The sequence below is a fragment of the Aulostomus chinensis genome, chromosome 2 (genome assembly GCF_037954235.1).
Source record: "Aulostomus chinensis isolate RoL2024-O1b breed Wild chromosome 2, RoL_Achi_v1.0, whole genome shotgun sequence".
Taxonomy (NCBI): domain Eukaryota; kingdom Metazoa; phylum Chordata; class Actinopteri; order Syngnathiformes; family Aulostomidae; genus Aulostomus; species Aulostomus chinensis.
In genome coordinates this window covers 30,627,831-30,753,880 of record NC_141321.1, presented here as the reverse complement: position 1 = coordinate 30,753,880, position 126,050 = coordinate 30,627,831, and the positions used below count along the sequence as shown (strand labels likewise).

Sequence of the window (126,050 nt, the reverse complement as noted above, 5' to 3'; positions counted from 1 at the left end):
AACAGATAAAATTTGGCCAGATGTTTCCGAGTATGAGAGGAATTTCCGAACTGGCACACGGTGGCCATCCATAAATACACCTCATGCACGACAGGCCTGTCACTTCAAACAGTCTGGGCCTCTGGGCCTCTGTGTGTGTGTGTGTGTGTGTGTGTGTGTGTGTGTGTGTGTGTGTGTGTGTGTGTGTGTGTGTGTGTGTGTGTGTGTGCGTGTGTGTGTGTGTGAGTGTGTCTTTTGAGGGATACTGTAATTGGATCATATGATACATTCAAAATATTCCAGGTAAACACTGATTCGCCCATAACAGTGAAGAGTAAAAATCAACATTTAGGGTTCAGAAAAACACAGCGAATCTCACTTTAAAGTGTCAGAGGAAGATAATTAGCAGCTCTTTCATCTTCAGTCTAGCACAGCTACTCCTTGTATGATAGATGCAAGGATCTGTCTCACTCTCCATCACTCACTGCCTCACTATCTCTTGTCGTCTGTCAGTTATCTAATAAAAGCATCAACATGCCCCGAAAATCAAAGAAGAAATTGAAAAAAATGCAACTGTAACGAGTGTATAATTTGTGGCGAGTCTTAAAACAGGCTCCCGCCGATGTGTCTGAACATTAAATCACACGTCAGCAGACAACCACACTTAAAAAATCTGCATGTTAGTTGAAGCCTCCAGAAGCCGTGATTACAACAGAGCAGCCAGGACCATCTGGAGCGTCTGGAGTCGTCTCTCCAGATAGAAACAGCTAATCACATCCCTTAATCTCACCAAGGAAATATTCAAAATCAATATTTTCAGATTTTCAGGGATTTTCACAGTGACACTGACTTCCTGAAAATTCTTTGAACTTCAATTTTGCACTGTACAAGTAGCAGCTATAAGCTTCCATCCCCTCACGAATGGGAAGAATGTAGTCACAGGGATCTTCAAGGTGTATCCAGAAATCTCTACAACACTGGGAAAAAAACACAAAAACCTATGTTTCTGCCAAGCCAGATACTCAGTTGTTACATCTTATGACAAAAATGCAATTTGGTTGCTGAATGCAAACATATTCTCATAACTTCAAAATTATGTTCATTTTTCATGCATAATCCCACTACAGTACAACATTAGCAAATCCCCTGTAGCAAAACCTCAAGCAAAATGCTGGAAACTCTTTTTTTCTATTTTCGGGGGAAAATATTATAGTTCTGACTCCACTGCAGTTAAGGTCTGATTAGGTTTCAGCATAAAAAAAAACAACAACACATGGTTGGGGAAGGATCTCGGTGGGAGTGATGAAGGCCCCATCACTACACAAAGGTAACACATGTTCATTCATTTCTGGTTCATATAACACATACGTCCCCTCTGTTTCCGTGGAGAGTGCACGCACCACATTGGACAAATGTACAGACATTGTACACACAGCTCCTCCACCAGCACGGAGGAATCCCACTAGACATCAGTTCAGGTATCTTTTATTATCTTAATTCACTCATGGGTTACCTATGCAGCTGTTTTGATGCTCTCCTCCTCTGTGCCTGGGGTTTGAACCACAGAGGCTGAAGCAGCCGCCTTATATGGCGTCAGATACGGTGCTGGCCATACCATGTTCCTCTAAGTGGAGGGGGTATTTGGGGTTTTAAGCGGTCAAACAGAGCCAGGTATGTGTGTTATTGCAATGATGATATGTGTGTTTGTATTGTGTTGGTGGGTTTAATGTGGAACCTGGTTACGACTATGTTGTGGCCAGAAACAGTGTCATTTTTTTGTATTAATTGGGAATTGTTGGTCTTGGGGAGGGGCTTAGCCCCTCTAGTGCTCTGGCCAACAAGGCTCTCTCTCTCTCTCTCTCTCTCTCTCTCTCTCTCTCTCTCTCTCTCTCTCTCTCTCTCTCTCTTTGTGGGACATCACACAGTGAACAGTGGCTATTGCTTCGCTGCTTTATGGTTTAGTTCTTTCGTAAATGCACAGCTCATTCCCTACTTGCGACTCCAGCCATCCTTTTGTTTGTTGGGACTGAATCACAGAGGGACCCACGTCTTGCGACAGTGGGGTAAAACACAAATGAATGAATAAAACAGCAGCAAATGTCTGGCATGAAACTAACCAGTTCTGTAGCCAGAACAGCGGCTTCGAATGTACCGATGTCTCCCTCCTGGCTGCTGAACACGGGCTGGAGCAGATTTTATAGTTAGTACAAAGTTGTGTGTTATTTTTTTCATCGTTACATGAAGAGTGAATGAGACTGACCCAGGCTGCAAGAGGGAGCACAAACCTAACCCAGCATCCACTCTCCCCCGGATCCATGCCACCCCTGTGCCTCCCTTAGGCATTTGGAGAATTCGACCCAGTCAGTCGCACTGAGTTTGAACCCTACTGGTTTGTGATAGTTCTTACACTTTCCAATTAGCCCCTTAAATTCTCCTGTCCGGGCAAATTAAATTCAGATGCCTGGTATGAAGACTGCAGGGGAATCTTTTCTACAGGCAGTGAAAGAAAATGAGAGAACAAACAGCATCCAGCCGTCCACCAGAGCAACAGGTTTTAGCTTTATAAAGACAAGATGACATATTCTGACGGAATGAGCAAATATTAAAGCTGCAATAATTAATATGTTTTATGAACAACTGATCGTAAGATTCAGAAAGCGGTGTAAAAGGAAGCAACACCTCACTGCTTTGTTTAAACATCTGTCTAAGGTGGCCGTGAGAGCTCAACACACAAAAAAACGTGACAAACTGAGTGAAAGTATTCATGGGTTCTACAGCAAATGGGCAGCATTTAAGAAAAGGTGCTGCACGGTCACGCAACCCAACGTGAAGGGCTGGAAATTCCATTAGACGTCAACAGAAGTGTTTCCAGAGGGCGCTTAAGGTGATGAACACATCTGGTTATGCTCAGGTTTTTTTTTTGTCATTATATCTATGAACGACCATTACGGCCATCATGACATTTGCTTGTTTATACAGGACCAAACGATGCTGGTGGTGGTGTCCAGGCTTGCGACTTTCTATAGAAATCAGGCGTTCCACAGAGGCCCTCCGTGGGCCCATGATGCATCTAGAGGCCCCCTCATCTTCAGTTCTATATTTGAGATTTTTTACAATAAAAACCTAATCTGATGTATCATTTAATCATGATTTAGCACCCCGTATTTTGAAGGAAGACTGTCAACCATCAACTGGAACGATGGTGACCGGAATTGAAAGCCACATGAATGAGGCTTAATATCAAAGGAAATTCAACAGGCAAATAAAGAGATGTGCAGCATCTGGAATGTCTCCAGCCATCAAACTCAAATGAGCGTTTTTACCCAGTGAAGCTAAAACCCTGCAGCACATTTCCACACTGAACGGCAGCTGAGTGGAGATTTTGAGCAAAAGGGATTATGAGAAATGTCTGTTACCTACGTGTCTGGGGTCAAATTTGTGACCTATGAAAATCTGACATTGCTTGGTTGTAACAGCGGTGAGAACAACTTCAGATAGCTGGAGCGGTTCAAGGTGACACAGAAATGGTATCGTTTATATAACCAGATTTAATGTGTCAGCGACTGCTTGGCCTAGTTGCTGATCCTCTGTATGTGCTGATAAATATTTATCTGTTTCCACGGATCCTTTGCCATTGCATTCGTTGAGTAAATAACAAGCTTCCATCATCACTGGGGTATGCAGTTACGTGCGACAAGAAGAGGGAGTACACACGCAAAAAAGACATGCCTTACTAACATGCAGCCACACACGCACACACGCTGTCCCGCACGAAACACAGGCATGCCACAGAACACCTGACAGGTGCAGGCGTGGTCTGTTGCAAGACACGCTATCTTGACACGCTAACTCATTCTTAAATCTGAGTTACATGCCTGAGGCTCAGCACTAAGCACCCTAGTGTAACCTCTGAAGGCTGTTCCTCTTCCAGTCCTCGTCTTTGGGCACACCCTTCGCCGACTGCAGGCGGACTTCTGTTCTGCTCATAATGGAGCCCCTGAGAGGCCTGAGAATTGAAGTTTGTCTGATGAGTAATGGACATATTTGCTGCGTCTAAAACGAGTCGCAAATCCCATGCTCAGAATGCATTATCCAGAATCCACTGCACTGACGCCTAAATCAAAACCCGACGGTGGTTAATCTGACAATTCTTCAGGCCTTTGTCAGCACACACTAATTGGCAGTGTTTGGAAATTTGTTTCTTTGCAGAACGCTCAGGGGCACAAATGCAAGCTCACAGGAGCTCAGTAAACACATGGAGTGGTTTAAGGTGAAGGTTGGGGTAGACTTCAGTATTTTCCTAAAATTTTAATGGTATAATTTATGCATGCCTGACTTGATTCCCCACAGCAGCGCCTCTTGACAGACCTAACAATGATGCAGCTTAACATCCATCAAGAATGCACATCAAAGACATGCAAAACATTTTTACTTTGCTTCACAGCAAAGTTGCACTTGATTGGCATCGAAGAATTGAATAGAAAAATCTGAGAGGACAGATTAATCGCAACACGCTGTGTAAACTCCCCTGGCCTGAGGCACTTGCTCTCTATACACCTTGGCTTCCTCTGTCGTTTACAAGCTGTTCACATGCATACAGGACAGCCAAGAGTTTGAAGAACCGGATGAGCAAGTCTACAGCTCTCTTGTCTTTTTTGGGGGGAAAAAAGAGCATTGCCTCTGGTTGCACAGTTGCCTTGCGTGAGGACAACAGCTTCATCTTTTCAACCCTGCCGACCTCCTGACCTGCCCTGAGGCGTTGCATTTTTACAACTCACCATTTTACATTTTGCATTTTTCATGGGGGGGCTCAAAAATCCCCGTGACAATAAAGAGCATTTTTGCCACTGACTGACTATTGGGAGCATCCCACCATGAGAGATACAAATGTGTTGGCCCTTCAGCTCTATGGAGTTAATGTCTTTCAGCCTGTTGTTGTTGTTTTACAGCCCCCATTTTTTGTTTTGGTTCACTTTCATCACTCTGAACGACTTCATATCCAAGAAAAAAAACTCTAATCCCCCCTATAAAAGACTCCAAAAAAAAAAAGTCCTCATAAATGGGAAGTTTGGCTTAAGCTTTGCCATTTTAGAAATGCTTCTTACTTGCATCTCACGTTGTACAAGTAAATCATTTTCACTGTAAAGCCAAAGCGCTCATTTCATGTGTTATCATCACGGGCCGATCATCACGCCACCTTCTGAACGCTCACACAGTGCAGCCGCTGCTTACCTGTGGGCTGTTTTAGCCGATTTGAAGCTGCATACGAAAGCGCCAAGGAAGTTGTTTTGCACCCTGATGAAGAAGAAAACGATGATGTTGTTGAAGCCGATGAGAGTTTATTGCTATACTGCCGCTCCGATGAAACCATTGCACTTTCAGACTCTGTCTGCCACTAATGAGAAAATAGGCATGGGTGGGGTGGGGGAGGGTGGCTCTGCTCCCACTGTGCAAGAACATGACACAGACATGTGATATTTCTGACCGTGTCTTACAGTGGATCCAATGACCTCTTGGATCATAACCTGAGAGTTATGTTTCTTATTGTAACTCCAACTGTGCTGGGTCTCAAAGCAGACTCATCTTTCTTTATCGCCGTCTTTTTCTAAGCCCTCTCTCCTCTCAACAGCAGATAACCAAAAGTAGAATTTGAATCCCAAAGAATTATCACATTGCTCCACATCTGCTAGATGTATACATAAGTCATATCAAGATCAAGTTCATGTTTTAAAGCTAGCGAAATTGATTGGGATTGTATTTGATTCTTGAACTGTGGACCTAGTGAATTTCAAGTCAAGTCAATTTTACATGTATGGCGCCAAATCACAACAAAATTTGCCTCATGACACTTTTCAAGTAGAGCAGGTCCAGTACCACACTCCTTCAATGAATTTACACCCAACAGTTCTCCATGAGCAAGCACATCCTGCAACAGTGGCAACAAAAACTTTCCTTTTAGCAGGCAGGAGCGTCGAGCAGATCTAGGATCAGTGGGGACGGCCTTCTGCTTTTACTGGCTGGGGGAAAGAGAGCAAAGACAAAGACAGATAATGGAGGAAGACAGATATACAGAAGGAAAGAGAGGGACAGCATGAAAGAGAGAGAGAAAGGGAAGAGACTGATGGAGAGACGGGGACGTGAGCAGGTGGTGCCACAGGTGGCAGCTTGAGCCTCTTCAGGTCTGCAGCCTCCTGCAGCAGCACCCAGGATCTGGGATGAGGGGACCCCGAAGGCTCCGGAGAAGAAGACAAGTTAGTAACACGTATGAGTATGATTTATGTATAACACATTTAAGAGGACAGAGAGGAGGAGAGAGAAGCCCAGTGCACCCTGGGAGATCCCCCAGCAGTCTAAGCCTATAGCAGTATATCTAAGGGCCAGCCTAAGCTAGACCGAACAATGAGCTTTATCAAAAAGGAAGGTCTTAAGTCTGCTCTTAAAGGTCGAGAGGGTGTCTGCATCCCGGACCAAAACTGGGAGACGGTTCCACAGGAAGGGAGCCTGATAGCTGAAGTTTCTGACTCCCATTCTCCTTTTAGAAACTCTAGGAACCACAAGTAACCCTGCATCCTGGAAGCGAAGGGTTCTAGCTGGATAATAGGGGACTGCAAGCTCTGTCAGGGATGAAGGTGCCTGATTGTTGAGGACTTTGCATCTTAGAAGAATTTTGAATTCTATTCTGAATTTAACAGGGGGCCAGTGTAGAGAAGCCAGTACAGGAGAGACATGGTCTCCTCTACCAGTTCTAGTCAACACGCGGGCAGCAACGTTTTGGACCTACAGCACAGTTGTGACATGTTGTTGATTATATATTTAGCCTCAAACTGACATGTAAAGTGACAATAAATTTAAAATATTAAGAAAATGTTACACACCACAATCAGAATGAAACTCTATAAACGTCCTTGAACTAAATCTTTATCCACCCAACATTACGTTTTGATGACATGTTGATGACGTGCTATTATGTCTTACACGTGACATGTCCAACCCTAGCCTTTGGAACTGGGGAAACAACTGTCAGCAGCAAGCAAATTAGCTCTTCCAGATCAAGTCATTACAACATCTATTGGCCTTTTATCACATGTGCATATCTGAATGTGAGGAACACTGATTAATGTTCCTGAATTGATGGTTCCAACAACATCCTTTCAAGCCTCTCTTTCACAATTCCACTGTCAATCATTTCACAATCAGCAACATAATAAAAACATTTAAGTCTGTCTTGTTGGATAATTAAAAAAAAAATAAAAGTCTGACAGCCTTCACATTCTTCAAAACAAATGCAAGTTCTAACATCTTCTGTCAGTAGTGTTTGACTTTGGCAGTTAATCACCAATCTCTTCTTTCCACTTGCTGGAGCCGTGAAACCGAGGACTGGTTGATATTTTTGGACCAAACCACACTGCTGATGGCATGCAGACAAACCACTGAATCAACCATTGGCACCCATGTGGCCAAAAGATCAGTTTGAGACACTTGAAACATTCAGGTTTAACCACAGTGTTTGTGTCATCTCTGTACATATCGCTGTGATAAATCTAAATGATGCAAATTCCTTGAAATGGCAACACAAGTGTTTCCAGAGAGCACTTACAGGTCATGAACATGCCTGGATATGCTTGTTTTTTGTTTTGGGGTTTTTTTTTTTCATTATTTTGATGGTTGGATTTTTAAACTGAAGCAATAATGTTTAACATTTTGCACATTTTTTAATGCTATGTGTGGTAAATTTATTAATTTTCCTGTTTATTTTATTCAAATCTGTTTTTTAATTCCTATTTTACTCAAATATTGTCACACGCTCATTAGTTTCACACCTTTATATGTCTTGATTCCATAAATATCAGAAAACGCCACCCGCACAGTTGTTACTTGAAGATCATGGAAACCGAAGATAAACCCAGCAAAACTATACAAAACGTCAGTCTACAAACTTTCAGCCACAGCATCAAGTAAAATCCAACGCCTCCTTCTCCTGTCATAGGCTCAGTGCTTCAAAAATACTTTGACTGAGGGATAAAATCAAACTAAAAAGAGAACGGTTCCAGGCTTTATGGTGAAACTATGAGCAGCTCATTCATTGGCAAACACTCTGTAACCAGGAAGCAGGGATACACAGCACTGAGTCTGGCCAATGAGCTGGCACGGAGGGATTTCAGTCGAATGTGTGTGTGTGTGCGTGTGTGTGGAATGCAGAAGTGGTATTTCTCTAGTCAGGTAGCTTTTAGGTCAACGTTTGTTGGATAGTGAGCATGCAGCTGGGTAAAACAGAGATGGCATCATTTGTCTGTGGTGCCGGAGTTGAGCAAAGCGACGGTAGTTGTGGTCAGTAAACATTATAATCACCTGGAGCAGCTACACTGACTTGTTGCTAATCCTCGGTCTCCTTTAGCTCCCAGCCACTGTAGTGTGTGGCTTTTGTTTTCCAAACTCTGGATTCATGCAGGAGAAAAATGTCTTCATGAATTGAAGACATCAAACGGCGAGTAACTGATGTAACAGGTTTTAGGTGCAGTGTGTTATTGAGCTGTTCAGGCCACTGTAATCAAGGCTGATGGATGTATGTATCTTGCACACACACACACACACACACACACACACACACACACACACACACACACACACACACACACACACATATTTCACAGGTTCACACAGCTGTTCTTGCAAGGACATTACATCAATTTACATTCATGGTGGACAGTGTAATTCTAACCAAATCATGCCCAGCTCAAAACCTGAAAACACACACACACACACACACACACACACACACACACACACACACACACACACACACACACACACACACACAAACCACACAAACACACACACACGCTGCTGTTTTTGGCCCAGGCTCACTGGGTTTTCTGGCATGATAATGATATCTATAATAGTGGAATTTCCAAGTGGCCTGCTTTGGAAAACAGGCTGATAATTCAATTAGAGTTTGGCACCCCATTGCCAGACATTAGTTGCATTAGTAAATGACTCCCACCATAACAAAGGTCTTGCTTAGACAGCAGCTGCCTGGAACTGGCAGGAGAGCAGAAAGGAGACCAGAGTCCAGTGCCCTTGTTTGAACTGCTATTCATCCCACAGCAGTCACACTGTAACACAGTTTATGTGCTGGTCTGGAACCCGAGAAGCTGTACCCCTCATACTCCCAGTCACATGCTTTAGTTTATATAATTTCTTCCTTATAATCTCCCTCCTCTTTACGTGCAGATTCACATGGATTCATCTTATAAATATTTGATTTTTTTTTCCCCCAGGCAGCCACTATTTTTCATACCAACATCAGTGTGTGCAGACTTGATACCTACCTGATCGTCACTCCTTGGAGAACGCTTTTGTTTTCAATTTCTTGCAGTTTATCTCACTCACACAAGCATTAAAACATGAATTTAACAGTTCAACTCTTTTCGTCCATTATTCCACAAGACGTTGCATGACATGTTTGGAACTGGAGTCTCACTCCACAGCCTCACGGCCTTGGGTCTCTCCATGTCCGTGTCCTTTGAAAGTCCATCGTTTTTTGTTTTGTTTTTATTTGTTAATTTAAGAGTGAAATAGTTGGATGAACCTTCAGGCTTCATCACTGAATGCTAACTCATCAATGCTGAGAATCGGGCCTACGACTTTCCTGTCAATTGCAAACTTGATGGTGTTGCTAGCTTGCTGAGACCATCCTTATCTTGCGAGTGCAAGATCTGAGCCCTGTCCTTAGATAGGAGTGGTTCCGGATGGAGCTGCATATGGATGGTCTCATCCATAACTAGTTCCTTGTATGAACCAGGAGAGGGTCATGGGTGGGGAAGGGGAAGGGGCGCAGGGGAAGGCTGAACACACACCCCTGTGGAACGCTGCTGTTCAGGATGAGGTTGGAGGATACGTGTGTTCCCAGATTGGGGGTTAGTCAATATTCAAGTAAAGCCATATTTGTGAGAGAATGCACAAAAAAATATCCGTTACATAAAATGCAAATTAATATGCCATAATTTTTCATGCGAACATCGTGTGCGACTGCTGGTATGTGCATATGCGTGCAACTGTGTGTCTGAGAGATCTCCAGGTGTGAGGTGGAACAGTGGGTGGGGAATCAGGCGGGAAACTTCCCTCTGAAAAAAAGGTTTCACAGACAGTTGAAAGGAGTTTTGATTGATGGCAATCAGGAAACATAAGGCAAATGTTTTGGCATTTCATTTGATCGTTTTGATGGATTCATCCAGAGGGAAGTCGGGCATTTCCTCAGCAGTTCCATCTATAAATCTTCTGTGACGTGAAAGTTAGAAAGTACGCTAGAGGAAATCAAGGCTTCCAGACTGGACTCACACACGACTATGTAAAAGAATCCACACAGAGTTTGCCCATCCTATTGACAGGAACAACACACTTCCTGCTGGGTCACGAAAAGTTGTTGATAAAACAAGGGCTTATAATTAAACCTGGCGCTGCTCTCAACGGTATTTATGTTTTGTGCTCAACCCTCATTTATTGTAATATAGGTTACATTCATCATTGTGTGCGCATTGCTCTGTTGCATAACTGGGAATCGTAAATTCCTGTTGACTCATTCAGCTTTCAACGAAGGCAAAGGCTGATATCGGTCAGTCTACATGGATTTTTAGGGTGATATGAGGTCATTTTTCATGCGTAATCAGGTGAGAGGACACCTGACCCTGGACAGTTTGTCAGTCCAACATATAGAGACAGAGAACCATCCACACTCACAGGCGGTTGAAAGTCTTCACTTAACAAGCCTGTTTTTGGGATGTGAAAGGACACCAAAGCACCTTTAGAGAACCCATGCAGACTTGAGGGGAGGCCGCTGGGTTGGAACCCAGCTCTTTCTTGTTGCTATCCGCCACACCACCACACCACCTAGGGGACTGAGCATGTCTCAAGACAACCAGGAATGTTGATACTCTCTCTGATAATTATACTGCTGTGGAAAGGTGGAAGGTGTGTGTTCCTTTCTCTGACGTTTCCTGGATGGGTGAAACAATGCAAATGCATCCAACGAAAGCAGGAAACCAGTCAGGACTACATCGTCCTCGATGATTGTCTCCTTCATCTTAACAAAACTACTGGGCTGTTCCAACACCAAGGTTCAGCTCGGCAAAATGAGCCAAAAACTCAAAAGCAGTTAGTTTTGTTTTGTTTTGTGTTTTATGTTGGCAACGCAAGAAATGGCTGGTGGATGCAGCAATGACCAAGCAGTAAAAACAGATGAGAGATAAAAGAGCCACTGTGTTACATACTGTAGATGTGATTGAATAGTGTGTGTGTGTGTGTGTGTGTCTGTGTTTGTGTGTCTGTGAGTGTGTGTGTGTGTGTGTGTGTGTGTGTGTGTGTGCAGCAGGTAGATTCTTGGGGCACTAGTCAAGTTGAAATGACAGATCGACATCGAGAGATCATGCAAAACAGCAGAAAAAGAGGAGTGACAGTCACCAAAGAAATAGAACTCATATGGTGGTAAATTAATTTCAAAATTACGGTACACAGGGTTAAAAGAGTCTGTGTTTATTGCTAAGCACAGCCAAGTGAATCAGCTCACTAAAACGAGCCAAAAGTCCCGTCAGTAACCGTAACCCCCGCCTGTTGCTTCACATTGTTGAACCAGGGAATTCCTGTGCTCACCACTGAGAAGGATCCTAATTGATTTACAATGGAAATGTTTCCGCTGTGGTAATGTCATGTATTTTGTGTAACTTTACCCTGTTACAGAAATATGGCGAGCCTTTGTTGTGGTCTGGAGGAGGACTGTGCCCATTGTTGACCCTCAGAGTTAATTTCAGAACCCTGCATCTTTGACGAGATATATTGTTTGTTACATCATTCCTAAGAGCATGTTTGTCTGTTACTTGAGCTTCATTATCATCATACCTACAGTTACTGATGGAAAACCAGTCTGGAACTACCAAACGTTCACGATACATCTGCCTCAGCCGAGCTGACGGCTGCTCTGTTATTGCCATTCAAAGCCACCTTTCGTTTGGGTGGAACACCTTGAATGACAGAGAGAAGGAACTTGAGCAACTGCTGCCATTCACAAAAGTTTTCATTCATCTGTGTCTGGGCGTGGCTCGGAGGTTGTTTGTGTGCTCACTAGGGACTTCAGCGCTCAGTGACTTATCCGTACATGACTTGATTCTTCTGTTCAGTGTATACTTTTACAGTCTCTTAATTGCTGCGTCATAGTCACATGGACACATTGTCTTACTGAAGAGATACGGATGACTGAGTATTTTCATGTACATGACATGTACTTTTACACAGCCAAGATGATGCACACACCATGTGCTTTCCTTCGTTTCTTTACAGCTAAATCATTCTCAGGGTTTGTCGGTGTATAAAATGCCATATTGAGACAAGTTTTTAAAGTCTTGCACTCACCACTTCATCTCACAGTCAAATCTCCCTAACTTGAAAGCACATTATGCATGCCTGAACCCCTTATTATGATTGCTCGAAAGCATATACGTTAGTCACCGTGGTGCGCAGTCAGGCTGTGGGAATGGGAATGCATACCTGCATGCTTACTCACTGGCCTTTAAGAACACACAAGAAACCGGTGTAATAACATGAAGCCTGGCTTTAGCCTGGAGTTGTACCTTCATAATTTGAGTTTATCACCCAGGTTATGGTGAAACAACAAAGTGTGGCAACAACAACCCCATGAATCTTACAACTTATGACATTTTTACTGTAATACACACACAGGTTACACAAGAGGTCAAGTCATTCCTCTGTGTACTGGCAGAGCGTGCACTCACCATTTTAGCATCCATTTAGAGGCTGAATCATGCGCGTAATAGAATCCCGAGCTACAGTAATGATTAAAGTATCACTTCTTCTTTCATTTTGTTAAATCAGCCCACCCAGCAACATAATACTCTGACGCCAGAAGTCTGAGTCTGGTTACTAATAAATATGCATTGTGGTGATATTGTACACAATGTGGAGATGAATCTAAAACAGTGACTTCCAAATGTGAAATAGCAAGATCCTCTGATGCTTGATAGTGCTAATGTCACGCTAATGCTCTTGATGTAGCGGCGCAAAGTTGTAGTACCAGAGAACATCTTTGTGAGAGAACAGTTCAAGTTACAGAAAGGTAAAGTGAAACCATTTTACATTTTTGAGCCTGAAACAAGATCAGGGCAATGGCGGAGCAAAAGTGGCCTCCATTGTGGTGACCGGAGTCAGGTACCCCTCACATGTGAATCAATACCAGCACCGCTGCAGAACCCAGAGCTTGGTATCGGTACCCAACCTTTTTATTTGTTTATTTGTTTATTTTTTTTATATCATATGCTCTTTCGACTGTGAACATTGTGAACTCAAGGCAGCCATTTGTGAGAACTGTAAGGCAAAATTAACTTTTTGGGTAAAGTATCACATTACGTGAATAACAAATTATTATTAATAATTATAATTATTGTGTTCAATAAAAGTTTACCTTAAAATTATCACAACCTACCACACATCACATGTAGCAAAATAGCAAAGATCCTCAGTGTGAACAAATAAAAAGCAGCAGGACAATCACCTGAGGCCAAGCACTAACATATTCAGCATGCTTCTGTGATAGAACTGCCCTTATGATTGCTCAATTATACCTAGAAACTGAGAACTGGTGTGAGATCAAATCAAACTAATTTCTCACCTGATCAGCAAGGTAATGGGCTCTTGGCAAATCTATTTGTAACCTCCTTTAAAGAGGCGCTGGAGGGAAGACTGGGTGAACATTGAGTCCTGTTACTACAAGTACAAATGACGCCATGAGTACTTTGTTTTTTTTTCTTACCCAATCCAAAGTATAGTATCAAATGTACCAGGAGCCTCCTGGTTATGAATCATATTAGATGTTTTTATTAAGTATGCTTGTGTGAATGCAGACAGCCGCAGAGCCCGGAGGAGGTGTTACTTTAAACATTCAAATGAGAAGGAGTGGGAAAGGAGGCATGTAGGAGAAGTGTTTACGAGATGCTCACATCCCAGAGATGGGCGGATGACAAGCCACGCTGCCCTGCAGGGATCAAAGTTTATCTAAGCCAGGTTACACCCATCGGCAACAAACAATCAGGCTCCTCCATGTGTGTCATTCTCACACATGCTCACGTCTCCGGTTTATGCCATACACACCTGCAACAGCGAGAGCGCACACATACACACAGACACAAACACACACACACACACACACACACACACACACACACATCAGTAAGCATTGCGACATATTGTACATGCCAGGTGTGGCAGTTCTTTCTGTGATTTCTGTCGTGCCTCTTTAACATTCCCATATCATGGTCACCATCTTTAATCTCCTGCTGTGTGAGGGCTGGCGAGGTTACACGCTGTTGGATTACTGCCTTTTCTTATCACACATGCAAACAAGACACATACAGTGACTCTTCACTCACTTCTGTGCTTTTTCAGTATGAGGGCACGTTGCTGTGCATTTGCACGTACACACACACACACGCACACGCACGCACACCTGATGTGCCGAACACTTCTTTTCATCTGCCTCCTTGTCTCTCACTGTGTTGTACAAAACATGTTGAGACACAGAAGTGTTGAAGTGCCTCATACAATTAAATCTACCCCTGCCAGAACTAACAGCGGGCCAGTGGCTGTGTAAATTACCCCTCTGTCCAGTGACTAAGTCAGCAGCCCTGTCGGCCATGGTGTCGTCATCCCGCCTCTGTTCTCCCACTGCGTGTAATGAATCCAATGTGTCTGAGCCCTGGCATGCACAAATGATTAACTGGTGGCAAAGAGAACTGATTAAGGAGATAAAGCTTGGCACACAATATCCTCAGTGCTACACGTGTACCTGCATAACCAGAGCTTCCTCACGCGAGGGAACTATTCATCTTTTCCAGTCATTCTGTTTGAATTCACCTCCTCTGCCCAGGTTTATTGACTGCGGATCATAGTAGAGGTGTTCAAATCATAATTTCCATATTTGATCACTGAGTCTTTCAGTCTCATTTGTGCAATTAGACTACAACTCAGCGACAGGCTTAAAGAGCTGGACCATAGTCTGCAGCCACATAAAGAAAACTCGCTGTGTCTGAAGAGACTGAAAAATACTTGAATTTATGTTCAAGTATTTGAGAAGAAAAGTATAAGCAATGTAGAAGACATGTGTTAGTCCATATGTACAGCAGGAGTAGCAGATAGAGTGATGTGTGACTTGAAGTGAGATTTCACCCAAAAAATGTATTTAGTCTCTCAGGTCTAACAAATGAGAGTCCAGAGCTCACAGAGACAACCACTTCGCTACGGTTAGCCATCATTCACCATTAGCTTCAAGCTAAATATATGTGGTTGGCTCTCTCTGCAGTCTGGAGTCAAAAAGTAGTGGCACAGGAGGGAGAAAATAAACTTCTGAGCTTTAGCGGTGTTTTAGTACTCAGCATAATGTGCATAGAACACAGTTGGTAGTTTTCTGAGGTGCTCAGAAATACACACAAATGAGACTGACTTGGGCAGAATTCATTAACATGAGATATTAGTCGATGACTCGGTGTGCCGCTGGTAGAGATCAAGGACATTCGCACGGATTCTTCCCGTCCCCGTAAAAAGCTGCACTCTCTGGGATATAAATGAAGGCTCCAAACCAGCGTCTACCCAGGAGACGGGACGTCTTACTCTTCCTCTTAGACGAGGTTTGAAGTCATATTCAGCAGCTCAAAACGTAATGGTGGTTATCAAAACTTGCTGGTGTTTAAACCTTTGATCAAAGTCACCACAATGAGTCTGGCATGCATAATTGTACACCAACAAACATGCACAAGTAGAAAAACAGCCCTGGTATAAGCAATCGCAACTGCCAGGTCAAGTTCTCACAACACAACTGATAACTTGTGGCATAATTGTGCCAAGAACCAACATGAGGAAAAATAAGAAGGTAAAACCAGTATTCCACATGTAAAACTATAAGTCAAGAAGTCAAGAGATGTAAATATTAAATAGAAATATACAATATGTTTGATTTTAATACAAGGAAGTTGCACAGTTTATATGGTAATATGCAAAGTACTATGAAGTATGAGGAAAATATGTTCACTTGTACTATGGTTAAATAAAATGAACAACGTTTTTTTTTAGCTGTGTCTCTGGGAAGCACAGCGGGCCACGTTTCCTCTGTCACATGAGGAGTCGTCGACTTCATCAAATCCTGTCTTCAGATAAGCGGTTGAAGATGGAGGGATGAATTGTTGCGAAGTCCTCCAATACCTGTTTGGTCACTGTGAACCAGATGTAAAACATTTTCTTTTTTACATCTGATTTCCTTCTCTTTCTCTCTGAAACACACACACGCGCGCGCGCACGCACGCACACACAGATATGCACGCGCACACAGTAAGAAAAGAAACAAGTTGAGAAGGACATTCTTTTTCAGTACTGTTATTGTACTGCTTTAACTGCTTTGATTCAATAAAAGGGACCGGGACCCTCGGGATGGGAGCAGCCCACTGATCCCTTCAGATAGATTACTAGCTACAACACACACCAGCAGAAACCTCCCTCCAACATGTGTGTTTGCACACACCAGATAGCAACAGGTATTTAGGTACAGGCCACCTTAATCAGTTCTAACAAAAGATGGCCCTGCACGATTGTATTTAGTCCTTTACCCTGTAGACACTGCAGCTGCACCTCCAGGAGGCAGGAGGTCGGCTCTCCATCAGCTCCATTGCTTGGCTGCATCACCTTTGTCCCAGCATGCATTGAGGTCGACTGGCATTTGAATTCCACAAACAGGAAATCACAGAAAGTCTACTGTCTGCAAAAGAAATAAATAGCATTTATTCATACTTTGTATATGTTTTTTGGTTAACGGCACTCTAGTTTACACATAAAATGTACCCATATTGATCATGATTCTCGGTCCCGCCCACTCCTGTTGACTTTTTTGCTTGCATGTGATGAATCGTGAAATTGGTTCCCACTCACAAGAAAATGTCAACATCTAGCGCAGAAATGTTACACCGTCATGTGTAAGTACAAAAGAAGGACACAAAAAAGTACACAAAGACACAAGGGGGGCGTTAAAAGCAGCAGAGGTGACTTACATGTTGCTCAAAAGAGCTCAAAATATCATGAATCCACATGCTGGGGCGCCATTACACCGGCTTTGTTTGGTTCTGTATAAACAAGCAAAGCGTTTATTGGTGAGTCCATTTTTGTGGCACCATTGTGGAATCTGGATGTAAAAGAGACTCTTGTTTGTTTACACGGAACCAAAGAACACCTACCGTCGGGTCAGAGGACAAACAAACTGTTCCTCCATTCCAACTTTGTCTATTTTTCTACTCACAGCGAGATGCAAAAACTGCACGAGTCACAATACAACTGTATCATGATATACTGCGATTCGATATGATACAATACCCCACAGCACTCTGATTTACTGGGAACTTCAAAATAGAGCTGAGAAAAGAATTTACTGTGTACAACCTGGGTAGTAGCACAACAAATGGAGTCACTATTAATCACTATTTAGTATTTCTACTAGGCGGTACGGTTCAGAGGTAGAGAGGCCGTCGAGCAACTGAAGCGTTGCTGGTTCAGTCCTCACTTCCCCCACTGACCATGTCCAAGTATCCTTGAGCAAGATACTGAACAACCCCAATTGCTCCTGATGGCCCTGCGACGGACTGGCGACCCGTCCAGGGAGAACCCCGCCTCTCACCTAGAATCAGCTGGGATAGGCTCCAACTCCCCCGTGACCCTTAACAGATAAGGGGTATTGAAAATGGCTGGAGATGGATGGAAATATGGAATATTTCCAACTTCAAACATCTGTATTAAAGTGACTTTTCAGACTCCAGATTATGTCTGTTAGTTCTGTGCTGTTCAGATTTCAGCCTGATGACGGCCTGATGACTCCATGCGTCCATCAATCTTTTCTTTTGTTTGTTTGTTTTAGTGACCAGTATCTTTTAGTACAGCCACACAGACGACACGTGATCAGAGGACGCAGTGCAGCCGGTGCTATTTCAAAATCTGCGAGAGGGGCCTTTCTAGGCTTTTTGAGACTTTCTATTTTTTCTTTATGCACACCATTGTTGTCTAGATCTGAGGAGAGCCAGATGAGTTACTTTGTGTCCGTCTGTCAAAACATTTGCTTTGTCTCTCTTTTTTTTTCTTACTGTATTTTTGGATTACACTAGTATAGAGTACAGAGACAAAGTCTTTTCTCATTTCATTTGTAAAGGAAGTGAAGGAAGTCTACATTATGATGCACATCCAAACTGTCCAGCTGATACAGCGCGACGTGCTCATAAATGAATAACAACTTTTTCTCTCTCTCTCTTTTTTTCTTACACAACTTGGCGTGCTGTCTAAAAAAACGGCTGATGATTGTTTTGATAGAAAAGGGTGACCGATACCTCCCTCTGCTCTTTCTGTACACAACCTCCCGACCCTTGGCTCTGTCCGAGCAAACACAGTCTGCACGCAATGCACAATGATTAACCCATAGATCTTCTATTGAGAGAGGGATCACTCAGTTGCCAAAAAGAGCTGTGCCAGTTTCCTGTCTCCTACATGCGCACCTCTATTCTTCTTTTATTTTGCCGTGCCAACATTTGCACTAAACTCTCACAAGTCTTCCTGAGTCTATCTGCTTTTGTGCCTACTTTTGTCTCTATCAACTTTTTTTTTTTTTTTCCCGAAGCAGAAAGTATAAATATAAGGTTTGGAAACCATGGTAATGGATTTTTTTTGCTTTATTTTTCTTGATCACATCCCTCGTTTTTTTTTTAATTGTCCAACTGTGCTGGGCCATAAACCACTCCAATCAGGTTTCTTTTTTTTCTTTTTTTTGCATACGCATGTCAATAATGCATTTGAATGGCGCTACATGAGCATTAGAAATATGGTTTCAGCTCTCCTGAAAGTTTTTGTCTAGTAGTTTGTGTTTGACTGATGTCTGAAATTAGTTGGGATATGCTGAAGTACACACACGTCACATTTTGTTTTACAGGGGGAAAAAATGGTGTTTGATATGAAATTAGAAAGAAACTAATTTGTTAGTTTTTGCCATATATTGTTGAATGGGCGAACAATGTTACTTCTAAACTTAAGGGGTTAAAAAACTAAACTTAAAGGGTTAAAAGGACTTTTTTTTTTCCATTTCAACTCGGGTTCAATAACAAAACACACATTATTTGTTTGTACACAGCAAAACCCGTGCACACCGTGACCTGACCGTGCAACTGGGGACCATCCAGCCAACAAACTTTATTTATGCTAAATTTAACCCTTGATGCCAAGCAGTTAGCTAGTGGCTTATTCATTATGGTGCTTAGAAACTAGAGCAGAGTGAGACCTCTTTACTGAAGTCATTCTCTGGGTTAACCCATAGATTATAGGCTGGTCAGTGGTAGTTGGTTTGCATTGCAGAGAGAATGAAGGTTGTAGAGTGTGTGTGCGGGCGTTTGTGTGTGTGTGTGTGTGTGTGTGTGTGTGTGTGTGTGTGTGTGTGTGTGTGTGTGCAGAGGGGCAGAAGAGGTTAATTTGCATCATGCATGACTTGTTTTGCGTGCCATTCTTATCCATATTATTTCCCTATAGAAGAAAACATGATTGGCTACCGGAGCAAATCCCACAGCGAGACTATATGCTAGTAGTTAACATTGTTTGGGAGTGTAATGAGGCAGCAACTACCTCTGCTCGCTGTGCTTTAATGAAGTAATCCTCCAGAGAACAAAAAGTAGAAATAGAGAACAATAACTCTGAATTTGCGTGGTCACTGAAATCATGTTGTGAGACAGCATTTGGAGACATAACTCAACCTCAGCAAAAACGGTAAACGATATGACCTCCTGTGCTACGTCGGGATGTTTCTACAATCAACTGTTTAATGCTCAGATTCGATCTGTGATTAGACAATAGAGCACAAAACCGCAAAGGAGTGAATTGTAAGGGCCGACTGTGAGCCAGCCAACTGTGGTCTGCTGACACATCCAGCAGAAGCAGAGGGGCGAAGATACACCTGCATCTGTTTGTGTCTGGAAACACTGCACAGGCCACGGTAGAGGTGTGCAGTGTGTCTCTGGCTGCACGTAAGCCAGCTGATTCTCTTCACCATCGAACAATCCGTCAAATTTTGGTTCCCCGGATGACTTCAGGTCTAAATCAGTTGCCCTTACCTCTGTCTTTCTGCGCTCCAGCGCGACAGTGAGAGCTGAACGGGACATTTGCTGCTGCCGCTGGTATCAAACCAAACAATAGAAACCACAGAGCTCAAGACCATAGAATCTGGTTACAAAAGTTATTGGGATCATGTGGGAACAAGTTATATCTTTTGGCCTCAGAATAACTAAATTGAGAAAAAAGTTTCCCACAGTCATTTGATTGAAAGCAAACATGATAATATTGATGAACGGCTCTTCAAATACGTTCCTTGGAGACAAGAGAGAAAAAGACGTTGTTATCGTGGCGCCAGCATGTGGCCGCAGCCAGACGCTTAATTAGGGTCAAGACCCCAATTCACTCACTCACTCACTCACTCACTCACTCACTCAGGGTCCTCACTCTTTTTTCATGTGGCCAGTTATGCAGCTGTCTTACCAAGGGTGTCGTAAACAATGTGAATATCATTTCAAAAGATGGAAGTTTGAACTTATTCATTACTTTTTCTGTCACTTGTTTGATTTCAAAACCCAAATTCCACCTGTGGAATATGAGAGTCTGCGTGTAAATAAATACAGCAGCCTGCTCAGATTATTATGCACATGATATTTTATAGGCAGATGAAACAAACCCAAGCCTGCTGTATTTGAAAGAACCATTGATAACATGATGTAATGGCCTCGTATGATAATCCATAAATTACACGTATGATGTTTTATCACGTAAGTTTCCAAATCCTATTTCAATACATACAGTAGCCGACAGACTGGGAGCTGTCAGGAAATATATGAGGGAACTTTGCTTTCACTCTTTCCATTCTGCTGATATGAGGTAACGATGACACGCACACACATGCGTGCACACACACACACACACCCACACACACACACTTTTTCTCTCTCTTTTGGCAAGGGTCACGACTCTCCTCAGACACTCATCTTAAGTGGCTGCCCTTTATGATCCGGCCATCCTTGGCTGAGCATATTTGCACTCAGTTATGACACCTTCGTGCTGTGCTGGAGAGGGAGAGGTGACAGAAAGATGGATGACCGAGATATTTCCGCACGCAACTATTGTTATCGCGGCGCAGCGCAAATACTGGCTTGCATAAGGCCGGGGAAGGGTTGTGGGGACGGGAGGGAGGGGAAACCATTAGCTCAGTTACTAATCTGGTATTTACGCCTGGTCAGGAAGGGAAGGTGATCCAGTAGCCTATTCCCCGCACCCACACAGACACACTTCCCACCCACTCACACACACATACACACACATATACACAAACACAAAATGTAGGCTACCTCTCAGCCCATACAGACACAACCTATGTGAACAGTTCTTCCCTCTCGTGTTCGCTCGTGGTTGCGTGTGAGAGAGGGTGACCCACGCGAGCCTCCTGATTGTTGTGTCCTGATCTGTAGAAACATCCATTTGACTCGTGTCAATCAACAGTCCGGCCAGTGGAGGCCTTCGTGTAAACCACCATGTCACATTAGAAAAGGCAATTGTGGGAAGTACAATGATTCATTTGCTGCGGTACAATTTTAACTGCTTGCGCTTCTGCTTTTTACTCCAAAGACATCAGAAGAAATTATTTATATTTTTTAAAGTTTTCAGCCGCCACATGACATGTAAAGACTTATAAACATCCACTTTAGTTTGATTTAGTGATTTAAAGCTTGTGAAATCTGCAACACAAGGGTCCATCCAACATGTAAGATAAATTAAGAGCGCAGTTTAAACTTCTTGACTGCAACTGTTAAGGAGAAGCTCGACATGGGGCCTTTGAAAACTTCTACATTGCTCCATTAACCCTTTAGTACTGATGATAGAGAGAAGAAACCATTTGTTTGGGAAGGGTTTGTGGGTTGGGGTTTTTTTTTTGTGCAAATTTTTATTTTTTCCTGCACTTTGACGTGCTCCTCCTAGCTGGCCGACCAGATCCGGCTCAGATTTGGTGCTGAGCTACAGTGACAACTCTGAGTTTTCATGAGTCGTTGCTACTGTGGCGAGGTGGACAGTTTTGATATTTTCCCTGTTGTAACTGGACTCCCAAAGATCAGATCTTATCCAAATGTCACAAGTTCGATGAGAGTCCCGATGTGAAGACATCTACAAGCTGAATCATAGTCATTCCTAGTGGTTACAGGAAGTAAGCTGAGGCAACACACACCATTCCATCTATTTCTGAATTACACTGTGTTGTCTTTGTGCGATGTGCAACATAATATGTATCGTGTATATGTTCTCTAGTGCCACCTACTGGACTCAGTAAGTGCTCGTTGTACCACAGAGGACACATTAGTCTGGTCCTATGTGCAAACACAAAATATTATCAGATGTGGCCTCCTTCTCTTTGCCCTAAACAGCAGTACTCCCGGATGTGTACGGGGATATGAGGGCTACTTGCAGTTTTAGTTAAGGCCCGAGCATGAAAGAGCCAGGGGCCGAGGGTTTGTCTCAGGGGAGGTATGCACTCTGAGTGTTTGTAGTTACACTGCATTCACACTGAATTCAAACTAAGAAGTTTCACTCGAGTTCCCCTTGCTGAAGAGTTCTAAAAGTGATAAAAGGGATTAACTGAGGCCGTTTTGTCCCTATTCAGGCAGGCAGAGGTGTGTGAATGATGTTGCAGTGTGAATAATGGCAAAAAAGACTTTCTATTTCCTTTGCAGACAAAAAAAGCTGGTGCAACAGAGGAGGATATTTACAGTCTGCAGTTCATTCACATGTTTTCTGTTACAGTTTCTTTTAGGACATGCTGTGACATGTTTTGTTGGAACTTTACCAAAGAAAGAAATTTATTGCAGCTGTATCAATACTGTTGGCTAAAAAGTTACAATCAAAATAGCAATTAGCCATTCAGTCAGTCAGTCCTGCGCGTTGCTGCTGCAACCAGACGAGAAGGGAACTTTTTAAACTCTGGAGGCAGAAAGGATCATTCGTGTTGCTGTCATATCGATTACTCTGACTGTGTCACAACAGATAACATGATAACCTGCTTTTGTAAAGTCTATATGATACTTTTACCTCCATATTCTTTCTCGCTAACAGTGCCATGAATGGGATATGCTGTGAGTTTGTATTAGGTCGTAGGCAACATTCATGTGAGGTGTCATGACCTGCAGTCCAAAATAATCCTATTAAGGTTTGCCTGATCTGGCACACGCAAGGCCAAGAGCCGGTTCACTGATGTCCCACTGGTCAAAGCATTGTTCTCTTTGGTATTAGAGCAACTGCATAATTCATGTACCTCTGAATATTCCCTCTCACTGGTCCATAAATCCTGTAGTGAAGACAGTTGGGTCACTAACTTAGGATAACCCTGACAGTAAAGGGCTGTTCTTGCCCACAAAAAGAAACAGGGCAGCTGTTTAAGGAAGCCTTTGTCATCCTTCCTAAAGTTATTATTCAAGCAGTCAGTGACAGGCATGATTATTTGTTCATTTACTTTATCTTTTTTTTTTTAACCTTGAACTTTATTTGCTACATATGCACACAAATGACGAAGGTCAGTAGCCACAAAGATGGTGAATTTTGTGTGTACAGGTTCAGGAGTAGATCTTTGTGCTTAAGTTTCTATGTTCCCAGCAAAAGAAAAACACCGCTTTATTATGTAAATTTAAAAAAAAAAGCCATTTAAAAAGCTTTGTTTGCTCAGTCACTTTGATATTTGTGAAAAGCCACAAAGATGCTTTCATTCTTCAGTTACATCACAAAAACCACCACAAAGACAACCTTCTGACAGCGCCAGCATGGAAAAACACGCCTGCTCTGAAGGTGTGTGCGTGACAAGCTTCACAGTCATTACACCTGATTTTATGTCCAAGAATTCCATAAGAGGTACATGGCTGTGGGCAAAACCTTTTTCCTGCTTGTTTTTCCCCCACATTATTTCTTTCCTGGTTCAAGGAAAAGTAACAGCAAAAAAACAACCCTCCACTCATCCCTTTTCTGTCTTTGTAGATCACCTCCATGGAATCTCCATGGAGGACACACTTCCTCCTCTGCCCACTTTATTGCACCTCTCTGGGTGTCGCGTGCTTGACGCTGACATGTCTTGGCTGATGATGAGAATCAGGTGAGGTCTAAAAAGTGACTTTGAAAATGTCTGCAGCAGCTCGGGTGGGGATGCAGAAGTGTTCAGTCCAGCCGAGTGACATTTACAGCTGCTCTGTCTCCTGCTGCGAGGGCTGCTCACCTGTTGAGATGTCACACACACACACACACACACAATCCTGCAGCCTTAACACTTACTGAGAATATAGCCTTCTCTCTCTCTCTCTCTCTCTCTCTCTCTCTAACACACACACACACACACACACACACACACACTCCACACCCTTCAGGAGGTACGCAATCAAAGTCACGTTCATTTAAGTTTGAATTTCATCTCAGAGGAGCACAACTGCACTCCAAATCTGAGACGATCAGAGCTTAAAAGATGAGACGCAGGTTGAGTGCCGTGTCGAGGGCTTCAAACAGTGGAACTGTTCAGGCTAAGTCAGGATCACTTGTATTTTTAATTTAATCTCGAAACAAATGTTTGCACATGCTCTTAATTCACTGATCAGTTTTATCAGTGTTGTATTTGGCACTGACTTTTACAACTCAGCTGACTCCCCTCTTTTGTAATCATGGTCATAGGAATATAGGATTATGAGTGTGTGTCCATCTGTAATATGTCAAAATGCAGCAAGAGTAACTTTTTTTGTGCACAGTGGTTACAGTTTTTGTACTTCTCTGCTCTATCATCTGATTTGAGTTTAGCTTTGTTTACTGCAACAGTACCCTCAAGTACTTCAGTTTTATTTGTTTGTTTACATGGAAGGGCAAAGTACAGCTGAGAAAGGAGAGCCACTGGAATAATGAAGCAGCCTCTTGTCATTTTCTCACTGTCCTGACGGCTTAATTAGTCCTAGTTTTGCCGAATCACTCCTTGCGCCCTCTCCAACGATCCCATCCTCCACGTTAGGGCCCGATGCGTGACAGAAAGGGTGACTAGTTCGACTTGTTTTTAAGTCCAGTTTTCGTAACTTGTTTTGCGGTGTGCTGGATTCTCGCCTGTGTGCCTGCTCAGTCCGGCCCCATCGTGTTGCATGACTGCAATGAATGAAGCCTGAGTGGCAGATTGCATGACTCCAAAGCCCCAAGATCCTCGCATTTACAGAAGCTATAGCGCGCAAATATGTGCACCTTCGTGCCCAGGGGAAAAAACAGAGAGTCTCGCGTCGTGCGCTCTTTGTTCTGCAGGTTTAAGACCCTTGTGTCTTTTCCAGTGGCTGCCGCCTTCGCGTGACTTGACCAAGCAGATTTAGGATTGTCCAGAAGTCCGAGACCCTCCCCTCTGGACTGCAGCTCCGCTTCTCACGCAACCTGCAGCACCAGAGGCGCAGCGCCGAGGCGCACGGCGAGAGTCCCGGGAGAGGCAGCACTTAGTCCGGGAGGAGCAGGACAGCCTTGAGCCCCGGGGAATACAAGAAGAACCGGACAATAAAAACTTCTACCGGACGGATTTCACGACTTTTGTGTCGCAAGTTGTGTGGCGGTTTTATGATAACTTAAATTTCATGACACATTTGTGAAACAACATCCGTTAATCTCATCAAGGAAAATAAACTTTGTCTTGCCCTTTCTGTCACTTTGGAGTAGAGGTCATCTTAAAAACGTGTCAGTGTTCATTTATCATATGAAAACACACATGTTGTGATTCCAGAATGACAGACTGCCCCCAAAGGCCACTTCATCCTCATCATCATCATCATCATCATCATCATGAATCTGGCTCCTCTGACAGGGTCAAGCAATGAAATGTGTTCTTTTGGGACTGTGGGGGAGTTTTATTTTCTTCTTTTGTCAAGTTCCTTCTGACTTGTTCATGTTAATTTGAATGCATAACTACAGGAAATAAGAAAAAGGAGCAACATCTTAAAATACCTGGAAAACTTTTCACAGTTAAAATGAAGTTCATGCTAAAAAGTTATTGAGAAGTTTATCAATTATGTTTCACACAACACCACCTAAGGGGACAGTAAACCTTTATGTCAAAGTCCAATTATGTCAAAGACATAAAGCAACAATGAGTTTATTTTCTTGATGACCTAAATAATGATTATTGATCTGCATACATTTCCTCTGATCAATGCAAACATGCATTATTCAAATAAAAGTTATTTCGTGGTGTCGTTTGCGTGAATAGTAGTAGCTTCACCCCTTTGTCCGATTGCTTCTTGATTATAATTTGCCAATATCTATGACTAATATCTGACCAGAAAAGCCTATGCAAATAAACAGTGCATCTGATTAAGTAAATAAAATCATAAAATATATATTTATCGTATTTTATCTTGCACAATCATGAAATATTAGATTAAAAATTTTAATAAAACATTGAAATTCATCTTTTTAAAACTTCAGTGTTGAAACCTTCGGCTTAAAGTCTGAATGCTGCAAAGGGACACATGAAGTGCTTAATGACTGAGTTGACAAGTTCTTATACACTGAAAAAGAAACTTATGATATTCTTATCACAAGCTCAGGGTGGACCAGAGCTGCTGGTACACAACTGACAGCGGGTGTTCTGTGCTACTTAGAATAAGTTCCCTGCATAGGTATGAAAGGTTGAAAAGGGGACAAAGAGGAGTGGTATTAAACTTATCTACCCTTGCGCTCCAGCAGTGCTGCTTGATAGCCCCCTTCCCTCCCCCGCAGCATCCTCTTCAAAGGGGAAGTGAGGGTTTGATCACTGCGCTCTCACGCAACTGGTCAATCTTTAACTCCAGCGGAGAACTAACAAGTACAAGCACGCAATGGCATTTGACTGCTTTATCAGGACTTAAACCTGCCTGGGTGGCTGATGGGGCTGTCGTCACAAACTCCTCACACCAAAGTTAGATTTTATTTGATTAGTTTAACTACATCTGTGAGTTGACCCCACCGAAGTTTATAGAGTGGCACTTTGTAAAAAAAAAAAAGAAAAAAAGAAAAAAAAGCTATCTCTCTGTGGCGTAATAGTCCTGTATTTCTACAATAAACAAGCATCTGAAATAATGGGGGTGTTTCAGCTTCAACTTTTCTGTAACAACTAAAATAAATGCATTTTTCATGGTTATTGTTACAAACCTCCTGGCTATATCAATTCAAGACAGTTACCATCTCATCTCAACAAAGAGAATAGCTGAATCATAAGCTTGCATGAGAAACACGATGCTGCAAGGTGACTCACAAACTGCAGTCACACCATTAAATCCTGCATGCAACAAGTAGTGATATCAACACGTCGTACATTAATAGCCATTTCATTGTATCTGATGAGATTATCATTATGTAATCATATATATAAAATCACACACATACAGTACACATATACATGTATATATATATATATATATATATATATATATATATATACATGTGTGTGTGTGTGTGTGTGTGTATATATATATATATATATATAAACCCATTTATATAAGCAGAATATTATCCCAAATGATATACATTGTAGCACAGATATTGCATGTATAGAGCCTTTTAAAATCATTTACAGAGGAGTAGGTGACAGTTATCACAGGTTGGATACCAAGAACTGTTTTATAGTGGTGGAGATGACTTGATGACGGCTATTAGGACTTTCACTATCTGTAAGCTATAAAACATAAAAGCCATTCAGGCTATAAAGTCCTGCAGGATTAAAAAAGAAAACATTGTTAAGCATGAGTGTTATTTACAAATTGTACACAGACACTAACTTTCAAACTTCAAAATTCCAGTACACAAACAAACACATGCACCTTCTCTCGGCGCTAAACTTCATTCATGACAAGCAGAGAGGGACGGGGGAGGGAGCAGGAGAGAGAGAGAGAGAGAGATTACGTCATGAGGAGCAGCCAATGAAGCTGTGGAGCACACTATAAAGCAAGAGCCCATTCTCTGTTATGGGGACATGAAAGAGAGTAAACTCTGGCACTGACTCTACTAAACAATATTTTCACTATTTTGACAGATCGTCTTGGACCATAACTTTGTCCTTCTTTTACTTTTTGACTCAGGTAAGCTCAATATCTGCACACAGCTGACTGATTTCTAACACGTAGGCAATGACAGAGGCAAGAGTAGATAACTGAGGGTGAGCAATCACTGCTGCTTATGAGAATGAGTTTGGTTATTGATGTCACCCTTCATATGCGATCTCCTTTTGTTTGCATCAATGCCCGCTTCAACGACTTTGTGAAAAAGATTGTCAGTGAGCACTACTCCACGTTTCTTTGAATCACAGTTGGGTGGTGGTAAACTTTACACTTTCCCAAGTTGCATCACCTTGCACAAAAAGTGCAGAATGTGAGAGAATTGGCTAAAAGTCCTGACGAACTGATGCCAAACGACAGCCGTCACTTTCGTTACAATTTAAGGTGCATGTAGACAGCATGTTGCACAACACCTCTCTTCCCTGTCTTCACTACTAATGCCCCTCCTATTTAATTTCTAGGTTGTGCAGAGAAAAAGAAAAAAGGAAGTTGCTATCATGGTGCTAATGATACTGCCAGTCATTGGATCGGTGTCAGTATCTGAGAGTTTGGTGGCCATGACAACAGTATGTCTGGTCTACCTGATCATCAAGTTTTTCAACACTGAGATTCCTGAGGGGCTTCGCCGGCTCCCTGGACCAAAGCCCCTGCCCATCATAGGAAATGTGCTGGAGGTGGGCAGCAAACCTTACCTGACTCTGACTGCCATGAGCAAACGCTTTGGGCCTGTGTTTCAAATCCAGATCGGCATGCGTCCCGTGGTAGTGCTGAGTGGCAGCGACACAGTCCGACAGGCTCTCATCAAGCAAGGGGAAGACTTTGCAGGCAGACCTGACCTGTACAGTTTCAGGTTCATCAATGACGGCAAGAGTCTGGCCTTCAGTACGGACCAGGCTGGTGTCTGGCGTGCCCGCAGAAAACTGGCCTTTAGTGCCCTTCGTTCTTTCTCCAGCCTACAGGGCACCACCCCGGAGTACTCCTGCGTGCTGGAGGAACACATCTGCAAAGAGGGAGAGTATCTGATCAAACGGCTGAACAATGTCATGAAGGCCGACGGCAGCTTTGACCCTTTCCGCCACATTGTTGTCTCTGTTGCCAATGTGATCTGTGGAATGTGCTTTGGCCGGCGCTATGACCACGACGACCAGGAGCTTGTCAGTTTGGTGAACCTCAGTGACGAGTTTGGCCAGGTGGTGGGCAGCGGCAACCCCGCAGACTTCATTCCCATTCTTCAGTTCCTGCCCAGCACCACGATGAGGAAGTTCCTGGACATCAATGCCCGCTTCAACGACTTTGTGAAAAAGATTGTCAGTGAGCACTACTCCACGTATGACAAGGTACAACCCTAAACCACCGATGACCTCTTTCGTCCAACCTTATCAATAAAATGAAAATTTTTTTCACCTCTGTGCCCAGCATGTGAGATTTACAGAGCATGTCTCATGATCTTTCAGGACAACATTCGTGATATCACTGACTCCCTGATTGATCACTGTGAGGACAGGAAGCTGGACGAGAACTCCAACATCCAGATGTCAGATGAGAAGATTGTAGGAATCGTCAATGACCTGTTTGGAGCTGGTGGGTTAAATCCTTTGATTGAAGGAGGCTTTGATAACACAAAAACAGACAAATTTAATCACATTTATTATTCTACTCTTCCAGGTTTTGACACCATCTCCACTGCCTTGTCCTGGTCAGTTATGTACTTGGTTGCTTATCCAGAGATACAAGAAAGGCTTTATCAAGAACTGAGTAAGTACATGTGACTGTACCTGCAGTTTGCCTGGACTGAATGATATTTCACATCGTGAGCTGATATTTGGTGCACTTTCATTTTCCAGAAAACAAAGTGGGGCTTAACCGCAACCCTCTTCTTTCTGATAAACCAAACTTACCCTTCCTGGAGTGCTTTATCCTGGAGATCTTTCGTCACTCTTCATTCCTGCCCTTCACCATCCCCCATTGGTGAGGTTCAAGTTTTATATTGTAGGTGCATGATGGTACCACAGGCGCTTTTGAAGAAAATAATCCTAAATAAGTGTTGTAGAATGTGCATAGAAACATGTTTCTGATGTATGTAAAAAAAAAATTCTACGTACGAGGAGGAGTAAAACTCACTTCTATTTCCTGTATAGGTGATAGTCTGCCTGCACATGTATATTGCACATGTATATTGCTTGTGTTGTGCTCATATTTCATTTTTTAATATGTTTTTTCCACAATACATGACATGTGTCCTTGAAATTTGATTATCATATATTTATAGAAAAAATGTTAATCACCAAAAAAAAAACAAGAATGTACTGGAAATGATACATAAACACACTCTGTATTAAAGCTTTTCTTAATCTTTCTTTTTCAGCACAACGAAAGACACATCTCTGAATGGCTTCTTCATTCCTAAAGACACCTGTGTCTTCATCAATCAGTGGCAAATCAACCATGATCCGTAAGTTTGATGCTAAGATGTTTTTATTCGACTTTTCATGCTTGCTTGCAAGTAGCAGTGAGAAATCTGCTTAGAAAAACAAGATGCTCAGGGCCACTCCACATGTCACTGCAAACAAGAAGGGTGCAGTCCTGATTTATTTTTTCTGAATCAAAAGATTGAACTTCTAATTTATCATACTGGCTGTTTGTGTAGTTCAACTCACGTCTTCATCTGTCTACACTTCTCAGTGAGCTATGGAAAGATCCGTCCTCTTTCAACCCTGACCGCTTCCTGAGTGCTGATGGCACTGAGCTCAACAAGATGGAGGGGGAGAAAGTGACGGTTTTTGGCATGGGAAAACGCCGCTGCATCGGGGAGGTCATTGCACGAAACGAAGTCTTCCTCTTCCTGGCCATCATTATCCAGAAGCTACACTTCCACGCCACGCCTGGAGAGCCCCTGGACATGACTCCAGAATACGGTCTAACAATGAAGCATAAACGCTGCCAACTGAAAGCTACAATGCGAGCAAGGAATGAGGAGTGAAGCTATCTGTAATATACAATGTATGCATCACCAAGTGGCACAAGTTGACTCTAACCCTGTATAGGTCAGGTTAAGAGCCAGTGAAAGATGCAACTTTCTCAGAATGTAAGGCACACCATGCCATATTTGATCCACAGAGCTGATGGCACTGATGCGTAAAAGTGAAATGTGCTTGCTGCAGATTGTCAGAGATGGCCTTGAGAAGTTTTCGTGACCACATCTCTTCATGTCATGTCTCTTGTCATGTTTTGGGGTCGTAATGAGATGATGCTGCACATGTGCGGGTGTTCTCAGTGAAGAATAATGAGATACTTGTCCTCCTGATCTCTTATCTGGTAAATTAAACTGTTCTTTTTCAGTAATTGCAAACAAATTGCTTTGTGTCATCCAGTATGTTTTACTATTAAGACCACTGCAACCTCTGATTTACTTCTGTGACATAGGACTCTGAAATGAACAGAAATTACCATATGATACTTTTTACACGTGTAAGCTAATTATTTTGCAAGTCCATTGTAATATGGATGTAAGACACTGAAGCTATATTTGTATCCCAAAATGTGATTTTGTGTGTGCATATCAAGGTCTTTGTATTTTATAAAGTAATTTTATGTGCCTAATGTTTGTACATATATTTGACGATAAATAGTATTGTTGTATGTGTATATGATGTATCAGGACACCAAAAGAGTTCCAGTGATTTTTGGAATATGTTAGTAAGCTATACATTTTTGTTTTTCTATCTGTAATGTGTCAATAATTACATGTAAACGGCATGTGAATAAAATATATTAAATCAGCCACAGGAACAAAGACTCATGTAATTATACACCTTGCTGGATTTATTTGGAAGACAAAATAATCTCTGGAGGAAAGTCATGTTTCACGTGAACTGGGAAAAAAAATCACAACAAACCCACGTGGCCGATGACGGACGTGACGTCTCACAGTCGCCCGGAACAACGCTCAAACAACAGCTGGAGTCTTGGCTTTCTTTGACACCTTGCTTCAGATTTGATGATTAGGATTAACGCATCTGAAATCTGGTGATTCAACTCAGGTCGAGATTTTGATTTTAATTAGCTAACAAGTGTCACATCTTTACGTTCGTGCAGCCAGCTAAAAAGCAAACGAGCTGGCAACAGAAACAAAGCTAACGTTAGCTGGTAAGCTAGCCACCTCTGGCTAAATCTCTGCTAAACGCTGTAATTTAACTATGGTTTTACCTCTCCGTGATTCAGCACTTCTCTGTACCTATTATAGAACATTTTCCATCGCGTTTCAACGCCTAAGAGCATCCAACTCGCCAAACGTCCAAAATTGTAAACCTTAATGACGTTAGCTAGTTAGCATCTCCACGCTGCTTGGTTCGTGTTCGAGTCCAGTTTATCTGAGGGTTACTTTGATTCATAAAGTCCAAAAACATAACTCTTGTAACTTATGACGAGTTTCAAGCTGAGCTCGTTGTTGGAATGTAATTGTCATTTTGGCTTTCAGCAAAGTTGTTAAAGTTAGGTGTTGCAGGAGAGACGACCGAGCTAGAAGACCACACCGACAACGTTAACCACGCCACATTAGGGTTTTGTTCATATTTTGATGAGAAAAACTAACCATGTAAATATTTACTGCTATACATATGATCAGATCCCCATATCGTCAGTCTAAAAGTTCTTGAAAATGCCAAAGCTTAATGTAACTCGCACAGAATGCGACAACACCCATATCCCCTCGTTGGTTATGCTTCGTAACGCCAGAGACATGTCTCTGTTTGTCATCATTTCTGTTGTTTGATTATTTTATGACTTTTCTGTGTGTTGTAGGCTTAAACTGCAGGATCAGAGGAAGCAGAATGGCCACAGAGTGGTTGGGTAGTGTTGTGTCCATAAACTGTGGGCTGACTTTAGGAGTTTATCAGGGAGAGGTGTCATCTGTGGATCAGGCTGGCCAGACCATCTCACTGAGGCAACCCTATCACAATGGGGTCAGATGTCCTGTCCCCGAGGTCACGTTCAGGTAAGAAAGCACTTGAACACGTGTTCTTACCCAGTATTGTCCACCCATTTCCCTCTTGGTAGTTGCTCATAGACATAAATTGAGTTTCCTAGTTAGAACATATGCAGCATCGGTTACGTGTTTGGTGTTAGAGCCTATTGATATATCTCAGTGACATTTTAAGGACTGATTGGCCTGTGTGGCACTTTCATCAGTTGCGACCCAGGGACAAATCCCAGAATTTTCAACATTTGTCATCATTACACATGTGTAGATGTGCAGTTTTGTAATTCTGATCTATGACATTTTCTTAAGTGAAAGAAGAATCATTGTCCTGCCTTGCTGTCTATACATGCTCCCAAATACTGCCTGGTTTTGAACAATTTTTGGAGCGAGGTCCGGACAGAATAGCTGAAGTATAATATCTATAACAACATCTGATTGCATAGAGCTCACCTGCAAACCTGCATCTTAGATGTGAAAACATAAAGAAAGATGAGAAAACAAATAATTTTCCAGAAAATCAACAAACTTTGATCTGTTTTACTTTCAGTTCCATGGATATCAAGGAGCTGAAGTTCCTCGATATTCAGAATGAAGCCAGCAAGTGCAGCTCCGCTGCAACAGACGCCACCTTCAGACCCACAGGACTCCACAGTCAGAGCAACAATAACGCCCACCCTTATGCAAGCGGCCATCATTCCAGCACTGCTCCAGTCACCATTTTACGCAGAGGTTGGTGCCATATCATGGGTGGGGATACCAGAGTGAAATATGTCATTTCACAATGCCAAAAAGTAATGCCGATGTGGAAACTCTCATGATCCCTCATTAGTGGTTTGTCATAACATGTCATTTTGTCAGGTTGGAGAAGCATTATGGTAAAGGTCAACACATTGAATATCTGGTAAACTGCTAAAGCTCTTGTAGTGTTTTAATTAATAAGAAATATAGGGAGCTCGATCAGGAGTATCACTGACCTTTCTCCTACTTACTGTAGAGGAATCAGGTTACATTTAACAACACAGGGAGTGATGGAGATGGAAGTGTTGGCTCAGGGTTCGTGCCGTGTGCAAGCCTGAAAGAACGACGTTTACTATTTCATTTTTTTACCTGCCAGAAGAGCCTGATTTTATTTTGCTTAATCATCGTGAAACTGCCTTCTCAAATTGCCACGTCAGTGAAGAGCATCATAGTTGTGCTTCCTATTTTGGGAGTCATGAGTGACATGCAGCGATTTATTTTTAGGCTGTACAGTTACTGTTTTTAAATAATAGTGAATAGATCCTGTTCATCAGCGGCAGGAAACACGAAATGCTCGGGATTTTCATGTATTACTCAGTTCCGATGCTGAAGATGAGCCAGACATGCAAAGTCATTCAGCGTCATAAGAAGTACTTCATAATTATCAAAGTAAAGAAATCTTTATTTAAAACAGGTGACAAAAAAATAATGAACATAAACAAACAGGTAAAGAAAGAATATAAAGCATATAAAGAATGTAGCCAAAGAAATGGTACTTATTTGAACAAGAAAAAGCAATGATGAATAATCCCCTCTTTTTATTCATTTCATCATAAGTGATTATACAGTTTTACAAATGATACATTTTATTTTAAAGCCAGTAAATTTTCATTCATGTTCATAGATTAGAAAAATGCAGGAAGAAAGATCAAGGTGCGACTGAATCCCCTCAACTTTTTCATTTGCACATTTCAGAGAAAAATGTAGAAACTGTTTCCAGGTATCAGATTATTATGATTTTTAAGTTTAGTCTGATTTCATCCGTGTTATGAGGTTCTGTTTATTATTGCTGACTTCGATGTGACCGTCTGCAGTCTAAACAATTAATGACGTGATGGGGAGGACAAAGTAACAGGAAAAATGAGGAATCTAAGACAATGTAATGCAGCCCTGCACAGTAGCCCCAGCCCATACATACCGATTTGGACTGATATTGTTCTATATAATAATGTTTACAGTATATTTATTGTTATTCAACTCTGTCATACATTTTTTGTACCAAGGAGCTTTATTGGTGGTAAGTGTCTCACAGTTGTCACTGTTGAGGGTCAACTTGTGACCACATGTACAGATGCAGGAGGGTGAGAGTCAATCTACCCAAACATGCATTCATTTAGACGGTATATAACAATAACAGTAGTTCTGGTACTTGATGTACACATGCATGCAGACAAAGTGTCTGAGAAATAGTACTATGAGTAGTCAGCAGGGTAACTGTGACGTACTTTAAACTTTACTGTATGTTCTTTATTTCTGAAATGTTTCTGTTCTTTACATCCATATTTTTGTGGCATGTGGCAAGATTGGCTTTTCAGATTTTAATGTGATTTATTAATACTTTTAAACAGCTAAAATGCTTAAAATTTTTTTAAGAGTAATTACTTCAACGATATGACAAATAACCACAGAATTTGACACGTGGACAGTGTCTTTTCTCTGGCCCCAAGTTGTAGCTGTAAAAATCAGAATGTGCAACTCAACCGTCCTGATAAGATAAGGGTCAAAAACAGTATTTCCACTCGTCACCGTCCAGTCAGCAGGAAGTGTGTGTGTGGACAGCTCTGTGGCCTCTGCCGGAATCTGTGAAAGTCACTTCGCTTTCACACTCAGGATCGCCAAACAATGGAGGAGTCAGAGGTCACTGGAATTGGCCAGTGGACACTCTCATATTCTAATTTTGTGAAAATGGCTTCTGTTTTTCTTGAGTGTTGAAGAAGAAACTTGCATAATGTGAAACAGGTGTCTTTTTTTTCCTTTTCTAGGATCAGTGACAGTTCAGTTTTTCATTTTTGTCCCATATTTTCCCCAGACTCCATTGCTACTCCCTCCAGTTCTTATTCAGAAGGCTGATTATGGCACCTAAAACTGTCTCACTATGACTCCCCCTAAGATTCCCATAGCGTGCTAAAGGCTTGTACCAAAGTTCCTCTTTACAATATGTGTGTGACTAAGATCAATAAACATTCCCCCTCCCTCTCCGTGTCTGCTTCTAAAGAGAAGGTTATGCAAAGCCTGGCTTTCGTGCCTTCGTACCCTCTTGTCCTCTCTCTCCCCCTTCCCCTCTCTCTCTCTCCCTCCTGCACAGCACAGGAAACCAGCCCCCCTCCCCGACAGGAAGCCATGTTGTCCCAGTGTGCTCGGAAGGCCAAAATGATATCAGTTGTGGAGGCAATGTTTACCTTTTGAGTTTTTATTTTAATCTCAAGCTCTCAGGCTGGTGGCCAGGGAGCTAATGCCCAAATTGCATGGGGCCAGCGTGCTGAGTGGCTTGGGCAGGGCTGGTCCTTTCACACGCAATGCCATGCTCCCAAGAAGCGCCCAGCCACAAAGAAGGGAAAGCAGGGTGGGCCCCTGCTTACTCCAGATTCCAGAAATGGTCTCTGCTACTCGCCTTCCTGGGAGACTTTTAGGGGAATTTCTCAACTTTTTGTGAATGATGCATCGGCCTGCAAAAGCTGACCCAAACAAATCTGACCAAAAGGAATTTTAGAAGAGGAGTGTAAACTTTGCCCCTATGAAAAGTGTTCCAGTATGCAGCAAGCCAGTGTTGTTCCATGAACCCCTGCACCCAAAAACATTTTGATGTTTTGTCGTCAGTTATTGATTTGCTTTGGCTTTAACTTCCACCACATCGTGTGTAGATATTGACTGTTAATATTCAGTTTCCCTTTCCCTGTTCTAGTCCTGTGTTGAGTGGCCCCTGAAGTTTTATGTCTGAGCGTCAACTGAGCCTTGCATCCAAACACATTTATCCCTGGTGGCCTTTTTGCTTTTCACACTGTCAAACTTGTATTAGCAGAATTAGCCACCTTTGAGAGCAACGGTCCATAGTAAATATGCATGAATTTTTTTTCTTTAATAGATTTAAAAAAGAATATTTTCTAGGTCTGGAACTGCCTATAAATGTTTGAAACTTGAAAGGGGAAATTGAATGTCAACGTTTAAATGACAAGAGTGGATCATGTAAGAATAACAATAACTTGTTTCCAGTGCAGTACTGTGTTTTGTAGGAATTGGATTTTTTTTTTTCATAAACTGGAATTCAGTTTGAAAAGTTTGTGGTCTGTGTATTTTTGTGCTAATATGTGCTGGTTAGTCTAAACTGAAGTCAGGAGAGTCTGCTGTCAGACTGTGTACACTACCTGCTATTCATTAGCCTGTTTGACTTGGAGCTTTGCCCAGGTCACTCAGATTTGTTGATTCACAGCATGACAAAACACTTCCTTATAAATAATGACATTGTTGCCTGTGATATAAAGACGCTAGCTTTTATCACCGTTCACACAGGTGAATGCTGATCACCTGAGGACCCCCCCCCCCCCAACATGTCCCAATAATGGAATTGTCATAGATTAGAATTGATACATGTGTTTCACACGAGTATAGCGCTCAGACAGAAGTTGAGCACATTCATGTTCTTTTGTCCAAACAGTGGTGAAAACACGGATGACTTGTTGACAAGCCAACTCGCAGGGGGGAAAACTAGAGAATCGGTCCCGTCTGTCACTCTAGCAGAGGTTGCGAAGCTGTATTGTGGTTTTGAGTCAGGTCTCAAATGAGTTCATAGATGGTAAGTGGCTTTGTATCAGTGCTGGTGTACGATGACTGAGCCTCCCAATGTCTCGCGTGAGAGTCCAGAGCACCTTAGCTGTCACACTGACAGTAGCGTGCGACTGTGCCTCACTGTCTCTTGGTTAGCGTGAGAGCTCAGGATGGTTGGGGTTGAAGGCCAGGTTTTTCCGGTTTTTCTATTTTCCTCCTTTTTTGTTCTTCGTTCATTTTGTTTTTTCGTTGTTGCTTACATGTATGTAAACTTTATTGAGTATGGCACGGTCGGTCATTTTAATTTTTTTGTGTGAGCCGTGTTTTGTTTTTTAACTGTGAGAGGACAAGACAGTGTCCATTCATAGTTAAATAAAATTACATGCTTGAATATGAAACTCCTGAGTGCAAGGACTCACTGTGTATAAAGGTCACCATTAACTACCCTACAAGGGGCGGCAGTATGATAGTAACTGTTTTAAGGGGGGGTTGAGATGTGATTTTAGCGCAGAGATGGACTGTGTGTTTGGGGCTTGGTTAAAGTCTTCTGGTAGCCTGGAGATAGAATCTCTTCCATCCTTGGTTTAGAAGATAAAGTCTCAGGGACCCATCCTGAAATTGCATGCCATTAATTTTGTGTTTACATACAAAGATTCTCAGAGTTCTACGTCGTAAAATTCCCCTCTGGATTAGATTTCTGTCACTGTAGCTCAATGTCCCTTGAACCAAACACCCCTTGTCCGTATGATTGCATTTTGCTCTTGGATTTATTATTTCACTGTCTGTGGTAAAAGACATGGTGGTATGTGTGTTAAATTATCTCGAAAATACCTCTTTTTATAGTATACCTGCAGTTCCGCCCTAATCCGTAGTAACATTGGCAGTAGCTTGCAGTGTTGTTTGATGCAGAATCAAAAGAAAGAGCATTTGTTGTTTTCTTGTTTCAGTTGGATTTCGACAACGTCAACGTTTTTCAGATTGATTTCATAATGATTGAGGCATCGCTGTTTTCTATCTTATTGTCTTTGTGTACAGGGTCATCCAACAGCAGGGGGACAGCGCTGGACACATCACGGAAAAACTGTGTCAAGAACGGAGGTGCTGGGGGGCTGATGAGACCAAAAGATACCGAGTGCTTTGGAGACAGGACAGATGAGGATCTGGACACTGACTTTGACTTTGAGGGAAACCTGGCTCTCTTTGATAAAGCTGCCGTCTTCTCCCAGATGGATGGAATTAATAGTCGCGCCATCAACAGGGCACAGCGTCTCAGCGCACTGGCTGGACAGAAGCCCCTGTCCTACCGGCATGATGAGAATATTCTGGAGGGCAAGCCTGTCATATACCGGCGGATAACTGTGCCTCAGCATGGGGGCAAAGAGTACTGTACTGGTAAGATCATAGCGTGTGTGCCAACTCGTACTCTCATGTGTTGGGGATTGGTGGGTGCTCTACATGACCTGCTATATTTAAGAATTCCAGGGTCTTTATGACAGAAATGTCATAACGTGTTGACCCTATCGTATGTCTTTAGTAACCATGGTAGTCAAGGTGATAACCTTGTTTAGGATGAATGCCGTAAGTCAGTGTTCCTGTCCTCACGTCGACGTAGCATAACAAGCTAGATGTTAGGATCCATTCAATGTCTTAAACTTGAATGGATCCTAACATCTAGCTTGTTGAGGTGATAAAAGTAGTGTTGGTTGCTCCGTAAGAGGTTTACAAATTTGACAACTGATGTTTGATTTTTGGCATGATTTTGATTTTGATGTTTGATGTTTGAATTTCTACACCTGGTAGAAAGGAGTAAGATGACCAAGGATATATCTCGGATATTCAAAGTTTGTTTTGGTTTATGTTATACAAAGTTTGGGTGCATCCTATTACCTATTCTTTCTGGCATAATGAAGAAAAGAAGTTTCTGTGAATCTCCAGTTCCCTAATACTAGTAATAATAGTGGTGTCAATCCATATGGCAGGAAACTGAAAACTATATAAGCTTAATTTTCCAAGAACAGTATTTCTGTGAATATTTGATGCCAGCTGAAACACACATTGTTAACTCTTCAACAGAAAGCATTAACTGTGTAATATTTAAAAGAATCCTTCTGACGTACCAGATTTGTCGTTGAGAATAATGCTTCTGAAAATGCATTGTGTTCTTGGACACTTTACACCTTCGGTGCCCTGTTGATTTAGACATTGACAGAGCCTAGTCGGATAGTAAAAACAGGTATTTTCATAGCGTATATCTTCCCTTTGAAGCAAGATTATCTGACCTGGCAGCCTCTGCTCTGTGTGTGTGTGTGTGTGTGTGTGTGTGTGTGTGTGTGTGTGTGTGTGTGTGTGTGTGAGAGAGAGTGAGAGAGTGATTGAGACGCTTTCCGTGCAATATTGGTAGAAAAGCACATTTCCTCTACACACTTGATACCCTCTCACTTGCTCTCCCAAAGTGCAGTTCACTACACATATGAGTACACACATCTGAATCAGGCTCTCCAGACATGAAGACAATTTTACCCGGCCAGCTCCTGGTTACAAAATCCATGTTATGTTTGATTGAGTCCACTTGTAACTCGAGAAGGTCACAAATGTTGGGAACCTCTGCTGAGAAGGGCTGATGCTGAAGTGGTCAGGGAAGTGTACTAAATGGGAGGAGATTCGGGTGTTTGTGACCAAATAACGAAATAATCACAATGTGCTCTGTGTATCTTGTCCTGCCTCCTGTGCGGCACATTGTACCGAGGTACCACGCCTCTCCTAGACCAGTGTATTTCCAGCAGCTCAGAATGCATCTGACATGAACAACCCTCTGTTGGGTGCGACATGTGAGAAAGGAGGTGGCACGGTGGTGCAGTGGTCAACACTGTCACCTCACAGCAAGAAGGTTCTAGGTTTCAGCCCAGGCTGGAGCATGGGTTCTTTCTGTGTGAGTCTCCATGTTCTCCCTGTGCCTGTGTGGGTTCTCTCCTGGTACTCCAGCTTCCTCACTCAGTCCAAAGACATCAAGAGGGGACGAGGTTAATTGGATACTCTAAATTGACAGTAGACGTGGCTGTGAGTGTGAATGGTTGTCTCTCTATGTGTGTTGGCCCTGAGATGGACTGGTGACCCGTCCAGGGGGAACCTCGCCTTTTGCCTGAAGGCTGCTTGGATAGCCTCCAGCCCCCCGCAACCCTTAACAGGATATGCAGAAGAAAACCGATGGATGGATGGATGTGAGAAAGGGCAGCTCTGGACGTTGGCCAGACCTGACCCTTTGGGTTTCCAATGGGAGAAGGGCTCAAGATTGTTAACTGTACATTTGTCCTGATTTAACATCAGGAGATAGTTCACGCCGTGTCTCTAGTACCAGGAAAATCCTTGAGATAACATCTAGTCTCTCTGGGACATTTTATCAGTAAGCATGTCAGCTGTGTGAACACAGTGTTTGTTTAGGACAGTGTTATTTTTTGTTGTTGTTTTCGCCATGTTTCATCTCAGGCTAGGAGTGTCCGTCTGTTCATGTAAGAAGTTTTTACCCCTCTTTAAATTCATTGTAGCTCTTTTAGGCTACTCTGGAAACATCCCATTTGAGCCTTTGTTTTACACGTGATATGGAGCAGTAAACAGGCTCTCAGCACTAGGTGGAATGTGCTGCGATGTCTCTTTCTACCGAACACAATGAGGAAAAACAACATGAATGATAAAGAGGGTCCCACAGTGGGCACAATGCCCCTCCCCGGCCAGAGAGAGGTCACCCTGTGCCATGCTGACTGGAATCATATCCTCCTGGTTACTGTTTAGCATGAGGGTGACTTTTGACCACCCTGTGCAATGATGAAGCTGTCCTTTCTCACACTTCATCTCACTCTGGGAGCCCGTGAGTTACATAACTGGTTAATAGACACATGATCAGTAAATAACATGCTAGCACAGGCCCTGGAGTCAAAGGTGTGAGAGAAACGCCTCTATCTTTATATAATTTGAGTAGGCATAAACCACAGTAGTGAGAAGATGGAGGGATGGTGTATCATTTTGTATTGCTGTTGTGTAATAGCTATCAAGATCAAACGCCACCGTTTTCAGCTCTCAATAGAGAATTGGTGTTGCTCGTTGGTGATATAAGTATTTAGCAATAAATAGTTTGCACATTGACGTTAAAGAAAAGCCAAACTTTTGCTTTTTTGGATGTTTCCCTCGAGATTATTGCTTCTCTGTAAAATATAATTGTTTTTTTTCCGCTCTCACTGTTTGCCAAAGTGTAATAAGGTGACTGCTACGAGACTGATAAAAGATGCACATTGTTGCAATTTCTCTCCCAGGCTGTGAAGGTGTCAGAGATGGTGTTTCCAGTATGCAACTGTCCATCTGATTGTGGTGACACTTAGCAGGAGCAGCTGCCTGCTGTTAAGCAAACAGCTACCAAGCAGAGCCTCCTTTTCTTTCTGTGCAGGCAGCTCTGCTTCCCAGGGCTGTCATCATAATCCCCATCCTCTGTACTCTGTAATTAGCATGCCGCTGTACAGCCTTACATAAACAGCACCTCTCAAGCAGGAACAAACCACAGAGCTGTTGACCCAGAATCGTTGCCAGTAAACAGATAAATCAACATTAGAGGAAAAGGAAAAACAAGGTGCCAGACTCAATGTTAGAGTTTCTGTAACACACTTTTAACTGGGTCTGTTCCTATAGATCCTTGACAATGTGAAAGACTGTACGTTTACGGTTTACTCTTGTGTGATCGGCTCCAGCTGTGTGCAAGAAACTATTCTGGGCAAACAAGCCAGGCTGTAATACAAATTGCAACCAAAAGAACTACAAGCTTAGTTTCCTGGGTTCCTTTTATTTATTTGTGTTTTGTCACAATGGAGAGAGCCGGATCTAAACAAATTTTGAGGAATCACAAACTTTTTTTATCCCGTCTGACCTTGTGACCCTGTGGGACCTGGGTCATTGTAGTGAGCTGAGGTAAAGAGAAGGTGAGCACTGGAGTTTGGGAAACTCTGGGTTGATGTATTTCTCTGTGGTTGTGATTCATTTAGATCTTCATGTAAATGACCTGACAAAAGCACTGCGACTGCTAAGAGTGTGTTGGACCATACTGTGAAAGAACAAAAGAATCACACACACAGCACTGAACCTGACAAATACTGCACTATTAAGATAACCATAATAACGGCGGTTTTGCAAAAATGATAAAAATCAAGACAATAAATCTGATACATCACAATATGTGTAGAACTGAAGAGGAAATACCCCTTAAAAAGCAGAAAAGATGTACTCACGTTAGATGCTGGTGTCAGTTTCAAAGAGTTTTACAACCGAGATGAGAACCATGTGCTGTAAAGTACCGAATCTTAGCTTAAAGCCACTTGAACAACTTGACAAAATGATGGCAGGCAAGTTGCTTCATAGGACCAGCTGTGACAAAAGGATTGATATTTGGTGCCAGTATATAAACATATCATGCAAGGAATTATCAGAATTATATAGTGGTATCAATCTAATATTTAGTGGGGTTTGCATCTGATAAAGTTTTTTAAAGTTTCTTATTAATAAGTTTTATTAATATAACAGTGTTGCTTCACTTATATTAACATTTATTGAACTTTCATGCACTCTATCTGCAGTGCACTTTGAATTTTTTTTATTGTCCAAAGGTCATCCAAAAAAAAAAAAATCTTTCTAAAGTAAAATAATGAATAGAAACTAATGTTTTCGCCCATTCATAACATTTATCAACTGATTACATCATCTCCTTGTTTCTGAGAGAGAATGAACATTTGTAAACCAACAGAAGTAAAGAACAAAATCAGTCAGTGCAGTCTTGTTTATTCCAAGCGATGCTGATTAACTGATAAACGTTGCCAATCGATTTGCCATTAAATAGTTAATTAAGTACAATATTCAGATGATATGCATTCTATCTGAACGTAGGAGCAAAATGTTGCAGGTTGAGTAGAAATGACAGGGAGTGCACAGGATTCTTTGTTCTCTATTATGACAGTGAGATTTTTTTTTGTTTTAATCTTTCAGAATCTTTCAGTTCTTTCAGGAACTTTGTCATCTAAAGTTTCCAGCCACAATAATAGTAGCTGGAATAAAAAAAGAAACCTCAAGAAAAGTGTTTTTGGTTGTTTTTTTTTTTGATTGAAAGGGGATTTGTCAGCATGATTGTGCAGAAATCCTCAGCATTGGGCTTTCAACAAGATAGAGCCAAAACGATAACAAGGAATAATGTGGATTACTGCATTAAACATCTCTGCTCTGCCCTGATAACCTGCTGCCCCCTCCAGCTACCACCTCCGCAGTTCAGTGCATTTCAGATCTTACGGTGCAGAAGAGAGGGACGGAACAGTCTTGTCGATCCCTCTCTATGAAAGCACAAGTCTTAGTCACACATGGCCCACATCCAGCCAGCGTGTATTGCTTTCAGTCCTGTCGGTTCTCTTGTCATGCTTGAAGGATTGCTTCCAGCTCAGTTTATTTTAGTGCAGCGACATACTCACGGCTACCCGGTTTAGCTAGTTGACTGATGGCATTGTTTGTGAACCACATTGAGAATCAGTGTGAATGAAGAGGTGTGATTGAGGAGGGGTGAGGGGTGGTTTTGGTAGTGGAGAGTTATGAAGAAGTACACCTGGTGGGATAGTTGAAAAGTAATTAGTGCATACTTGTACAACTGCTGCTTCCTCTCAGTGTGGCACTCGGGGCGGCAGTTTGCATGACAAGAAGCAGTTGACTTGTGCTTATCACTCACGTGTAGACTGGCATGTTCCACATTTTTCTGCCCGCTAAAATGTTACGGGTCTTTGTTACCATATCAGTACATAGTGAATAGTGGGAGGGGAGCAGGGCCAGCCTTAAGATAAATGAGAATTCAGTCATGCACGGCTCAGTGTCCGTGTTTATTTGCAATTATCCTGCGCATGAGGGTGTGTATGTGTGTGTACGTTGCGTGGCTGTATGTGTATCACTCGGCCCATGTTGCATGCGAGGGTGAAAAGAGTTGCGTATGTGTTTAAACATCAGCTTGTTGTGTGTTGCAAGATGAGGTGTGTGCTAGCATGCACACACGCGTAGTGCGTTTGTGTGTGTCTGAATGTGTGCACGCTCACAAGGCCATCAAGTTCTCAGCTACCAGGCCAGAGATCTGTAGGAGGCCATTAAAGACTTAACTGGCTCCCAGCAGCTTTATTTATCAAAGGGATCCTGAGCTGTGTAGTTCCCCCAGCTTGACTTTCATTACCCTTCTAATGTGCCTCAGGCAGGAGACCGCCAGGGATTAATACAGGCTCTTTAAAGGTTTCCTCACACTTCAGTTTGTACAATGACAAAGGGCTGAATTGTTGTTATGTAATACCATAATTCAAGAGATACTCAAGAGAACAGTTATTACAAGGGTATGTGACTGGACATGACAGGACACTTGAAAACAGAGATTAAGAGTTTTCCTTAAAAGAGAAATGACTTCTCAAGACAAGGTGACTTGTCTACTGGCGCTCGTCATTCCCAAAACCCACTGAAAATATAAAAGATGAGTCACTAGACGCCTGAAGCTGGATCCTCAATACAGGATAATTGAATCAAATTGGGATCTGATTCACACATCACGAAAAATTATGGGTGCATTACTGATTCAAGGCTGATGGTCCAATAGTGTGAGGGGTGTAGAGACACCATCATGCTCCTGTACACCCTACGACCTGGAATCACGAATTGAAACATATGAAATCCTGTTGTTTGTAAGGAACAATGATGGAATATTGAGCAGATATGAGCTTCGTTTGAGACCAACAACAAAAACTTTATACCTGACTGACCGCACAGCTTCTACTGTAAAATATGTTCTGCATTCGATGCTCATTCCATCTTTTTCTTCTGTGTGTTTGTATGTGCGTGTGTGTGTGTGTGTCTGTCTGTCCGTCTGTCTGACTGTCTTACAATTAAATGTCAAAAGTCGGTGTAAATCTGTCATCATGTCTGCCGTCTCCTTTATTTTCAAAATCAGTTAAGATTGGAAATTCTAGTGTGCACCAGGCATTACCTGCCTGCATCTGACTAATACTTGACAAGTATAGTTTGGAATATTTAAATTAGCAACAAAAAGAAATTGAATAACTTGACCTCTGTGGACTACAACACTATAAGCCAAAGAGCAATTGTCCTCCCCAAAAAATTCTCCAAAACCATGAATATGCCCTCACTTTTCCCACCTGTACGCGGTTTCTCATACAACCTCTCATCCATCGTTTGACAGCACAAGGTCAAGTGTTGTGTTCAAGGGTTCTTGAGGACAGAGAGCGAAAATAGTTTCATCCTCCCCTGTTTTGGCAGCTGGTGTGGGGATATACTGTAAAGCATTCATGAGCCTGCCTCTTCTCTGTTATGAAAGCTGCCACTGCCTTATCTGGCTATTTTTGCGAGTGTTGCTAGTGCTAGAAAGGGTGATTTACTCAGTTTTAGCAGTGTCCTCAATTGGTGGATGTTTTGTGTATTTGTCTGGAAAACACAGGTTGTTTTAGTTTTTAACATCCGGGCAACTGTGACTGTTCATACAGTCTTCAGTGCACTGAACTGGTCATAGTGGTTGTAAACCATTGAAGCGCTTGACACTTTTTGCATCATAAGTTGAACATTATGACCACCCTAAAAGAAGACCTGGCTAAAAAATTGTTTTGACAGTTTTACAGTCATCGTACTTGCGTGAATTTAAATGAAGAAACTAAGTTGAATCCGCCACCATCTAACCTCCATGTTTAGTTCCTCCCGTCTCTCAGCACAAGCCGTTGGGATACCGGTGCAGGTGTTCATATGCACATAACGTTTGTCCCCCTTTTTGTCATGCTAACCCACAGGTGTGTTTTGACTGAGACAGCAGACACTGTGGGCGGTCCAGCTCAGTTGAGCCCTGTCCCAGACCTAAGGGTTGGGGTTTGGTCAGGGGTGGTGGTACGTGTGAACCCTGGGCCCACGGGGAATAGGCGTCTCACTCAGGCTGCTCTCATGTTTTTCATATTTTGTAAAGGCTGCCAATCTTCCTTTTGTTGCTTAGACAGCAGTGACAATCAGGAGAGGAAATAGAGAATCTTCCGTGATGGGAACAAGATCCGGTCCTGAGTTGGAGGAAGGGCTTTTTCCCCAGGGAATGAGCTCCTTGCATGAGGGTTTGTGCTGCTCACACATAACTACCACCCCCTGAGAACCTGGAGGGGTGTTTATCTGTCGACCGTTTGTCCTTATCTTAGGGGTAAGGTTTCTGGGTTTTACTCCAGTTGTTTTTCAAGGTGCACTGATGAAGATAAATGGCTAAGTGACCTAGTGCTGAGGGGAATGTATGACAAATCAGGTCTAACTTAAGAAAAATTGTTCCTTTGGGTATCTTAGTCTCTGGAACTTTGTCAGCAGTATCATTGGAAGCAAGAATGTAGGCACAAATGTGTACAGTTGTGCTCCAGCCTTCAACACCAACCATGATGGTGTGTTTTTTTCTATTCTCAAGAAAGAGTTCTTGAATTTTAGGGAATGTACTGCCTTCTAGTAGTTACCTCTGTCTGAGTCAGTTTAGGGTATCCTTGGACTACACGTATCAATAAGCAAGTCATTGATCGGCTGTAGTGGAGGAATGTTAGTGACAATTTGTTGTGAGGTGCAGGTGTCCGACCACTTTGAGATTTTGCGTGAAAAAAATACTCGATATTTGTGATAAAGAGATGCATTTTTTGTTCTTGCAGTGATACCTCAAATTTAACATTTAACTTTACCACTGAAGGTGATGAACATCAGCAGACTGAACGGTAACATCACTTCCCATATTGCAATAACTAGAGTGAACTTTACTTGTCATGTGATGTACCGTTATTTTGGGGGTTTTTTTGGTCTGATGCTGGCACACATATTACAGAGTTAGACGCCAATCTTTTTGTAATGATCCCTCAAACGACGGTATGAAAAACTTATGACAAGAGTTTTTCCAATTTATGAATGAAATGTTTGGTCCAATTCAAAATGATGAACTTCAGTGGGAATTTAGTTATTTCACATTACCTACGGATTGCTTTCTGCTGTGGGATTTCAAAATACAGATCATTACTGTTTCCATGTTCTGTCTTCTCCTCATGTGTTCTCTGCAGACTCAGGCCTGGTGGTTCCAAGTGTTCCCTATGAGCTCTATAAGCGCCTGCTAGCTGCTGCAGAGCGCTGGGGGCTGTCTCTTGAGCGCAGGCTGGAGACCATAGGTGTTTGCTCCAGTCAGATGGCTCTCATGCTGCTGGGTGGGCCAAACAGGTGAGGATACCACTGTGGGCTCCGTGGGGCCGTCAGAGTTCTTGATGAATATTTCGTTTTATAGTCCTTAGAGATGCCCAATGTTCTATATTGATGTCATGTTTTTCAGTTTCCATGGCAATCATCTTTACTACTTTGCTTTCTACATGAGTAGGATGATGTTAACGTTCACCCCCAGGGCTCGTTTTCTGATAAAAGCAGTGCCACAAGCAGTCACACAGCAAGGTCTAGATTCTACACCTTGCTGCTTCACTTTTTTTTCGGATGTTCTAAAATCCAAAAAGAGAGTGAAGCAGCCCTGCTTAGTCTTGTTTACTTGCACTTCTACTGGCGGTGTTCTCTGACTAAAGAGTGACACTCACAGAGGCTCATATAACTGACACGTTCGCAGATTTAAAACAGCGTGTCTCCAATTTACACGGGAGCCACGGTGAGCTCTGATCGAGAGAGAAGTTTTGTGTCGTAGCACCAAGGTCCCAGACACTGGAGTGGTGATCCGCTCTGTCACTGATGGCCAGTCCATTATACAAGCCACTCAGGCCATATTCCAAAAATACACAAAATACTGCATTCAGAGCTGGGGGGACATTTTAAAACTGACTTTAATCGATACTTCACCCAAAAAGTGAATCATGAGCCAGTGGGTAGATTTAAAACACAGTCAGTCTTGGCATATTAGGTTTGAATTTGAATTAGATTGCATCAATATTTTTAATACACTTTTTTTCTGTTTATGTTTTTTTCTGCCACATATCCACACAAGAAGGGCAATTTGAGATTCAGTAACCCATTAAAGAACACATAAGCATGTAAGTAGCTGGGAAATGAACCGCCACCCTCAGGATCTCTGGAGAACCTGCTCTACCAGCTGTCCATGCTTTGTGCCTGTGTGATGGAGGGGTCTTGCCCATGTGAGACATGTTTCATTGTTATAGTGAGGAGGATTTCTGCAAGTCATCATCAGTACTGTAGGAATGATCCCAGATTTTTCACCTGGGGGACGACGACTGTATTTGGTTTTGAGGATCCACTTAATAATTTCTTGAATGCCCCCAGGCTCACTCCACAAAATGACCATCAGAGGCCCATTGTGGTGATTCTGTGTGGCCCCCACATCCAGGGTGCACAGGGCATCAGCTGTGGTAGACACTTAGCCAACCATGAAGTGGAGGTCGTCCTGTTCTTGCCCAGCGTCGCCAAGATGCACGAGTCAGTCACCAATGAGGTCACCCTTTACGGCAAGACCGGAAGCAAGCAGGTGGCCAATGTCAAAGGTAGAACACACCAGCAGGGAATGTTTCTGTGAAAGATCATGATCTCTACAGAACATGACACTGATGGAACAGACGGAGCTGGAGTCATTGATACATGCTCAAACTTACGATGATACATGTAAAAATCATTCTGTGAATATCTGAGAGGTTCAGCACATTCACTGCTGTTGGAGCAGAACAACACAGATAAGTGTTGCCCTCTAGTGGAGGAACCCCGTAATAGACCTGAGATCACCAACCTTTTCCAACTCTGTCACCTGCCTGCACCGAGGCTGGAACAGTTTATGTTGTCTTATACTTTAAAACCTGTTTGTTACACCATGTCAAGTCACCAGCTAAACAAATCCTTCCCTCATTCAGTACACAGGCGTTTTATAGTTTATGTTATTTGGTTGTTGTTTTGAAGGAAGACATAACATAACAGGAATTCATTTTTGTAGAAATCGGCATTATTTTGATCTGTTTATTGCAATCAAATTACAGCAAAATTGAAGTTGCAAGCAGCCATGTAGCGGCTGTCTGTGCTTGGCAGCGACTCAACTGCTGCTCATTGTGAATCTCTTTTCACTGCGCTCTTTATTTTGACTGCCAGACAGGACTTCCGGTAGGGTTCTCTCAGTCAAGGCTGATGGTGAGAAGGGACTTTATCTGTAGAACCTGGAGCTGTCTCTATGATCTACGATTGACAGGTCGGCGACCGCCCTTCGAGGCGCCCCGCGTAGTCTGGTCACACTGACTCGTGTTTTTTTGAAAGCACACTTATAACAGAATGCTTCATGGTGTCATTGCTACAGGATATTTGATGACATTTTGCACTCGTAAGTTAAGATTGCATTCTTCAATGTGAAAGTACAGGCCAATTGGTTTTGAAAACACAAGCACAAGTTACGTAGACAAGTGCTCTGATGGACCATGATTTTTTTCGGTGGTGCAGGTCTCAGAACCTCTGTCATTTTTGTCAAAGTTCCTTTAACATGCCCCTAAATATGTATCCTCTTGTGTCTTTTCAAGCCCTGCATCCGACAGTTGTGTGTTTTTCCTCTCTTTCAGACCTGCCTGTGACCCCCGTTGACCTGGTCATCACCTGCCTGGATTGCCACGAGAACCTACTGTTGAGGGAGCAGTCCTGGTACCAGTCTGCCGCTGAGTGGGCCAATCAGAACCGGGCTCCCGTCATCAGCATTGATCCTCCAGTCAGCAAGCAGCATCAGACCGTCGAGGCCAAGTGGACCCTCTCTTTGGGCCTCCCACTACCTTTGGCTGAAAAGGAGAGCGGAGTCTACCTCTGTGACATTGGCATTCCCAAGCTGATTTTCAAGGAAGTTGGAATCAGCTACCACTCACCCTTTGGATGTAAATTTGTCATCCCCCTACACCCGGCATAACGCAGAACCAAGCAGTGTCTGGTCAAGGCGTATGCAGCTTTGAGGTCACCGTCTGGCGCTCTGAACTGTGAACGGGTTGTAGGTGAAACTGCCACACGTTTGCGTGCGACACCTCTTGTTTTTGAAGAGGAAAGGTTTCCTGTTCTACGCCGTGTTTTGATAAGGGCTCCATGACAATGTGAATATGTTTACAAAATGCTGACCACTGTGAGTCTATCTGTGACCTTTGACCCTGTGACCAGTCAACACAGTTCCTGTTTCCTCCTTTAGATTGCAGTCTGGTTCTGAACTCATGACCCTGCACTCAGCTCAGCTGAGTGGTATCTGCCAACGTAAACCTATCATGTGTTGATATCCTCTCGCTCTACTTTAGTGCATTCTTTTTTTACTCTTAGAGACAGTAAGTGCATTTAGTCTAAATATGGTTGTTACATAGTTACTAAAGAGATATTGCACAGAATCTGTGTATGTATTTATTTTTCAAGCAGATCTCAGGAATAATACAAAAGCAAATACTTTATTTTTTCATTTTGATTGCACCAGATGGCAGTCTTTCTGCACTCTTGAGTTTCTTCTAACAGTTCCTTTTGATGTGTCACAAAAGGTTTGTGGATTGGGAATTTGAAGCACGTTCAGGCCGTGAAAAATGTTGAGCGTTTTTTTACTGGGATTAAACTTTGTTAAGTGTGTCTAAACTTAATTATTTGATATTTTCATGTCTTTTCAGTTGGGATAACAACAACAACAGCTAACTTTTTCTATTTTGGTCAGCTTGGTAGAGTTGTAAAGTTTTTGGAATATTTAATTCCAAGTTGGAAACCTATCATGGTAATTATGGGAATATATGGGAATAAACAGGACATTTGGGGGACATTGACATCACCTGTATTGCCTTGTGATACACAGACATGAATAGGTACATTTGTATTTTCATAAGCAGTCAAACAAACAATATCACATATTTTTGATAATATCCATATATTCCTCATGCCCCCTCCCCAAAAACAGTCCCAATCAGAATGTAAAAATAAATAAATAATATTAATTCAAGCTTCTAAAGCTTCCTCAAATTCAGAATTCCCATAATCATTATGGGAGGTTTTCCAGCTCTTTTTGGTTGGAAAAAAAGGCAAAGTAAAAATTTCCAGGCTTAACTTCCCTGTGAATAGTTTCCAGAAATTTAACAGAACCCCCAGCCCCTCACCCTTACAGCTCGGCCGGGTAAAATTTACAGGAATGCAAAATAATTTTTGGACAAGCAGCAATGCACTTTTTTTTTCAAGTCACCGCGTCAGAAACACAGCGCGAACGCAAGCTTCTCAACAGCTGTCTCACGACTTGTGTTTACGCCGCCCTGGCCAAGGGCGATGGAGTGGTGGTCAGTCGACGTCGGAGTCATTATACTTGCTGCTCTGCCGATCAGAAGAATTTGTTGATTATTGCGGTAAACACGTGCGATTGATGACTCCTCAAGGAAACTTAACAATTCCATGTCTTAGCACCCAGAGAGCTTTCCCAGATCACAAGCTGACGGACTCGGACTCGGACTCGGACTCGGAACAGGATAGAAGCGCTCTTTCTGTTTTAGAGCGCAGCCGGTTTATCAGCTGATAATGCCTTTCACTGGTGGATCAGTATTTGCATTTGTTTTGGCCCTGTGTGCCAACATCAACTTTTTAAATGGAACATAAAAGTAGGTGCTAACTGAAAATTTAAGTGACTTAACTTATTTAGAACCCCCCCCCCCAAAAAAAAACCCCACTCATTTTCTGTAAAATAACCTCCCAACACTGGAAGGTTTTCTGAAAAAACTGAATTTGTCATTATCCACTGAAACTTGAATTTCTCAGCTTCTGTGGCATAAAAGTATATAATAAATACCAGGGAAAACAAAATCTCAGACTTTTGGCGTGTCTTTTAAAAATGACTGGCTTTTGAGCTAATTTTCATGAGATATTTTTTGCATCAGGTTTAAATGAGATAAACAGCAAACTTCTGGCTCAGAGTGTGAGAACTAAAGCATCTCAGGAGCCGGCAGCCTGACTGTGCTCTCAGAATTACTTTTCCTCCTCCAGTGCAGAGAAGACAAAGTGAAACCCTTTAATTATGATCAAGACTGCGATAGAACATCCGTAATGATGGTCTTTAACAAACGAGCTTTCATTTGTTAATGACTTGCAAAGCTGAATTTCCGAGTCATCGACATCTTATGATCTATGACTGTGAGGGAGATGATCCAGGGTTAAATATATCGAATTTACTGCTGGAAGGTTTTTAGCTGACATTTTTCACAAGTGTTGTGTTTGGAAGCAGATAAAAAAAATGAGGCCTGAACAGGTAATTGTGAAAACAATTACCTGTGAAAATGAAGCCATCTGTGTTTTTCTGAAACAACAGACATTTTTGCCAAAAAAAACAATTTAGCTAATAAACTTTAACACAAGCCCCAAATTGTGAATGATCTTTATATGCAAAAGAGATGTTAGGAAATACTTAAGATTGTGTTTAACCTTCATGTCTTTGCATCAAAAGACCTGAAATAACGTAAGGCTGCACAAACTATTCTGGTAAAGCAGCCTAGTGAAGGACAGTCAGGAAGCACTTAACCGTGTCATATTTCAGAAGGGATTGTTGCTATTTTGTATTGGACAGTGACGGTGCTTTTGTACAAACATTTGAAAATAAAAGTCGTGCATTATTTTTTTTTTATATATATATATATATAATTTTTGAAAAGCTTTTGGTTTGTCCATCTTACTGTCAGAATTCAGAATTACTGGCTTGATTCTCACCTCAATGCCAAGAAAGAACCCAGACATCAGGGTGGAACCTTTGAATGATTTCTCATTTTTTTGAAAGGGAAGCTGAATGATCCTATTAAAGTATCGAATATCAATAAATATTATTGGAAGAGAAGTATGTAAAACAATATGTACCTTCAACAATGTATGACAGATAATGGGCTATAACTGGACAAAAGTGCAGAAATTGGAAATGTGACCCCCCCCCCCCCAAAAAAAAAGCCTTACATTGAAATGGTAACCATAATATGTTTACATGTTTATGTGCATATAGATGTACATCTATATGCACAGAGAAAAGATCAATTGAACATGAATGTGCATAAATGTATGTGTGAATATAATTAATGATAATTACTGGGTGAATAACTGTACATTATGCCCAGTTAGAGGTCACGTCAGAGTTGTATCCTTAAGTACAGTGTCAAGGTACTTCAGTACTTGAGTATGTGCATTTTTAGGGGATTTTATTTTACAACAGTTCTAAGGAATATTGTCATTTTCACCCCCAATACATTTACCTGAACTCATCAATTACTGTGAGGATAAACAGTTGGCATAGAAAATACTGGTCAGTGTGTTTTACACAATCAGAGCAACAAAACTGGAACACACAGCACTTACAGGTGACCATTAGAGGTCAGTAGTTCCAGGACAGAAATCCTCCCAAGCTCTGGAATACATAAATGTATATGGAATATGTACTTTTACTTTTGATACTCAAGTAAGTTATCAGTTTGCTGCCTTTCCAAGGTTGAATGGACAGCAGAATACCACTGTGTTTGGGTATTTGTACTTCCTCCATCGCTGTGTCCAGTCCATACTGGCAGATGAGTCCTTTCACCGGAGGCTCTTGAATCCCTGATGTGGCCCCAGTTCGCTGCATTCCTCCGCTGTTGTTGGTGTGTTACAACATACATCCGTCCTGTATGCCGTGATATCGGTCGGTCTGGGGCTCAGCAGGAAGCGCAGGCGGGCAAACGTCTTCGGACAGCAGCTGTAACAAGTCTGACATCGGTTGACGCTCCCACTTGTTGGCCACACGGCTGCGCTCGCGCACCGCAGGCCCTGGAGCTGTCCGGTTCCCCGTTGGCGCATGCGCATTTCCGCCGACTTGAATGGAGACCATTTCCTCCAGCAGCAGGCCTCGCAAAGCTCCGCCACACACCACCACACTACATATACACACATACAGACATACACACACACACACACATACCCACTTACACACGCGCGAATGAACACATATGCAGACAGAGCACGGACAAACGTCAAAGCAAAGCCACGTTTGGGATCTTAACGCTGAAAAAAAAAAACCTGGATGCCCCCCGACCGCAGGAGTCCTCCTAATGGGTCATCATCGCTAATTAGCTGGAACATCTGTTCGACAGCACAGCGGTATCTTTGGGTGAGTAACGTTAGCCCACAGCGGAGTCACTGTTTTGTCTCGTTGTGTTGCTCCTACTGGTGCAACCTTTTAGCACGGAGAGCTTCAGAATGGTGCCTCGGAGAGGTCATTGTTAGGTTGTATGTCCTTTTTTTTCTCTTTACAGTTTGGGTTTACTTTTTATTCACCCGTGTCTTTACGGCGTAGTAATATGATAAGCGGTTGTCGCTGAACTGAGCTAATGTTTAAACCTGTTTGTTAGCGTTAGCTGCTAGTTAATGTACTAGTGTGACGCCATGAGATCCATTTTCGGACACGATTCGTTCCCCCTCGTTCTTTCAGTACATTAACTGATTCTGACGGCAAAGCAGCAAGGCCACTAACAACAAACGCAATTTTTAAATGATGTTTTGTCGTTTGATAATGTTACTCAAATATCCCAGTCTAGGACGTTGGTGCTATTGTGCTCAAGACCCCCTGGTCACCTCCTTTTTGGTTCTCTGGTTCCATAATCGGACGAGGGGGACGGTGTTAACACATTGTGGTCTACTTTAGCTTTTACTTTGTCTGTTTACTGTTTGACTACTGTTGTTGCTGGCCAGTGTGATTTATGAGAAATACCAGTATAGGACATAAAATCAAACGGCAGCGTGCAGCTATGTGTTCTTTGTACATTAACATTGTGTTTAAGATGCAATATAACTGGTTGGGTAGGTGATTGTCCATTTGAGGATTGTGACTTTGCTCATATTTTAAACTGGTTTAAAAAAAATGAAAATTGAAGTATGCATGTGTAATTTGTGGGACAAAAAGCTCCGGGGAATTACCCCTGTCCGATAATGGACCTATTGATGTTAGCCTCCTCTGTGCTGCACTTCAACACAGGGCTGGAGCTCAGTCACCTCTTTGATCTGAGGAAACACTGTTCTCCCTCATCTGGAAGGATATTGCGTTGATGTCCTGTGTCATTTGTCCCATATACTGACGTACCACTGTCCTTAGTGCCAAAAACAAATATTAGTAGCGTTGCCATGATGCACTCAAATGTGGAAGTTTTTTTTATCTAAAACATGGTCTTTTAAATATTTCTTGATTCAGATCAGTTTTTACTCTTGGTCTCTTTGCATCCATGGCCTTGTTTACTAGTTCCTTCCTCTGTGGTTTGTGCTAACTGTCTGAATGATATGTCGAAATGTACATACCTTTGCAAGCTGTGGCACGACTGACAAAGGCAACGTAGGGTTTGTAGTGTATTGTTACTTTACATTGTGTTCCTGTGCTTGTGTGACATAAGACTGCCTCACAGCTGTATTTTCTTACACGCCTAATCATTCACAAGCTCGCTCTTGGCTCGTTTCCAGGGCGCCAATCTTATGATTACCATTTCATCTTGATGTTTGTGCTTGTTAGCTGACATGTTCCTGTTTTGTGGTTGCTCAAAATCTTAAATATAATCTGTCTAGATCCTACTGCTGCTCGACCTTATAGTCTAAATAGAGAACATGATGGGATAGATGATTACGTCTTATTGTTCAATTAAGTGCTTGTATCTACTTTGCTTTCACTCTACACAAAAACCGCTCGTACCTGTATTTAAGGGTTTTTGTGTACGTTTATAAAGAGTTCTGTACTTGAAAACAAAAATGTTTTCGAGGGGAGGTGTCATGTTTTTGTCTTTTGCTATCTGGAATATTGGTATCTCCATTTGATGTCCACCACCTTGCTGATGATTAGGGCTGCAGAGTGTGGATGAATGGTGGCTCTGGGTTTTGGGATTTTCTGTCCGAGAAGTCTCTTAGCTTAGATTGGTCTGAGTGAGGTGGGTGTGTGAGGGCTTGGCACTCATTATTCCAAAAGGAATCTGTGGAACCAGACTGAAACATGTAAGGAATTCTAATGCATAGTTTGTCAGGACGTACTGGCTGGTGGGGTTCCACTATGTCCAATATAGAGAGTGTAGCCGCAGTTTATGCCTTCATCTCACAATGCACGAATGTTCTACAAAATTTAAAGGACTGAATGTTTTATTCCAACGCACAGACTGGGGCTGAGTCATGCTGTGCTTGGAAGACTGGGCGAGTACACCGCGTAGTGAGACGCTACAGCTCTCCATCTGTGAAGGCCGACTCATCTAGGAAGGTGGCAGAACTCTCATAGACCCGCTTAGATCGTCAACCACACTAATGGTGGAGACGCGCGCACACTCTGGCACCGGACCACTTACGCTTTAGCTGGTAATGTGACCTAATGTGAGCTCAGCATCTCCTGGATTTGGTTATCAAACACTGAGACTTTCACAGCACTGACGGAATTACCTCAACACTATCACGTATCTAAAGACGCCTTGTCATTCAGCATCGTATTAAAATACCAAAGGAGTGGAGGTTTTTTTTTTTTATGTTGTGAAACTGTTTTTTAAGTGGGAAAATGCCAACATGTTTTAACAAACTGAAAGAGTTGAAATGAACAGTTGCGTTTCACTGCAGTTTTCCAAATCAGTTGATAATTTCATGATATGAAACTGTTTGACTGTGTGAATGCAAAGGAGCTGAAAGCTTAAAAAAAAACAGAAGTAGAGTGCAATGTCATTTTAATTTTGTTTCATAATCTTTATTATCAAAGTATCATTCAGGAGTCTCTTCAGTACTGTGTCGTAGCCAATTGGACTGTTTCAGTTTCCTTCCACTCATCCAAGAGGCTTCATCAGGCTCCACATCTTAATTGTAAATGTGAAAGGGTGGGTGTGTGTTTTTGCAGGATCTTTACGAAGCAAAGACGTTTTCTGAAGTCAGTAGAATACCATTTGCAGTCTGCGTCATCTCTGAAGCAGCAAAAATACTTTATATTAGAAATGAAGCTTACACACACTTTGCCACATATTGTACCCCCTGTGATTTGCATATTCAACAAAACAATATTGCAATTTCGATAAAATAACAATTATGTTCATCCTGAATGCCCAGTCTCAGACTTGGGTCATCCGTCTGAAAATGGTTCCTCAGACTGCCGTGAAACTAGAAAATGCTTCTGTAAAGGTGAAGTGATTCGATCAGCAATGTCAGATTTCACTTTTTTTTTTTTTCGTGGAGTTTTTGCAAGGTTGATGTGTTGTGCTGAACAGACACAATTTGCATAAAGTTGAGGTCTAGTCATGTTTATGCAAATTCAGATACGGGGAACAGTCCATCAACTCACCACACCATATTCATCATGCACCACACGGTTGGCTCTCATGCTCATACCTGTCTATTTCACATACGTCTTAACCGTTGAGGTTCTCCTTCTGTCTGTCAGTAGCTCTCTGGCTGTCTCACGTACTGAATGAGTGGTGTAGTCTAATTGATGTACAGGTTGACAAGGAAAAGAGGTGAAGGGCTTGGCTAACTGTCGACTCTTTTCAGCCATGATTTATGGGGAGGGGAGGGGATCCTGTCTGGTCATCCCTAAAGCTGTGAGGAGCTGAGCTGTGTTGCTGTCTTATGTTAAGCTCTGGGCTCGGCTTATGTGCTCAGCAGGGAAGTAATGGCTCCTCTGTCTGTACACTGACCATCTCATTGCACATTTGAAGCCTGTCCAAGGCCCTGCTGACCTCAACACAATGATCGCGTTTAGTTGGTTTCCCCCCCTCTAGCCTATTCTGTCCAAATGTCCACTGTCTCTTTAATCAGCAAGTGCAATAACAGAGGAGGGATTTATCATGGTGACTGTGGTGCAGAGCTTAACAGTATACGGACTCTCATGAGCAACAGGACATCCCAGATGGTGCAAGACATACTCAGCACAGTAGGCTATATTACTCTGCATGGATGCATTCAACCTCGTTCGCTTAACAGTTATCTTCGGCAGCCTGACGTCGTCTGTCCGTAGCTGTCAACTGGAGTGCACGGATTTCTTAGCTGTGCATGATACACACAGTGCCATGTGTTACTGTTACATAATGTACGTGCAGTTTCTGAGTTATGCAAATTAACTGTGGACGGTGCAGGATGCAAAGAGGTGAGCGGTGCATGGTCCATTTGTTTTCAAGCAGTGATGGAAAGTTAAACTAGCAGCAGGTCTGCACTGCACCTGCATTTCTTCCTCTTTTTAAACTTGTTAAGAGAACAAACTGAAGGACAGACAGCAGTGCTGTTGAAATGATTTGAGGTGTACAGTAGTTCTTTTGTCTCATAGCTGATGACCTGTTGTTTGTGGTCACTGCACGTGACTGTTACTCTGGCTGATTCCTGTATATTACAGTGCTGTGTTGGCAAATCAGATTGTTGCAATGTGAAGCCAATATTATGTTTATTACATAGTTTGCCTGAAACTAAGAATGGGTTTGCCTTTGCGAATAATGTGCCGATAATTTTCTTGATTCATCAAATAATTGAGAAACAATTTACAGCCTCAGATTACAGCTTTGTTGAATCAATCTTAAAGCCAGTTAATGGTTGGTACTTTTGGTGCTCAAAGACTCTCAAAAAGCATTTGATTGTCTGGTGTGGTTTTTTTGTTTGTTTGGATGGTTCTTTTTGCTATTGCTACTTAATAATTGATTGACAAAATATTTCTAGGCATGGGTAGTATTTTAATCTTTGTCTCTGGATTCTTTCAGTCTCTGCACAATGTAATGAGTGTTGACTTGTGAGGCTGATGTTGCACAGCAGCTCAGCTACTTCTGTTCATGCCACATTCTGAGGGACACGTTCCAGTCACACGCAGCAGATCGACATCCACTGTGAAGGATCGTATTGATTAGTTATAAATACCATCTTCAGCATGACTCTCAAGTCAACAGACAGCAGCAGAGGATCATACCATTCAGGGAGTGGTCAGAAGCAAAAAACAAAAACACGGACCTGATGATGACCAATGGGTTTGTGAGATTCTGATGATGTGAAACAGTTGCAAACACCTCAGACAGCTGCTCTGATGGCAGGTGCTGGCTTTAGAAGAGATTCAACCACTAATGAACATTTTTCTCTTTATTTGCTTTGCGACATCAAGTTGTGCGCAAATGAACCAATGTATTGCGTAGACACCAGAAATTTCGGAGGGACAACCACATTGAATCTACCTGTGTGCTCTATGATGACAAACTTAATGTCACACAATCCCGAGCAGACCCTCACATACTTGTGAAAATATAAAACCAAAATAACAGCACGCGGATTAACTCAGATGTGAGTAGTTGTTCACGAATACTTTTTGGTGAATGATGAAACAAAGGTCTCGATCATCTTCTTCTCTGTCCAGCAACTACTGATGTGTGATCAAGCCAGCCCCCCATTATACCCTACTCTCTGTCCTACACATCACGCTGCCCAGTAGAATAGGGGCATTGTGGCTGCCATCTTGTGTGCAAACTCACTGAGGCCTTTCCATCTGGGCAGCGTCTGATCAGGCAGGCAGCTCCTTGAAGGCCGGAAGTCATCTCCTTCCACGCCTGCTGGCTATCTGCACAACGTATGCAATGAACAGAGCAGCAGGCTTGACATTAACTAGTGTGTCACTTAACCGTTTAGCTCCAGAGATCTACTGGGAATTGTTTCACGCTAGCAGTTTTAGGACATGTACTCATCTTTTTTCAATTTGAACGCTTAATTTTTGCTACTGGATCCGTGATGCTACTACAAATGTTGGGGAACTCTGCACTTGTAATACAAGAACGTCAACAGCAATATTTTGTGTGGTGGCGTTCGTACCAAATGTGGGAACATAATTATATCATAAATGTGTCATTTGTCTCTTGACAGCCAGACGGACCCCATAAGTTCCTTCAACCTGCAGCTAAAATATTTCATCGTCAACACAACTATGTCCTCGCCTGGGTGATAATTGAGAACTGTCGTTGTGTAGAATTCCTCAGGTACTAGACATAAATCCAGTAAAACTGCCGGTTCTGTGGCTTTTCTGCCATTTTACATGCCAGGAGGACCACGTTGTGTGATGAGGAAAGAAAAATAGACCTGCCACGACATACGTGGTCACCTGCTGTAATTGATTAGGATTATTATTGACTGAAACGACTGTTGCGACGTTCCAGTTAAACATCGCAGATGGACCCACTGTACTTTGGTTGCTTAAGGTTGCTTAGTTACAGCATTTTTTTTCTGATTATTTTGTTCAGTATTGCGATTTCAGATATTTCACATGATATCTAGAGAAATGCTAGGCCAGTATTTACTTATGGTCATCATTTTGAAACTTTGGTAGATTAATAAAACCATGTCTTTATCGTCGCTGAGTTTGTGACTCTCCTCCTGCCAGCTTGTACGATGACCTTGGTTGGCACCTTTCCGATGCTGGCGTTTGCTCCTCCACTTGCTATTCCTGTAAATGTTCTCCCCACGAGTTCCACTGGGTTCTGTGGTGGAAATCTGTCTTTAAGATCCCTTGTCACCCTTCACTAACCAGTGTTAGTAGCCACCCTGCCTCTATACCCAGATCCACCCCGTGGTGCAAACCAACAGGACACAGTGGTTTGTTACAAAAATGGTAGATCAGCTGGATGACGTCACTCAGTGTTTTTCAGTTTTGCAGTGACTGATTTGAATTAATGAACAGAACATTTTCTGTAGAGGGAAACATTCGTACAATTCCTCATTTGTGTGGTACATCCAGGCTGAGGAGCCATGGCCCGAGGCGTCTGTCTCACAGCTGGTGAAATGTGTTTTTCAATTGAAAGAAAGTTCTCATTGTTCCTAGTTTTATATTCTATTTCCTGTGTTGCGCTCTTTAAAGAATAATCTAGCAAGTTAAAGGCTGTTGAAATACCCATAAGATTAAATTTTGATGGTCAACCTCACCTGTTTGAAGGTACTTTACAATCATTTTCAGCCCGGGGTGAGACCGGGGCTTCCTGCCAGGTTTGATGAGTATAGACAGATCGAAGTAATTATACAGTTAAAGGATGTTATTATTGAAAGATTCAGTGTTACGAGATTTATTTATTTATTTATTTATTTATTTATTTGTTTGGGCTTTTTTGTGATTCATAAACTGGCCTTAGCATACACTTGTGAAAATATCCTTGATTTTGTGCAACACAGTTGAAACTGGTGTCAAAAGATTATTTGAAACAAGCTATTGGGAATTTGTGTTTATTTTTCTTAATTGACGAATTATTTTGTTTCATGGCTGCACAACAAAAGCACATGCACTTTGATTCCAACAAATGCTTGTTCAGGTGACACCATTCTGGGTGCAGTAATTATTGGTATGATCACCATCTGCAGACTTTTTTTAGAGGAGCAGTATATGTCCGGGAGTTAAAACAAGAAGTGCTTTAATGGTAATCAATAAATATTTAATGTCAGATGTTAAACCTGTAGCCTCTGAAAAGAGGCTCTAGTATTTCTGAAAAACCAGGGTGATGTTTTTCAACCTGCTGAAAGTGTCATATTGGCCGTTCTCCGGACAAAGTTGATTATATTAATCTACTCAAAGGGATATAACGACATCATGTATGACTCAGTTTTAGGTTGAAAAAGAAAGACCTGTTTAAAACCAAGATAATAGTGTATATTCTTCCTTCACTCTTCCCAGCTGCCCCTTTTTCATACATATGCACTTTGATACTTGGATATTGCATCTGTGCAATGAAGTACGGTACTTGTTACATATTTATTTCACAGGATTATCCTTAAGCACATATTCCCATCTCGGTGTTTTGCATATAACCTCAGTGTATTTTGTAATCTCTTATGTATCTCTCTTATGTATGAGATGATGCCAGAGTTGGTTTTGTGTCTCCAGTAATACTTGCTATGTTTACACTGACTGCCATAATCCAACTATTTACCTTATTCTAAATAGGCAGTACTTTGATTTAGATGTTTACATGAGTTTCTTACAGAATATTTTTCCATTCATATTCTTGTTTTACATGCTACAGAGAAAAGTCCTCCTTGTGACTGAAGAAACGCGTCCATATTGCACCCTACTCCGCGTCCAAATTGCACCCTACTCCGCGTCCAAATTGCACCCCCTATTAACTTTGAACTAAAACCTTGCTGTCGTGTTGGGACAGGTACATTTTGAGTATTTTCTTGCTAATCGTAAAGAAAACTGTGCTTACAACAGCTGGAAGCTGGACTGTGGGTTGTTAAGCAGATGGAATACTTCTTCAGTACATCTCGCTAAATCTCCAGGGGGACTTCATAGTGCTATTGAAGTGCCACACATTTCAACCTTGGGATACTCCAGATTTATTATCTGATTATTTCTTATTCCAGCAGTGACCTTAATCAGGTTAAAGTAGTTGGAAAATGCTGTTTACATGGCAGTGCCTCATTCAGAGTATGGTGTCAACTGGGTTTTGTTGGAATACTTGTTGTCCGTGTAACTGTCATGTCATGCGTTCTCGGCAAACAGAACGCCATGACTTCATACACACTATCTGGCTCGGTTTTGGGTTTTTTGGAGGTTTTTTTGTTTTTGTCTGCAAATCACAGCATGTAGCATATCATGCACCCTAGTAGTGTACAACCAATACTGGATCTTTGTGGTCAGTACTGATATGATTCCGAATGGTGGGCATCTCAAATGTAAAAGATGAGTTGTATAAAGATCAGTTTTTCTATTCATGTACAAGCTGTGCATATATGTGGTAAATTTCAGAGCAGGTTAGGGACCAAGCCTGTTGTCTTTCAGTAATCCATAATTTAACAAGCAATTAGCAGCTGGTGAGTCATCGTTTTTGTTCCTAATACCATGATTTGTGTGCTGTCTGTGGGTCTCACATGCTGATAATCTGCTATCCGTGCTGATGTCCAGACCATGGGGTCAGCCTTGGAGGAAAATAAAGCCACCCGTCTCACATTACTGCAAAGCTCCTTCTAGAGTCTCCTGGGAGTGCAAGAATGCACCAACCATTTTGGATATGTGGACCCCGCCCTACATATTCTTAGACATGTTTCAGTGTTAAACTCATTGTGTTGGGTAAGGGGCAGAATTTGGATAAATTTAAACACTGTCGCATGTGCATGGCAAAATTCCAATGCACAGAGAAGGAATACACCACAGAGATTGACTAGCAGAGAATGTGTTACTGTAAAATGGCAACGATTAACAGGATGTTTGCTCTGGTGTCCATTTTGTGTCTTGCAGTGTTTGGCGTTCTTTCTACGACGTTTCACCGTATATAACAGATTGCCCTCGCAAGATTAGATTGGATCATGAATGCAAGCTGCGAAAATGACCTATATTGATGTTTAGGTGACAGATGGCATCTAGAGGCCATAGGAATAACCACCACGGGAAGTAGAAAATCAGATTATGTCAATATAAAACAAGAAACTGCATCTAAAGAGGTAGGTGGGTTACACGGGCTTTGGAGCAAGAGAGCCATGACCCTGTTTTGACAGACGCTGCAACACGAGACCTCTGTTTTTAGGGCAAATCAAGAGAGCGACAAGTTGATGGATTTACAGTTGGAGTAAGTCGTAGCATTATGTCTTTGATACACTTGCCAACGAGTGTTTCTGCATAGGTATCATATGCCAGGGGAGGATGGCAAAGCAAGACAATGTGATAGTTGACCATATTGTTGCTGCAGGATATTGAAAATACAGTGTAATATAATTTAAGGCCCCAGCTCTCAGCTCCACTTAATACAGACGCTGCTGTGGCTCTGTGTGTCTGTGTCTGTGTCTGTGTCTGTGTGTCTGTGGCCTGTGAGTGACCAGGGTCATCACTGCACACTGTGTGTGAGAGGCTTTTGTGAATTACTGAAGAAATCCCTGAGCCTTGCTCTCTGCAGGCACGGTTTGCAGTTGCTGCCTCTTCAAACATTGGCTCTGCAGTAGCAGAAATTCTCCTCTGTGATGCCTCTTGTGTGTCTCACCGTCTACTGGGATTCTCTCTCCCACATCATCACTGTCACCTTAATGTTCTCCTACAGGTGAAATCAGGCTCTGGATGTGCTGTACGCATTCAGTTTTTCAGCCTACACAACACTCAGAGCACGAACATTCAAACTTGTATCCAGTTGCGTGTTATTTTAGATGACATGAATTCATGAGTTTCACTGTAGAATTTCTTGTGCTACACTGATAAAGAGAAGTGCGGTGTGTGTGTGTGTGTTTGTGTGTTAGCAGATGCAAAGTCAGTAATAAATACAAAAGATGTTCTTGTGCATAATTATGCTCACATGGGAATCATAAGCCCCTTTTACACAGTGCTTTCATGACAGAAATACTCTGCTGTTACACCTCGCGCCTGGAGAAAAGTACTCACAGACGTAATGGCGGAACAGATCCTGCCACCTCCGATCCATCAGCGCTATGATGGAGGAATTAACAGTGGCAATTTGACATTGGTGTCAAATGGCCCACCATAACAGCTCATTCAGAACACTGCCAAGTTTACAAGTTGCCTCTCTGGTGCTGTGTAAATTCACAGGTTTTGAGGGCATTAGGTCGGCGTTGTTTGGTTCTGTGTGAACAAGCAAAGCATCATAGCGGTGGAGTCATTTTTACAGTACTATCGTGGATTGTCTGGAAGAAAAAGTGCTCTCATCTTAATTATTACTCTGTCTGTCATTGCCAGTTTAACTTCAGAACAGTCTCTTCCTCCATTCGGTCTATAGTTGCATTTTGTATGCGAGGTGTAATTAATGGGGCAGTGTTCTCACCTTGAACGGGCTGTGTGAAAGCAGCTGGTGTTTCAGGTTCTTAACAGACATGCAGAGAGGGACACACAGCCACCTCTGAGATCACCACATCCGGTCTACACACCATAGCATACTGGAGTTACATCTGTCAACCAGTTCCTCTTTCAGCTAATTGCGCTACTTTTCTAGCCTATGAAAAGAAATGACTGACCTATTTAGCGTGGTCTCTAGGGTTTGCTCCATTGTAGCTGAAGCAGCAGCCATGATTAATATTAACTGGTTGTTGTTTTTTTTCGAGACATTGAGTGGACGATTGTTTATCCTCTTTCATCTCTCATAGATTTGGGGAACTAAATTCTTCTCCTTGTGTTTTTTTTTCTTCTTCTTCTTTTTTTTGTTGTTTTTTTTTACAACAGTGGCTTTAAATATTAAGACCTCTGTAGCATTACTGGAATACCGTAGAGCTCAAGCAATTAGTCAAAATGTGTTGTTGCTCATAAAATATATCAGTGATTATTTAGAAAATTCCCTCTCCAAGGACAAACCTCCTAGACATGTGAAGAATTTCAGTTTATGAATATGGATGCGACAATATGGCATGCATGTGTAAAATGTTTGTGTGAGTCGACGTGCACACAATTTCCTGTGTGAGAGCACGCATGTGTTTGTATTGAAGCAGGAATGTGTAGCCGGACCCCACAGTGGAGAGTACCCCACACTGTGCACTAATGCAAGTCTGTGGTTGTGAATTAATAATTGAGAATGCTGGCATAGCTGTGTGCAGCCTCCATTATTCATGCTTGGCATTCGAATCGACACATGACTGCGGTTAATATTTAGGACCAGTAGATAAAGTCTTCACTCAAGCTGGCAGGTATTTCTTCAACACTCTCATCTTTTTATCTCACTGCATCATCTTCATTTCCATTTTCTGTATTTTTCCTTGTCCTTGTATCCATCTCTGTCTCCTTGACTGTACCTCCCCCTCTGATGAACTCTGATCCGAATTAAAAATATGCCTCTGTAGCACGGCATATTTATTTGGTTACAAAGTGTTTAAATGTTGAGGTTAATTAACAGAATGAACCAAGAATAAATTCATGGTTTTTCTTTATCTTGGGGTTGTTTAGTTTTTCCAGCCAAAACTAACGGCATTTCCTGACATTTTTGAGTGGAACCAGGCTGTTCTGTGTTTGCATATTAGAGCAGCCATGAACATTGACGTCAAGTAAGTTGGTTGTAAGTATGCCAATTTGATTTTTGCATGCGATGCTCTCCTTATAACAAGCTGTAAGTGCCTTGAGCAGAGTTGTGTGTTTGTTGTGTGTTTTGGGTTCGCAGTCCATTTGTTTGCGTTCTGGTCCATTTTCATAAGATGAGAATTTTTTTTTCACACAATTTTAAACATAGCAGTTGCCCCTGGTACTGTACTCTATTACTGTGCGCTTAGTCTCTCAGGGTTCTGCCTCTGCCCAAATGTACCTAGGCTGACCTGAAAGGTTCTTCAGAATGTTCCAAAACCATCTCTTGTTCCTGGTTCCTGCAGCGCTTGCTTGCTTGCATGCATGGACACAAGAAAGGGGAAGTTCCTCCTGTTTGAAGTAATTTCAGATTGCTGTGACGTGGGATGTGTTGGACAACAGCAGTCTCCCTCAATTTATTATAGAAAAGCCCTGCTTGTAAGAATAAAAGGTGGAATGAAAAAAAGGGTCAAGCGAGCACTTGTCAGCAATATACAGACATCAGAAAAACCCACAGGGCTGTAGTACTGGCAGCAGAAAACCTTACCATTCAAAGCAGCCCTGATAACAAAGCAGACAAAAGCGAGAAAAAGTCAACGTGACTACATTAGGCGCTCAGAGGACATCACTCATGAGAATATGCACAAAGAAAATTAGGCCCCTGGAGAAACCGTTCTCAAAATGCAAATAAGCCCGTCCAGCATTTAAAGCATTATTTATGCATAAAAAGCACCATTAAATGACATAAATGATTTTGGAACCTGACTTGGTTGCCAGCAAACCTGATGATAATCTTTCTCTTGACAGAAGAAGCTGCTTTTCACTTATGGAGCACCAAATCACAGCAAAAAAAGCTGTGTCACTAAATGGGAACTATTATACTCATTTTCAGGCCCTTGAAATTGATTTTGGGCCCCTATAGAGCAGCCAGACACTTTTAAGCACAGAGAAAACTGTGTAGATCTTCGGGGCGTTTTATCTCTCACTAACTCTTTTCCTGATATTTTCTGCGTGCCGCGAAATCAGTCTGGGTAATTTACCTCGACCCTTTAACCCATCTGTGTGCACCTCCTGTAGCACCCACTATGCTGTGATTGGTCACCATCCCTCAGCTGGCGAGTGCTGCCGAGCACCGGGTTCAGAGTAAATGGAGAATGTTACTTACAACACTATTGTCTAACTATTAACACAAAATAAACCCAGCTAGCACAAAGGTAAAATGTTACGTGCAGCTTGGGCTTCTGACTTTAACACAACCAAATAATGAAAGAACAGCACTTTCCTTTAGCTTCGGGCTAGCCGCTAACCCAGCTTTGTACTGGCCCAGGTTTTGAACACAGTCTGGTGTGAAGTACTGTCTTTGATGGCCTGGAAAAAGCAAGTCTGTCAACATTAACCTGTTGCTTGCCTCATTTGGAAAGGTAAACAAAGCTAACTTTCCCTCACACCCAAAAAAACATTCTCGTGAAGCCGCTGCATGGCATTAGACTATGAAGCAAGTGTCAGGCTTGGCTATAGGGTGTAGAGCATTCAGGAAGCATGACCTTATATGGGAGTCTGGGACCCCTTGAGGTCACTTGTAAAACACTTGTGTAAAAAAAGGTGGTAACACACAGCATGCAAAGCCAGCTGAAACAGCCTGTAGGGCTGACTTCAAAATGCTTGTACTTCATCATGTGACGCTTTGGTTGTGTTTAACACGAGTATCTGACATTGCAGCAACATTGATAATTCAGAAAAGACCAAAAAAACACAAGAGCTTCCTTTTTAAGTTTTCTGAACAGAGCAGATCAAGAACGATTCTTTTTCATTTACTGTTGTATTTCCCATCCAGGTCTGCTTACGTTCACCTTGTCTTTAAGAGGCCACACTTACTTTTCTCTATCAGTTTGTCATTACTCACTGTTCAGGTAATCTGTTATTATCTCTGTTTTGAGCCAAATGGTTTTCCAGCATCCTTTTGCAACCTGAATTTTGTCTTGAACCCCTCTCTATTTTTTCTCACTCCCTTGCTCTCTTCTCTTTAGTCCATTGATTCAGATTTTTCTCCACGGTGTCAGTGCTGCTGCCACTGAATGCTTCTTTTATTAAAAAGATTTGGGGCTCCAGTCACCACTAATGCCGCTGCCATATTGTGCCGGCACCCCACTGTGGCTGCTGCTAATGACATTCTTTGTGTCTCTATGCCCGTGCTTTGCCTCCTCATCTCCGCCTCCTCTGGTCTGAATGGCAGAGTTGTCATGTGTTGCCATCAAAGGAGGAGGAGAGGCAATTAAAGCAGCAGCAGCAGGCAGGAGGGGTCCCTTCGCTCTTACCTCCTGGGATGCTTGAAGCCATTTCGCGGTGTGTTTGTGTGCTTTCTTTGAGGGACAGCATACATTATGTCCGGGCTGGAGAAAGTGTACACATGTATAGCGGCAGCATGTTTTAGTCCAGAGGAAGAAGTCTTTGTGAGCTTGTGTGCAAGGACATGCGTGTTGACAGCTCAGTAATATTCACAGGATATGCAAAGGCTGAAGACTGGTGTGTAGGTACTGTATGCACCTGCCAGGCAAGATGTCCTGTCAGATCAGCATAGACCAGAGTCATGCATGGTTGCACTCTCTCACTCACTCACACACACTCACACACACACACACACACACACACACACACACACAAAAAAAAAACACATTTTGACGTCATATTGTCTTTGTAGTCACAGCTCTCATACAATCAATATATTATTGATATCAAGATATTAGACGAGATCATGCCTAAGGCTTGGCACATTGTGATATAGCATGTCTGTTTATGTTTTTAAAGGCTTCATTATAGTCATGTAATCGAAACTCGGGAATTTTTAAGTGTTCAGGCTTTTCTCATAAGCGTCTTTACCCACCTAGCAACGATATCCACATTACTGAAGATTATTTATCAATAATTCAATTGTATTAATGTTTAAGTCGTCATCCCTACATCAGCGCCACAATATTAATCTCAAAATATTTGGTGGAAAAAAAATATTGTGGTATTTGATTTAGTCTCCCAGCTCTACTTCCACTTGCAAGACAGGTGGAGGTGGTCTATAGATTTTAAACTGGCGCAATATTTTGTTGCTTTTTTTACTGTAATGCAAAAATTGGAAATATGGAAGTGACACTAAATTTGTGCGTGTGTGTATATATACACATGTATATATTAGTATATGTATATTAGTACACTGTTGAGCAGTGCAAACAAAAATTACTAATCAAAATTCAACAATACTAATTTATAGAATATTCGTAAATTGCATTTCAAGTGAAAATGTATACATACCAGGATACATATTATAACTCCAAGAGAGAAAAGTGGAAATGTAAACGTACCTTTATTCTCTAAATCTATAAACAGTAGTTGATTTACCTCATGGCACGAATCAAAGATATGAAAAACCACAGGGAGGCTTTGTAATAGTAGAGGGTGGGACAGATGAAAAAGTCTTGGCTTTCTTTTGAATCAACTGCTAACATTCATATCACAGCAGTGAGTGGAAAGCAGAAATATGCCTGCACAGTTTCTGAAAATGATGTTAAAGTTTACAAGTGCAATAATTGATTCCATAGCTGGATAAATGCTTCTTAAAAAAAAGAGAAAAAAAAGTTTTATTTCTGCAGTTGTGCTTTTATAAATAAAATAGTGATCATTCCAGTAAACGGCAGCTAACATTGTTCTTATATAAATGTTGAATCCTTCAAGAAAAGAAAAAAAAAATCCTACAAGTAGACCCGGTCATAGCAGACACCCCCTCTAAATCAGTGTCTCCATAATGTATGCAATGATGAAAGCAACTGCAGCCTCCCTTCGCCTGCTTGGATATTGAGAGGATATAAATAGCTGGGTCTGGATGAGTGTGTGCTGAGACTAGAACCAAAGCACACAGCTCAAACAATAAGCCGTCACCGTCACCCTTCCTCCCCTCTGCTTTCTCCAGTCCAGCAGCCACCATAGCTCCAGCAGGAGGGGATTCTTTCTCCCCTCTTCCTTTCTTTCTTCCACTTCCTTTCTTCCTGCTTTTGTAATCTGCCTTGAGCGGCGAGCCCGAGCCTGTCACTTACTACGTCAGAGATGGTATGACTGTCTGTCTACCCACCTGTCTGTCTCCCCATGGTGGGAGAGGTTTCTCTGTCACGTTGACTGTATTTTTCATTCAGTCAGATAAAAATAGGGGATGACAGCTCTGGATTAGACACGCACATGACTCCTTTGCACTACTGCAAAGACATGATGTGAGTTGAGTTTTTTAATTTTTTTTTGTTTTTTTCCTGTGGCTCACTTCAGAATTTCAGTGTGATCTCTGGTCATTGGATGTTTTTTTTTTTCCTACCAGCACTTAAACTCACTTTTTCTCTTCGTACAGTACAGCCATCTGATCTGCTGAGGGTTAATAGCGCTGCCTCCTGTAATATCTTCTATTTTTAATTCAAGGCTACAACCCACGGTGATTTTCTTTATAACCGTTGGCCACCTCACTGCTCAGTTGGTGCTCCTAATCTCAAAAGACGAACCATGTAAGAGCAATTTAAGCAGCAGAGCCATTTTATCTCACTACAGTCTATGAAAAGATGTAAAATATCCAAGCCCCATCTGATGACCTGAGATATTAATAATAGAGCTTTACCAGTCCAATTATTGGCCCAATACTCACTCAAATAGCTGGGTCAGATAACGATGAGAATTTGGCCAGTCCATTTATTTAATTCTATGGTACTGGCCTATGTAATGCCGACTGTATCATGCATCAGCAGTGTGCTGGTAGACCCCTAGGCTGCGTTTTGCTTGATGGAGAGCTAACAGCACGGGGGGAGCAAATAGGAACAGCTCAGCACTTTTGGAAGTATGTCTTACTTGCTGCTTGCTCTTGAGTATTTATTATTTTGCTAGAAAGCAATGTCTAAGTAGAGCTTGTTGGGGCCTTCATGCATAAAAGTCTCTTCAACATTGTGGGGGATGCAGGTTATTACCCCAGGTCTAGGTATCTGCATTGGGACTGAAAAAGTCAGATTAGTGCATCCCGCGTTAATTTTCTCTCGGCCTTTAACAACCTGTGGCATACCCTTCAATTTAAGTCGGTGCTTTTGTTCGATGGTTAAATAAACTTTTTTGTTTTTTTTTTAAGTCTGCAAAAACAGAAGACAGTAGACTGCAGTGAGCTCTCTGTCTGTTCCAATTGAGTCATAAAGTACAGAAAAGAGTTTGAGCAACAGTGAAATCAGCCCTGCATCTAAAAAAAGGTGAAGCTGGCTAGAAATGTTTCATGTGGCAGATGGCAACGGCAGCCATACAGTTGTAATGACTGAGTAAGCCAAAGTCTCTCTAAACTTCCTTCAGCTCCCCGTTCTTCTCCATTATTTACCGTCTCTTGCAGCTCTCAGCTGTCTCTCTCTACTGAAGCATTTTCAGTGCTCCTGTAGGTGCTAAAATATTTTACTTAAGTTTTCTACTCAAGTTTTCCCTTGTATAATCTGAGTTTTAAGTGTGCTCATTAATATGTATGTGTTTGTTACATTAATATTGTGTTTTGTGATACATTGTAAGTAAATGAATAAATGCCTGCTTAATCAACACTCTAATGAATTGATCTGCCACTCTAGTGTCAGTGTTCTGAGGCTGCATCTTGAAGCTCGGGACTGTCAACTACTTAGCAGCTTTGTGCAAGCAGACTTGCTTACATTAAACCATCTGACATAAATCATTAGCCACAGTTCGTCCATGTGGACTCAGGAGTGGGAAATACGGAGCAAATATTTTACATTGGCTGCAAATTTTTACTTGGTTCATATAAAGCTCAGGGGATTTGTCACATATCTCGTGATATTGTTGACCAGCCCATGTTTAACTACACGATTGACTGCCTTTAATGAAAGTATGTGAACGCTACAAAGTTAACAGCCTTGTCAGAAACAGATGCAGTCCTTTCTTTGTGGGAGACGCATACTGTACATTCAGCTTTTGCTGTTGCAAAGAGACCTGCTGTCAAGTGCTTTACATACGGTGAAATGAGATGCAGTCACGAGTCATTTGTTGTTGACAGTTTGTGCTGCATGCTGAGTCTCCAGCCCCCTGAGTGTTTTTCGTGCATTCAAACTGTATATTTGCATACCCAGTGGGTCACATTTCCATAACCCCGCTTCTTCTGCGTCCATTACAATACAACACTACAATAGAAGCCAAGTTAAGGTTCATTATAGGGATGGCCATGTTAACCATTTACTCACCATAAAAAGAAAACTCTCCAATCAATACTCTGAGCTAAACATCCTATAAACCACACTTGGATCTTTTCATGTGGGCGTGTGAAACCAATCACACGTCACGGGCACAGCCACATCTCAGAGTTGAGTCAGAGCAAAAATACCAGGGGAGATGCTGAGAAAGTGGTGTCTGCTGTGGGCTGGAGTGATGTTTTGCACCTCTACCAGAGCTAAGCCATGTAGCTAGGAAGCAAGTGTGGCACCCCGCATCAAGCTCATGACCCAGAGGCTGGTGGATGTCTATACAGGTCAGTCCTCTGATACTAAGGCGAATGACTTGTACCAAGGTAATCAGATGCGCGAGCAAGGTGCTATCTCTGCATTCCTGCAGTAGGTTAACAGAATGCGTACCAACCCAGCAGTGTGACGGCATGATGCTATTTCTGAATTAAAAAAAACAGGAGAAGCTGTGTATGCGGAGGTGTGATGTAGAACTGGCTGCAACCTGTTGGCTCCTCCAGGAGCTGAGGAGGTTCCCATAACTTCAAGTGCTCACAGTGCTCGTTGATTCAGTGTGTCAGGTTTGTTCATCTGTGGAAGGTTATTTACTATTTTTAATTGGAAGTTACTGAATATTTAGCTGTAATGGGCTGCTAGGCTATGACGCCAGTTATATAGCACAATCTTAATTTTAACTCGACTGATGATGTGTAAATGCTCAGTTTTTGTTGTTTATGCTGCCACTTCCAATTGCACATGCAAAAAAAAAAAAAAATACATATAAAATTAACCTCTTATTATGAAAACCAAATTGTTGGTATTTCTAATGTGTCACAGAAATTTGTCCGTGCCTGTTTATGGTATCTGTTAAGATACTGATAATCTGTTAATGAATGTTGGTCTGTAGAAACAAAGTGGTCATCTCCAGGTCAACAGAGGACCCAGTGCCAGTACTAATGATCTATTGGATATTGAATTAGCATAAGCATCCAGATTCCAGAGTCTGATCATCTTAACAGCAGACCTCATATAGGTCAGACCTACCATAGTACCTGCCTAAAGCCACATGTTGTAAACATTTAATACTTGTTAATACTGTGAAGAATACGGAGTAGATCACCTGAGTATGAAAAGTGCCCTGAGCTAACTTGCTTTGATTTGGTGCAATGTAAATAAATTGAATGGAAGTGCAGCCATCAGTAGAGCTGTGATGGGATGAGGACCGGGGCTAACAGCTAAGCAGAGCAAACTGGCGATTCCCTCTGTTATACCCTCATATTGGTATCTGCACTCATCCGGAATCAGGTATTGGAATTGGATCAGATTCAGAATTTGAAAATAAAGTAGATCAGTGCATCTCTGGTTCCACATTTCATTGTGCATTAACAGGAAAGTAGGCCATGTGTCAGCCATATCCAGTTCATGATTGAGTACTTGGTTGGCATTTGGCCCGAATCTCAATTTATGTGCAGCAGTGCCTTTCCCTACTTTTTGTCTATCCTCTAATTTCTCTACTTCATAAATGTGTGAGTGGAGTAGGAGGTTAAAAATAAGTTCTAGCAAATACAACTTGTGATTTTATTTCTTTAGAGTGGTATAATTTAGAAATTTCATTCCCTGAACCCAACACATGGTTTCATAGTTTCAAATGCAAGCTGTTGGGCTGTATAGTGCTCTCCTGACAGCATACAGAGCGCTTGTTTGGCTTTGCTTGACTAAACCAGACATGGAATTTCATAAGAATGTTGTTTACTGGTTAATGTCAATAATGCTGTCCTTTGTTAAGTGCAACTGGAGCTGTTGTTTAATGCAGACTTGATAAATTAAATTTCCCTCTGGACAAGTTGTGACATTCTGATTCAAGCAAACATAATTCTGGGCCAAGCTACGTTGTTGCTCTTGTAACCTCTCATAGATGCTGTGCTCAGCAGACGGCCTCGGATCCACCTCAGATTTCGATGCTTGTGTGTCCTATTGTCTATATTCCGTGTGTTTCTGCTTTCTGAAGTTTATTGTTTTTATTCTATGTGCTTCTGCTTACTGGTTTCCATTGTTTTTATTTGTTTAGTGCGCTTATGCCTGTGTGCTCTGTAAAAGCACATTGGGTTGTGTTTAGGTATGGAAAGAGCCATATAAAGAAGTGTGCCTCGCCTCTGATTGAGGTTTTGTCACACTAGATTTAGAAACTGACAATAACTTCTCCCAGTTAAATACCAGCCTGGTGTTTTCTGTTTTAAGCTTTTATGTATCCAGAGAAAGCTGACAGAGCAGCAATCAGACAGCTACACAACATCACACTTTCAAAGTTGTACATGGTAAGGGGCCAGCTCACAACGCAGCACTGAATCTTAGTTGTGAGTATGTTCAAAGCTGTGTCTTGCATTTAAAGAAAAAGCATTGTGTATGGATACTCTGCTTTTTACCCTTAGAAACGTATTTGAAACAACTTCATTAATAAGGGGTGACTGAATTGTGAGCTAGTGTTTTTAGCTTTTACATCAGGTTCCATGTTCGAGTCCCTGCTCTTGGCATGGGGTCTTTCTGTGTGGAGTCTGCATGTTCTCCCTTTGCCTGCGTGGGTTCTCTCTGGTACTCCAGCTTCCTCCCGCAGTCCAAAGACATACAAATGGGGACTAGGATAATTCAATACTCTAAATTGACCGTAGGCGTGGCTGTGAGTGTGAATGGTTCTGTCTCTATGTGTTGTCCCTGCGATGGACCGGTGACCCGTCCAGGCTGAACCCCTCCTCTCGGCCGAAAGCCGCTGGGATAGGCTCCAGCCCCCGCGACCCTTAACAGGATAAGAAAATGAATGAATGAATGGATGGATCTAGATTAGCTAAATGTCACGGCACTGCCAGCAGTTGTGAATTATTAAATGCAATACTGCTCTGGATTATCATGGTCTAAGCTGTAGGGTTATCGATACCGTAATATACGCCCGTTCTTCTTTTGATACATTACCGACTTCCGCATTTGCCCCATTCGCTGTGGTCCACTGCTGCATCTTTCTGAAGAGTGTTGAAGCTGAAAGGCTCAGTTTATATATAGTATTCTGCACTACAGATGCTGCACATCCAGGTCAGTTCAAATATCTCAGTAAAGTATATAAAGGAGAAACACTTTTAATGAGTCCAGGTGGATGTCAACAATAAAATAATCGATGCCGATCACAGAATCAGGATTGCAGATTATTAAAGGAGTGTTTCAAGCCCAGGGGCTGGCTGAGGTGAAGTTCATCCCTGTAAGATGTTGACTAAAAGTGTTGTATAGAGAAAGCTTTTTGTAGCAGATCCCTCCCCCCGCCACCACCACCACCACCACCACCACCACCAGTGCGCACACACCTCACCCCCGCTGATACAACCCCATCTTAGTGGGAAATGCTGCATTCTGATATTCTTATCACAGTAGCTGCGTATTCCCCCATCATCATGTTGCCAAGTTGTTGATTTCTTCCAGCTTTTTGCCTTTTATTCTTCATCAATTGCACTTGTGTTTTGTAGATGACTAGTCGTGCAGATTCGCTGTATTTTTATACTATTATCATATTGTGGGCAAAGTATCGTAATAGTATCCCGAGTTACTCTGTGACTCCCACTCTGAATAAAGTGCAAATAGAAAAAGTCATGCACTCCTCCACTTTTACACTGCTGTTGTTGAACAGCAGGTGGTAAAATTTGAAAAGAGTTTGACATTGTGACGGATTAAAACCTCGTAAGGTATCAAGAAATCAGAAGTACAGTAAATTATAGAGTGAAAGGATGAGGTCAAACTCAGCTGCTAAAGATGCGAAACAATTTAACGCCATTTGTTCACCGCAATCTCAATGAGGCTATAAGAGACACCCCAGAATATCTTTCTAACGCCTCTGTGAGAACTTGAAGAAGGCCTCGGGAGGTGTGCAGCAAAGTTCCAGACCTGCCACAGGATGTTTGGCTGGGCTCTGTTACAAAGCTCTGTGGAGGAACAGACCAGGTTATAAAGCCTCAGGAGCCTGGATGGTTGTTCTTAACTGAAATGAGAGCTAACAGTTGGATTTACCCAGAGAATAATGAATATGCAGAAGTATGTCTCAGGGGCAAAGGCAGTGAAATATTAATGCAGTGAAACGAGATCATCCAGACACTTTAGATGGCAGAGGAGCAACAGGACCCCACATTCACCTCCACACTTTCATCTCAGTACATCAAAGCAGCTTCAATACAGTTGCTCACTGTACAAGATGTGGAGCACAAAGACCTGTGCGGACATTTTAAATCCACTACTGTTTGGTGCACAATAGTAGTGATAACAAATGGGGCACACAAACAAAAACAGTTGCTAGCCATTTGACAGACCAAAGGAAAATGTGGTGCAGCACTTTGGGAAGTGCTTCTTCAAAGGCTGCTGTTACATCATTCTGTGTGTTGCCATGACAGTGTCACCAGGAGCTCCTGTGGAAGAGAGAGAAAATTAGGAGGAGGGAAGTGGAGAAGGAAGTGATCCTGTGCTTGAAGCTCTTAACAGTATCAGCAGGATAGCTCTGGCCTGGACCTAACGCTTTCACCACTTACAGTACATGTTGGGTCCATTAATAAATGTATGACCAAAGGCAGTGACATCACCAGTTGGAAAATAGCCTTGTGTTGCTCCAACAGTAGCATAACACCCTTTGGTTTACTATTTTCCGTGTCTTTTCTCTCAGTATCAAACATAAAGTAAAAATAGTACCTTGAGTTGGTCCAAAATGATGCTGAGGTTTCAAATCTGAGGCTGATCAAAATCAATAGTTTGGTGTGTGTGTGTGTGTGTGTGTGTGTGTGTGTGAGTGACCTGCTCAGCACCTCAGCACTGCAACATGCTGCTCTTCCTGAGTTCACACTACACAACTCTGCGTTCTACTGCACATGCAAATGAAAATTTTGAGTGTCAGTGTGAATAGGAGAAGTATTCTCACAGATTAAAGAGTGCAGATTCTCCGGTTGTAAAAGTAGATGTATTTGCCCTTCCCCTACAGTAAAAATCTTAGGCAAATCACCAACCTGCCAGAAATGGGTCATACTTTGGTGACCAATTTGATGAGTCCAAAATTAGAAGTGGTAGTTATCTGGTTCTCATGCTGGTGTCCATACTTGTCACAGATCATTTCATAGGGAAGAAACTCCACTCTGTTACATCAATGTACAATTAGGAGGGAGCTTTTCTTTGCTTCCAACAACTCTTAAATTAGCATCGTATAATTTTTTTCTGAACAGCAGTGGTCTCTGCTGAGCCAGGGTTAAACTACAGGGATGCTGCCTTGTTCTACATTGTTCATTTTAAAAATGGTTGAGTTCCTACATTAATTTGATTTGAAATGAAACAACTGATTCTTAACAAGACGGAGACAGAGAGGAATAGAACTTAGTTGACGATGTGATGAAAACTTGCAATGTGACGAAGACTTATGTGATATCCTTGCTGTCAATCTGGACCCTCTGCAGTTGTCTGTGTATTAAAATGCTGTGGCTAACAGCTCAATATCTAATTAGTGGCTGTTAAAGGGTTTCCTTTTCTCTTCTCCACTTCCTACATAAACTTCCTCTCTCGGCCACAGTTTTTGTCCTCAGAAATCCAGCTCATATCTTGCACTGCAAAATAGAACTATCAGCTAACGGAAGTCTTCTTTCCCTGTGAGCTCAATTTAACTGGAAATATAAAGTACAGAGGAGGAACGAAATAGGAATCTTTCTGCTCATCACAAGTCAATGCAGCATCAGAATGATCTGGAAATTGTTGCTTTAAGAGACTGGAGCATCTTTTGTCTGGAAGATTGCATCATATCAGCTCTTGTAATCTAACCATCGTTCATCTCAATAACAGCGGAATTTATGATTTGGATATATGGTTTGTAATTTTTAAAAAATGATTCAGAATAATCTGCAGCTGTTAATTCAGGATGCTGAATACATTGAACTGATGAGGCAGATGACTCCATCGGGGCTAAGACAACGGGTTATTTTTGAAACTATCACCATGCAGTGTCTTGTGGTGTTGCAATTGCGTTCTTCTGCTGTAAAATGCCTTTGTGAACTGAGTGGCATTGCTCTACTGTGTGCTTTATGGCATATCGAATCCAAGAACGCCTCTTACTCAGAGCCTTTAGTGAGTACCACTTGACTGACTTGAAGAGTGATGTGAGCAGTTTGATGCTGAAGCTCCTGAATAGCTCTCAGGCATTCCTCCATGCTGGAGAGAGATAAGAATAGCCCCCACTTGTCTCTCCTCTATTGGATAACAGTGTGGCTGTGGGTCGCTGAGCTCCTCTAGATGTAAAGAATGGCAAAGAAGAAGGTGGGTGCCCTCTGGGTGTACCAGAGCAGTGTGGTCATGGATATGCTTTGCTCCGTCAGTTTGCATACAGATCTGCTATGGTCTGCAATTAGACCGTTTCCTGCTTCAACACAGGATATGGCAGCGCTGTGAAGCTTGTGGCTATAAGATGCTCTCTGGGAGAGCGCTAGCCAATAGCCTCTGTCGGGCATACATCATTTTCATGGCTCTAAAATTACACAGAGCATTGAGTTACTGTAAATGTTTCTCCCTCCATGAAAAGGGATCAAAGTGAAATCCACCTCAAGTATGCAGTGGCGATGAAGGGGGTGGCTAATCTCTGGAATAAACTCGAGTTGTTTGTAGTGCGTTCTCTGTATTTATTAATCGGTTCTGATGCGAGGAGCTTGTCTGAAGGGGGGCAGTGACCAGAGTACTCATGCTCAAACTGGCCTCCAACTATTGCCCCTCCCTACTTTATATGGAGCGCTGGAAAATATGCGTCAGCTACTTCCTCCTTCTCACTCACATCCCTCCCCATTTCAACTTCCTGTTCTCCCGGCTGGTCGGAAGCGAGATGCTTGAGATGGGGACGACTGCGTGAGGCCTCATTCAGTCACAGTTCAGCCTTCGAGCTGTTGTAATAGTTTACCTCAGTTTATTTCAGAATGAAGAGTCTCAGTGGAAATTAATTCAACTTTTAACATCTGTGTGGTGTTAAAGGGACACACAAACATGTACACATATGCCACATATGCGCTTTTCAGGCCCAAAAAAACAGGCTTTCTGAAGAAGTAAACAGATGTTGGTTTATCTAGTCACACGTGGATAATTACCAACCCTGCAGGCAAATATTCTACATGGCTTTAAATCAATCAGTTACTCTTTATATTATTTAAAATGGAGTTCAGTTCTTTACCAGAGACAAGACATCGGATAATTCTGTTCTAATTATATGACAATAAAAATGGTGAGCGATTAGAAATGTGCCGATCAACATATTTTCAAGTCCAGCCGATACGGATTCTTATTCTGATACCACAGCTCTTTATTCCCTTTGTGTTTGCATAATGCCTAAGGTTGCATCATCAGACTGCTGTAAACCACATCGTCCTTAGTTTAAAAAGAGCATAAACCTGCACAATTGCGTTAAATTTAAATGTATTCCAAAGCAATTCCGATATTCTATCTCCACTTAAGATGCTTCGTAAGACCAGATCTCAGTCAAACAGTTTTAATAAAATGAAGAGAACAACATTAATCAACAGAAATGTTATTTTAAACAAGATGGAATAAAATGAAACCCTCGCAAACACACCTAACTCCCAGTATCGTCAAGGTCAGCTTTTAGGAGTTAAATATCACATGGAAAGTGACAGTTATAAAACCAAAGTTTGGATATCTGTCTGTTAAACTGAAACGCTGGATGTAGATATAAGAAAGGGAAGTGTGGGTTCGTGAGAGATAAGAGCTGTAACATTTTGGAAATCAAAGATGACGATGAATGTAAAATGGCAATTCATTTTCTCTCCAAAGCTCAAAAGCTAAGGGGCCTTGAGACCCACAGTAGGTTTTGCACAATTTCCTGTGCTGTAAGGAAAATTTCTGTTGGTGTGACATTTACTGCTCTTTCGCACGACATAAATAGTACAATTCGATTTTTTTTGTTTGGTTGTTTTGGGTTAAGTGTTTACTTGCACATCTGTGTCTGTCACTATTTTGCTCACGTTTTTTTGAAGCGGGTTGGATGAACAGCTTGTCCGTACATGAATACCGTGAATACATGTGTGATGTCTGTCCAACTCTGACCTGTTGAATCCCAAAGACGGCAGCAGGGTGCACTTTTAAACATCCTGCAGTCTCTGTTGGGTTGAATCGCTTTCTTCACTCCCTGCGTGTGCATGCAGGTGTAATTGGAGGCTCTCGTACCCTGCAGACAGTTTGGGATGTTGATGGGTCATGTGACGTGATCATTAAGATCCATGTACCAGAACCAATTTTCAGCAGCCATTTTGACACGTTTTTGCAGATTAAACCCAGGTGTAGTTAATAACAGGCCCACTATTTGATCAGTTACGCTTGTGTTCACTGCGTGTGGTGAACCTGCCAGCCCAACTGCAGTTTGATCATGCAGATGTTGTGATTGCTTTATTTAGTAAGAACAAACTGTTAAAGTCTTTCTTCTGACTGTGTTTTTCATGTGGGGCTTCACTGTGACATGCTCTTAAGATGAACAGATTATTAGCTGTATGTCTCATCTCTTGCTTTCTTGTATTACAGCTCTGATGGTACTAGCGAAACAGTGACCGCTACCTGCCTGAGGATACCTGCTGCCCATTTCCTCTCATCATGTCTGGGATCCACGTAAGTACACGTAGTGTTTTCCACCTTAACTTACCCACCGTTCCGATTTAAAGGTGCTTTTAACCGTCCTTCTGTTTCTGCAAAGCTGCACCCACCTGAACCACTGTTTCTACTGTGAGCTAGTTAGGAACCACAACAGCTCAAGTTACTGTTTGATCTCTGATGGGGTTTTAACACTTGTAGTCTGTTTGCTTGTTCGTCGCACTGTCCTTTATCAACCAGCAATTGTTCACAAATGACACGCAGTTTCACAGGTCATCCTTTGTGTAGGAAGTTTATGAGGGAAACTCCCCGTCAGACCACATTACCACAGACAACTGCAGCGTGTTGCAGCTGTACTGGCATTACATTGTGTTATGATTTAAAAAGGCTGAACTGATTACAAAAGACTTGAAAAATGAACCACTTCGATGTGAATAGGTGTTGTATGTACAGAGTTCTGACAACACGCACACTGTTTGCCCCTCCTTTCTATTGCGGTGGCTTCCATTTTATTGGGTTCCTCAGAAAGTCTGATTACATTGTCACTTGTAGAGAACCGGGCGGTGGTTCACTTGGAAACAGAGTCCTGCCTTTCCCAGGGAGGATAGCAATTGTGTAATTTGACAATGGTCCGGACCTGGGCTGAACTGTCACATACGTCTTTGTTGTCCTCAATAACGCCTTTATGTGTAAATTTAAGTGCAGCTTCCTCTAAGCACTGAATTAAGCAGCTTGGGTGCTCCCCCCCTGCTTGTGCTGCTCAGTCATTAGCTCATTGTTTGGTCCGGCCTCAGAAGTGTCCGTGACTCATTTCCAACCTGAAGCTCATCTAGTAGCTCTTTCCTACGAAGCTGTTGGTCACACTCCTCTCCCAGTCACAGCTACTGTATGGATGACGTACCTTATTTCCAGGGAAGGTGGAGTAAATACAAGAAAAGTCCTATCAATCTTGTTTTTTTCCCCCTTTAATCTATTGCTCATTGAAGTGTGGGTCAGTTTTGTATAAACTGACACGTGTAGCATCACAAAAGCTACCGTGCACATATTCGCCAGAGTGCAGAGTTTTGGGGCTTTGCATTTTGTACTGTTTCACTGGTACAACAAATGTTTCTCACAGTGGACCTTACCTTCTCACTCATGTCTACCTTCATATATTATTATGGATTTATAATGTTTACCTGTCACAGCACAGCACTCCATTTAATTCAAATGAAACATAGTAGAACCATCAACCTTTTAGCAGTTTGGAAGGCCCAACAATACCACAATTTGTGCTCATTCAGCAACGATTCACCTTGGATAGATTACTGCTTTGTCCAAAATCATTCTCTGCCTCATTACTTCCTGTTTAGCGCTGTGTGTAAAACCATATTTGGGCTCTGTGAGATGATAAAGACATTCAGACACCACTCGGGTTATATTCTCTGCACTTCTAATTACTGTCACGTGATTAAAGTGTCCCAGATCAGTGTTGAGTGTCGGATGAAGTGACGGCTTACATTATAAATGTAAAACAAACATCATTCGTAATAAGCACTGGCAGGCATTCTCGTGACGAATGTGGATGTTATACCAGCCAACATTATTTTCACATCACAACTCATGAAAACATGTTTGTGTCATTGTAACACCTCTAACTGCGTTAGCCCTTGTGAAATATTCCATATATATTTTTAGTTACTTGGTACATTGTAGCTTCTCCAGGTTTTCAGTCAAAGGCAGTCCAGACCACCCTTTCTTTGCAATCCTGCATTCGTGTGCAGTTGTTGTGTCTACATAATTTGACCGAAGGAACGGATCTTTGTAGGGAAACGCTCCCAGTTAGCTTCAAATGATCCGCTCTTTGAAACCAGCCTTTGATGTTTTTTATCCACTAACTCCAGATTATGTAATGTTACATACGCTTATGCGATGTTCCTTAAAACCTTTCATTTTTTTGGCTGAAAGCTAAAGTTGTAGTAAATAATCTTCTAGTGGTGCTACAATCAATCACCATGCAAGACTACTCAGGATGTTTGAGCTTCAAGACCCTGATGTGAACCCTGCAGGTTGTAGCGAAACAGATGCATTATGGATGAAGTGTGGTCCTCCTGAGTTTCCATCAACTGTTGATGTTTTTCATCTATGCTCAAAATCTATTTTTGCTTCTTTTTTGGGTGGGATTCTTTCTTTCTCTTTCAGTTTTATAATAAATACAATGAACGGTTATTTTTTTGATTGTTGTGGTTCAGCTGATTCCACTGACGTAAATAAATCTTGCAGCGGCAAGAGTTTTCCCTTCCTCCCTCTGTGTTTCTGAGGAGCTGTCATCACCAGCGGTCCAAATTCATTGCACTGTATCGACCAAAACTACATCTGACACATTCAACTGAACTGGTTGTTATCAGGAATAAAGCAGCTTTGTACCTTACTTAGGACCTCACTCACACACCGGCTGCTTTGTACTCCGCCATTCTCATTTCATCATTCATCATTCACTGTATTGTGGTGTGTTTTTGATCGCAGCAGCATGCTGATCCAACAATGAAATCTAACGTTGCCCATTGAGTTCTCCCCCTGCTCCTTTTCTGAGTCATTCCTTATTTTCTCACTAATTGCAAACAATATTAATGAGTCCCACTGCATCTCTAATTTTCTGACTCTATAGCTGTGTGTGTCAGCCAGCAGATCTAAATATAAGTAAATTGAGCTGCTCACACTGAACTGACTTAAGCTGCTGTGATTAATATCGGCTCCTCTGTCTCGTGTGATGTAGGCCCCATGGTCGACTGGCACAGAATGTGTAGCCAAGTACAACTTCCAGACAGCTAATGAACAGGACCTGCCCTTCTGTAAAGGAGATGTACTGACCATCATCGGAGTAACCAGGGTAAGGAAGTACTTGTTTTACCACAAAGCCTTCAAAACCATCCTCTTGATAAGATGAGCTTAGGAAAGACTCATGTTTAAAACTTCATCAATTTGCACTGTTGATTGCAATTTCAGCTTTAATTTCCGGTGACTGATTTTGAACAAAACGGACAATGCACTTCCTGAATGTGTCCATTCTTTGTTTGTTTTTTAAAGGAAACAAGAAGGTTGTTAGTGTACCGCATAAAACAATGTTGCCTTTAACCTATAGGAATCAATGTGATTGTGTGGCCATTTAACACAATGTGCAGGCACAGGGCAGCGTAAACAACAATAGGAAGAACTTCTGTTTCATTCAAGTAACAACCCCGACTCATTAAATCTAAATTAATAATGGCACCACCCTGTCCCAAAAACGTCTACATCCTTTCTCAGCTCAGCTAAAGCTACCTCTCTTGTTCATTAATATTTAACGCGTTTGTTCGTTTGCATGTCTCACAAACCACTTTTTGTTTGCTGAATCAAGAAGTAAGGTCTTTTTTTTTTTAGCTATAGTATCGATATTGATTTATGATCTCAAATGAAAGATTGATATTTATTTATTAATATAATTAAATTTCAAACCAAACTATAAGCCAGCACTATTAGTTCATGTTTCAAATGGGATACAGTGAGAATCTTACCACTAATTATTGATGAAATGGTGTGTTGAACAGGCTCACAAGCCCCGCCCCCCAACTCCCAATGTGATGAAAACAAACTTTGCGGAGGGTTTAAGGTCTCAAGTGCAAAGGCAAAATAGCTTCCAGTCTCTTAATCTCAGTTCTGAGTTTTTATGTGTGTGTGTGTGTGTGTGTGTGTGTGTGTGTGTAGTCTGAAGTAGGAAATATCATGACTAATGGAAGGAGGCTCCAAGTCTGTCCTCCTCACCACCACCTTACAATCTCCAGTGACAGACACATTCTACTTAGAGTTGCTCACCTGCGCTCACAACAGGTAGCGTTTACTCTGCCTTAAGTCCTTGACCTGACCATCTGGAGAGACCCCCTCGTGTGGGCAGCGTGTCCAGAGCCAGCCCAGCAAGGGGTTGCCATGCTGATTAATTGGTTCATTAACAAGTGCCCAGCTACAGCCCTTTTTCCACTGCTGTCATGCTAATTAATTAAAATATCTAAGAAACACTAATATCAATCAAAGCCAAAAAGCATCCAACGTGTATTCATTATCTTTTACAAAAAATAAAAAAAATAAACAGCAAGAGCTACATGGTGGAGTAAAAAAAAAAAAAAACTCCAGTGAACTTGATTCCCTCCAACAGTTTTCTGGCCTCGGTCAGTGTGTGTTTTTCAGCCAGAGGCGCTGTGTTGCTGCCTCAGACGTACACAGGCGCTCGCTGCCTGCAGCAACCTAATCCCACCCAGTGGCGCTGGCATGTATTTCATTTTCCTGTATATGCTATTAGCATCATCTCAACATTGGTTGCCTGTATTTTTTTTAGGGTTCTTTTAAAATTTTTGTTGGGTACTTTTAAAGCAAGGATGCAGTTTCCTCCTCACTATTATTCCTAACTAACTGTATCACACATTTTGCCAGCCTCATATCCACCTGCTAGAGGATATGAGGCTGGCACCGACTGTTTCTTCTTTTACATCTCTTTAAAACACGTTTGTTTTTTATTTCGAATTTCCTTCTCATTATCTACTCTTGCTTTAACTGTGTTATCTGTGTTTCTTGTTCATCTATTAATTTCTCTTGTTTATAGAATAAAGAATAAGCAGGCGTTATTAGTCTGTATGTTTCTGACTGTGCTGCTGCTATCGTTTCTCACGCACAAAGTTACTTTCATTTCTGAGAGGATTGTAGCCTCCACAAAGTCATTAAGGTTATGATGTTATGTGTTGCCTGTTTTTAGGATCCCAACTGGTACAGAGCGAGGAACACAGTGGGCAGAGAGGGAACCATCCCAGCAAACTATGTCCAGAAAAGGGAGGGAGTCAAGTCAGGAGGGAAGCTCAGTCTCATGCCGTAAGTACCAGAGGAGGAACCCTGAGAGCTCTCCTCAGTGTCACCTCTCTGTGTAAAAACACATTTTGTTATGTTAATTCTAGATTGTCATTGAGTTTGCATGTAATTGTTTACCTTTACACAAAGAACTCAAGTTTTCCGCTGGGTCTTATTGGTCTGTCCGTCCGTCTATCAGCAGGATGTTGCCCAAACTTCCAGGCCAACTTTGACTGAACATGGCGGAAGCGTAGAACATGAGCTGAAGAAGAACCTCTTCAGTTTTAAGGCAGATTTGTTACCTTAAACAGCTTTTTTTTCTTTTCTTTTTTCTTTTTACATTGGCTTTGGTAGACATGAAAATATACAGTGCCTCTCTGGTTTGACATTCAGGAGTTAGAGATTTTTGTAAGAAGCAGGTACATGACACTGCACTAAGTAAAGAGGGGAAAAGCAGTTGGCAGCAATATGCCCTTGTACTTCTGTGTCCCTGCTACAAATGTGCCAACAACCTTCCGTTAGCCTCTCTTGTTGCAGTGAGAGAAAATGTAATGTTTATTTAAATATCATGGATTTCATAAATCCAGTCTTGTATGTTTTTATTTATTTTATCTTTTTACCGTGTCTTCTCTTGTTGCGGTGTGGCTGCCGCAGAGGCCAGGACCAGCTGCATTTGAATCAGGCTCTTTGAAACGGCCACTCTTTCCAAAAAGAGGAACTCAAAACGAGAGGCCTATGTAAATGAAATGAGACAGGAAAGCCTGACACGAGTGTCTGTTACGTCATCCCCCAGCTTTTGTGTTTGCTCGGCAAATGATAAACAAGTATTGCAACTCAATGGGAAGTTAATATCTGTGTCATGATCATATGTGTGTGACTCTCCTGGGAAAATGAGACAGTGCTCCGCCGTCAGCGAGTGATACGGATCAAGCGTTACTAAACTCAAATCAGATCAGGCAGGTTTGTCAGCATCAGATATTGTGCTCTCTCACAGAATCCCCTCTGATGCTTTCGTTTTTCATCTTGAATTCGTGATGCAGTTTCTTGGGATTTTGTTAACTCGGATAAAACAAAATACAAAAAGTTTGTTTTACAGAATTTGAGTCGTGGAATTCTGTGAAACAGACACCATAATGCAGTGACTACATTAATAATTCCTGCTGTTTGCCTGTTCGGGGCTGTTTTCTTCTGGCGTGACACCGGCACTATGCATCATATCACTGGCGCTACCAGTCCTGTGGGTGAAGTGTCTTTTCTCATAATTAGCAGTCCTACACAGAACCAGGTTTCCTGTCCTCTATGTTACTGTGCAGTTTTAAATCTCAAATTAGACATAATTTGTTGGGAAAAGTTGAAAAATTGTGCAAAACCGTTTTCTACACTTTGAAGTGATCTTTGCTTCTCCTTCTTTTCTTTTTTTTTATTACAAGAGAGTTAATTTGCCTCAGAGGAAGCGCAAATGTTTTCGAATAGCTCAGACATGACCCACATTTATCTCGTTATAACATGAAAAGAACTTCCACTAACAAGACGGGCAGATTTTTTTAATTAATGTGCATCAATACAGATGTAGATATTTACTAAACGATAACATTAAATGGCAGGACATAAATTCATTTTTCCTCTGTAATTTTCTACTCCTATGACCACCGAAATATTTTGTTAACAGAAAACATTTAAATGGACTCGTGACCCTTGTTGTCTCATGTCATCAGCTGCTGCTGGAGGCTTTCTCTCCCTTTGCGTCCACTCTATTCTGAACTTGGTCAATGGGTCATCCAGCTCTGTCACATGGTTTCATAACAACATACATTTCTATACTTCAGCGCTTCACTCACTAAACTACTTAGTTGCTGTACTTATTCCCAGATTCCCTCCAAAAGTAAATTTTCAGTTCAGCTTGTTTGGAAGAAAAACAAAGCCTGCAAACATGAGTGACTGGTGATGTCATTTTGATGGTCACACCTACTGACACTCATGTCTTCACTGCATTGTTAAATATATAATGCTTGAAGTCAGTAGAAGTCAGTGCTGTGGAAGCATTAGTTTTAACCTGGAGGGACTTGTTGAATTTGTTATGAATCACTAACAGATGTCTTGGAGACCTCTCCCTCCCAGTTGGCTTACATAAGGGTTCAGCTGTGGTCTTGTGTCCCCACACTCACTCTGACCGATTGATACTCAGCAGTAATAAAGTCCTGTCCTCCCTCACCATCATCAATCGGCTTGCACTCTCTGCTGCCCTCATGTGGCAGTCATCAGCTCCATGTTTCTGCATCACCATGAAGAAACACTGCTGCCTCCTTCCCTGTTGTCCTCCACCTACTTGATAACTGCAGTTTTGGCTTTCAGTATGATGTAATTTGTGAAACAAAACCGCAGTTAATTGCTGTGAACAGAACAGCTAGTGTGTGTTTCTCTGGGCCGTCCAGGCTTGGCGCCTGCTCCCAGATTAGTGGGAGTTAAGGAGCTGTTGTCCATCGGAGAAGCTGCCTGCACTGATCTAATCAACTCAAACCGTATTAAGCTGCTTTGCCACAAGGGCCTTTGCTGTCTGAGGAGGCGGAGTATGAAGCGGAGGAGGGAATGACGGAGGCAGCCACAGGAAACCGGGCTAAATCAATTATAACCATTGATTGCCACCAGTTCACCAGCCAAGACTGATAGACAGACCCTGTGGGCCATTGCTGTTTATGCCCAATATTACTCTTCACCCTGGAAAGGATGTAAATTAAGGGAGCAGAGCAGAAGTGATTATAAAATTTCAGAATCCTGCAGTGGGTGCTTAATTGAGAGTTAGCGCACGCACACTGACATTTTCATATTATAAGAAACAATTTGCCATCTAATGAAAAAACCCAGAAAGATTTATGTGAAAGCATAGAAGAGATTTGTAACAAGCATGGAGCAGTAGATGACAGTGTAATGCAGCATCTAATCCATCCATTAGTAGCCTATAGATGTAGCCATATGGTGGGGGTGACGCAGGGTTATGCAGCCAAATAGGGAAGCAAGAGCTTTATATCTTCTCAGTTTATGATGAAACCAGCTCAACAGCTTTGAAGCAGAGGCCAGAGTTGATTTTTTTTTTCTGCTTTTTTTTTTTTTTCTCTGAGTCCAGCATGTGTTGCATAGACGGTCCACCTCGTTGTCTCAGTGGGTGACTCGGTTCTCCTCATCTGAGGAGTTTCTGCATCTTCCTGTTATTGCAGTGCCTGCGTGTCAGCTTCCGACTCCGCTCCGGGCTTCATGTGCGTTTGTGAGGACAATGTTTCCTGTTGTTTGGGTTCAGGTACTTTCTCACTGACTCCTTGAGACCAGACGGACCCGCCCCTGTCCTGCTGGAGCTGAACAGACTGGAAGTGCTGCTGCCAGCTTCCCATTACCACCCACACATCACCCCCCTTTTTTGTCTTGGAGGGCTGTAGGCTGTGATACATGGAAATGGATCTTTCTGTCTGGTTGACCTTGGTGATGAGAAAACTGAATGTAGTGAAAATAAAAATGTGTGAAAGATTTTGGCCTCTGGTATTGTTAGCAGCATAGCAATGACTTGTGTTATTATTCTGACCTCCTATTATTCCCCCGTTTCTCTAATTGGATTCTCCGTCTTGCCCCCCCCACCTCTAGCTGGTTTCACGGGAAGATAACTAGGGAGCAGGCTGAGCGGCTCCTCTACCCTCCAGAGACGGGATTGTTCCTGGTGAGGGAGAGCACCAACTATCCCGGTGACTACACCCTCTGCGTTAGCTGCGATGGCAAGGTGGAACACTACCGCATCATCTACCACAATGGCAAGCTCACCATTGATGAGGAGGAGTACTTTGAGAACCTCATGCAGCTGGTGGAGGTGAGGACCAGTTGGTTGTTTTTTTAATAACCCCACAACACCCTTGATACCTAAAGTAGATTTGTCAATCAGTCTGGAAGCTAGGAAAGACAACTGGCGGTTCATTATCTGGGCCAGTTGGTTGGTGCTTCTCTAAACTTATCCAAGCGGGGTTGAACTGAGGGCAGCTGGGTTTTATTGGTGTTACCTAAAGACGTTTGGCCTCTCATTCAGTGGGATTCTGAACTGAGCCCTCCTTGGATATCCTGACCTGGATGACTGAGGATTTTCAGACACGTAAGAGGTGTCTGCTTCACAGGGGACAGACAGCAAACTTGGTTGTAATTCAGGATTTAAAATTCACTTGAAGCTGATTAACAGGCACTGAGCAGGCAGACATTCCACCTCACCAGAACCATCTCTAATGTCTAATGTCTATTTCGTAACACCTTCGTCCTGATGCCAAGTTTGTTACAATCACCTTAATATCTGCGTTCAATCGACAACGTACAATGTCATCACAAAGCCTTGCGGCTCTCTGAAGAGAGCACCTCAAGAGTTTATTCATGAGAATTAAACCTTTGACCTCTGACAAAAGGTTCGGCAACACATTTTTCCAGTGGCTAGAGATCTGATATTAGTGAGATGTTGGACAATATCGCCATGTTGCTGCCGTCTATCAACCCCTCCCTGAAATGGCGGTTTTGTGGCTCTGGTTACCACGCAATGGCTTCCATTCCGATGATTTCTCTTAAAGGATGTCTTGAATCCTGGAAAGTGAAGCGCTCCACTCAGCTTTCTTACCTGCCCTTAAAGATTGAGGAATTTTTCTACTTTTGATATCTGGAGAAGATATTTTTTCTCCTATGGATTCAGATCTTCTGTTTTTGTATATTAGTTTCATATGTTGGTGCACCTAAGTGGTTCTTGGTATACATTTTCGTCATCATTTAAAAAATCCAAAGGAGAGTACGGGCATCTTGTGAAGGTTTAGGCAGGAACATAAAGTGAAAGCCATCCTCCATTTCTGTTATGAAGTAAAAGTATGACTTGTACTGTGATTAATCATGCAGCAGTATTCTTACATAATTCTGTAAACAAAAAGACACGCTCACATTTACATCCCCGTGGAATTTCCCTAAAAATCTCTTTCAAGTGCACTTGCTTCAAAAAGATGTCTGATCTCTCACTCCCTGCTATCTGAAAGCCAGTTCAGAGAAAGGACAGTGTGGATGAAGACGATGGCAGGGGGACAGACTGACAGCAAGGCCTTTCATCATCTCAGATAATGAGAAGAGCTGGATTGGCAGCTATCACACTTTTAATTGGACCTCATCTCTTTGCCTTGCGGGGCCATGGAAGTGGACGACAGGACTGTGCCAGCTGGCACCGAGACAATCTAGATCCCCAGTGCAGTCTTAGTATCAGCTAAATCTCTATCTCTCTCTCGCGTTCTGTTCTTCACACCCTCCGGGCTTGGTTCTGCCTCCACTACCTTTCTCCGCCTCCCTCGCCTTCTCTCTTGTGAAGCTCCCTCAAGGATACCTGGCATATCGTCTTCTCTCCTCGCTTTGTTATACATCTCGAACCTCTTCATATCACTATCTATTGTCTCTGTTCTCAGCTTCTCCTCCCTACCTTTTCACTCTTGGTCTATTTTCACTCCTCTGCGTCTTCCCTCGTTTGCTCTATTATAGCCTACCAGAGGATTCCTCACATTCTTGTGTGTTTTTCTGGCTTGGTCACCACTCCCCTGTCCTGCTCTGCTTTGGCTAGTCACAGCAGGCTTTACATTAGACGTACGTGTATTTGCACACAAAAATAAAAACTACATGTGGGCATGAATACACACAGACTTTATCTTACGTCACATGGTGCACGTGCCTCTCCATCCTGTCAGGAGTACATCTTCAGGGATTTTGTTCGTCATGTTCTTACACCGCTGAAGCGAAGCAAACATGGCTGCACAGTGGAAGTGTTTATTCTTATCCACTTATCACACCTTTCTGTGTAAAGTAAACATATATGTGGCAAGATCTCCATTGATTTTACACCAAGTGTTAAAAGGCTTCATTTACACAACTGATCATTGTCAGTGAGACGAATTATGCAGTAAACAGATTTGTCTGTGTCTCACCAGATGATATAGAAACCACAGATTTAATCCGGCCACGAGCTGAAGAACACGTTAATATTGTGTATCTGTATCTTTCATTTGTCAGCCTCAACTCTGTAGCAGGAGCTTCCTTTACTATGTTGCCCCCTGGTGGCTGCCACTGTAACCTGCAGTGTGTGACATCTTGCTGCAGTTGATAACAGTTTTGCCAACCGTGGTTATAGTAAAAAATTGACACCCCATAAGACACCAAAAATTGAGTAGGTGAAAAGATTCTTTTCCATTTTCCCTCATGAATATCACTAAAACAAAATAAAGGGAATAGTGATTAATGCATGATTGTCCAGTTTGGTTTTGTGTGATTTCAGAGGGTGAATCAGTTGACTGCTCTCACACTCGCACACTTCTCCAGTGCTGGTTCCCACATGTATGATCCCAGTCTCCACCTCCCCCTGCAGGGGCGCCAACCCACAACCTTCACCCAGCGCCCTGCACATCCTGCCAGTTTCCATCTTAATCCTTTGTGCGATCTTGTTATCGCTGCTGCTGTATGATTGCAGAGCAGATGTTTGCCTCCTACTGGTGGAATAGAATTGGCTTTTTTACAATTTCACGATCAAAGATATCCAGATCAGATAACAGTCGACCCCTGCATATAGGTTTTGAGGGGGGGAGGGGTGGAATCACTCACGTCAGCTGGTCTAGCCTGCTTTCAAGTTCTTGGAAAAAATGTGAAACGACTATATCTCTGGTGATTTTTTTTAATTTATGTGACAATGCATGAAGTCCACACACGCTATGTGAGCAGCTCTCTTTAAACTATGCTGCTCTTGATGCTTTAATATATGTATTTACTGCCGCAGCCGCTGTGGAGATTATATTGTTTGGATCGGGTTCAGACATAAAAAACAGAAAGCCTGTCAGGTTTGGTTCAGGCTCAGTTGAGACTCCCACATGTCGGGTTTACTTTGGACAAAAAAATGTTCTGATCTGCCCACTGCTCTACTCGACTCTAGTATTAATGGTAAACTTGGAAGGGATTTGACAAAAGCTGCTTGGCGCAAATCTCCCAAAACTTTGATATTATAGTGCAGCAGAAACCTCCAAAAATGACACCGAATTCTATCATTTCCTACCATGTTTAGAATCTCAGCATCTCTGAAGGACGTCGGCAGATGAGACTGAATGGAGCATCTGGCGTTTAAACCTACGACTGCGAACAGTCCATGTTTACGTGGTCATGAAAGTCTGATAACGTTTCGGGAAAAAGAATCCAGAATGTCTCATCAGACTCCGATTTTTTTTTCTCACACATACCTTTTATATTGGATTCCATGAAGTTAACTCCAGATCAACTAAACTTAAATTAGTTGAATAAATGTGTTTATCCTCTCAAAACACAAGACTGGTCATTAATTCTAGTTGTAGAGTTTTTATTCGTATTTTTCATGTGTACACTGAGATTTCATAGAATGCTTGATCATGAAAATTGTCCTTAAGGGCCTCAAAGAGTCCTGGAAATGTCTTGGTAAATATGCCTGACGGTGAGATGCTTTATTAAAGATGTAACGACCTCATAGTCTGTCTGGACCAGCAACGATCTGAGTGTCAGGACAGAAATCCATGCCCTGGGTCTTTTCATTTAAGAGTTATGATGATGAGAAACCACTCTCTAATTATGATAGTAGGAATTATTGTAAAATATAATATGAAGGAAGGAAAATCTGTCCTTCTCTGTTCCTGAGCTATTGGGAACCCGAGAGCCTGAGATCTGACCATTTCTTTCATTCCTCATGAATGGTAACGAGGTAGATATTTGGTGTCCTTCACCACAACCCTCGTCCTCCACAACATTTGATGTATGTTGATAAAAAAATTTCCATCTGTCGCGATCAGTGGAGGCAAACACCACTGATGTCATATAGACAGACGGAGACACTTGTTCTTACCGTCTGAAGTTTAGTTTAATCTTTTACCTTCATGTCGGTGCAGGTGCTCCCCCGTAGAGTCACTCTGGAACAGCAGCCTCACTCTAGCTTTGCATTTCAAAAGCTTCTATTCAGATTCAGCAAGCAGAATTAATTCATGAACATGAGTCCTTATCAAGACTGAGCTCTCCACGTGTGTCCACTTGGCTTTAGATTGAATTTCTGCCTCCATTACTTCCTTTGACCTTGTAACACCACTCAAGTTTCACATTTGCATAGCACCAGTTTTATAAAAACAATCACTGAATCGATGGCGTGATCAGTGACACTGTAGGACACATAGGTGTTGACAATATGAAAGACAGGTGGCCAAATGTGTCCCAGGCCCCCTCGTGTGAGGGGTGTGATGGACTGGATCCCTTTGAATCAGAGGGGGTTCCACTTGTAGTCCAGCCGTCCACTTGTGATCCAATAACCAAACAAGACATTTTAAAACCGTGTGTGAACAGGATCTAGGAGTATTGCATCATCCGCTGCAGGAGCTCCTCCATTGTTATTCAGCAGTCGTACATCTTGGATATGACGGTCGGTGGTTGTGATACTTGTCCCGCCCTTCCTCAACTGTGATTGAACAACTGGGTGAAAAGTGAAAGTGACGAGCCCAATGCAGTAACGAAACACCTATCAGCTCTCCGTTTCCAGAAAAGAAAAAAAAAGGCTGAGTTAAGTTCAAGTTTGTTGCATGGCGTAAAAGCGCAGTGAACGTAACTGAGTGTTTACAAATGTCGGTGTTCCACTGTGTAAATGTAAGACTGGTCAGTATCTCACTGTTATGTTCATTTTGTGATATGAGACAAGAAATCCTCTCAGATTTATAAGAGTTGTGTGTTTCTGGTTTTAGAGGCTGTAATACCCTGGTGTCGTTTCCTGACCTTGGCCGACTGTTAGAGCTTCGCTTTTAGCCGTTGTAGCCAAATTACTGCTGATTATTCATCAAATGTCTCCTGTCAATGGTTCGTGAAGCACCCCAGCAACATTGTCACAATATTGATATTGAAGTAAGTGGGTAAAAGAGAACAGTGATATTTGTTTTTGTCCATGTTGCCTAGCCTTAGTAAGATCGCCTCTCCTAAGTCCTTGTGAAACGTGGGTATTTTGTTTTCACTGACATCAATGACATTTTTCTGTCCGTGTATTAAAATGTTCCGTTCTCTCTTAACTCCTCCAGCACTACACCAAAGATGCCGATGGCCTTTGCACCCGGCTGATTAAACCCAAGCTGATGGAGGGAACAGTGGCAGCACAAGACGAGTTCTCCAGGAGTAAGGACACACTGATCTTATTGCTCTGGTCCACAGGGACACTAGAACAGCGGGGACGTTATTGTGCATTTGCGTGTGTCACACTAACTTCACACACATGAAGTGCAGGGGTGAACAAAGCTTGCGTCTCCTCCTAAGCCCTAATGCCTAATAGCATTAAACATCAGAGGGTATCTAATCTTTGTGAGTCAGGGGACGACTGCTGGGCCTCAGCAGCTCTCAAGGTCAATGTCAGTGGCTCAGTGGTTCTCAGATATTCTTGACTTTGTACCTGCAAAATGATACATGATAATAATGTTCTTGGACGTGGATCGCCATGGTCATCTTCCCTTTCTTGGCAGGCGGCTGGGCCTTGAACAGAAAGGAGCTGAAACTCCTGCAGACCATCGGCAAAGGAGAGTTCGGAGGTGAGCACCTGTTTCTTCTACGTGGTATTTTTCATATATCACAGCTGTAATGACAGTTGAGCAGGATGTTTGAGTCAAACTTCTCTGCTCTTTAGATGTGATGGTAGGAGACTATAGAGGGACCAAAGTGGCGGTCAAGTGCATCAAAAATGACGCCACGGCGCAGGCTTTCATCGCCGAGGCCTCGGTCATGACGTAAGAACCTCCCCCTTTTCTTTGATGGCACCAGCATGTGTTTTTGAGTGTCTTTTCCCAGATATAAGCTCATTCCTTATTTTTCCATCAGATTGCTCAAAATCACATTTGAGTCTAAGGAGACAATGTGTTGTGCCCATGTTCTGCTTAACCCTGATTTCTGCTTCCATTCAGGCAACTGAGGCACAACAACCTGGTGCAGTTGCTAGGAGTCATTGTGGAGGAGAGGGGCAGTCTCTATATCGTCACAGAGTACATGGCCAAGGTCTGTCTCATTGTTGTGAAACCGTTCCTGCAGGACCAGAATGTTTAAATACAGATGTTAAAAATATAGTAACTCACATTTCCTCATTAAAATCCCTTAAACTGAGAGTTATTGATATTTCAAGTTGGGCAATTTCATGAACTGTAGTGGTTGTAATCACGCCCAAACTAAAAAATAAATAAATAAATCCGAGGTAACTCATCTCATGTTGTGTCAGCAAGCACTTTAGCTTACTTTAATTGAAACGTGGAAGAAAACTGTGAACATGATTACTGAATAATCAGCAATGGTGCTTGTTTCACAGTGAAAACACCAACTCCCATGATCCCACAGTCCACGATGCCATCAAACTACACTTTTTAACTGATTGAAAGACCGCTAACGTCAGAAATTACACTGTGCAATTACGTGTAAATTCAACATTAAAAATTATCAGAAATGAATTTATGTACATTCATCAATAAATGTTTTACATGAATGAAGAACATTAAAAAAAAAAAAATGCCATGAGAAAGAACTTTGAATTGCAAAGCGGCGAGTAGCAGGGAAAAGCTGCTTGTTGGCCTCTCGTAGCTCACAGCATGTCAACTGTCTCCCAGGGCAGCCTAGTGGACTACCTGCGCTCTCGAGGTCGGACCGTGCTCGGAGGAGATTGCTTACTAAAGTTCTCACTGTGAGTCGTCCTCTTCTCTCTTCAAGCACTAATTCAACTGCTATCAAAGACAGCTGTTTAATCAGCTCAGCTCGGGGTCGAGAGCTAAATGGTGGCTGCTCGTCAGCTGTCAGGATTTGAATTGAATTTGGAGAGAACAAAGTCACAGAGCTTCACTAGAAATATCAAAGTGCCGTGTTTTCACAGGAAAACGTTGTGGAGCTGAAATAGATGCTCCATCTGCAGGTTAAATGCCAGCCAGTCCCATTTATTTTTAATTAAGTAGATGCTGTAACACAGCTCAACTTAAGTGTATGACTGCTAAAAAACATTCAGATCCGAAGAAATGTCCCGATTCATTTTTAGTGTCATCGAGAAGCGCACGAGAATAGGTTAAAACTGAACGACTCTGAGCAAGTGAAGCAGGTGAAGTTCTGATTTAGCTGCTATTGATGGTATATTAAGACATTCACGCTCCAGTCCTCTGCCTCATTTTCTCAGCATTCCCAGTCGTAGAGTTTCTGTCATTGGCTGATGAGATGTTGTAACACGGCCACAAGCGCGTCCGCGCGCCACTGCTAGATTCTAACGACCTCCGTTCTCGCTCAGTGACGTGTGTGAAGCCATGGAGTACCTGGAGGCCAACAACTTCGTCCACAGAGACCTGGCAGCTCGTAACGTGCTGGTGTCTGATGACAACATCGCCAAGGTCAGCGACTTCGGCCTCACAAAGGAAGCCTCCTCCATACAGGACACTGCCAAGCTGCCCGTCAAGTGGACCTCACCCGAAGCACTAAGAGAGAAGGTGAGAGACGACAAGAGGCGCACAACACCCAGGTTAATGTGCGGGTGCTCGGAGGGCATTCGTTGTCACATGCTTCAGCGATTTAAACCTGAGGAACGGGGAGCTGGGATTTAAAGCAGCAGGAAAAGATGTCATGCTTGTGCAGTCTGATGATTTCATTTGGAAACGGGCAGTTTGATATGAAGCCTGGGCGGGAACGTGCTCCGACATGACCTGACAAGATTGGACTGAGACACCCTTCGTGATTAAGATTGATCTCATTACCGTTACTGTCAATCGAACAATTACATGATAAATACAGTTGCTAACGGCTAGTGCTACATTGATGGAAATATTAGCAGTTGGGATCTTTTTTTTTTGTCTCTTCTAAGCTCCCTCCATAAATGTCCTCTTCCTCTTCTTTTTTTCCTCAGTGGTGATTTCTACTCTGACAAGCAGAGCTACTGCCTCGAAGGAGTATTTTTGCACCGTAACCTCAACTGTTACGGTACACAAACAGATGTTAAAAATTAAATTGGAACTGTTGATTTTAGCCGCAAATACTGCATAGTGCTGCTTGGCAGTAGTAGGGCACTCTTGAAAATTTGGAGGACTGTTCAGCAAAAGCTGAGCGTAATCTTGAAACTTTGAAAATGTTCACTCATTGTAATGCTGCAGCAGCGTCAGCCCCTCATCCGCTTTCTGCTAATAGTTTGTTAAAGCAGTACTTTTCATTTGTGAATACTTGGCTTTCTTGCCAAGAGTGAAACAAATGGAGCGTGAGCTGGGAGTGGATCAGTGCACAGACTGTCAAATTCAACCAAACATGTTACAACCTTTTATATTTGAGAGCTATGTTCTCTTCTCTGCTCCCCCTCTTCATGCTAACTAGGAACCCACCATAGCTCAGAGGGCACAGCCCTCCGCCAAGGTCCGACCCAAAATGTAATGGGCTCATCCCCCACCCCTGCGGCAAGTTTCAGGAAAATCTGCAAAGTAGATTTTGCGTAATCCTGCAAACAAACACACTGCAGGGAAATCAAAACCTCCCTGGCAGAGGCGGACTTAAACAACCAGGAGCTGGTTTAGCTGGAGAGACCAGATATAACAAACCACTGATCTGCTCACTGAATTATTTTGTTTTTGTCTAACAGAGGTTTTCCACCAAGTCGGACGTCTGGAGTTACGGAATCTTACTTTGGGAGATCTACTCCTTTGGGCGCGTGCCTTACCCCAGAATTGTAAGTAGAGCAGCGAGGCCGCTGGGCTAGAAAATCCATATCATGCTGGTGTTTCTGTTAGAATACAAAAATTTAGGTTTAAAAACTAGTTATCAACTACATGATTATCTACAGGCGATCAAACAAAAAACAAGCTTTTAGCGTGTTTCCAGCAGAGATCAGCATCTCCTTGCCTCTGGGAAACAACAGAAACCTGTAAACCGAGTTGAATAACAAATACACGATGTGCAGTGCGAAGAGTTGATCTGCTGGTGAGCGCGGCCATGGGCCGATGCTGCCTGCTTAAAAAGAAGCAATTAATCTGTGGTTCACTTAGTTCCCAGGAGGACCAGCAGAGGGCAGTCTTCATTGCTTTGTTTTGTTATTTTTGTACAACATTTATTTTATTCTAAATGAACCAAGTGTCTTGTACCTCTGGGGTCGACCTCAGATCACCGAGACGCTCAGTGTGATGCTGGTGAGGCGTGCTGTTAATGTGAGAGTTTATTATTTCTTGTTCACACCAGACATGTGAACACTCACCTCCAAGTCAGAGGAGTTTTTAGAAGAACAGGTTCACCTCCTGATGTCATAAACAATGCCCCCCCCCTCCCGCCTCTCTCTCTCAGCCGTTGAAAGAGGTGGTGCCCCGCGTGGAGAAGGGCTACAAGATGGACGCCCCAGACGGCTGCCCGCCCGTCGTCTACGACCTGATGAAGCAGTGCTGGACCCTGGACCCCGTCGTGCGGCCCTCCTTCCGCATGCTGAGGGAGAAGCTGCAGCATATCAGAGCCAAGGAGCTCTACCTGTGAAGAGGAGGCGCAAGGGGGGGCGTAGGGGTAAGAGGAAGGGTCGGGGGGCATCCAGACGCAGCACAGCACAGCTGTAAAGTAGGAGGAGAAGATGAGGGACCACAGCACCTTCCTCCTGCCTGCCCAGTCTGTTGCCCCGTGGGACTGCCATACTGTGGCCCCCTCCCCTGACCTCAGACATCCGCCAGCCTTCCTCTGCTTCCATAAAAGGACTGTTTCCTGTTTGTGTTGTATAGCTTTTGCCAGACAGTTTCCTCTTCTCTCCATGAGCCACCGCTCTTTCCTCCTTCTACACCTGCTGCTGCTCACCTGCTCTCTCTCTCTTCTCCTCTTTCTCTACCTGGAAGATCTCTCTCTTTATTTGTTCCTCTCCTCTCCTCCTCCTCCTGCTCCTCCTCCTCTCTTGAACATGACATTAACTGGAGGGGAGGCTGGCCTTTTCCTCCACGTTTGTCAGGTGCTCTTCCCTCCCTCCCTGCCCCTCATCATTCCTGGATCTCTGTATCACTGTGTGGCTCTGCATGCCTTTCAGCTCAGCTCTCTGTCATTCCATCCCTCCTCCCTCCCTCCCTTCCTTCCTTCCCTCCTTCCTTCCTTCCTTCCTTCCTTCCTTCGCGCCCATGTCCTTGTCGTGGTGTCAGGTGTGGGGCCTTCGCTCTGTGCCAAAGTGCCTCCAGTCTACAGAGCTCCAGACTTCCCTCCAGCACTTCTTTAACTTGGACTGTTGTGATTTGTTTTTTAATTGTTTTTTTTTTAAAAGGAATCTTTTTTATTGCTTTCTCTTTTTTTCAGGGATGTTATCAAACTGCTTTTAGCGCTGTCTCCCCCACCTCCGCCACCCCCCCACGAGAGGGTTGTTCATGTGTCCATTAAGACAGAGTGGGAAGAAGGATTATTTTGGGGGGGGGGGGGGGGGACTCAGTATCAAGTTCATCCTCCAGAGGAGCAGTGGGGGGGCAGGACAATAACAGGAGGAGAAGGGGGAGAGGCAGTTCACAAACATGGTTGATTCATCATACATGGGCTTGTTTTTATATCAAAATATATTTAAAGGATTAAAAAAAAAAACAAGGAATAAACTGACGGGGGTGACCTTCAGATGGCGTGGAGGGATGGTCAGTGTCTCTGAACGCTGGGGTCGGGTGGTGCATGCTGTGTGTGAGAGGCCTTCGGTTCAACTGTCAGTGCTTTCAATGTTCATTGTTTTATTATGCTATCATGATTATGAATAAATCATTCCATCTGACTCGTCTGGAGACACCTGCTTTATTATATTACGTGCGCATGTGTGTCTGTGTGTGTATGCGTGTCTTTCTATTGTGTGAACCAATCCTTGAAAGAAACACCAGTGTTGTGAGGACATTTGAACCACCTCTGCTGGTTCTCCAACCTCCAGTGACTGAAGGTCAAGACTTGGTTGTAGGGTTGGAGTTGGTGTCAGGCGTGTGTGTGTGTGTGTGTGTGTGTGTGTGTTTTGGGGGGTGGTTTCGGGGCAAGGGAATGCATTATGTGAACAAAAGTAGAAATACAAGTGTGTGTGGAGGGAATGAGTGTGTAAAGGTTAAAGCAAATACCTGCCGCGTGAGGAGGGCTGGTATTGAACTTTGATAGATTGATAGCTTCGCCCTAATGAAGTTAGGAAGAGACTCCATCTCTCACTAACCCTAAGGAGTAAAGGTCTTAGTTTGTTTTTATGCTGTAAAGCTGCTTTGAGTGGAACAAACGCCAACATGTGGAAGCTTAGAACTAAAAGGGTTCAGACAAATTAAGTTCAACCACATTTTGGTGAACAGGGTTTGAGTCCCAGTTAACATTTGAGTCAAATTTGGAGAAATTCCCTCAAGTTGACCCTGAAATACAGCGTCATTGAAAAATGGGACAGACAGACGGACAGCTAGAAAATGTTAAATGTTGAACACAATGTTATGGATTTTGTGACTTTTCGCTTTGTTGAAATGAATTTAAACGATTTTAAAAAAGTGTCTTTCAGAAGCCAACATTGAAGCCAAGATACCTTTGAAGCTACAAGGAAGGAAGATTTGACAACAATACGCCTCTAACAGTAGAGAGAGGAAGTCAACCACGAGCTTCCAAAATACCTGTGATGTCACTAATCCTGCCTCTTAAATTCAGATTTTTCACTCAGAAAAATTACACTTTCACCAATGAAATCCACCTGGAGAAAGAAGCTCTTTTAAAAAAAAAATGAGATAACGTGAACCCTTGCAGTATTCACTCCCAATTATGTAAATGATTAAAAGACTGTCTGATAAGACTGCTGTTGTGCATTAATTTATGAATTATCTCTAAGCATCACTGGCGGTTTCTACCCTCCGACACGTTAAATGAACGCTTTGCGCTCGTGGCCTCTCGAGTCATCAAACAACCTGAAAAGACGAGAAATGTTGCTCAGATGTAACTCCCTTGTTGTGAGCTGATGCTTTAAAGAGTGTGTCCTTACAGATCTGCAGCTACACACACACACACACACATATATATACACGCACACACGCAATCCTTTTATTTTGTATTCAAGCGCTATGAACAGGGGGTGAACTGCCAGGTGTGGGTAAAGGTGTGAAGCCTGTGGTGCTGTTTGTTAGCAGAGCAGTTAGCGGTGGTTTGTGTTAGCGCTGGTGTGACTTCCACGCTTGGATGACAACCAAATATTCTCCCATGTCTCTGTGTTTGTCTTCCTCTTAATTCAAATCTGATCTTTGGGATTTTTCACCCCCTCCCTCCTGGTGCTATTTCATGTGATGCTCATGAATTTTAAAGGCAGTGACAGCACGGTAACAACAGCTCCTCTTACGTAATGTTGTAATGCTCATGGCCAAGACGGTGCTGCTGTCAAGACCTATCACGCCAACTTCAATTTACCATCCCGCCACAGCTGCATGTGACGGGCGTGCTCCAGCCCCCCCCCCCCCCCCCCCCCCCCAGCAGCCCCCTCTCCTGTCTCTCTGGCTAAACCTACAGCTTATTAGCTGATTGTGGGAACATTTTTGGATGTCGCCGGACTGCCAAATGTCACCTCTGAGAGGCATCGTCGTTTTCCCGAGGGAGAGCTGAAAAGGAGCATCGCACAGCTTTGAGCTTGTGATTGGGAAGCGGTCCCTCAGGACAGGAGACGTTCCTCTAGAGGGGTCAGAGGTCAGATACTGTGGCAGCCTTCAATGACATTCAGCTACTTCCTCAAGGACACAGCGGTGTTCATTTTTAGATTCTGGGTACAAATCTTATTAAATGCGATGAGTTATGACATGAGAGTTGAGGTATCTGTGACGGGAGTGTGCGCTGGTGACGGGGGAGAGTTAGCACAGGGTAGCGCCGTTCACACTTGAGTAATCCTGACAAGCACACGGCTCTGCGTTCTTAGCAGGAGGATACATGTTAATCAGCTTTTGATAAGTTATGGATCTGTGCTACTCCATGGCAACAAATTAGCTCCTGAAATAATCTGATTACGTCAACACATTTAGTGTGTGTGTGGTCCATGGGAGATGCTGAGGGCAGCACATGTTTTTGTTGGGTTGGCGTGTGTGTGTGTGTGTGTGTGTGTGTGTGTGTGTGGTGGCAGTGATGCTCGTCAAGCTGGACCTGACAGAGTTTCATGTGTGACAGAATGAGGGTGTGGTGAGGAGGAAAGAGTTCCAGGTCATTTTTCTCCACCTTTCCACTCAGCTTTGGCTCCATGTGCTGTTGCTGGGTTACATGAAGGCAGATTTCTGGAAGCCAGATGACTCACCAGGAAGATGCACACATCTGTGCGGCGAGTCTGGCCCAGATCACTCAGCATTAATGTTCTTTACTCTCAAGTGTTTTCAGGGAGTCGTCTGCAGAACCATCCTGATCTATTCTGACAGCGGCTGACTGGAATCCTCCCAGTTAAACCACTCTGTACCCTGCTTTACCTTGCTCCACCTCTGGTGGTGCTGGAGGTTAATTAAGGAGATCTCAGCTGCAGGTCACTTGGAACACGTTGACACCTCGTGAGCTTGTTACTACGGCGACCTGGAGTGGCCTCACACAGAAAATAGATATGTGTTTGTACAACTACTCGTTTTGGCTTTGACTAAATTGAGGGAACAAGATCTATCTTGTTCCCTCAAGTTGATTGGTGGCTGTATCTGGTTCCTCAGTTGATTCATTTGGAAGAATGAGATTTAACGAACAAAACAGTTGGGAACAAGTTCTGTCTTGAGGCCACAAATTCATCAGGGTTTTAGAATAAATTATAACTTGTAACAAGTTACGCCTTATGGTCAAATTTTGAAAACACATTAACTTGTTCACTAATTTGTGGCCACTGATGATTTTGTTCCCACAAGTTACAGGTTGTAGTCACAGCACGGGAACACATGTAGCCCTGGACGACACCGTGGGAACACGTGATACTTTGTTCCTGCTATTTGACTAATCTGTGGCCGTGCGACATATTTTGATCCCAGTGTGGCTTCAAGTTATATCTTGTGATCAAAATGTAATTAAATTGTGGGAATAAACATCTCGTGGCTGCAGATGAATCAAACTGAGGGTACAAGTCATCTGTTAATCTGCCTCCACCTCCCTATGGCCACTCCAGGGCATCAGGTTTGATTTTCTATTCCTGGAATCTAAAGGGTTGATATCCAACCTGCGGCTTCCTGGACCTCCCGGTTGTTATTTTTGTTCATCATTAAAGAGAGAAGAGTTGGATTAAAGTGAATGTAGAGATGCAGGAGATTACAGGGAAGAAACCCCTGAATTACTGACACTGAGGGGTTTGTTTGTACAGCTCGGTGCTGTCAGACAGTGTGGGAGTTCTCCATTTACAGTCTGCTTCTGTGACAAGGAGCGGGCGTCGAGCTGACAGCACATGAAGGAAATTATATTGACATTATCAGGCCAGCGTGCTGCGGTGTCAAATGTGCACAATTTGGCCCCGCTGACAGATCTTTGCACAGAGATGCATCATTTAGTCACATCACATGCCTTTTTCAGGCTTGCAACTTTGCTGATCAGCCTAAAAATGTGCCGTTTCCTGTTGCAGTCCGCATCTACTTGGGGGCATTCCCAGACACGGGTGCTACCTTTATTGTCCTTGTGTGCAGCCTTGTGCTGGTCACAGCACCACCGTGGCGTAACCGCCTGACTCACTGCCCTGCTGGCTAAACGTTATTTATTCTACAGTGTGCTTTATTAATTCAGATTAATCCCTCAGTTGTGGCGTCTGTGCAGCCTTGCGACATCTTAATGTCATATTTTTCTCAGGCACTAAACCTGATTTCAACATGGTCGCTCTCTTATCGCCCTGAATGTCTCTGGCTAAATATAAACCTCTTTTAGCCCGAGCAGTTTTATGATGTCACACATGATTTATGTCACACAAACAACTGTAAACATGCAAGGCAATTAAAGTCTATATATAGTCTATGTTGTGCTGGAAAACACGGATCAGCACAATTTCAAGGCTAGGTCGGGTTCGAACACTCACTTTTTAATCCATTCTAACCACTTCTAGCCTCGACGACTACCGTGTCTTTTCGACTTCTAACCAACAGGAAACTACTCAGCAGGCAGCTTTGTTTTCTGCTGCACCGACTCCCTGTTAATGATATTAAAAGCTTCTTTGGAGTCTGACGTGCCGACAGCTCAGCATATTTTTCATGTCTGAATGCGGGAGGCATGACCTTGTGGCGGACTTACTCATCAGCGCAGCCATTAGTAACACAAACACCCAAAGACAGCAGACGTCACACGGTTGCAAAGCACATTCTGTCTTTAAGGAAAAAGATCTCTGAATCAACATGCCATGCATCTACATGTTTTATCAAAACTGCACATATGGACTGTACGCCGGGTGGTGTATTTACTTGTCTATCAACAGTGGAATTTCTCATTGCAGCTCCATAACATACTTGCACATAACTGCAGAATAGACTGAACCAGAGTTTTAAGTCTGAGATGGGGGTGGGGGGGGGGGTTTGAATTCAGCCCCCATTTAGTAAAAGATAAGAAGATCCTTATCGTCATGTCAGATCCTGCAGACCATCGACTGTTTAACCAAGCTAACCCGGTGTTGCTTTTTTACGTACCTGGTTCACCAAAAACAAGACCTGAGTCGTCTCTTAGTGCTTGGCTCTTAAAATTCCTGGAGACTGCTGCAACTTAGACACGTCTTGAACAGACCAAGTTAGATTTTTCTACGCCATGCCCTGTGATGTCACGGAGCCTCCCCTGAGAGTGTCTGGGAAAAGTCTTCATGAGTTCTACACAACTATTTGAGAGTCCCTGAAAGGTACAGAAAAGTTTGTGAGAGAAGTGTCCCTGTGACATCCCCGTTTCTACGGTAATGGTTGGGATGGAGTTTGTATTAATGAGTTTGAATGTGCTTCTTCAGCTTTGACGACGTCCTGCTGCTGAGCAAAGCTGTAACGATGAGCCACGTAGTGTCTTTAGGGGACAGATAACGCGGGGGGACGGGCTCTGACGGTGGACCTGGTGGATGACGGCGCAGCAGACGCACTAATATGAACCAGTGTGCGTCTCCTCTGTCGAATCACCCTCATTGTGTCCCGCTGTGAGAGCGGGTGATTGCTCACAGAGAGAGGGAGACTGGAAAAGGAGGATAACAACCACAACAAAGGCGAGTCTTGTCCGCCGAGCTGCACGTAAACAGCCCCTGCTGCCTGTGATGTAACACCGGCCTGCTTTCTGAACCTTCTCTTTAAATAACCCAATAGCTGCCCTGCAGTGTTGGCTGACATGTTCATTTGACTTTGTGAAATATCAAGGTTCCCCGAGTCGCAGAGAACATGTTTTCTGCACCGCTTGTCAGCATGAATTTGCATTTTGCTTTTGACATTTCACCTCCCCCTGCCCCGGGCCCCCGGTCTGCTGGTCGCCAGCGGGGGGGAACCATGCCAACACACATCCTAATAAGGAGATAGTGAAGGGCCCTGCGGCCCTGGAGCCACCATTTTGATACCACTCCACTCAATGTAGGAGCTCTCCAACCTACATTATCCTCTTGTTTTTCTAAAAGCAGCGTACAAAAGGAAACCATCACCAAGGAGCAGCCGTTCCAGCCGCGCCGGAGACGGACGTGAAATGCGGATGTTTATCTTCAAAGTCACTCAAATCCAAATGTTATTCAACAGAGGATCAGATGACACTGTGGAGGACGAGGCACATTGATTTGTACAGCACATTTCATACCAAAGGCACCCCAAGGTGCTGCACACTACGCACACAGAGGAGAAAACGCAGGCAGAATTACAAATAATTAAAAAAGAATAAAACTGATCAAAACAATGAAGAGAAAAAAGATAAAAGTTGACAGTGACTGGCTTTTGTTTGTGTATGCAGACTGTAACCAGCCACCAGAGAGCTCTGCAGTGTTTGTACTGGTTCAGAAGGTCCGATAAGTATCTTGCACAAACAGTCTAATTTGATTTTCTTATTGATTTAATACAACAAACATTCCCATCTGAACACTGGATCCTTCTGAGGTTTGAAGCTTGATTTGCTCTCTCGGAGGAAGGACAGTCTCACTTCAGGTTTGTTTCACTGAAGATAACTTCTCTGAATCGGGACGGGGTTTGTATTGATGGGGTTGAACGTGCGTCTTCGGCTTTCTGAGAATGAACTCTTGGGGGAAAGAGCGCTATCACAGATAAGCTCGTTGAAGCTTATTAGCATCTTTAAATTCATTATTTTGGCTTCATTGGACACGGTTTTACTGGTTTGGCTCAGTTGGACCTTCATCAAGCTGCGTCTCCAACCGACTGTTGGTTTTTAGTAAAAGGCTCCGTGGTCGAGCTGCTCGATCTCGGCTTCAGAGCCAGAAACAGGAGACTAAATCCGAGCTCGTGGACATTGTGCTTACCACCCTGTGATCGCAGATAATCAGCTAACGCAGGTTTAAACACTTTACATCAGATATACAGATTCAAACAAAGGTAACGACGTTATAAAACTCCAGCACTCGCACTGACAACTCCATCCAAAGACTCAATAGACGTGCTGCTTCCCTATTTTTGGTATAAAGCAGCACAGATTGGCCTGTTGATGAAGACCAGCTGACGAGTGTTGACTGACACACCTGCCAGGATTTCTACTCCGCCATTTGGAGACGCTAATGTGCAAAGTTTGTTGGTTCAGCTTGAAAGACTCTTCTCTCCTGACAGGCTGGTGGCTGGCAGGTGAAGTGATGAATCCCTGCTGCATGAGTCACAGTCACAATCTGACACCCAGCACTTGTCACGCCTGTTATCATTCAGAAGTGGGAGTTTGTTATCACTTTTTATAGACGAGCAGCCTGCCTGAGCAGACCGCGTCCTTGTGTACGTTTATAGTGGGAGAGCTGCTCTTGACAACTCTTCCTTGCTCGTAAGGGCAAACCTGACTAACCAGTGACTTGGAAAGCAGCACAAGAGCACAAGAGCACCTCTGCCAAGGTTTGCAAATTTACATATTTAGTAATTTAATGAGGATTTGGTTGACATCCATTCTCATTATAACTCAAAGGAATGCATGCTGAAACTGTGGGGAAATTCACTGGGGGTTTCAGTGGTGTTGGGTGAACACCACAGACGTCTGTGACACAGATTCATCAACTGATCTGAATCGACTGCAGTTAGAGGTTGCCATGGTGATACTCACTGCTTAGGTTAAACAGAAGATAGCCTGTTTTTTTTCTCGGATGAGCGTAGCCATAAGTTTGCGTTTGGATGACGACTTCTGCAAGTTTAGTAACATCCTACATTTTGACAATAACAAGTTTTAGCAAAGACTTGGATGGAAAAATACGGTTTTGATTGTTTTGCGATCTTGCAGCATCCTGGATGTTGAAAAATGATCAGGAGTTGGAGAGGTGCAGCTTGGGCCAAGGAGGAGCCCCTTTGCTAGATCAGTCCGACGAAGTGAAAAATGACATTTCTTATCATGGAGTGTGGTGAGGATGCACTTCTCATGCCCTCTACTTAAAATAGTTAGTGCTCCTTACAGACATTCATCACAAAGTGATTTATATAAGCACGGCGCCACAAAGGAGGAAACACAAAGCTGCCAAACTGTAAGACAATTTTTTTTTTTTTAAATGACCAACTTTAGGACCTGTCTGTAGCCACAAAGACTCGTTATTGGCAACCGTGTGAAGAGTTGTGATAATAACAGAAGAGGAAAACAAGAACTGATCGTAGCGTCTCTGTCTTTGGGGTTTCCGGACTTAGAAATGATCCAGGCTTTCTTTTCGGCGACATAGCGAGCATCAGCAGAGGACAGACTGTAAGCTGTTGTGACACACGAGGAACTGTAGCCAACCATGAATAATATCAAGGTTCACGAAATGCCTCCAATTCCCTGCAAATAAAAGCGTGCAGTCAAAGGCTTGTCGTTCCTGCATGTTCACACATTGTTGGGGAGGTTTTTAGTTTAAGCTGCAGGGGTCAGAGAGCACTCACTCTTCCTGCTACCCGTTACATTACAGATTTAAAAACAAATGTTCGTTGCATGATAATTAAAAAAAAAATATTCATGAGGAAAGCTTAGGAAAACCTTGGGAGTTCCACTGTGCCAGTGGAAGGGACCACCCACCGTCTGAGCTTTACTCCAGCAGCCTGGCACGGAGGCAGGGGGAGGAGAGACACAGATGAGGACTGAAAGCCTGTGCTGGGTTGTTAGTGGGACCCTCCTCCTGACACAGGAGCTAATGAATGCAGCCAGAAGTCAGTGTGTGGCAGCAGCTGCAGCTCTGCAGCACAGACCAGCCCACTGAAACAGCCCAGAAAAAGGAAATAAAGGGAGAAGGTACTGAGCGCTGCAAATGAATCTAGATTTGTCCTGGATATCAGGAGGAGATCATTGTTTCTAAGTCCTGTGTTTCCTCCTGCATGTGTGAGTGATGTAACATCCTCTCTACCGTGGGCAGGAATGACTCCAGGCTGCTCCAAGCACATTCACATTAATTACGTTGATGCATTGTGGCAACTCACATGTGAGTGAACATGTACAATCACAAAGCAGAGCCAGCTGCTAGCTAGAGAACATGTTCTCCATGATTGCCAATCAGAAGCCGATACACACCATTTAGAAACATATGAATGCTTTTGTTCCTATGAATGACCCACTGCTGCTGCTGCTGCATCCTGGGTAATTCGTACATGAACTCCACTCTGGGCGGTACTTGACCCTTTCGCTTCATCCTTTTGTCTTCTCGGTTTAACGGATCACTGCTCCGGTGGTGTATCGTGTTTTCCTCTGCTGATTGTTGGTCTTGTAGGTCTGTATCACAGGACGCTTCATACGGAATCGGTGCTAAATGTTATAGCTGCTCATCGCAGCGTGCTCCCACTGCATTTTTCATCTGTGTGCTCATGTTGAAAACACAAATAGCAAACAGCAGATTGAGTGCATTAGAGGCAGTATTTGTATCTGTTTAGTCTAAATCCGGTCTTTGCCACAGTCATATTTGTTGAAACGGAAGAGTCTGATAACCCTGTAAGCCTTTGAAATACAACAACCCACCGTGAGCGTTTAAAAATGTTGGACTAGATACTGAAGTGATCTCTGAGCAGCATATTTGTTTTTCTATCCTGTGTATATTCAGTTGCTGGTCAACCAGGAAGTGATGAAATGATGTATGAGTCGCAGGCTAGGACAGTATGACCTTATCCAGCGTTCTAGTCTCCCATCACCAGCAGGACGTCAGAGAAACATGTGGCTGCTGAGTGAAAGCATCTGTCCTGGCTTCAGGAATAAAAGATGGCAACATTTAAGGCTTCCAAAGGTACTCCACAAGCCAGTGAGTGAAGTCACGATGGCTTTTCTACAGCCACAGACCACCAATGCAGCTCTAAGAAAATAAAAGAAATACTGCATCGGGGCTGTGCGCCTCCACAACATCGACCCAGACGCGTGACCACCAAAATCAAATTATCCTCAAGTCCCAGTGAACATCTGGCATAAATTTAAAGACATTCCAGATCAATGAGGTGACAGTGACCTTGACCTTTGACCAAAATGTTTTCAGTTCATCCTTTCACATGTCAAAGATGAGCAAAATCCCTCCTAAGGTATCGCTTCAACAAGATTGAGACGTATAGATGTAGGAAGTGGCAAATCTCGTACCTCCACCAAACCAAACTGTGTAAAAAAAAAAAGTTTAAAAAGATGTTTTTTTGTTATGTTTAATGGATCTGACACTAAATATTATTTGTTCTCCCTTCGCCAATGAAGTACTGCTCCACTCCACCCAGTTTAGTGGAATTCTGCCGCATAGCTCTGGTGTAGTCTTGTTAACCCTCAGACAAACACCTCTGAGAACGAGGCCACCTTCCAGAGCTAAAACTGCCTCAACCAGAGCATAAATACAGGGATTTGTCTGGATTCAACAAGGAGAAGGTGGGAGTGTGTTTCTGTTTGTTCCACTCTGTGTGTGAGTGATGTAACTTGACCTCTGGCTCAGGTAATAGAATAACCTCAGTCCGCTGACGATACGCTTTACATAAGAATCACATGCAGCCTCTGTTGTTCGTGTTGTGCGAGGCTACTTTATAGACCGTATTCTCACCGCTTTCCTGCTTCGGTCTCGTTGGTGGTCTCAGTCCGGAGTTAATTCCAGCTCTGATGGTTGTAATAATGAACCGACCTGCTGTTATTGTCACAGTGGGACGTTAAAGCCTGATTGGGAGCAAATCAAGGTTGTATAGTTTGAGATGACTAACTCACTCGCCTGTGACGTCACCAGCTCGTGTTTGTGTTCAGGTCTGTGCTTCAGTATTTCCCCACTACGCTGAGCCTCAGCTTCAAAGACTCGGCTGCTACCTTAGTCCAAGCTGGATTACTCATCAGTCCCGTCCCCCCCCCCCCACACACACACACACACACACACACAGATGTGGGCAGTGACACTGTGCATGACTCACATGGCTCCTAAGAATGTTCATTTTAACTCTCCCCTGGTGTGAAGGGATGGAAATATTGCTTGTGGTGAGGCTGAAAACTTGGAGGGAACATGTGGTTTTTGGTGTCAGACTGTTCCAGAGTCTGTAGTCTTACTGGCGACACATATTGATGATTTGTAACAGGATTTACGTTCACTGCACGTAGCTCAAGGGCTCCTCAGTGGCGATAAACGGGTTAAAAGTGTCTCTCAGCTGTGTTCCTCGTCCTGGAATTCCCAACAGCATCGGGATTCAGACACTTCGCTGGTGCTTAAGATATTTACACACCTTTTATGCATCAAATAACCATGTTTCTCTTGAATCTCTGTTCTTTTATGCTGAGGAAAATAACTACTTTTATTCCACTGCGCCTCTTCAACTATAAATACACCCTCTTCTTGGTCCTCAAGTCAGGACATTTCCATAGCAACCACTAACATGGAAGTTCAAAGTGACAGGTAACATGTTGAATGATTCGTGTGTTAGTGTGGCCTCGATCAGTAGAAATATACATGGTAGGTTTTGTGATTATTTCAATAGAACCATCTGTAATTCATTCCGTTGTGCTTTTTAAAATAAAAAATGTGTGTCCTGCATTGAGAGAGAAAGAGAGAGAGAGAGAGAGAGAGAGAGACACTCCAGATAGTGATGAGATGAGCTGTGAAAGTGTTGCTGTCAATCACATCAAACACAGCAGCTCAGTGGCACACAAGCTTGCGTGTCTGTGATTGTGTGCGTGTGTGTGTGTGTGTGTGTGCGTGTGTGTGTGCCATTTAAAGGTATAACATTGCTGCCACGATGCTCACTGTGCTCAGGCTCTGGCGTAGCTCTCCTCAGTGGAGGTATTTGCTCTCTGACTGCCTGTTAGCAGGGAAATTAATTGGAAGGGTAGAACAATTGGTTCTATCAGTCCATTGGAGTCAGAGGTCGTGGTCATTTCATGTATTTTCATTGAGAACTCAGTGGAGATTCCTGATTGTTCTGAGCACACTTGGTATGGTGTAGGTTTGAACTGAACTGATTAGATGCAAAGGGGCAAAGGTTTTGAATTCACTGACACAGACCTTATAAATTCTCTCTCCTCGACTAAAAACTCTTAGTTTGTTCCAGCATGTTTTAACCACTGTGTTTCCTGCAGTGTGTCAGCCAGGTGTAGAGACGGACTGTGACAGGTCTCATGGTTAGTGGGGACAAGCTGACGGAATCCTGGCTGGGGGGGGGGGCATCTATGCAGCCAATGTGCAGTTGACTGCGTCACGTGGTGGGAAGGCCATCGCCTCAGTGAGGTCCATGATGCCCAGTAAAACTAACGTCTTCAGGCAGCCTGTCACATAAATCCAACATCCTATCCAGCCTCGGGAAGGTTGATGGCTCCAGCATTCGGCCCTGACTTCTCAGACATCCAAGGCCTACTTTGGGAGCTCACCTTACCTTCGCCTTCAGCCGTGACGAATGGAGAGACGCTCTGATTGAGCTGGAGTTAATTGAATTTGGTGAGCAAAGGTCTGCAAGAGGGGAAGGGGAGGGGAGGGAGGGAGAGACGTTTGCGCTCCAGCAGGAATGAAGATGATGAGTTTGCCTTTGGGGAGAGGCTTGATTCAGTAGAGCATATGAGCCGTTTTTAGTGGGTTTCATCAGCGCTGGCCTCGTGTTGTTTGGGTTGGATCCGGGGCACCGGAGGTTGAGCAGAGACATTTACAAGAATCTTATGTAACCACTACTTGGGCTGCACTGAGTGACTGCCTAAACCTGCCCCTCATGTTAGAGAAGCAGTCCTGTCGTGAGTGTTTTCTGACATAAATATACAGGAACACCTTATTTACGTCATGTAGTATAAATATCTGTACAGGTTTGGCTTTATTTGTCCAGCTGTTGTGATATCACAAATATTTTCCTTTATCGCATATAAAGTAGAGAGGGATGGAATTTGAAGCTGACAAACTTGTGAATACGCGCCAACACTGATGTTTGCAAATGGAGAGTGGAGTTCAAGTCCTCTTAATGTCCTGTTAACAAACTCGAAATCTGTGCGACAAGACGAGAAGAGTTCAGTATTTACAGAGTACTTCTGAAGAAAGTACCCTCCCAGGTACATCTGTGACCTCCAAGTGACAACCAAACACAAGTCAAAGGTACCAGCCAGCCAAAGAATCCTTGAAGGTACACACTGGTGCGTCTGATATGGAGTTTGTATCAGATGGACTTGCATTCCTTTAACCTAAGTAACAGACAAACAAGCTCTTTTCTAACGGTGAGTCTCATTTCAAGATACTGTTGTCAGTGATAAATGATGTAATGAAGTTTTTGAAACTTCAAAACCACATTCATTCAACTGGACACTTCATTTTGGAAGACACACACACACACACACACACACACACACACACATAAAATATGACCAGTATAACATTCCAATACATCAACAACGTCATCCAGTGGCAGCAGCATCGTCAGAGCTCATGATAAACAGCAGAATTCAAACAGGTCGTTTGGCGACAGTGATGGGAGGAGGACGGCGTCCGCGCTCAGGTCTTTGGTCTCAGACCTTGTTCAGACCACCAAGGCAAATCTGATTTTTGTCAGTTCAAGTTTGTATCCAGATTGACCAAAATAAACAAAACAAAAAAAAAAGAACACCATACAACTCTTCAACTTTTTTCAACTCAATCCACACCACAGTTTGGACAGATGCATCTGGAAGCTCTGGACACTCAAACATACAGGTTTATTTCCTTTTTGTTACAAATTTGCAGAACAGAAGCACAGAAGTATGAACTTGATTTAATCACTGATTCCACTACAATAACAGACCGCAGGCACAACAGAGATTGCGTAAAATCATGACGGCAGAAATGACTCGTGAAGCTTCAGTTAGCTAAACACTGAGGCTGCTCAGCAAGCAAGTATTTTGAGAGTGGACAGTTTCCTTGCAAGACAGATGTATCGCCAGGAATAAACACCATTTGGCTTGTCAGGCCGCTGGAGCCTCACAGAGGTAAACCCGATCATGGGTTCTTTTACACAGAAGGCTCTGTGGATTTAGTCCTCCAGTTCTCACAGCTGAAGAAAGTTTCACTGACAGTATTGACAGGAGGAATGAAGAACTGTAATCCAGACGTCCCTCATCATTTCAGTTTATGCCATGCTCTGACGTGCGTGTTACCAAACAAACTTGAAAAATGACCGCAAAGTAATTCCTACTTTAGGTGGAGAGCCCTGGGGTCTTAAGGTCAGTTGTCTTTCTACAGCAGAAATAGTCCTCAAGAAAACTGCTGACAGTCACGTCTGCAGATTATCCTGACTAAGTGTGACACAGTTTCTGGGGAGTTTTGTTGCTTTTGGACGTTCTGTTGCAGTTGCTGTTCCTCCCAGCACAGGGCAGCCTATCAAGGATGAGGATGAGGCCCACAAATCCCTGAAGCATGTTTTAAGGGATACTTCTCAAGAATAATCAATTTAGGCACCTGGACTCACCTTTTGTAAGTGAAGACGTTTCGCCTCTCACCCAAGTAGCTTCTTCAGCTGTAAATTTCGGGTGGGAAGTATCAGGTATACATCCACCCAGGCGGCTGGTGGCAAAAAACAAGTGGTTGTAAGGCCACTCCAAGGTCGTAAGGCCATGTTAAGGGATACATTTTGGGAAATGCATTTAGTGTGTCAGTTATATTTTACCTCCTGCATCACATCTTTGTGACTATTTAGCATGGAGCTAACAGTTACTGATGTCTAATAGCAGCAAAACTGCTCAAAAACCATAAACTCAAGTGCATCATCGGCTATAATGCACATCTTCTGTAGGGGCCAGTTTTGGCTATTTCATATAGGACCTGCCTTATTGATAATTCATATATTCATGCAAGGCGATTTACATGTTTACGTATTTACAGTTTATATACAGTTCTGAAGTGGCACGGTGGTGCAGTGGTCAGCACTGTCGCCTCACAGCAAGAGGGTTCTGGGTTCGAGTCCCGGCTCCAGCACGGGATCTTTCTGTGTGGAGTCTGCATGTTCTCCCTGTTCCTGTGTGGGTTCTCTCTGGTACTCCAGCTTCCTCCACAGTCCAAAGACATCTAGAGGGGACCAGGCTGATTGATACTCTAAATTGACCGTAGGTGTGTCTGTGAGTGTGAATGGTTGTCTGTCTCTATGTGATGGCCCTGTGATGGACTGGTGACCTGTCCAGGGTGAACCCCGCCTCTCGCCTGAAGGCTGCTGGGATAGGCTCTTTCTGCATCCTGGAGTTGTGAATGATGGAGTCAAAAAAAGTCTTTTTGAGCTCAAGACACACATTTGTGGGTGCTTGAGAGGTGAAATATATGTTTTGGGTGAAGCACTGATTTAAGATTGACCCAGAAAAAGCTGGATTTACTCGAATAACTGTTTATGTTGTGTTAGTCCATGACCTGTCAGTAACTTTTGTTAAATCTACTCTGGTATATTTTGACATCTATTTTATTTTCTCGTGGACAGACGTAGAGAATGCACGGTCCTGAACATTTTCACGAAAGTCATAGAACTTTTTTTTTTTCAATACTTATAAACTCTGAATTCTTCGACTAACACCACTAAAAAAAAACGTTGGCACTGACTGATTTCTGACATCAGGACAACAATCCAAAGTTCTTTTTGGTGCCACGTTTATAAGTCAAGCTTCTGTGTGACGTTATATGGTATTTTGAGGGCGTCAGTTATGCTAATTTACCATTCATGTTCACTCAGAACAGTTGAGATTAATCATATTTCACAGTTCACTTACATCTGTCTCCTCCCCATACAGATGTTTGGTGAAGCTGACGTGGCGCACTTGTACAGCTCCATCTCATGCAGAAAGTTTGAGGAATGTAGGATGAGAACAGACTGACGCATGACGCCCGTTGACTGTTTTTGCGACTGATAGGCTGAAGGAGAAGCTGCTTCATTTGTCAGTAACTCTTTAATTTATTCTGTAGTCTGTTGTTTATCTGCACCGTCGTCCCAGAACCTGAGCAGACAGAGGAACAGAGGAAGTGACAGGATGAGGATGATTAGCCACACCTCCACCCACCCCGATGCACGTGCACACACAGACCCCTCACTGAGTCATACTCCCTCCTCACATGGGGAACAACTCAGCCTCTCTCTAAATCTGTGTGCGTGTGTGTGTGTGTGTGTGTGTGCGTGCGTGTGTGTGTGTGTGTGTGCGTGTGTGTGTGTTTACAGATATGAGGCCTCTAAGGATAACTGGGATTCAGAAGCAGTGATGTGTGAGGGCCGAGATCAGATGAGGTCATCAGTGACGGTGAGCTTATAGAGGAGTTTGTGCTGAGCTCTGGGAGGAAGTCAGCTGTCTGTGTGTGAGTTCATGAGGTGCAACGAGGGGCGGAAGATGCTCTCAGTTACAGCATATGTCAAGACATTTCACTGTGGAGGCAGGAATGTTCATCCAAATTTAGCAAACAAGGAATAAATGTTGTATAGAATTCATGTTAGTTGTTTGAACAAGTGCAGGAAGGCATTTATCAGCTGACCTGCCAGTAGAAGAACGTGAATGTTGAGGAGGTGCATCACTAATAAGCTAAAACACTTACATGCTGTTGGTAATTTGCACGAGTGGAATCAAATGTCGGACACCTATTTATAGCACATAAGAGCACGTAAGCGAGCTGTGACTCTGAGTTGTTGCTGCGCGAACACATGTGTCGGCACATATAGGCATCATCCACCCCCGTTCCGATGTGTCCAGACGACGCAGGGCCTCATGTTTGCAGCGGTTCAGCTGCTCTCAGATCAGTTGTGTCCGCTGGGACCATGTAGGCATCAGCACTCACAAGCTTCCAGTGAGAGGACTGACATAAAAGCTGCACGCAAAGGCACACATGGTCAGCGGGGATATTTTGGCAGGAGCTGGGTCAGTGTGGCAGACAGGGAGGGCAACGGAGGCTGCAGGCGCCAAATCTTCACCAGAAGGGTCTTAAAAATGCAGAGAATGGCTCTCATTCCTGGGGCGGATGCTCGCTCTTCTGCCCTCTTTTCTTTGTTTGTTTTGAATCCTAGAGTTCCCTGTGTTGGGGTAGAGGAGGGCCAGGGTGCAGGTTTTATGAGGTCACACGGAGGGAGTTGGTGCTCCTGGTATAAACACACCATGACCGTGTTTATTTGAACGTAAGAACAAGTCGGGCTCTGCTAACACTCAACTGCATGTGACCCTGCACGGAGAAACATAATCGTTTCAGTGACAGCGAAGCCTGCAAGTCTACGGTGAGAGTGTCCGCAGAGGAGCAAGGAGAGAGCAGCGAGCCGCAGACTTGAGGTCATAACTTCAGTTTTAACTTCTCATTGTGCCTGTCGGAAGGAGATTATGTAACAAGGAAAGAGGGATGCATGTCGCTGGCATGACGACGCATGTGGGGAGATGGGGTAAAACGGTGTGGGTGTATTTGTGATGGCAGCAGATGAAGACGAGTATTCTCTCAACACCCTTTTGTAGCTGCCGTAGATGTTTGCCAAAGGATTTTTTTTTTTTTTTAGACTTGTTTGTGTGCGTCAGTCTGTCTATCAAAGAGTCTGTCAGAGAAAAAGAAAGCTCGATGTGCATAAGACACAAGGAACAGATGGGGTAGGAAGCTTCAGGCACGTCTCGGGGTCACAGCCAGATGATAGGATGTACACAGAAGATAGGCATCATGGGAAATGTGAAGCAGTGAGCATCACGTCTAATGAGTCCATAGAGTATTGCATTTAACTGAATGTTCAGAGAACCTATTTATAAATGGGCTCTCATGAGTCTTCAACAGTTCCTTGTTTGGTGTCAGAGTGTCTCTGAAGAAGATGCTGAACCTGTAACTGCTGCCTTCATCATCGGTGAATGAACGTGTGGTGAATTGCCGTTGCAGCTGAAAAGCTCTGTATAAATGCAGTTCATTTCCCATTCATAAAATACTCATTACAACGAGTGACAGGCAGGGTCGCTATCAAGTATGATCGTGTGTTGTTATCACTCGTATCTGGTGAGAGATGCCAAATGTGTTCCAGGGTTTATTTAGTCTGTCGACAAAATAAATCACAGATGTGACTGTGATTTTAATCATACAGATACTGCAACAACCTTCTAGTATATGACAAAGCCAGGTTTTATGAGTTCCTCCTTGGCTCCTGCTCCACCCCTCCAGCTCTCCCTCTCAGTATGGAGGAATTCAGCTAAAGTCAAGCAGGCAAATGCCACTGAAGACGTGACCTCTTTGGTGGAGGTTGTTTTTAAATTATGAATTTAATGTGTCAGAGTCGCAGTGGCAAAACTGGAAGCAGCTGTCCAAGATGGCGGCCCTTCTCTTGTGCATGTGGACTTTTTTTATGGAATGACACAGCAGAGACCAACAAGATGAGACGGATTAACGAATTAAAGCTGTGTTTTATTTGTTGTATTGTTTCCAACGTTCATTTGCTGAAGGGAGGTTGTGTTACTCTGAGAATATTAACACAGTCCTCCTCTGGTTACCAACTTTGATTTCCATGACCTCATATGTCCACCGCAAAGGAGGAAGAAGAAGAAGATCCATCCCATGCTGATTAAAAGGGGATTTAACGGCTATAAACCGGAAACAACAGGAAGTCCATGCTGATGTTACCAGGTGTTTGCAATCTAATCTGGTTTTAATTCAAAGTTAAACATGCCAAAGTCTAGACTATTACATCTGAGATGAATTAGAGGGAAATTTTGAACATCCCATTTTCCCCAAATAGTACACAAGCAAAGGGATTTTCACTTTTAAATTAGCTAAAAATGTCAGGAAGTAATTTGTTGCGAAAATGGCTCATTGATTTAGAAACCATCATCATTTTCTGCCACACACACCCTGCCCCTCCCCTTCTCCTGACCTTCACCTCATCTCCAGCCATGTCAGCGGCCATTTTTCACCATCCCTGTCTGACTCCTCTGACTTCCCGGCCAGCTTTATCTCATCCTCCTCTCCTCCGTTCACCCTGAGCCTGCCGATTGTTTGCATCTATTCATGAAAGAGAATTTTCCGGTTTGCTAATTCCATTTAAGCTCAGCCAGCGCTAACCCATTGTACTCTGATGCTCCTCTCAGGCACGAGGTCTAAATCAGGCAGGGAAGACTGGGGAGGCATGGAAGGATGGAGGGAGGATGACAGGGATTTGAGGAAATGAGAAGGAGAGGATGGGGTGAAGAGGGAGGATAAGATGGAAGGTTAGAGGAGGCAGAGGGTGAAGCAAGAACAGCGATGGTGATGTGTAAAAGGGGTATGATGAAGGGAGGACCATATAAGCAGAGAGCATGCTCAGAGGAGCCTCATTATGTAGACTCAGATTTGACCCCTGACCTTTGCTGGTTGGCGTCTTCACTCTCTCATTACCCTGCTTCTATTTCCTGTCTCACAAAATAACAAGAAATTCTTACATAACACACTCGTATCTCAACTATCCCACTCATTTTTGTTACAGTTCTTTGTCTCTTAAATTGATATTTTCTCTCCTGATGAGTTGCAACTTCTGACGGATCAGCGTTGCATCTTTGTGTCTTTTGAGCCACTTAATTAAATGATAAAAAACCTTTTTTATCATTCAGCTTCCAGCATGACCACAGACTGTCTCACTGTACAGCGTCTTAGCCCACTTTGTAGCCCAGCGGGCAAAGCATGCCTCTAAAGCTGCAACGCTTAGAGGGTTTAAACCCACCAGAGCTACTTACACTAATACAAGTTTGTGCTTTTGAATGCACAGATGTAGAGCATGCTAATATTAATACTCGTCTGCGCAAACATATGAGCTGCTCTGGATGTCGGTCGGCTTCTTTAATGTGGTTTTCATTTCAATAAAGGAGCCGTACACATGTAGCAGCTGTTTACTGGTTAGAGGTGTAGCAGGATGTTAAGTAGGAGCTACATAATCTCGTGGACTAGATTGTTCAGAGGATGGATACGAGAAGAGGTGGAACAATTACAACGAGGCTTTATGGATTAGATGGTGATGGCTGAAAATGTCTTTTTGCACACTTGCATATACAGTGTGTGTGTGTGTGTGTGTGTGTGTGTGTGTGTGTGTGTGTGTGTGTGTGTGTGTGTGCAGAATATAAGTAGATGATTAAAGATAAGTACACTACATGCAAGGTACAAAGGTTAAAAACATCTAAATGTAGGGTTTGACCGACAATAATCAGCTGACATTAGCCTATCTCAGACATGTTGGATGTGATATTTGCTAATATTAGCATTTCATCCACAGCTGATGTGACGACGTGCGACGGGGTTAAATTTAGGATCATTTATGCAGTAGAGCGTGTTGTGCTCCAGTCCTGCGCTGCTGTCATTGTGGACAATAAAGAATATTCATTATGAACAGTAAAATTTTCGATTCATGTCATTTCCACAAGTGTTTGAACCATATTTTAGGCATCAGGGTTATCAGGTCTCATCTATGAGGACATCAGGACTCTGCAACCCTCATGGGAGTGTTTGAACAGCATCAGGTCCAACACGCTGCTTTCACATGCTGTCCCCTTCCTGGATGGTTTGACCACCAGAACAGCCATGTTGGATGTGATCTAGGCAGAGATGAGGACTTGAGTCATTCCTGCCCACACACGTGAGACTTGAGGCTCACCCTCAAAAGACTTGAGACCTGACTTGGACTCAGGCTTTGGGACTCATAAGCACTCTTCATTCTGAAGGAACAATTTGATGAGCTGAATAGCCTTCCCTCCAGTCATGCGTATCCTTCCACGTCTGTGTGGTGCAGGCAGGCAGAGATACTGCAGCAACAGTCAGCAGCAGCAGACCTTCGCCCATTCATTCATCATATTTTTTGTACATAAAAACAAAAGAAGATATGCAACATTTGCCATGTCAAATATGGATGCTGCATCAAGAACATCCAACGTTATCAAGACTGGAGACAGGAGACTTGACTTATTTGCAAGAGAAGACTTGTGATCATCTCTGGTTTGAGGTCCATCCGTTCCAAACTGTGTTAACAGTTATTAACATCATTTTAACCATAAAAGCACTGCCGCTGTGGGAGAGCTCCACCTTCCCCAAAATATAGCTTCCATGCCGTAAGCAACAGCGTCTCCTTCCTAACAGACCAACTCCTTACATAACGCATTTCTAACTCCTCACCCTGCATATACAAAATATGCTAACTCCCTGGCAACCTTTGCAACTGTGCAGGTTCTTTTATAGCTTCTATTTCTGGAGTGCAGTGAGAGGAGCTCCTGTTTGTCCTGAGCTACAGACTCATGGTTACATGCACATCCGATATCCTGCAGATATCATGTGATGAAGTCTGTCAGGCAGCTGTTTCTGACCTCCCTGCTGGTCTGAACTGCCTTTGTGCTGCAACTATCAGTAACACTCTTGCACTGTCTTCGATTTGGTTTCACGCTACTCTGATGAGGCTGATAGGAACACACTGATGATCTGGATGTTAAGGTGTCCTCGGCAGCTTAAACATTCCATTTATTCCACTGCTGATCTTTGTCTTGACTTCACCAGAAGGATGAATTTGTGGGGCGCCTTGTACCATTCAACGTTTCACCAGTGTTCTCGACCATTTTGAGCCTTTTTCATGTTCACGCTCAATTTCACAAATCTATTCCAGCCAGTACATTTGTTTTTCATCTTTCACACTTAGGATCTGGACACGTTTGAGGCGTAAATTTCACCGTGTCTCTCAGGAGCTTTTTTTCCACACTTTTGCACAAGCCTATTGTGTAACGTGGAGCAGTCTGGGCTCCCGTTCCCTTTCTTTCCTCCTCACGCTTGTATTTCCTTTAACCACATGAAAAGTCGCCTCTCGGTGAAGCTTGACTAGTCAAACATGAAGAAAATCATTAAACAAATAGTATCTCCTCTGCACAAAACATTAATAAGAGCATTTGTTTTTAAATTTTGTAGTAATATTTACAGATTTTTTTCTTCATAAGAACTTGTGTATTTCAAATTTGATCCCTAACCCATGTTTTTGCCACTTGAATTTGATATTTTAGGGCCCAAGCACTCTGCTGATCTGCAGGTAGAACACTGCGTGCAAGAACGATAATTCGCTTTTACTGAAAACGAGTCATTGACTCCCAGAAACCATAAAGGTTATCAGCCAACTGTTGTTAATTGAAAGAAATGGCAGGAGAGTAGATGATAAAGGAATAGTATCACATGTCCAGCGACCGACGCTTCAGGGCTTTTGTAGGAGCAAACAGATAACCGCGCGAAGCTTCTCTCTTCCGTCTGTTTAGCAATTTGAGATGAAAGGAGGGAGTTGTGTCGAGAGATGACGTCTGCCACTGGATTCTTTTTCAACTTACATATCAATGCAGATAAAGTGGAACATGGTGGAAATGTTGATAGACTGAATTTTAGCCGCTGCCATCCGCCTCCTTTGCTGTCCATATGGATGGTTTATATACGGAACCGAAGCCCACTCGAACATGATTACTAATCAGAAGAAAAACAGACACGGAAATGCTTCAGAATCCGCTCTCATAAAAACAAGTCATGTGACTCCCGTCCGCTACTTCTGGCATGTTCTCTGGATAATCTTCAGTAGCTGAGATATTGAGGTGAGGGCAGAAATCTGAACAAAATCTGGCAAACTAGTCCAAGAGCGAAGTGATAACCATATTTTCACACACACTAGTAGGTGCTTTGAGCTCAATAAAGCGTTTCCTTCCTGCATCAGTTCTTGGTGACTCCAGAAAGCAGAAAGAGCCAGCCACGTGTATTTAGCTTAAAGCTAATGACAACTGATGCAACAGAAAAACTGTCCGAGAACGTTCATCAACCAGGGTTCCTACAAGTTTCAACAAGTCAAATTTAAGACCTTTTTGCAAGAATTTTTTTCAATGAAATTTCAGACCCATTCTGCTTTCACCAGATGATGGCTTTTGGTCATCAGTGGAATGGCGGGATGTGCTTCCCAACACACAAAATGCTTGTTGTGGTGCTGAACCAAGTAGATCTATACATGAAAAAAGAATCTCCCGTGATGCATGGCAGCACCGACCAATTTGAAAAAAAGACGGATACAGAATTCTCAATTTCACTTTCATTTATTTTGGCATTGAGAAATGAACACCACCACACTCCTTCCCTACAGAGAATGCAACTCGGACCACACTCATTTTATTGGTTCCACCTTGAATAATTTTTCGTTTATGTGGTCGAACTGATTTCATTGTCGGACACTCCTGCGGGAATATTTTTTTAACACGATAGATCGAACGTAATGTCAATTTAAGACTTGCCGCCTCATTTTTAAGACCTACGACCAAAATTTAAGACTTTTTAAGGGCCTTAAATTTCGGATTGTTGAATTTGAGACTTTTTAAGACTGCGCGGGAACCATGATGAACAAAACTCTCAGGCCAATCGTTCACTATGATCCACGTCTTCTTATCCCGCCGTATCTGGTAGCGCTACAGAGGCTAATTTATGAGTGCCTGAAAGGCAAAAAAACCTACTTTTTTAGGTGAAGTATTGCTTCAACACTTCTCAAATCAGTTATTACTCACTTCAACAACCTTACACTGGTTCAGGTCAAAAGATTCTGTTGTGTAAAAATAGTCATTCCTAAATAAAAACCTTTTTTTAGCGGAGGTCAAGAGTAGAAACAGGAAACAGAGAGTATCAGGGCCGTAATATTCAGCTCATGTGGGAGGAGTTGACGTTCGCTGGGGGGACAGTTGCCACGCTGACATGTGGTGTAGTTCAACACCTCCTGGACAGCCTGTTGGGCATCAGATCGCCTCTGCTGGGGTGACTCGCTCGCCACCATATGCTGTGATGTTGCTGTGACCCCACCTGTCTGCTCCAGCGCTGGTCACAACTTGATGCAGAAAGGAAATAAAACCTCTCATCAGTGTCCCCAAAAGACCTCAGATTCCTTCTTGATACAAAAAAATATATACTTTTACATCAAGTAGTTCTAATGGGATTAGGGGGATATTTTGGCATTGCACATGGGGGGGGGGGGGGGGGTACCACACAAACACACACACACACAAACACTCCCCCACACAGAGCTTTCCTTAATATCGGCATCCCAATGACTTGCTAATGGCGTCATCTCTGCCAGTGTGAATGTTACAAGTCCCTGAATGTGCATATTGTTTGCTGCAGGGCACATCTCGTTTGATGAGACTAATCCCTTGTCTGTAGAAACAAAGGTGTAACACTCGGCTGCAGAGGATCAGTGAGAGTGAGTAATGGTGTACATAAACCTCCCAAACCCACACAGGCTCTTAATCCTACAAGCTCAAGCACAACCAGGCTGGAAGTGTGACTGGGCGGAACCAGCATGGGGCTTTCAGTTATTGACTAACGCCATGATCACATCACATGTGACATCTCACATTTGTTCATCAGAGGTTTCCTGTTCGTATCAAAAGCCGAGCACATCTCACACGCTCGGCCTGCTTTGTTCTCTTGACACACAGATGTTTATGGAAGGATAACGTGTCACAGGAAACATCTGCGGGAGGCTTCGCATGCACTTACGCTTCATGTACACTTCACATAAACCTTACTTGTTAATTATCACAGAGCAGTGAGACATCAGTCAAAGCTGAGTAGGCAGCGAAATAAGCCAGAGAGCCTATTTTTAGTTTTGTTTTTTCTGTATATGACCATGAGGGTTTCACTCCAGTGCCACGCTGGTTGCTTTGATGTTACTATTTTGCATGTGAAGGATTCAAAAATATCCAGTAATGTGGAACTAAAGTATTCTTTATGGACTGCAACCACAGCAGTGTGAAGTCAGCAGGACAGTTGTTTTTCTGTAAAAAAAATAAAATAAAATATCAGGAGGCGGCACGGTGGTGCTGTGGTCAGCGCTGTCACCTCACAGCAAGAAGGTTCCGGGTTCCAGTCCCAGCTCCAGCACTGGATCTTTCTGTGTGGAGTCTCCATGTTCTCCCTGTTCCTGTGTGGGTTCTCTCTGGTACTCCAGCTTCCTCCCACCGTCCAAAGACATCAAGAGGGGACGAGGCTGACTGATACTGTAAATTGACTGTAGGTGTGGCTGTGAGTGTGAATGGTTGTCTGTCTCTATGTGTTGGCCCTGCGATGGACAGGTGACCTGTCCAGGGTGAACCCCTCCTCTCGCCTGTAGCCACTGGGAGAGGCTCCAGCCCCCCTGCGACCCTTAACAGGAACAAGCGGAAGACGATTGGATGGATGGATGGAAAAAAGATCAGATGTCACTTATCGGTACCCGTATTTCTGGGATCTACAAATCACA

At 42.9% G+C, this 126,050-nt stretch overlaps 3 protein-coding genes and 1 long non-coding RNA gene across 9 annotated transcripts; 3 read left to right on the top strand and 1 right to left on the bottom strand.

Moving 5' to 3' along the window:
- Nucleotides 1-16,643: 16,643 nt before the first annotated feature.
- LOC147269719 (uncharacterized) lies at nt 16,644-17,320 on the bottom strand. The gene is made up of 3 exons (XR_015111566.1): nt 17,259-17,320; nt 17,076-17,147; nt 16,644-16,786 (listed from the first exon to the last, which is right to left on the bottom strand). It is a non-coding gene; the product is annotated as an uncharacterized LOC147269719 (long non-coding RNA).
- A 10,732-nt stretch (nt 17,321-28,052) lies between these two features.
- Nucleotides 28,053-31,948, top strand: cyp1a (cytochrome P450, family 1, subfamily A). Its single transcript, XM_086189702.1, has 7 exons — nt 28,053-28,187; nt 28,625-29,500; nt 29,618-29,744; nt 29,829-29,918; nt 30,008-30,131; nt 30,529-30,615; nt 30,846-31,948. Exons 2-7 carry the CDS (start codon nt 28,661-28,663, stop codon nt 31,141-31,143), a joined length of 1,566 nt encoding a protein of 521 aa, XP_086045828.1. The 5' UTR covers nt 28,053-28,187; nt 28,625-28,660; the 3' UTR covers nt 31,144-31,948.
- Nucleotides 31,949-32,083: 135 nt separating this feature from the next.
- Nucleotides 32,084-51,500, top strand: LOC147269717 (enhancer of mRNA-decapping protein 3-like). Of its 3 annotated transcripts, none has more exons than XM_086189684.1 (7): nt 32,084-32,203; nt 32,964-33,156; nt 33,689-33,870; nt 38,737-39,093; nt 47,817-47,970; nt 49,027-49,244; nt 50,295-51,500. In XM_086189684.1, the coding sequence occupies exons 2-7, from the start codon at nt 32,993-32,995 to the stop codon at nt 50,627-50,629; spliced, it is 1,410 nt and encodes a 469-aa protein (XP_086045810.1). In that variant the 5' UTR covers nt 32,084-32,203; nt 32,964-32,992; the 3' UTR covers nt 50,630-51,500. The 3 variants fall into 3 exon arrangements, with proteins under 3 accessions (XP_086045810.1, XP_086045801.1, XP_086045820.1); XM_086189675.1 differs by having other exon boundaries at nt 32,084-32,309; XM_086189694.1 differs by having other exon boundaries at nt 32,099-32,189.
- A 3,045-nt stretch (nt 51,501-54,545) lies between these two features.
- Nucleotides 54,546-100,376, top strand: cskl (c-src tyrosine kinase-like). Of its 4 annotated transcripts, none has more exons than XM_086189647.1 (13): nt 54,546-54,838; nt 81,445-81,528; nt 84,266-84,379; nt 86,273-86,385; nt 89,992-90,211; nt 95,463-95,556; nt 95,898-95,963; nt 96,059-96,158; nt 96,333-96,423; nt 97,023-97,096; nt 97,685-97,880; nt 99,014-99,100; nt 99,709-100,376. In XM_086189647.1, exons 2-13 carry the CDS (start codon nt 81,514-81,516, stop codon nt 99,889-99,891), a joined length of 1,353 nt encoding a protein of 450 aa, XP_086045773.1. In that variant the 5' UTR covers nt 54,546-54,838; nt 81,445-81,513; the 3' UTR covers nt 99,892-100,376. The 4 variants fall into 4 exon arrangements, with proteins under 4 accessions (XP_086045773.1, XP_086045778.1, XP_086045791.1 ...); XM_086189652.1 differs by lacking the exon at nt 54,546-54,838 and adding an exon at nt 54,867-54,954; XM_086189665.1 differs by lacking the exon at nt 54,546-54,838 and adding an exon at nt 54,884-54,957.
- The last annotated feature ends 25,674 nt before the right edge of the window (nt 100,377-126,050 follow it).

Bases quoted from the DNA above. Each gene is read 5' to 3' on its own strand.
- cyp1a (XM_086189702.1), top strand. From the start codon at position 28,661: ATGGTGCTAATGATACTGCCAGTCATTGGATCGGTGTCAGTATCTGAG. The intron at 29,501-29,617 runs GTACAACCCTAA...ATGATCTTTCAG, and splicing joins ACTACTCCACGTATGACAAG to GACAACATTCGTGATATCAC. The intron at 29,919-30,007 runs GTAAGTACATGT...TTCATTTTCCAG, and splicing joins AAGGCTTTATCAAGAACTGA to AAAACAAAGTGGGGCTTAAC.
- cskl (XM_086189647.1), top strand. The intron at 96,424-97,022 runs GTCTGTCTCATT...ACTGTCTCCCAG, and splicing joins TCACAGAGTACATGGCCAAG to GGCAGCCTAGTGGACTACCT. The intron at 99,101-99,708 runs GTAAGTAGAGCA...TCTCTCTCTCAG, and splicing joins GCGTGCCTTACCCCAGAATT to CCGTTGAAAGAGGTGGTGCC.
- LOC147269717 (XM_086189684.1), top strand. From the start codon at position 32,993: ATGGCCACAGAGTGGTTGGGTAGTGTTGTGTCCATAAACTGTGGGCTG. The intron at 33,871-38,736 runs GTTGGTGCCATA...CTTTGTGTACAG, and splicing joins AGTCACCATTTTACGCAGAG to GGTCATCCAACAGCAGGGGG. The intron at 39,094-47,816 runs GTAAGATCATAG...TGTTCTCTGCAG, and splicing joins GGGCAAAGAGTACTGTACTG to ACTCAGGCCTGGTGGTTCCA.